The 101,275-nt window shown below is 38.7% G+C and overlaps 1 protein-coding gene and 1 long non-coding RNA gene across 4 annotated transcripts; one reads left to right on the forward strand and one right to left on the reverse strand.

The window, feature by feature from the left end:
* The first annotated feature begins 22,870 nt into the window (after positions 1 to 22,870).
* On the forward strand, positions 22,871 to 90,828 carry SLC7A2 (solute carrier family 7 member 2). 3 transcript variants are annotated; one of them, XR_013168966.1, is made up of 13 exons: positions 22,871 to 22,999; positions 65,262 to 65,652; positions 66,109 to 66,264; positions 69,201 to 69,366; positions 70,489 to 70,622; positions 72,990 to 73,212; positions 75,026 to 75,165; positions 78,135 to 78,237; positions 81,480 to 81,685; positions 82,746 to 82,912; positions 83,648 to 83,756; positions 85,715 to 87,897; positions 90,305 to 90,828. XR_013168966.1 is itself a non-coding variant. In XM_077144243.1 (12 exons), exons 2-12 carry the CDS (start codon positions 65,277 to 65,279, stop codon positions 85,906 to 85,908), a joined length of 1,974 nt encoding a protein of 657 aa, XP_077000358.1. In that variant the 5' UTR covers positions 22,871 to 22,999; positions 65,262 to 65,276; the 3' UTR covers positions 85,909 to 90,828. The 3 variants fall into 3 exon arrangements, 2 of the variants coding, with proteins under 2 accessions (XP_077000358.1, XP_077000359.1); XM_077144243.1 differs by having other exon boundaries at positions 85,715 to 90,828; XM_077144244.1 differs by lacking the exon at positions 75,026 to 75,165 and adding an exon at positions 75,411 to 75,547 and having other exon boundaries at positions 22,872 to 22,999; positions 85,715 to 90,828.
* On the reverse strand, positions 60,975 to 76,258 carry LOC143669672 (uncharacterized). Its single transcript, XR_013168967.1, has 4 exons — positions 76,202 to 76,258; positions 74,106 to 74,243; positions 62,195 to 62,279; positions 60,975 to 61,075 (listed from the first exon to the last, which is right to left on the reverse strand). It is a non-coding gene; the product is annotated as an uncharacterized LOC143669672 (long non-coding RNA).
* Positions 90,829 to 101,275: the final 10,447 nt, after the last annotated feature.

Consider the following 101,275-nt stretch of genomic DNA (forward strand, 5'->3'; position numbering starts at 1 on the left):
TGTTTGCTTTTTGTTTGTTTGTTTTGGGGAAGCGCGTGGGTCGGGAATCAAACCCGAATCTCCCACATGGCAGGCGAGAATTCGACCTCTGAACTACCTTTGCACCTCCTGCTCTAGCTTTTAATGGTTCTATGACAGCAGCAGGGCTTATTGTTGAACAGAAAGTTTAAGAAGCAAGAATTCATAGCCCAGGCTCCCCACTGTCCCGCGGCACCTTAAGTTGCCACTTGCCTTGTTTTTCTGGGGTGGTAATAATAGAACCATAGCATAAAAACAATCCGAAGAAGGTATCTTATCCAAACTTGAATATAGCCACTTACCCACTCACCTAGGCCCATACTTAGAGTGCCAAAAATGTTGCAGAGTTCATTTGTTTCATCCTGAGTGAAGTTCAGTGGGAGGCCATGGGCCAGAGGAAAATGTGTGTCGATTTTCTTCTTTTTTATGATTGTATTACTTTTTATGGTCAAGCAGAAAAATGAATTGACCATTTAAGAATAATTTATTAAAAAATAAAATATTTCAAGCACTCTAATTCATAATAAAGCCGTAAGTGTAAATAGAGGACAAGACACACCAGCATGAATACAGAATCTCAACCAGTATATGTGGAGATAAGTGAATTGGTCAAATGATTTTGCACAAACAGCTAAAGAAGAAAGTAGGTAGGAAGGACATTGAAGAATATCAGAACACGTTTTTATTAGACTAGTGATTCTGTCAACACTAGTCCCCAAGACACTGTTTATTATAAAACTTTGTCCAAGAGTGGTAGGGTGCCATGAAAACTCACACATCGCTGGATGAAAAAGTACAATGACCACTTTGGTGAACCAACTGAGCTTTTCTAGAACAAGACAAAATAGTGGCTTCCAGCAAAAAATTAATTTTGTTGCTAAAGATGGAGAAGAGATAAAAACTACAGAGATATTCAAAATTTCACACTTTGGGGGAAAAAAAGGTAAGCCTCACATATATGTCAATAAGCTTGGCAAACCAGCTATAAAGTTGAAGACAAACATTCTGCACAGAGAGAAAATAGATTAATTCCTCCCCCTTATTAAATGATGCTGGTGAATGGCAAATATTAACAAAGGCATTGTGTCTAATCCAAGGGTCAGACTAAACAGTTTAGCAGGTAAAGCAAAGAAAAAACATCACCCTTGAAAATCTTAGGATGACGATATTGGATTATTGTGTTAGTCAGGATTCTCTAGAGAAACATAACCAACAGGAGAAATCTGTAAATATGAGATTTATAAGGTGTCTCATGCAACCATGGGAAAGGAAGAGTCCAAAATCTGCAGGGCAGGCTGTGAAGATGGCAGCTCCTGTGAAGGGTCTGGACGAACTCCATAGGGAGAGGCTCACTGGCTGAAGAAGCAGGGAAAGAGTCTCTCTTCTTCCTTAAAAGCCTTCAACTGATAGGATCATCTTGTGTGAGGCATGCCTTAGTTGATGGCAAATATAATGAGCCACAGATGCAAACAACTGACTGATGACCAATAAACCAGCCTCCCAGTTTATCAACCAGCCACAGGATATCCTTGCAGCAACCCTCAGGCCAGTGCTTGCCTGACCGAACAACTGGGAATCAACACTTGGCCAAGTTGACACCAGAGCTTAATCACCACAGGGGTCAAACAATCGCCATTTGGAGACCAACTATTTCTAATTACTACAATAAGATGGACTTTTCTTCTCACATTGGAACAGATCACTATTTCTTTGGTTGACCCTGAATATATGTAGTGGATTACATTTAGGGACCATGTTGTACAAAATACATCTCTAAACCATTGATTGATACATTGTGTGGTGGGCTGAGAGACACATGGGATCTGAGGACAGCTCGGGAATAAAGAGAAGGTGCACGTACCCTATTTCAAGCTTGTTTTAGGTTAGAAGCCCACTGAGAAAGATAACGGGTGAGATTGCCCCATTAGAAGTGTTTCTCTTTCTCTTTCTCCCCATACATAGAGTTGAATATAAAGTTCATAATGCAACACTTTTGCATTAGTGGGTTTCAGAATGAAATAGCACTTCTTCGGCATGTCTTCATTCCTACCATACTTCATTTTACAGTGAAACAAAACACTGATGTGGAGGTCTTGATATATGTTAAAAGTCGTCAAGCATTTGAAAAATGCTTGACAACTTTTAACAAGTTTGGCATGTAAAACCCAGCTATAGAATAAAATATATTTCCTTTAATTAAAGACTATTTTGTGGATGAGATATCAATGGAAAAAATGTCCTGAGACCAGTGTTGATACTAGCTGCATATGCGGGGGGAAAAAGAAACACAAAAAGTAATTTTAAACTGTTGTTATATGGAGGGGAGAGAGAGGAATTTGCACGAGGATGCTAATCCACTGATGACATATTTGGTACTTGGATAGACAGACAGAATCTACCACACTCTTTGCTCCTGCTTCCTGTGTGAACACATTAAGGCAGGCCTGGTTAAATTCAAATCTTAAGGGAAAGTGTAGGACCAAAGGTCCAAGCTGTATTCACCAATGCAGTTATAATAAATTAAAACTAATATTTTGACTCAAACTTCTGTGCCCATTTCTCAACTGGCTCCAAACTCAGAGGGAAGAGAAATGAGATTAATTCTCAAGTTCCAACACATGATGCATTGGCCAAACAACCTGGAAAATGGACTAGCAGAACCACTAGTAAGTGATCATGATATCTGTGCTGGTTTGAAGCTATTGAGTACCCCTGAGAAGCCATGTTCTTTTTCCTAGTCCAATCTTGTGGGGGCAGACTTATTGTTTGGGTGAGGTTTTTTTTATCAAGTTGTTTCCATGGAGATGTGACCCACCTAACTGTGGGTGGGAACTTTTGATTAAGTGGTTTCCATGGAGATGTGTTATCATGCATTCAAGGTGGGTTTAATCCACTTACTGGAGTCCTTTAAGAGGAGAGCATTTTGGAAAAAGCTCAGAGCTGACACAGACAGAGACTTTTGGAGATGCAGAAAGAAAACAGCCCTGGGGAAGCTGTTTGAAACCGGAAGCTAAAGAACCAGCAAACACCAGCCACATGCCTTCCCAGCTAACAGAGGTGTTCCAGACACTATCACTTTTCTTGAGTCAAGGAAACTTTCTCTGGCTGCCTTAGTTTGGATATTTTTATGGCCTTAGAGCAGTAAACTTGTAACTTAATAAATCCCCATTATAAAAGTCAAACCACGTCTGGTATATTGCATTCCAGCAGCATTAGCAAATTAAAACAATATCATATAAGGATCAAGAGGCTCTTATGATGGCTGCAGCATTTCGTGTCTGCAAATTTTGTGATTGATTTGTGAAGAATGAACTCACTGGAGTATTAAATAACAATAATCTCCCCAATTGTGTTTAAATTGCACTATTTCTACTTTAATTCTCTCTCGATCCAATAATCTTTCATTTCCATTTTGATAGCCTCAGTCCAGTCCTTTCTTTTGTGTTTTATTGAAGTGTAATTAGCATGGAATGAACTGCACATGTTTAAAGTACATAATTTAATAATTTATACAGTACTGCGCTCTTTTGTTGTCTGGGTTCTTTCACTTATCATGAATATTTTGAGATTCATCCATGTTGCTGTGTGCATCAACAATTCACTTCTTTTTCTGGCTGTGGAGTATTCAATTTATGAATATAGCACAATTTGTATATCCATTCACCTGTTGATGGACATTCAGGTTATTTCCAGTTTTTGGTTATAACAAATAAAGCTGCTATCAACATTTGTGTAAAAATCTTTGTACACACATATTGTTGTGTTTTTCTTAGGTAAATTCTTAGGAGTGGGACACCTGGGTCATATGCTTAATGTTTTTTGAGGAACACTTGGGTCATAAGGTTGGTGTATGCTTAATGTTTTTTGATAATCTTTTCCAAAGTGGTTGTACATTTCCACCAACAGAGGATGAGTTTCACTTCCTCCAAGTCCTTGCCAATGCATGATACAGTTAATTTTAAAAAACAATTTTAGCTATTCTAATAGGAGTGTAGTAGTGACTCACTTTGGTTTTAATTTCCATTTTTCCTAATAACTAAGCATGCTAAGCATCTTTTTGTCCGTTTATTTGCATGTCTTGAAAAACACTGTTTCACATATTTTGTGTGTGTGAGGGGGTGGTGTTTGTAGATTTTGGACAGAGAGTAATCTGATCCCTGTTACCATGCTGGGTGAAGTCCAAGGCCAGCTCATTTTAAACTTTAATCTCACATCTAGCTCAAAACTAGTCATCTCCCTTCACCACAACATAAACTGGAGCAGCCTATGGCACAGAGAGAGGCATGGGATGGGCTTCACACCCTCCGCTTTCCAGTGGAGCAGCAGGACAGACAGATTCCTCATCAATGTATTCTGAAAGGTTATAGTCCTTTCCCCTCTGTGACCTTAACTGCAGTTCTAGAAGAGAGGTCGCTCTGGACCACCTTTCTTGGCACTGACACCCTTGCAAGAACTGGTCATAACTTCCAACCAGCTGTATAATCTCATATCACAATGCTTTCATGGGTCCACCTTTTTACTTCCATCACTGCCGTAGTGTCCCCAAACATTAGGTCAGTTCCCAAATAAGAACACAGTAAGGACTGGAGTGAAATTTGTGGCACCATAGGGCATGTCAGTCCCACACCAGCATCTCTCCTCTATTCTATTATGCCATCAACAGTTGAGATCATCAAATCCAATTTCCCCTATTTCTAAACTTTAGAAGCAATTTTTTGGGTGCCATCCCCATACCTGGCTTTAGAGAAGTAGGGGAATAACCTCTTTCCATGAATACCATGTTCTCCCATATTCTCTCTTCCCCAGATCTACTCTCTGGTGGAGAGGTTCAAGCATAGATTACTGATGGTTCTGAACTTAAAATAAGGGATACTCAGTCCCCTTTGTCTTCAGCTTTAGATAGTAAACTTAATTCTGAAAAATCAGGAAAAATCTCATTTAATATCTGTTCCTCTGGCACAGCTGCAGCACCTGGAAATTCCTAGCACAAGGCCATTTTGCACAGGGATGGGTCTTAGCAAACACTGACATGTGGTCTTCTGCAGTTGGATTTAACCTAGGCAGGCTCAGTTAGGCCAGGGCTGGCATTATACTCATAGCTGAGCAGATGTTAGATTTTTATTTAAAGAGTATTTTACTTGGATGGACTTTTTTGCGTATTGGCTAATTGAAAGATTCTTGCTCCATGTCACTTATTTGTTAGCAAAGAATACAAAACAGGGCATTAAACTTTAAAGGGAGTTATTTGCCCATGGGATAGAAAGCAGTGGTATCTGAGGTTTTAGATCATATTTTCTCTATATGGTCTTGATTCACATCCAGATTTTGTCCAGGAACTATGTGGGCTTCACCTCTCAGTTTTCTGTGGCTTCCAGAGTAATCATTCTGTTACATGGTCTCAAGTTGTCGCCGGTGTGTTAATTCTACAAGCCATAGATTTGGAGGGCCTAAACTTACCAATCTCTATGGTCACATGAGTCAATTCCTGTAATAAATTTCTTAATATATATATTAAATATTACATATTGCAAGTTACATACTGTATATTACAAATATCCTGGCAGTTCAGTTTCTCTGGAGAACCCTAACTAATACCATTTTTGGTTCTATTTCACAAGATGAGATTTCTAAGTCACTTCTTGGATTTTCGGAATTGGTTCTCCAATCAATCCCATCAGTCCCATGAACTGGTAATGAAGACATGAAAATGATCATCATTAGATACCACTACTCCAATGCTTATTAAGAAGCAAGGCTCTGGGTGACAGTGTATTTGATTCCTTAGCAGAGTTTTGTGAAATAAAAAAGTATAATGATGTTGGCCATTTGTTCCTAAATACACTGGTTAAAGTTAAAGAAAAGGATGAACTCAGGGCTTCAAATTCCCAATTCAAGCACTGTTGAATGACACTAAAATTTCTATGTGTGCCCTGAAAGAGACTTTTCTCTTATAGTTGCCAAGTCGAGTTTTCTGAAAACCAAACACGGAGTCTCATGGTACTGAATTACAATGAAAATTGAATTCCCAACTTTGCAGAGTACCTGCTGTTAAAGTAATATCATTGGTTGGGAAGGAATGGGGTCCTGGAAATTGGAATGGGGGCAAATATACTGACAATAGTGGTGGGGACACTGAACCCCTATATTGTGTTGAGTCGTCTTTCCCAGATAAATGTCTTACCATCTGCTTGAGGAATCAGCCATCCCACCTCTATCTGAAGAGATTAACCCTACTTTGCCTGATAAATCTGTAGTTGACTCTCCTGGGGAAATAATCTTCATACCTCTGTCTGAAGAGATTAACTCTGCTTCACCAGATGAAACTGTAATGATATTGCCTAAGGTAATAACTTGCAAGACACTGTCAATTTATCTCATGACCTAACCCCACAGCCCCTTTCCTTCCAGACCTAAAACTAGACTGAAGACCTAATAGGTGCTGAAAGGTGAGGTACAAGGTACACCCCTGAAGAGGTGTATTATCCTCCAAAAGGAACTGCATAATTTTCCCAAATCATACAGACAGAAATCAGGGAATTATGTGTGGATATTGAGGGCGTGGGATAATTGTTTTGGTAACATAAAGTTGAATCAAGCTGAATTTAGTGATTTGGGCCCACCAAGCAGAGAAGCTGGATTCAATGTTGTAATCCAAGGGGTTAGAAAGGGCTCTAATAATTTGTTCAGTTGGTTGGCTGAAATGTGGGCTGAATAAGTTGACATGCCCATAACTGCCCAGGTATAACACAGATGTGGGTAACCAAAGGCTAAGAGGGATAGGAGTTTTAGTGGGGATTTATCACGTAAGAGCCTCTCAGCCACCCTGGGAATGTCCACAGGATACACCTTTCTCCAGGACTATGAGGAAAAATTTATTAGAGTAGTTCCATTCAACCTGAAGAGCTCAGTGATTGCTCCTCTGTAGGTAAGATATTATCGCAGGAACTGATGCCACTGACCTGGATGCTTGAGCACAATGGCAGTGATTGGATCCTGGGATGTCAGGAGCCAAGCAGCCAACACAGTCATCAAACACAAGGTGGCTGTGTCCTTCATAATGGACAGTAGAGCCAAAGCAGTAATTGAGAATAGTCTGATTCACAGAGACCCGTGACACTGGTTAGTTGATCATAGGTTGCCTAGAAGTGAAATAGAAGTCCAGTCAACTAAATTCTTACTTGATCTTTATAAGCAAAAGAATTCTAGCTCAGGGCCACAGTGGCTCAGCAGGCAGAGTTCTCACCTGCCATGCCAGAGACCTGGGTTCGGTTTCCGATGCCTGCCCATGGGAAAAAAAAGAATTCTAGCTCAAGTGAATAGAAAGTCTGACTCGAATCATGAAAACAGAGATGTACAGTTCTCTGTGTATTCCCAGACTTGAGAGAGATTACAGATCCAGAATGCCTTAACTGAAGGGAAGGCCTTGGGGAAAGACCTTGCTACACTGCCAAAAATTTATACGATTAATCTTCCTCCTGGCATTCACCCAAGAGACCTATGGCCTTTTTCCAGAGTGACTGTGCATTAGGGAAAAGGAAATTATGAGACATTTTGGGGATTATGGGACACTGCCTCTGAAGTGACATTATTCCAGGAGAACCAAAATGTCATCGTGGTTTACCAGTCAGAGTAGGGGCTTACAGAGGTCAGGTGATCCATGGAGCTTTAAGTCAGGTCCTTCTCATAGTGGGTCCAGTGTGTCCCTAGCCTCAATCCTGTGGTTATTTCCCCAGTTTCAGAATGCATACTTGGAACAGATGTACTTGGTGACTGGCAGAATCCCCACATTGTGTCCCTGACTTGTAGACTGAGGGCTGTTATGGTAGGAAAAGCCAAGAGGAAACCACTAACAAAGCAGCAAAAAGACAGAAGCAATACTGTAAACCTGGAGGGACTGATGAGACTAGCGCCACCATCAAACACTGGAAGGACGCAGGAGTGGTAACTCCCACCACATCCCCATTCAACTCTCCTGTTTGGCCTGTGAGGAAAACAAATGGAGGATGACAGCGGATTATCATAAATTCAACCAGGTGGTGACTCCAACTGCAGTTGCTGTTCCTGATATGGTATAATTGCTTGAGCAAATGAACACATCCCCTGGTACCTGGTATAACATTATGGATCTGGCAAATCCATTTTTCTTGAGGCCTACTAGTAAATACCACCAGAAACAGTTTGCTTTTGGCTGACAAGGCCAGCAATATACATTCACTGTCCTGCATCAGGGGCTTATCAACTTTCCAGCCCTATGTCACAATCTAGTCCACAGGATCTTGATCACATTTCCCTTCATACTAACTGGACCTAGTGAGCAAGAAGTAGCAAATACTCTAAACTTATTCATGTGGCATTTGCAAGTCAGACGGTGGGAGATAAACCCAATAAAAATTCAGGATCCTTCCACCACAGTGAAATTTCTTAGCATCCAGTTGTGTGGGGCATGCCAAGATAATTCTGATAAGGTTAAAGAATAAGCTGTTGCATCTGGCCCCTCCTACAAGCAAAAAAGAGGTGTGTGGTAGTTGGGTTTAGGTGTCAATTTGGCTGCATGATGGTGCCTAGTTCTATTGCTGTGGGCTAGAACCATTAGCATGTGAAATTCATCTATTACATCCGCAGTCAACTAAGGAAAGCATCTTCCACAATCAGTGACTAATTTAATTAGTTCGAGGCTTAAAAGAGACAAGCTCAATGCAGCCCAATTCAAGCAACTCAGCATACCTTATCTCAGCACTCACAGCTCAGCCCGAATCACCCCAGGGCAAGTTGTTGGAACCTAGAAGCCAGGAGAGGAGGCCAGCAGACATTGCCCTGTGCCTTCCTATGTAAGAAAGAACTTCAGACGAAAGATGTAAGAACCTCAGATGAAACCTCAGAGGAAAAACTATTAAGTTTTTAACTAAATAAATCCCCTTTTATTAAAAGCCAATCCAGCTCTGGTGTGTTGCATTCTGGCAGCTTTGTCAACTAAAACAAAATGCAACATTCAGTTGCCCTCTTTGGATTTTGGAGGCAACATATTCCTCACTTGGGCATCCCAATTTGGCCCACTTACCAAGAGCTCTGAAAATCTGCTAGTTTCAAGTGGGAACAGGAACAAGAGGAGACACTGTAGCAGGTCCAGGCTACCGTGCAAGCTGCTCTGACACTGGGGTCATATGATCTGGCAGATTCAATGGTGCTTGGAGTATCACTGGAAAATAGAAATCCAGTTTGGAGTCTTTGGCAAGTCCCTATAGGAGAATCACAATGCAGACCCATAAGATTTTGGAACAAAGACCTGTCATCCTCCACAGTTAACTACTCCTTTGAGAAAAAGCTTTCAGCCTGCTACTGGGCCTTAGTAGAGATTGGACACTTAACCAAGTGCCACCAAATTGCCATGAGTCCTGGGTTGCCCATCATGAACAAGGTGTTTTCTGACTCACCAAGCCATAAAGTTTAGCGTGCACAGTAGCACTCCACTATCAAATGGAAGTGGGATATATGAGATAGGGCTCAAGCAGGTCCTAGAGGCACAAGTAAGTTACATGAGGACATGGCCCAAATGACCATGGCTCCCACTCCTGCCACATTACCTTTTCTCTCCCAGCCTGAAGTTATACAGCTCCTTGGGGAGTTCCTTATCAACAGTTAACTGAGGAAGAAAACACTCGGGCCTTGTTTATAGATGCTGCTGCATAATATGCAGTTACCACCTGAAAGTGGACAACTGTAGCACTAGTCCCTTTCAAGGACATACCTGAAGGACAGAGGTGAAGAGAAATCCTTCCAGCGGGCAGAACTTCAAGTAGTGCACCTGGTTGTTCCTTTTGCTTGCCAGGAGAAATGCCTGGAAGTGCATTTGTATACCAATTCATGGGCTGTGGCTAATGATTTGGCTGGGTAGTTAGGGATTTGGAAGGTACACGATAGGAAAATTGGTGATGAAGAAGTCTGGGGAAGAGTTATGTTGGTACACCTGTTTTTGTTTGTTTGTTTTTGCATGGGCAAGCCCTGGGAATGAACCTGGGTCTCCAGTATGGCAGGCGAGAACTCTGCCTGCTGAGCCACTGTGGCCCACCCTGGGAAAAATCACGAAGATATTTCTGTCCCACATAAGTGCTCACTGTAGAGTGACCTAAACAGAGGAGGATTTTAATAAAGTGGATAGAATAACCCATTCTGTAGAAGGTCAGTCAGACTATTTCCCCAGCCACTCCTGTCATTACCTAATGGGCTCATGAAGAAAGTGGCCGATAGAGTAGGGATGAAGGATTTGCATGGACTCAGCAAATGGACTTCTACTCACCAAGGCCAACCTGGCTACAGCCGCTACTGAGCACCCAATCTGCTAACAGCAGACACTCAGTCCGCAATATGCCACCATCCCCTGAGGGGATCAACCTGCTGTCTGGTGGCAAACTGAGTACATTGGACCATTCCATCATGAAAGGGACAGCATTCTGTTCTTCCTGAAGTCGACAGTTAATCTAGATACATATTTCCCTTCCCTGCATGCAATGCTTCTGCCAAAACTACCATCCATGGACTTACAGATTGCCTTATCCACCATAATCATATTCTACACAGCATTGCTTCTGGTCAAAGAACTCACTTCGAAGATAGTGAAGTGTGGCAATAGGCCCATGCCAATGGAATTCAATGGTCTATCCATGTTCCCCATCATTGCAATACAGATGGATTTATAGAATAGTGAAATAGTAGTTTGAAGACACAATTATGGCACCAAATGGGTAGCAATAACTTGTAAGGCTGGAGCAGTGTTCTCCAAGAGGCCATCTATGCTGTATATCAGCGTCCAGTCTATGGTGTTATTTCTCTCATAGCCAGGATTCGTGGGTCCAGGAATTCAGAGATGGAAATGGGAGTGGCACCATTCATTATTAACCCTAGTAACCCACTAGAAAATTTTTTTGCTTTTTGTCCCCAAGATCTTATTTTTTGTTTGGTCTTCAGGTCTTAGATCCAAAAGGAATAGTGTTTCCACCAGGAGACACAACAATGATTTCATTGAACTGGAAGTTAAGATTGCCACTTGTTAACTTTGGGCTCCTTATGCATCTAAATCAATAGGCAAAGAAGGGAATTACTACACTGGCTGGGTGATTGATCCTGATTATCAAGGGGAAATAGGACTGCAACTGCACAATGGAGGTAAAGACGAACGTTGTCAGAATACAGAAGATCCTTTAGAGCATCTCTTATTAGTACCATGCCCTATGATTAAAGTCAATGGAAACTGCAACAACCCAAGCCAGGCAGGAATAATGATGACCCAAAACCTTTGGGAATAAAGGTTTGGGCCATTCCACCTTGGAAAGAACCATTATCAACTGAGGTGCTTACTGAGGATGAAAGGAATATGGAATGGATAGTGGAGATAGAGAGTTATAAATATGAACTATGACCACCTGAGCAGTTTTAGAACTGAGGGCTGTAATGGTTATGAGCATTTCTTCCTTATTATGAATATGCTTGCATATATACATAAAGCAAATATCTTTGTTTGCTTCCCTCTCTAATTCCTTTATCATATAAATTGTATTAATTTTATGTCATAATATTTAAATAACATGAAAGAAAAATAAGAGTGACTATCACCCAACAATTTGTGTTCACTTCTGGGGAAAGGGTTAGTGCATTTCTGGTTGTAGGCATGGTATTTGAATTATGTTAGTCAATGTATATATGACTATGTTATTGTGTTTATTTAGAGATTAAGGAGATGTGTATAAGTGCCAAGTTGACAAAGGGTGGCCTGTGATGATTTCATGTGTGAAACATGGCTAAGTTGTGATGTCTAGTTGTTTGGTAAAGCAAACACTGGCCTGATGGTTACTGTGAGGATATTTTATAGATGGATTAGCATCTTTAGTCAGTTTATTGCGTCTAAGGCTGATTGCACTTACAAACAGCAAAGATTGCCTTCAGCAACGACAGGAGTCTTCTCGTCCAATCAGTTTGAGGCCTCAAAGCAGAACTAAAGATTTCAGCAGTCAGAAAGAAAGAATTTCTGCCTCTTTGTCAGCCAGCCATCTTCTCCTAGGGAATACAACTTCACTTTCATCAGAGCTTCTAGCTTGTGTCTAGCCTAACAGAATTTGGACTTTTCCATCCCTACAGTTGCATAAGCCAATTCCTATGATAAGTCACTTTTTAACTCTTATCAGTTCTGTTCTTTGGAGAATGCTGCCTAATATAAGGCTCATAATCATGACCCAAATATATCAAGAAAATTTTGCTCTGTGTGAATCTTTAGGAAATTGTATATTCATTTTTAAAAATTCACTTAAAATATTTTTTTTTTACAAATACATACACAGGTATTTAAATTTGGATACTTAAATGGAAAAATTTCTATCTTTTTTTGAGAATATTGCCTATGCAGAACAGCTTATTTAACCCTCTATCTTTGAATCCCCAATGAAGCTTCTTGTAAGGTTATGCAAGTTATACTCTGCATAACTCCAGGGTTTCCTTTCATATCATCACTCACATGAATGGCATCTCCTGCAGTTAAGTTCTTCACAACCAGCCAGGTCTCATGTTGGAACATTCCCTTCAGTGGCATGTGTGGGTCTACAATATGTGTCTGCAAAACAAATGTCAACCCCCTTAGCTACTTACTTAAATATAAAAAGATACGTAACAGCCTATCAAACTGAACCCCTCACACACACACATAAAAATATTTGACCGTGAATGTTGAAGCTACTTTTATTCAGTGCAGGCTTCATTGTCCTGAGTGCTTTCTCGTTCTAGCCATTTCTAAGGCTAGAATGTACTCACTGAGTCATTTTAAACCACTATTCTTTATGATTTCACATGCACTTCAAAGTCTGTGCTCATTGGAACAAGATAAAGAGGCACTGTCAAGTTCAATTTAGCAAGATTACCTCCTCAGCAGTAGCTCAAAGGTTTTATTCATATAAATCATACCGGAGGATTAGGATATGCGCTTGGCTAAAAAAGATTACTGTGCTCTGATGATCATGAACAATCTTATTGCTACTAAACTCCTTTGTATAGTTTCCCACAAGAACAAGTAAAGTTTCCCATGGGAAATACGTTTATATAACTTTCTGAAAGAAATATATGTTACACTTTCCATTTGTTTAAAAATCAACAAATGAAAGAATACTGTAAGTGGAATAATGATACTAAAATGATACAGAAAATTAAATATCCATATAGCCTATGGGGAACGAATAAGTCACCCTCTAGGCTTTTAAAAATTTTAAAAATAATTTCAATGGACTGCATGACTATATGAGTCAACTCCACAGAAGATGTTGAAAATTTGCAAACCTGGGGCCTAATTCCACCTGCATCTGTATATTGCCTGTCTGGTACAGTGTATTTAAAATTTTATATTTGAATGCTTTCTCAGTTCCATAGCCTCCCTCACTCCCACCCTCCACTTCTCTATTGCCTGAAAGCCAAATAACTGCAAAGTTTGATGTTCCCTTCAGATCTGGTCTGAAATTGTTGTGTACACCAAAAAAGCCATGTTCTTCCAATCCTAATCCAGTCTTGTAGGGACAGCCATGTTCCATAATCCTGATTCAATATTACAGGGTAGAACCTTTTGATTAGGTGGTTTCCATGGAGATGTGTTGCCACCCATTCAAGGTGGATCTTTAAGCCACTTACTGGAGTCCTTTAAGAGGAAACCATTTTGGCAAAAGCTCAGAGCCAACACAGACAGAGACCCTGGAGATGCAGAAAGAAAATACCTCCAGGGAAGTTGTTTGAAACCAGAAGCCAAAGGACCAGCAGCCACCAGCCCCATGTCTTCCTAGCTAACGGTGGTGTTCCAGACACTATCAGCCTTTTTTGAGTCAAGGTGTCTTTCTCTGACTGCTGTAGTTAAGACATTTTTATGGCCTTAGAACTGTAAACTTGTAACTTAATAAAAAAGCCAACCCATTCCTAGTATATTGCATTCCCGCAGCAAAGCAAAGTAAAACACCTTCCTAGCCTTGTTGGGAGGCTGAGATTGCAACCTCTGCATTGGAGCGGTGGCCCTGTAGATTTTCATGAGACCTGTGTTTAGATGCAGATGATAACAAATGTGAACATATTTTCGATGATTATTGCAAAGCTGCATAGACTGAGAAATGATTGTTAATTTCAAGTTAAAATGTTATAAAATCAAGGTCTTTTCTATCTTTCTTCTGTTAGCGATTTCTTGCAATAAATTTTCCTGAATTGCAAGTTTGTGAGAAAGAAGGTCAAACAGCCAATAGAAGGGAAGGCAGCATGACCAACATGCTAAAGTCCTTTTAAATGGGTTAAAGGTCACAGGTCACATGGTGGCAGTCACCACTGTCGACACATGGATGACAGCTCCAAAGATAGAACTATTGTCAGAGTACTGTTTGGACAAGGCAATCTGTTTCAAAAGCAATCTGTTTCTTTAGACCTTAGTTTATTCATTGCATTATAATGTTAACGATAATGCAACATTACATGATTTGCATCTATAACATGAGTATTAAGAGCTAGGTTTTAACTTTAAGTTTTATTTGGAAACCAATTTATAATGATGGATGTGTGAATTAACGTAAGAGTAAAATCTTACTTGGGAATTTAATTTTTTCACGATGTTTTCACTTGTATACTTCCTCGACCTTTTGAAGAAGTTATGATAAGGATTATTATCACTGTTCCATAGGAAAAAAAGAAACTAAAAACAAATGACATTAAGGAACTTTTTGCTCAAAATCATACTTTAAGGTAGCAATCGGTAGGCTCAATTTGCACTTTTTATTGCTCATTTACATGCGATCACATTTTCTTATTTCATTCTTCCCTCCCCTGAATTAAATTTTGGGAAAGATCAAAATGAAAACCTAAGCAGAACAGGAATTTCTTCCAGATTAGACACTGATCCTACTCAGGGTTAGCTGGCTCCATGTGAAAGTACAGAAGAGGCAAATTTCCTTTCTAAAGCTTCTGGAGAAAATGCACAGTTGCTCTGCACAGTGTAAGCTGATTTGATAGGCCAGACTGGCACAGCAACATTGAAGCCAGCAGCTTCAGCTCTTCCATATAACTGAGAAAGAATCCCAGATGCTCTCCTCCTGAGGAGAAAACTAGCACTAGTTACAAAGGAGCCCAGTAGACAAGATTCATTAAAACATACTACCTTTCTGTCTAGGACACAGGAGGACAAAACATACTACTTAATTTGCTGGGAGACATCAATCAGTGTCACTCCAAATATGAAAGTAAAACAAGTGGGAACGGGTGGTACGACAGTGGCTCAGTGGCAGAGTTCTCGCCTGCCATGCTGGAGACCCAGGTTTGGTTCCCAATGCCTGCCCATGTAAAATAAAAATACTAAGTGGGAACTTTTAAAATATACTCTCCGAAGCACTCATCCCCTGTGGTTTTTAGGACACTCTGCCAAGACACTGAAGTCAATGCTGATGGAGGAAACAACAGCCCCTTCCCTTCCTCACCACAGATTAATTTACTTCTTCATTGTCTGAGCTAAAATAAATTAATTGTTAATGAGGCTACAGAGAAGCCCTGGAAGGTGCTAGATATTTCTCACATGAGTACTTGAGAATCAAGTTTTACCACTTGGACTTCACAGCACTATGTAAGAAGTCACTGCTAAAGTGGAAATTGGAATTAAAATATTTTTTCAGATCTGTGCTAGAAGTTTTTGGGTGAGTGATTCTGGTATGGCTAGCTTTACAAATATGTGGAGTAGATGGCATTATCTAAAAGCGTTCCAGTTCAGTATCTTAAAAGTGCAAACCGAATGCCTATCATTTCGCCATCGGTGCTTTATCCTTTGGGACTTTGAGGCTTCGTAATCACATAACCATTTACTGCCAGAACTTAGATTTGAATTTGCTTCTTCGAATTCACCATCCAGAGGTTTTCATTTCATTTTGTTGCCACCCCTTTGCCAACAGTCCAAGAAAAGAAGGAGAGAAGCATGGCTTCAAAGCAGAAGCCTCAGGATGAAGTGACAAGGAGCTGCTGGGGTAGTTGAGTAGATTCCAATGAAAATATAGGTCTAATTCCAAGCAGCACTTCTTCTATCCCCTACTTTTGGAACTAAAATATCCCTCTGTTCGAGTTTGCTAGCTGTCGGAATGCAATACACCAGAAATGGAATGGCTTTTAAAAGGGGGAATTTATTAAGTTGCTGGTTTTCAGTTCTAAGACTGTGAAAATGCCCCAATTAAAGCAAGGCAATAGAAATAACCAAATTAAGGCACCAACAAGTTGTTACAGTCACTCAAGAAAAGCTGATGAGGTTCAGGGTTTCCCTCTCAACTGGGAAGGCAGGTGGCAAACATGGTGACGTTTGCTAGCTTTCTTTCCAGGCTTCTTCTTTCATGAGGCTCCCCCAGGGATGTTTTTCTTCTTCATCTCCAAAGGTCTATGGCTGTCGGCTCTTGTGGTTCTCGTGGCTCTCTCATAGCTCTGTTATGCGCTCTCATGGCTCTAAAAAAAGGGACTCTCTCCAAAACGCTTCCTCTTTTACAGGATTCCAGTAAACTAATCAAGACCCACCAGGAATGGGTGGAGTCACATTTCTCTCTATTCAAAAATTAATACCCACAATTGGGCAAGTCACATCTCCACAGATAATCTAATCATGTTTCCAACATACCATTCTGAATAGGGTTTAAAAGAAACTGCTGCCTTCACAAGATTGGACTAGGAATAAAACATGGTTTTTCTAGGGTACATAAATCCTTTCAAGCCAGCACACCCTCCTTTACTTGATTGCGCATGTCACACCCTTCCTCCCAAAGGCACTCAGTGACATACGTTTGAAATGGAAGAGAAATTAAGTTAATATGTAGATCAGTGACCCCTCTAGGACATCATGAACTAGGACTAAGGAAAAAACATTTTCAAACCAGCACTGTAGTGGCCAGCGAAAGGAACCACATTCCTTTTTAAACATATTTATGCTGCTTCTGTCATTTTATCATAGAAATTAAGTTATCAGGATGCCAGTACCTTAAAATGAAAAAGAACGTCAGAGCCTGAAACATGGCAAAGTATGGAAGGTGGCCTCGTTGACCCAGATCTGAGAGGTTCCTCCACAATACCTGATTCTCAGTAATAAAATCGGACAGGACTAGACAAACCAAGACAGCCGGTCAACCTAAGGAAGTGGCAATTTAAGCAAATGCTGAATCTGTTCCTTACATGGGCCAGTTGTTCCATTCAAAGTTTTACCTGGTTAAGAATGTTTCCACAGTGATGATACCAAGCAGGGCTACTGGCCAGGAGCACAAAATCTGAGCACACTTTGTGGAGGTTTGGTCAGAAGCAGGATAAAGTTCTGGCTGACATCATGTATGCACCTTTATTTTCTCGCTTCAGATCCTGAGAGGGGTTGAGCCTCAGAGAAAACAGGAGGCTGAACAGGAGGTGGGCATCGTGGAGGTGATTGCAGCCATAGAAGGACAGGGGATTGTAGTCCCAAGCCCATATATGGGCACGGCACTCAGTCCAGATCATTTAATCTACCCATTTTTCCTATCGCCTCTGTCCCAAAATGCCTTTCGATTCCTTGCAGATAAGAAATACTATGGATCTGTTGAAAACCACTTCTTCAGAAGAGGCACCCCTGACCTTTCACCCTGGTCTTTCTCTCACTTAAGCTCCCACAAGACTAATTGTCTTCTTCAGTCATTTGGTGTTTGCCCGCTGACTGTATCAAGAGCGGATTTTCAATGTCTTATCTCCCCAGCTGTATTGTGAAAGGTAGGCTGAGGCTGGATGATTCTTTCCTTTTTTATTTCCTTTGATTGGTTGTATAATGTGTAGCCTAGAATAGACTTGTTGGTTGTCTACCTTGTTGCTGTCCAATAGAAAGATAAAGTGAGCCACACTTCTAAGTAAAAATTTTTGATGCAACTACATTTTTCATGTTGGAAGTGGTTGTCGGTAACGTGGGGTAGGGAGATGGAACTAGCTGATGTTCTGGAGAGGCTGAGCCCTCTAGGTTTCACGACTTAAGTGGTCCAGGGACCCAGCTGGAGGTTGTAGGTGTCTGGAAAGTAACTCTCGGGCATGAAACCTTTGTAGAATAGCGTATATTGCCCTAGGTATTCTTTAGGATTGGCTGGAATGGTTTTGGTCGTGATTTGGCAAGTTATGATACGTAGCAATATCTAACTGAAGTTTGCATAAGAGCAACCTCCAGAGTAGCCTCTTGACTCTACCTGAACTCTCTCTGCCACTGACACCTTATCTGTTGCACTTCATTTTGCCCTTTTGGTCAGATACCATGAGGTTTTGAAAAGACTGCAATAACCTGATGTAACATGATGAGGGTAGAGATTATGGAGATGACTTCAAAGAAATCAAGAGAAGGGTTGTTGTTGTTGTTGTTTTCTTTCTTTTTTTGCATGGGCAGGCACCGAGAGAATCGAACCTGGGTCTCCAGCATGGCAGGAGAGAACTCTGCCACTGAGCCACTGTGGTTCGCCCAAGAGAAAGATTGCTTTTGTGATACAGAATAATTGGAGGAATAATAGCAGAAGGTTGTGACTGGTAGAACATCAAAAGCAAAAGAGAGAAAGGACTTAACAAGAACTTTAAGGTTGTACGACTGAAGGTCTAGGGGAATAGTAAAAAGGAAGCAGGAGAGAGTAAGAAAGAGATGAAATTGCTTTCAACCATATAGTTTCAAGTGGTGGCAAGTCCATCTCACCAGAGACACAATTTGAAGCAAGAATGAAATGAGAACTGGCAAAGAAGTTTTTGGAATGGTGCCATCAAATTGGTTTAAACTTAGGAACAGATAACCAAGGTTGTGACGGTGAATGAAAATAAGAATAATTCAAGAATTTTACCTTAAGAGTTACATAGTTGGCAAGCAGGACAAAAAGTTATTGGGATGTTGTGCTGGTTTGAAATTGTTACGTATCCCAGAAAAGCCTTGTTTTCTTAATCTTAATGTTTTCTTAATCTTGACTCAATATTGTAGGATGGGATTTCTGATTGGGCTATTTCCATGGGGGTATGGCACACCCAGTTGTGGCTAGGACCTTTGATTAGACTGTTTCCATGGAGACAGAAATCGCTCAATTGTGGGTATGACCTTGATTAGATGGAGATCTAACTTCGCCCATGCAAGGAGGGCCTTGATTCATTTACTGGAGTCCTTTAAAAGGAGAAACATTTAGAGTTGCTTCAGAGCCAACAGAGACACAGACATTTGGAGATGCTTAGAGTGCTGGTGGAGAGAGCAGATGCCTAGACACAGATGTTTGGGGATGCAGAGCCCAGCAGACGACACCATGAACCTTCCCATGAGATGCTAAACAAGCCAGAAGCCAGAGTTGTGTCCCAGAGGAGCTAAGTGAAGGCCCACAAATGCTTAGGGAGGAAACCACTAGCATCGAGAACTGGAAGCAATGGAACCGGAAACAAGGACCAGTAGATGCCAGTCATGCATCTTCCCATGTGACAGACATGGACCTTTCTTGAGTTAAGGTATCTTTCTCCAGATGCCTAAGTTTGGACATTTTTATGACCTTAGAACTGAAATTTGTAATTCAATAAATTCCCTTTTTAAAAGTGGTTCTGTTTCTGGCATATTGCATTCCAGCAGCATTTAGCAAACTAGTACAGGATGGTAGGAGAAAAGCAAGCAGGTCATGGAAGCCAAGGGAGGAGACAATTTCAAGAAAGATAGGACAGGAAAGCAGGAAAGAATTTGAGGAAGATGGGAACTGAGAGAAGTCTACTGGACACGGTTCAGAAGAGATTTCCAGAACAATGAGGACTTCTGTTAGGGCTGAAGGAAAAACTAGGAGAAGGATTTACATTAACTAAGATAACTTCTAAACCTCCTATCTTCAGTTCTTAGAGCCACAGGCTAAGTGAAGACATTTGGATTGAGCAAGCTGACTTTTTCCAGCCAATGCAGTCCCAGCAGGAATCCTGGCAAAAGGAAGCTGAGACCAGCACAGCATGGGTGGAGCTCTGGGTGATTCTTGATTAATGGCCAATGTAAAGAAAACCCAGAAACAAGCCAAGTGACAGAATGCAGGGAAATTCATAGGGGGACTAGTGGAGGTCGGAAACCATTGCGAAACCATTATTTGGTCTTAGCAGAAAAATACAAATTTAAAAGATAATCCATCATTGTAATGACTTATTGTATTTTTCCAACTGCTTGTTCAATAGTTCATTGCTTAGTTAAAGGGATGGGCAAACATGGAACATATCCAGTGGAAATGGACATTTTTTTTTTACACATTTTTGAAAGGGGAGTGGAGAATAGCAGGGGCCTGAAAGCTCTGAAAACCCTAATGCCCTGAACTCTGGTCCAATCCTGTTTCCTTTCAAGTCAATTCAATTACAGAACAAACATTAGCATCCAGTATCCATGCATTTGAAAAAAAGTGGGTATGTTAGCTTCTCATAACTGAAACAATTTGGGGATAATGGAGTCATAAATTAGAACGAATAAGAGACAACTCACCCAACCTTGATAGTTAAAAGTAATTTCCTTATTCGTGGACTTCAGATTTACTTCGGGTTGTTTTTGGCATGTGTGGGAGTACAGGATGTGTAAATTATTCAGCCTCAAAAGTCCCATGAAATTCCCTGCAATTCATGAAACTTCAGGAGCTCAGACAGGCACAAATGTTTCTGAAATCTGTAGAAGAAAACAACCTAGGTTACTCCCGCTGCAAATGACTAAATTGGATTTTTTGTTTCATCCCTAAGCAGGAAGCTTGACTGACAAAAGAGAAGTGTCTGCAGTACATGGGACAGGATGAGGTATTAGAGGCTGGGTGAAAGCATTACTCAGTTAGGAGGAAGATGCTAATTCCATTCTGGGCTGCACGAATACAGTACTGTAAAAGGAAACGCAATTGAAGATTAAGTCAAATAGCTTAACTTGTTTCAAATGTCATTTCTAAACATATTATTCTAATTTCTTTCATCTTTCATATCCATTTTAGAAATTTAGATCTTTCCACATCTAAATGCATTTTTAAAAATGAGAAATAACCAAATATGTGATAGAGGATCCACGTTTAATCCATAATTTACAATGCGAAAAGGCATATATTAAGTCAAAGACTCTAGTGTGTCAAGATAATAATCAAACATCATGCTTGTTAGAAAGGATTTGCTCGTTTTTGCCTAAAGCTGAAATAGCTTTTATTATTTACTCACGTGGACAAAGTGTGCTCTTGTCTCAGTAAGCACCAAAATCAGATAGACAGATTAGATAAACTCTAAGATCAGTATTCTAATTAAATTGGCAGCTTCTAAATGTCAAACAGATCTGTTTATCTCAAATCTTTGTGCTGCAACCTAATCACAGACTGTCCTTTCAGGACATTGAAATTAAAATTTGTAGGGAAATAGTCTCCTCTCCTTTTTTTTCATTCAGGTGAGCAATTTGAGATCAGATCCCAAGTCCTTAGAAAATAGACATAAAATATCTTGAGTATTAAGTCTTGACTTCCATAGGTAATCCATCCTAGCCCTTATGGGATTGCGTGGGAATCTGGTGTACCATTTCCCTCAATGTCATTAATGATTAGGAGAAGTAATGTGCTTTATACCGTAAAAAACAAGTTTAAGTGGGATAGAATCTATTATCTAGGAAATTTACTCAAAGAGATCTTGTTATTTAGACCCTGGGTTCTTTTAATGTGATTCACGGTAACTCCCTGAGGCATTTATACTCCAAAAAAAAAACACTTGAGATATTCTTCATGCGCCATTTTCTGGAGTGAAGCCCCTCTCTTACTCCACTTTTATCAGATTCTCTTGGGAACAGATGTCTTAAGACTTGCTCAGAGAAGACCTTCTTTAAATAAGTTAAAATGATTAATTCAGAACATCACAGTAGGTATATAATGCAGCAGTATGAATCTGGCACTTTGCCAAAGTTAACATTACTAGTAGATGAATAACAAATGAATACCATGATATTAAGCAAATAAGGTAGCTCTGGCTTTCTGTCAAATAAAAATAACAACATATACTTTTCAGGGCTTCATTTCGGATTCAGATTGTGATTTTAATCCTATGGGAGACTTCAAATGTAAACCAATAGCACAGTATGAGAAACCTCGATTGTTTAACTTCTGCTCTTGCTTCTTGGAAACAGCAAAATGTCATTCTCTTAAAACCCACCCCCAAATAATCATGACACCTATTCACGTGATTGGAGTTTGCAAACTATCACCTGCACGTTGCTTGGAAACTTTCATGGTTTTTATTAATGGAATTAGGACTATTGGACCCTCCGGGTTTCTACTTCTCATGACCGTAACTATTATGATTATATTCTATCATTAGCATTTTCTTATTTCCAAAAATTCTTCGAACGCAAAAGTGAAAAGCGGTACTGTTCCCCCCCCCCCCCCTTCCCCCCAAACGCACACACTTAGCAGAGCTCCGCCGGATTTAAGCTTCGGAAATGCCCCCGAGCTTGGGTCCTCTTCCTCAAAGGAAAGGAAGGAATTCACGGGCTGTTCTGATCTTTCCTCGCACGCGTAGAAAAGACCGTGCCTCCCGGGTCCCTGCAGCCCCGGCGCCACCCGCCCTCCGCGCGCCCACTTGGCCCAGCCCGGGCCATCCGCCCGCCCGCCCGCGCTCCAGGCACTGTACCGCCACCGCCGCGCAGCGGCCGGACACCGCCTACCCTGAGGATTGGCCAGCGCCGCCCCGGCCGACCGCGAGGAAGGCGGGCCCGGGGGAGGGTCGGCGACCGCGGGCGAGGACAGGGGGCGGCGCCGCCCGACCGCGCGCCCCGCCCCCTGCGCGGCTACCCAGCGGCGCGCCCACGTGCCCAGCTCGCTTTCCGCCGCGCTGCAGCCGGCCGCTTCCCTCCACGCCGACCCGGCGACGCGGCGGTCGCTCCTCCAACCTCCGGGAGCCGCGGGCCCGCGAGACCCTCCGACTTGCCCGCGCAACCACCGTCCCCTCGGCGCGGCCCCCGAGCGCTGCTCCAGTGAGTTGCCAAATTCCTCCGGTCGCGTGTGGCGGGGCGGTCGCTCCTCCAAACCTCCCGGGCCGGCGGGGGAAGGGGCGGGATGGGTTTGGGGCGCCTGTGGAGGTCTCGCTCCGGGGCCAGAGGGTCCCGGGACCGTGGGCAGGGGTGGCAGCCGCGGACCGTGGTCCTCCGGGCTGCGTTCCGAGGTGCGCCTCGCGGGCTCCGGGGTCCGCGGCGGTGGCCGCTTGGCACGGCGACGTCTCGGGGACATTTGAACGACCCGAAGTCCGAGGGGCCCAGGGCACCCCTCTGCTGTAGGTTGCAACGGCCCTAGCGCTGCTGCCTGCTTCTCCCCGACCTGCGCGTTGAGCAGTCCCTGAAATCCCTTCTCGTTGCCTTGGGGTTCTTGGTTTAAATATAGAACAGGGTTTATAGCTCTGGAAGCCTTTTCAACAGCCTAGACCTGCCAGGGTCCTGGGAGAACAGGTAAAATGGATGGCCCGTCGTGGTGGGTTTTTGTTGTTTTTTTTTTGTATGGACAGCCACCGGGAATCGAACCCAGGTCTCCGGCACATGGTGTTTTTTAATTGGATATTTAAAAGTAAATGGGCGCCGTTTTAAACCCGTCCGAGACGGGCTGTACCATTTTAAGCCTCTTTTATGCAGGCTTCAGCCTCGAATTTGAAAGCCTGTTCTTGGCGATTAGTCCGTTGCACTTGATCCAACCCTCCCGGAATACCCATTCCTTTGGAGAGTTTTCCAGTTTCTATTTCTCGTGCATCCGATCCATGGAGTGTGGAATTCGGAGAGTAAATAAAGTTATTTCAAAGAAATACAGTGAAGAAAAGCCACAGAGTCATAATTGTCTTTTAGAAGTGGGAGCAGTACCTAGATTTTAGGAGTCAAACTATTTCAGCTATTCCAGCTCTCAAATATTTAAGGCAAAACTGCCTTAAAAAGCCCTCAGGTGGTTCATTTGGGACTGGTAATAAGATTTATCTGGAAGTTGATGCAGAAACACTCATTCTTTTAATGAGGGGAAATCATCAGATCTCGTTCAGATAGAACTGTCTGAATCCTGGCCAAAGGACCCTAGACTAGTAAGTTAGAATGGATGTGGTCTTTAATTTGATAATTTTTCATTCTTGTCTGAGTCAGTCTTTAAAACTTCTGTTGCCTCTTTCCCTGCTCAGCATTAATAATAATTATCTTCTTAGGATATTGCAAACATTTGTGCTTGCAGCCTTTCTCTAGGGAACATACAGGGTAAGAATATTCTAATTAAATGCTTTCTTATGCTTGCTTTTTTACCCCTTGTAATATTAAATCCACCTGCCTCCCTTTCTTTAAATGTATTAAAAGTTAAATAGAGAACTGACCTGTGGATGCAGAAGAACTTATGAATCTTTTTTTCTCCTTTTACTAAAAAATTGCTAGGTGACTATTTGGGATGATCTCTAATGGGCTGCATTATTTATTGTAATTTTTCACATTTCCTCCCTTGCCCTTCCTTCACTTGGTTTTCACACTGTGTCTTGATTCAGGAATATCATTTGATTTAAGGCATTTTAATTTTTAGGATGTACCATGTGTTCGGAGAGCAGCGTAAAATGCTGCTTAGCATTCAGCAAGGATTCACTTGGCACGTTGACATAGCCCTTTGGATTTTTCTATTCATTGTCACTTATTTAGAGTGGGGACAGTAGAGGAGAAGGAAACTAGGAGCAGTAATAGTTTAAAAAAGCTTGAGAATACTTGAGTTTTTCCCCTTGTGTTTCTATATATTTCTGTCTTTTGCACACACGTGGTGGAAGAATTTTAAAGTTCATCTGTCTTGCTTCCCACTTCCAACGTTACACCTTTGCAGAATGGCACTGCCTCGGTTCCTTTTTTAGATTTACCCACCCTTTGTTCTTCCCTCCTACCTCCTTGATTAACTCATCAAGGTTTCTTCTGGCGATTCTGTTCAGACCTGGAGCCCTCGCTTGTGGCCATTTCTTCTTGTTTTGGACCCACTTTTTCCTAGGTTTTCTCCTTCATAGTTTTCCTTTAATGACTTCTCTAGCCTAATTTCTCAGTTCTCTCTTCCCGTCTGCTTTGTTTTATTTGCTTATTGCTCTCACTTTCTTGGCTCCTTCAAAAGAAAAAAAATTTTTTTTAATGCCCAGAGCCGTCTGCCGGCCAAGGACTTTATTTTGGTGCCCTTCAGTAACTTTTAGAACAGAATTTAAAGAAGAAAAATATCTTTACGGTGCTATTGATTTTATTATTTCCCCAACCAGAGATGACCACACTGGTTTTAAAGACTGGTTTCTCACAGACTCCTTACTGGATACCAGACAATTAGAATGAAAGCAAAAATTTCAGTAGACCGTATTTCTAAATATTCAGATTTTTACTGTCGTTTACGTCATTTGCATGCCTTGCCATCCAGCTGAATACTGACAAACTTAGTTAACTGTCAGATTTCACTTGATACTTCTTGTCTAAATGTTTTTTGAAGTTTAATGGTTAATTCATTTCTAAACCTTTAAGGTAGATATTCAGAATCACATAGATAAAGCTCTCCACAGGGAGGGAAACTAATGAAATTATTCTGTTTCGTTCTCTTCTCTTTTGATAACTTTTCATCCTAGTGCCTGGCACATTATCACATGTTCAACATTTCTTTATTGTTGAGTGAATTCCACTGATTTCAACAATTTGAAAAAGAGTATTATGTCCATCTTCAAATGTATTTATTCTTTCATTAGATACTTACTGAGCACCCCCACTCCGTACTAGGCACTGGGAAATAAAAAGTAACGTGTAGCTCCAAGTTTAAAGGAATTCTGTAACTTTTACATTTCAGATACTCCTTTGGTGGATTTTTTTTTTTTTTCCTACATGGGCAGGCACTGGGAATCGAACCCGTGTTCTCTGGCATGGCAGGATGGCAGGCAAGCATTCTTGCCTGCTGAGCCACCGTGGCCTGCCCTCCTTTGGTGGATTTTAGGAGTAGTTTTTTGTTGTAATTTTATTTAAAAAATAACATCACCTATAAACAGATGACTTTAGTGCTGTCTGTACCAGAAAACAAGTAATGAATTCCCTTTCTCTAATACATGAAGATGATGCTACTATTCTGTCATTGAAAGCACGTATACTTGGCGGAGCTTTTTGTTTGTTTAACTGGTAGTAACACATTTTTGCTTTACTTGTCTTTCTGGTTCTTGTTTTAGAAGGGCAGTCTGTTGCTGTGGAAATGTCACAGAATCCACTGAGAAAACCAAAATAACCACTGGGTGTTTGTAGCCACAAGGCTCTAAATAGTTTTAAGAATAAACTGTAAAACTGTATGACTCATTAATTAATTTTTCTTATCCAATTTGGTAAGTGTCACTGCTATATGTTAATCTGTAGAAGCAAGCACACATGTGACATAGTTCTGAGCAGACCCTCCACTGCAGTTCTGTTAACCTTCTCACTGGTAAGTATGATTAGTTTTGACTTCGGAAAAGAGCTGAGTTAATGCAGTTTTCGTTCAAGATGCTGGATTTGACTATATGAATCACATCTCTTCTGTTCTTGTTTAGGTGTTTATTTTGGATCTCTCTTCTCAGAGAGAGAGTTCCATGGTTCCTTATTTTTCCGGGTATACATGACATGAGACATTGTTGAAAATCTTGGGGTTTCTTGACACAGAATTTGAGCCATGCAAGATTGACTCATCAAGCTGGAGTGTCCTATATGATGACTTAGTGCAGCAGATTTCATGTATTTAAAATATGCTTTTGCCCTGTGCCCCTGCAATAAGTAAATAAAAACAAATAATAATGGTAAAATAAAATTTTAAAACCCTGACTATGTTGTATTGATTTTTGGGATATTCCATGAACAATATGCAATGAAGAATCGTATGTCCTTTGTTGAATCTTTCAGGTTTTTTCCAACAGTTGGAGGATGGGAGGATGGGTGGGTGGGTGCGATTTTCTTTCCTTGACCCACTCTGGCTTCAGCAAGGCTCCCTAAGCCTCAATACTTATACCTACCACAATAATGTTTATGCCCGCAAAACTCACTTCCTTCCAGCAGAGGCTTGGCATCAGTGTTTAGAAGGTCATACTGCCAGGGATGTTGAGTGGGTACTGTAATTAAGATGATGTTCTCATTTTATACTTCTACTTTTGCCCATCCTTTTTTTTTTTTTTTTGCATGATCAGGTACCAGGAACAGAATTTGCCCATTCTTTTTTATCTTTGTCCAGTTAAAAACAGATGCTTTTCTTTTCAAATAGTCAAGTAATGAATAAAGCAAATCTTAAAACTTACTTTTCAATCATTTTCCTCTTGTATGGGCTGAGAGAGAGTAGATGCTACTTTGGCTATACCTGGAAATCAAGATTAAGATTGGCTCCTTAGACTTTTTTCTCACCCTGACTCTGGGTAGCTAGCTGTCATCTTGGAAAATAGTGATAATGTGATACTCAGTAGTGGAATTAACAGGTGTTGCATATGTTGAAACACAGTGAAAACAATGGAGTCTCTTTGCAGGCTCAAGTTTGTTTGTTTACTCCCTAATATGAACTCAGGGCAGATTTTCAAAATGCAATCTAACTTCTACTTTTAAAGTCATACTAAAATGTCTAAAGCTTGAAATATAGTTGAGTGGCTGAAGTGGGAAGTCCCTGCATCACAAGCAGTGTCTGTTTTTCCGAAGTCAGGTTTCTAAAAGAAGGTATGCATTTGCCAGTAACACTTGAATTTCATTTTTTGCAAAATGAAATCACTATGCAAAATTTATTATGATTGATATGCAGAATGTATAGTATTTAGCAACTGTATGTGCAACCAAAATGCTGCATACTATTGATATGTTGGGATTCCCTTGGAATAACAATGTCTGACTTGTAGCTTTGATTCTCAGAATGTCCTATGAGATACTCTGTTTGAATTCTTCTGTGATCAGAGATTAGCTAATCCATTTCAGACAAATATGCATGGTATATATTAACAGCAAAGGTCTAGAATCTGTAGAGAAGCAAGGAATAAATATCTTGGTCCCTGACCTCTGGGTGTTGACAAACCAGTAAAGGAGATAACATGCACACGTACAATGAGAGGAGTGGGATAAAGCTGCCATTTGAGTGATCCAAAGACTTGAACATACCATGAGGAGAAATAATAATCTCTTTCAAATTTAAGAAACAAAATTTTCATTTCTGACATAGTCAAAATGCTCAATTTTAGGTGTTGTCATTACTCATTACTATTGCTATTACAACCCCCCCCCCCCACTACCTGCTCGTTCTCCAGTTGTCCTTTAGTAAAACTTAGCCCATCAGGGATGTAGTTTTGGTTGAGCACCTATTCCCCCAAATTTGCTGTTGGTGAGGGATTAATCCTTATTAATTAATTTATTAAATAGCCCATAATTTATTACCCACTCCTCAAGAAAATTACGATGTTTAAACTGAAAATTCAGACTATTCTGATAGAACTTAGAGGAAAGTTAAAACACGTAGGAGAATATATTTAGATAGAAATTTCAGATAGGAAAGAGTCATCCAGATGTACAGTCAAATTAAGAACATGAAATTATCTTAATTTCGCAGTCTGGATGTGTGATTTTTTACAATAGGCAAATTTGGTACATTTGAACAAAGGCCCATGGAAGATCTTCTCCTAGCAGGAGATTCTCTGAAGACCACCAGGGAAGCAGTCAGCGTCTCTATCTTAGTGCTGTTGGGACTGTTCAGCTCATAACGGACAAAGGAGTGATCAAAGGTGCTGATAGGCTGAAGATGCCATGTTGCGAGAAGAATTCTTTGTGGTAAAGAGACATCTCATGTCCTGTCTGTCCTAAGATTGGCCTAGAAGAAGAAAAACTGTCTTAAAAGAAAGGATATAGCCCAAACTATCTTTACTAGAGACTTCAGTTCCTGACAGGCATGCTCTGCTGTTGTGCTGAGAAGGTTTCCATCAAGGCATTGAGCTGGGTACCACTGCCTCACCTTCCAGGATTCAGGTCCATGTGACTCGACCTTGTTGGGTTTTCTTTAACATAATAATTTTTCCTAAGAGTTGTGTGTATAATGGAGGGAGGTGAGAGGGGCAATTGCAGGAAATTCATTGGTATCTTCAGTCTCCTATGCTGGGGTCAGTCTGCTTCTACTAGTTGAAAAATAACACTTCTGCAAGACTTTTGTTTAATGGACCTCAGGAGCTCAGAATTCTATTAATCATAATTCTTTGTTCACAACGCACTTTTGTCATACTCTTATTAGTTTGTGTATGGCCCTTTTAAATATTACTCGTTTTAAGGCCTTGGGTTGTGTGGTGGGTGGATACTCATTGTATTATTTTAAAATAATATGAGTTAGTAAAAATTTAAATAAATATCCTCTAAATAAACTAGTAAATACGTTTTTTTAAAATAAACTTTTCCTTTGTGTTTTTTCTTCCAGTAGAGAATATCTGTAATGAACAATCTTCTTTCTCCTTCAGAAGAATAGCTTTCTATAGTTGGTGATTTTTTTTTCCTCCAGAAATTTACTTCTGTGGTGTTCCTGTTCTCTTCAAGCAAGGGACACTTTTATGTATGGGACTCATAGTCCACGGGACATTTGTAAACTTGATTAGGCATTGGCCTTGATTAAAGTCCAAATGAAAATCCTTCCTGGTAGGTTGTATCAACTTGAATGTGAATTCCTCCAGGAAAAGCCTCTGTCCAAGAATCCAGGCTACTCTGCTTTAATGATCATATTAACCCAATTTTGTGTTGGTGTTCGAATCCATCAGCACGCTTAAAGTGGTTTCATTAATTGTGTTATCTTTCGAGCAAGTGTTTTGAAAACATTCTTGCTTGCAAGATTTGGGGAGGCCTAAAAGAAGCCTGGGTTATGCCTTGACACCCCATCTTGACGGCTCGTCAACACTGTGGTGTGTTTTGGCTGTAAAAAGAATTTACTTTTGTTCCAGGGACCCCAGGCAAGAAAAGGAAGTCAAACTGGCTATGATTCGCCAAGCAGAGTGAGATCACTGTTTCAATCCTTGGGTTTGACATTTTACCCTGGTCTGGGCTTTGATGGTGGAGTTGATAGAATAACAAACTTCATCCTACTCCAAAAGTTTCTCAGTGTTCAACTTATTGATCACCTCCAAACAAAATAGTACCGATGTGTTCTTAAGTGAGAGTTTCCTCCTTCAGCTTGGAGTATATATCGAGCAGCAGCTCTGTGTCCATTGGGGATGAAGTACTGAACGGGGCGGGGTCTCCAGTCTTGGGAATCACAGGTTTGTTTCTATTGGAGCTTTGTTACGTTCAGTGCTACTTGGTTCTTGAGTAAAGGCCACACAAGGGATATAATATTTTATCTTTCAATCAGTTGCTCATTAAATTATTGAACATTTTAAAATCTTGAATTGCAAGGGTATTTTTAAATGTTTATATAATTACACTTGGCAAAGCCTATGGCCCATAGAGTGGTCAGTGATTCCCATTTTGGGATAAAGCCAGGGAAGTTTTAAGTGACCAAAATGAAGCTTATAATTCTGACAAGTGTATCTGTTTTATTTCTTTATTCATCCCTTGGAGAACTCATGTATGTTCAGAGTTATTTTCCAACTAAATCCTTTCTCTTCAGCTTATATCTCTACTATGAACTCATGTTAGCAAACTTGGAGAAGTTAATGGTTGTATTCTTTTTAGTAGAATCCTATTATATTTATGTTTGGATGTCTGTACTGCTTGGGCAGTCTCTGTGCAACTTTTAAAAGATTGAACAACTGAATCAAGTTGGAGAACTAAAGAGATTCAGTTTGAGGGAAAAAAAGAGATGACTGACCTGTATTGTCTTTTTTATTGGAAGGAGTCAAGACAAATTTCATACTATTTTTTTTTTTTTTTTAACACGGGCAGGCACCGGGAATCGAACCCGGGTCCTCTGGTGTTGCAGGCAAGCATTCCTGCCTGCTGAGCCACCGTGGCCTGCCCCAAATTTCATACTATTTTGATCAACTGCATTTGAACGAATGGTATTTATGTTCTTCAGTATACAGAAAAGGAACTCCTCCCTTCCTCTGATATTCTCCCTATTCTGATTATGCTTCAGTAAAAGGCACAAGGAACCTGCCATCACAGCAGCTAATCTATTCAGCAGTGGCTCTTGATGTTTTGGGAAAGTTGTGGGCATTTTGTGATGGAACCATGCACCCTCCCTTCCCATCTAGTCCACTTCTCCATAAAATAAGAAAGCACATAACCATGCAAATCCACCTCCCCAGCAATTTAAATAAGATTTCTGGGCATTCATGTCTCCTTGAATCCCAACCAATTCACCTCTAGGGTTTCAGGAAGCTAGCTTATGAACCTGTAATAAAGGACCCATTTCAAATACTAGGAAAAAATCCTTAGGAGACTTTCCTTTGGAGGTGGATGGAGCCTTCTTGGTCATCCATGCTCGAGTTCAAATGGGGCTGAGGACTGGTTTCCATCTTCACCCTGGCTCAGAGTTAGGTGTGGCAGGGCGGGACTGTGAGATTTGTGCCCATAGCACAGTAGTGGCATTCTCATTTGTGCCATGGTGGAGGCAGCTCCCTGGCTTCAAAGGAACACTTTGGACTTACGTCCTCTCCAGCATTGCCACTTTCTTTCTCCCAAATTCTCAGATTGACAGAGTTCGTTTTATTCTTGCGAGTCAGAAAATAAATTTGTTTCTAAGTTTTAACTGAGATCATTTTATTAGAATATATGTAAATGTTCCTGTAAATAAGAAAAGGGGAAAAAGAGAGAGAATGAATAAGAATAATCAGTGCCCTCTTTTCTTATCTAATATTAAAACTTCCTTAGAGTGATATTTGAAATCAAATCTCACTGGCTCGATGTCAGTCTGATCTGGATGTTTTCGTAGAGTTAGATGGAATTTAATAAACTTATAATTTAATGGAACTAAAGAGATCAAGTGAAAGAGCATAAGCATCACTGCAGAATTATGCCAGTTTTTAAAATATAGCGTATATTTATATATTCCTTTTCTTTGTCATGTTTGGTTAATAATGTATCTAAAGACAGTGAGGCAAAATGAGAAATTTTAAAATTGATGTCTCTACTGAAATTCTTTTGCAAAACCTGCTTGGCGAGTTGGTAGGATTTATAATATTTTGTTGTAAAAAAAACCTCTTTCAAATGCATACCATTTGTGGCAAAGTAGTTGTGTAGGTGGGGTAAGACTTGTGTATGCAGTATTCATCAAGAAGATAGCACAAAGCTTGTTTACATGCTACTGAGAAACGAGAGTGGGTGTTGATAAAATTTGTAGTACTAGAGTTGTGAAAATATCCTGGTTTGTGCCTGTGTTAAGCTCTTCTGAAATTTAGAATTTCAGCTTTTGGACGAAATCACTTTTCCATTAGAATAATAGAAAAATTGGACACGGTATTCTGGAAATTCATTTGGTTAATTCCATGGCTACGAAAGTGGTGAAACGCTTGGGGTGTTTGGTTTTGTATTCAAAATCTAAACTTAACAGTACATTTAAAACTTTGCTGTGGGTAATTTTTGAAGCTTTGGAAGTGTTTCTCTGTAGATCTCTGGCCTTGGACAGTTATCGAATGCCTGGTATCACGTATCCACCAAGCACGGTGTTAGATGGATTCGGAAGGGAAGTCAACTCCTGAGAAGGTGGTTTCAGTTCTTTCTTTATAGATTAAGAAACTGGGCCTGGAGAGCTGTCACTCAGCCTAAGGTCAGAAAGGTAAGAAAGCGTGAAGAGTGGAATCTACCGTTTTTACTTAGATAAAGCACCAATTATATTAGGCCATCCTACTTTTGAGAAAGCAAATCATAATCACTATAATATACTCCTAATCTGAGAAAAATTTTGTAAGTGGGGATCAGAATACAGTTTTAGCTTAAAAGCTTTGATGTTTTAAAATTTCCTTCATGTTAACATGTTTGAATAAGACACTTCAAAATACTGACATTCACATGATGTAGACAGTTTTATTAAAGGTCTTTAGTAAAATACTTTAAACCCCCCCAAATGGAAGAATATAATCTTAACCAAAAACGAAAAGATTGTAAATGTGTTCTAAGCCGTTTGAAGTCATTAGGATTTGAATCTTATAAATGGTACTTTCAAACAAATAAGTTCTGTTTAGAGTGCTATTGTGCTTTTTTTTTTTTAGAAAAAGAGAAAGCTGAATTTTTACTTTTCTGATTATCATAGTAACAGATGGTTTTGCACTTAGTCCAGTGAACCAAACAAAAAAAAAGCAGACTTTGCATAAAATTTCTGTTGATAGTGCATTTTCTCTGCACCGAAATGGATCGTATGAACTTTCTGAATAATGAATAGCATGTTTACATTGTTCTGATCTTTTTTGCCACAGAGGAACACAAGAAATGTGAAGGACAAACACAACCCAACATTGTTCATTTTTAAATTGTACTTGTAAATTATTTTAAATATTTATTTTAAATTTTTACTGCATTGCTAATTGTAGGTATATTGCATGTCCTGACTATTTCTAAAAGTGTTGCATTGTACAGTAACTTTAAAAACTGAAATCACAATTAATCTCTTGATTAATGAATTTTTATAAGAATTTTAAGTCTTAAAGCCTATGTTATTTCTCTAAAGCCCCCCCTTTTTTCTTTTTGGAAATGATAAACATTTTATTTTATTTTATTTTTTAACATGGGCAGGCACCGGGAATCGAACCCGGGTTCTCTGGCATGGCAGGCAAGCATTCTTGCCTGCTGAGCCACCGTGGCCCGCCCCCCTTTTTTTTTTCTAAAGTCCATTTTTGAAAGTACTTAGGACAGTTGCTCTCCAGTAGATGGCTTTCTGTTGGCTAGCCCATCATCAGATGTTTCCTAGTCATTTGTTAACTCTTGTGGTATGTGGTGGTGGTGAATGATGGAGAGGATGTGGTATAAGCAGACACAATGTGACTGCATAAGTTGGAGGTAGCTTCAGAAGTGATGACTGCAGGCACCAGCTTTTGTCATTGATACCAATAGTAATTGGAAGTTCTGGTCTCTTCCGTTTTAAGAATGGAGCTTTACTTCATCTCATGATTTTTTTTTTTTTTTTTTGGCATGGGCAGGCACTGGAAATTGAACCCGGGTCTCCCACATGGCAGGCGAGAATTCTGCCACTAAGCCACCGTTGTCCGCCTCATCTCATATAATTTTAATGCATTACATATTTGGGCCAGGGAAATCAGTCAAGTTGAATTATATATATATAATTTCACTTCCTATTTTGTTGCATGAATCAAAATTCTGGCCGTTTTCAAGAATTGGAAGAAAACTCCATTTTATTGAGCTAGGTATTATTTCCATCAAATAAAATAAAAGGAGAAAAAAATGCAAGTATTGTAAATCTTTTTTTCTTTCTCCACCAAAATGAGGTATGTAGAATGATATTTTAAAATCAGGGGAAGTAATTTTTTCTTGTGCGTATTACTTGAGCTGAATTGCTACTGAAATTATTTTCCAAACTGGATTTTCTTTAAAGGCATCATTTATAGCATTGCCAACTTTTAATAACTCATAACATTCATTTCAAGAAGAATCGTGTCTACCCATTCGTCATAGGTGTAAGGATAAGCTGCAGAGTGTATGTGTGCAGACATATCTGCAGAAAAGCCAAAACGTCCTACCTGCTAGTATGTTTTTCATATATAAAAATAATAAAACATTGAGAATAAACTATAAAAATTCAGCATTTTCTCATTAATTTCTTAATCTCAATATTACAGTGCTGATTTTTTCTAACTCGTTATTCTAGAATGTAAGAAGAGGGGGGTTAGAACATCAGATGATCCTGTTAGTTTCTTTTCTACTCTAAAGCAGAAAAATGGCAAGTAGCCCATCCTTGTTTATTATTCCTAATATTTTCCCATCAAGAGCTTCTTGGTGCTGCTTCTGGCCATGCCAGGTCTGGTGCCATTCACCAGCGCTGGGACCCGGATCTGTGGAGTGGGGGCCGCTGGTGGCCATTGAAGGTATTGCAGCTTGTAGTCTGGGGAGCTTTTACAGCTGTCACCAAGTTTGTGTCTGTCCTTTCTCCCTTTCTTCTTCCTTCCTGCCCTCTTTTTTTTTTTTTTCAATTAAAGGTATAAATGGCCAAACTGTCTAGTTAAATTTGTGTGGTACCTCAAGTGTTTCCTCACCAGAGACCCAGCTGTCAAGGATGAGCTCTTTTGTGGATCCTTCTCCAGTGTTTTCCTGAACTACTTGCTGTACTTACCCTGGAGGGTGTCCATAGTATATGTTTTTCCCACCAGCTGCCTGCTCACAAACTGTGAAATACGGAACCTATAAGTTCACAGTATTGTCTGCCATTCTTTAAGTAAATAATGGTGTTTAGGAATCTTTGGTTCACTGTGCCAAGGATTAGCTTTAAACTTTTATAACTTTCATGTTCTCTCTTTTAAAACATGTGGACATTCAGTATTTAGGGAATGATTTCCAAGTGCAAAACCTTGCTGTATACATAGATATAGACACAAATAAAAAAGAACGTGTGCTTTGAGCTCTTGAGGCTTATATTTCCAAGTCAAACTAGTTGTATCCTGGAGAATAACAAAGATCTGACTTTTCTTCTGAAAATCTTAGAGACATGTAATCTAGTATCCAGCATAAAAGAATAGAACTCCAAGTGGTTCTGGAGTAAAAATATCTAGGCTTTATCAAAAAATACATATATATCTCTAGGCTTTCTCATCCTCTTAAAGAGTTTTTATATTTGTCAAATTGCTCTAAAGTACAAAAATGAAATTTTATAAGAAATAAAAGTTTAATAATATGAAAATTGTTCACACAGAAAGAAGTTTAAAACCTTGCCTGGTTATTTCCCCAAGATTTTAAAAATTTCCATCTATTACCAAGGATAAATTGTCTAATATATACATCTATATAATATCATAAATTCCTGTGCATCTCAGCCTTTAAGTAAGCATGTAAATGTCAAACACATAATCGTTAACAGTCTTTCCCTGTAAGGGAATATGCTCAGCTCTTAATAGGTTTGCACGGGAGCAGAAACATCTGCACTTTTGTGAGACTTCCTTGTCCTCATCGTCTCAGGGATTTGGTCCCAATTCCTGAGTCCAGGCAAGTAACATAAATGAATGGAGCAGGTTGGTGCAAAACAGTAAGGGTGGTGGGGAACCAGAGAGCAGTTTTTAAAAACTGTGTTGCAAGCCATGCATTGAAACTGGGAATAGTAAATGGTGTAGCTTTGATATCTTAATATAAATAAAGATATCTTCTCACAACATAAAGGACCCAGCAGAGTCCTTTACATTGTGAGAAAAGTAGAGTAGAATGAGACTGCAGTTCAGAAACTCATCTTTTTATTCTAGATTTCTTCAAATATGTCAGAATCAACTGATTTATAAAGCATTATCAAATATATTGTCCCTTCTTAAACATACATATATAGAGAAAGAGATTGGGAAATAACAGCAATTATTGATTGGAGTTGGCTCCCTGTAGCTACCTCATTCTAGAAAAACTTAAAATTTTGAGTTTTCCTTTTCTTCTTTGATTCATTTACTATCATTCAGCCAGAAATGTTCAATTAAGCAGATTCTACTTTTTGAAATTCATGACTCACAACTTCCTTAAATTGGAAATATGACATTAATGAGGGGAAAATAAGTGGAGAACTTACGATAAATTTTATGGAAATGAGAAAGTCCCCTGTCACTGTAAGATCCAAATATTCCCAGATTTGATGCTGTAGGAAATTGTTTTATGTATGATGGATAGGTACATGGGTTGAACTGTTATAAAAAGTAGTGATTGCTTGCCGAGTTAAATATTTCATGCAGTGGTACACAGAAAAGGAGAAAGAGGAATTTTAGTTGTAAACATTAAAATAGACTTGTTGCACCAAAGTGAACCTTTAAACTTAAAAAAAGTTTACCAAATATATATTTATTTGATCTGAGTAGAGGGTACCTAATGGTGTAATGCCCCTTGACACTTTTCCAAAGTCATCAATAGTGAGGACATACCTTGTGAGATTTTTATTTTTTCTAGTTGCCAAAAACCTATGTGACTGCCACTGTTTTGGAATATGGGGATGCTGGGGGTAGGAGAGTTTTGGCAAAATAGACTTTGGCATAAACTATCTACTTATGATCTGACCATTGGTTAATATATATGCAGAGAACCATGGGCTAAGACTTCGTTTTTCAGTGATAAAATAGAAATTAGATCATTAAATCACCGAATTTGAATTGGCAGATTTCTTAGCTAATACCCTTCTAACCTTCAGTCCACAAAATTTCACTTTGGTCCACTCCTCTGCTAACACTGATGATAGCTATCTGACACCTGTGTTACTGGGCGGTGTGCTGGTTTGAAACTTGTGTACTCTGGAAAACCCATGTTCTTTAATCTTAATTCGATATTGCTGGGTGGGATCTTTCTTATTGTTTCCATGAAGATGTGACCCACCCATCACATCTGGGTGGGGCTGCTTGCTAGAGTCCTTTAACAGGGAACCATTTTAGAAAAAGCGTAAGAGCCAACAGAGCCCACACAGCCAGAGACCTTTGGAGATGAAGAAGGAAGATGTCCCTGGGAAACCTTATGAAACAACAAGCCAGGAGAGAAAACTAGAAGACGTCACCATGTGCCTTCCCAGCTGAGAAAGGTATCCAGAAGCCAAAGACCCTAGCACATGCCTACCTGGTCCTTTTCCAGCTGACAGAGGTGTTCCGGACAGCATCAGCCTTTCTTGAGTGAAGGTAACCTTTTGTTGGTGCCTTAATTTGGGCATTTTCACAGCTTTGGAACTGTAAACTTGCAACTTAATAATTTCCTGTTTAAAAGATGTTCCATTTCTGGTATAGTGCATTCCAGCAGCTTTCACAAACTTAAACAGGCAGCCTTTTATGGGTAGAACCCACTGAGAAGTCTGCATTATATGGGATCAATATCTTCTTCCTTTTATGCACTTCCTTTATTGCTAGTTTTGTTTTCTAGGGTAACATGGATTGAGTTATTGTCTTACATATTGTCACTCAGATTATTACTCTTCAGATGATGACATGGTTGCCAGATCCCTCACTCCATCTTGATCACTTTTTTAAAAAATTGTGGTAGTATATATACCACAAAATTTGTCATTTTTAAGTGTTCAGTTAGCAGCATTATTTTTACAGTGTTGTACTACTGTCACCAGCTTCCGTTATGAAAACTTTTTCATTACGCAAAACAGAAACTCTTTACCCATTAAGCAATAACTCCATCCCCCCTCCTCCCAGCCCCTGGTAAGCTGGAATTTCTCTGTATTTCTGTGAATTTGCTGTTTCTTTATATTTAATATGAGTGGAATCATATAATATTTATCCTTTTATGTCTGACTTACTTCATCCATTTTGTAGCTTGCTGAATAGTATAAAGAGAACTATCTTTTGTTTCTCTGTTCATCTGTCGACGGGCCCTTGGTTTGTTTCCACATTTTGGTTATCGAGAATAATACTGCTATGAACATTGGTGTTCACATATCTGTTTGGGTCCCTGCTTTCAGATTTTTGGGTTATATACCTAAGAGCAGAATAACCAGATCATACCGTAATTCTATATTTAACTTTTTGAAGAACTGCTGAACAGTTTTCTATAGCAGTTGCACCATTTTACATTCCCACCACCAAAATAAGAGTCCCAGTTTATCCACAACCTTGCCAACACTTGCGATTTTCCATTTTGTTTTCAAATAATAGCTGTCTTAGTGGGTGTAGTATGTTATTGTGGTCCTGATTTGCATTTCCCTAATGGCTAATGATGTTGAGCATCTTTACTTGTGCTCATCAGCCATTTGCATATCTTCTTTGGAGAAATGTCAAGTTCATTGCCCGTTTTTAAAGTAGGTTATTTGTCTTTTTGTTGTTGCATTGTAGAGGTTCTTGTGGTCAGTCTTTATTGGAGATACATGGTCAGCATCTAAGAAAAGACGTGGCTAGAGCCCAGCATCTGTCCATTCAGCAGATGTATACAGGTGGCTGCTCTGTGCTAGGTGCTGTCGAGGTCCTTAGGATGCCTGAGTGAACAAAGCAGTCAAACTAATTCCATGCCCTGGTGATGCTTACGTTCTGAGGGTTTACACAGACCCTGCACTCATAGCCAACATCAAATTAGAGTTTGAAACAAGGGACCATGGAATTAGAGTAGTAGCCTCTGCTCTGTAGACGAATAAAGTAGGGAAATTGTGTATGAAAACTTCCGGTAATGTATCTAATCCTTTTGTTCTCTCTGCCCTTTCATCCCTTTCGATACACATTCCTTCTGTGGATTAAAAAGATAATGTTGTTTTTAAATAAATTATACAGATTTCTTTCCAGACACAAAATGAGACCACAGAAAACCTTTTAATAATAGCAGAGAAAGGTCCCTGATATTATCAAAGGTAATTTGAAATAAAATCTTAGGAGAAATACAAAAGAGGTGATTTGCAAAGCCAGAAGGCTTTATTTGTTCTGAAATATGAGTTTTGAATTCAGAAATATGAAGAGAATTGAAAATATTAGCTATTTGAGAACCCAAGAGATGGACAAGGAATGAACTGGATAAATTGTACAATACACACAGTGTTTTAGAGAAAAGTATGTCCCAGTAAAATCAATAAAAGTCTTCAGCTTTTTATTGTATGAAGGCTTCTTACATTAAATCATTGGAGGTTTTGGTAATCAGAAGACATGAGTTTTAGAATATATTAAACGCTTTTTTTCTAATTAGAGAAGGTGTAGATTTACAGAAAGATCATGCACAAATTTAGAGTTCCCACATACCTGGCCACATTTATAGAATTTTACATTAGTGTAATACCTTTGTTACAATTGATGAAAAATATTATTTAAATGAACTATTAGCTATGTTCCATATTTATGTTGTGGGTCACTGTTTGCATTGTACAGGCCTAGAGTTTTTTAGTTTTGTTTTGTTTTAAAATTTTTTTTCTATCAACATATATACCACCTAAAATTCCCCCTTTTAACCACATTCAGATATATAATTCAGTGGTATTAATTACATCTGCAATGTTATGTCACTATTACTACGATAAATTACCAAACTTTTCCACCACCTCAAATGGAATATGTTAGACTTTTTAATGTAGACCTAGGTCATGTCGTTTACCTAATTATTTTCTGGGTCCTTAAAAATTGATTTTCTTTACAGCTTAAATTCTAATAACGATTGCATTTTCAGTCTTAAGATAGTAGTGGTTCATGAATTGGAGAGGTTAAAAGCTATTGGAAATGAGGTATTAAAAATCCAAAGTGTCCAACTATATTTTTGGTGACATCTTGATGATGACCTTCAAATGATCTTTTACCGGTTGGGTACTAGGTGGGCCTTAGAGAGCCCAGGAACAGCCAGAATTCTGTGTTCCTCATTGCTTCCAGGCTATGTGGCATAGAGGAGAAGGCATGGACTTTGAGCTACTTGAGCCTTACGTTCAAATCCAGCTCTGCGATTTTGAGCAAGCTTTTTAACATGTCTGAGCCTCTGTTTCATCTGAAAATGGGACAGCGTCTCTCTTGAGGTGGTTGCAAGGAATAAATAAAATAATCTCTTTCAATTATCTAGCACATAGTAGGAGAGCAATGATTGGTACCCCCATTCATTTTCATATCCCAGTCACACAGAATGGCTCTGCTTAAAGATGGAATCAATTTGAATTGCTTTTTTTCTTTAGATGACTGTCTTCAATATTTATTATTATTATTATTATTATTATTATTATTGCACAACACTCAAAACTAAAGGAAACAGTATCCTGCAACTCCATCATGCTATATTTAGCTAAATGATACAACCGTTAGCTAACATTGGCTTTTGACCAGGCTGTGGCAACAAGTTTCTTTCCTTTAGGAATGCCAGATACTATTTCATCTCTGTTTAGAATGTGTACCTCATAACTGCACTATTTATTGGCAGAGAACTGTCCGTACTTCACTTGCTGAGATGTGATAGTTAAAGCTTTACTCATGAGAGCACTCTGTTTCCTGTACCCAGACTTCATCATGGGAAACTTTGAGTTCTGAAAGAAATGTAAACTTCATGCTTATCTCTTTAGATGAGGCACAGTAATCAAAACCATCAGTGGCTGCAAAATGGAACCATTAGCAAAGAAAAAGTTTGTTGTGTTTTTAAATGGTGAGACTCCATTACATTGCTTCTAAAAGGTTAATGGCCGTATTATATTCTATTGGGGAGAATGAGACAGATTTTGATTTTGTGTCCTGACTTTGGTAGGTACTAGCTGTTACTTAACCTCTTTAAGTTTTGGTTTTCCCATCTGTAAGATGGAGATGGTAATGGTGCCTACCTCTGAGGTTTTATGGAAATTCAGTTGGGTTAATATATGTAATGTAATTAGCCTAGCTCCTGAAACCTTGAAATGCCCCCATAAATGTTAGCTCTCAGTAGTAGCATCAGAATTAAAAAAAGTCATAATGGTGAGTAGTGTATTTCATGAACATGTCTGATTCTAGGAACATAGCAGAACCTTCTTAAATTTTAAATCAAGGGTAGGATTTCTTAAATAATAGGGGAAACAAAGGTTAAAATAAATGGAGTAAGTTGAAATACTAGTGGTCGATGAGAGGGAGGGGTAGGGGTATGGCATGTATGAGTTTTTTCTTTTTTCTTTCTTTTGCTAAAGAGATGCAAATGTTCAAAAAAATGATCATGGTGATGAATACACAACTATGTGGTGATATTGTGAGCCAATGATTGTAACCATGTCAAGAATCTTCATATGTTTGTTTGTTGTTTACAATACAAATGTTAAAACAAATCAAAAAAAGGATTGGATTTCTTTAAGCGATGTTAGTAGGAATCTCTCTTCCTTGTTCTTAATGCTGTTTACTCTTCTCTGGATAGCTACAAGTTTCAAGTTGCTAATTGTGCCACTTCCAGCTCTGTCCCCACAGCTCAGCTTCCACTGAGACTGTGGAGTTACTGAACTCTCCTTTTGCCTTCCAGGTGGGTGCTTGTTTCCCTTTGCCTTGTGGCCCCTCATCCTTTGCCTCAAACCATTGAGACCATTTCTCTTAGTGTACCCTTGCCGTTCCATCCTGTCCCCATCGATCGCTTCAAGGTCACTTGTATAAAGCAGATGCTAGTGTCTCGGGTCCCCAAACTGCACACCCAACTTAACAAACTGATTCTTTCAAATTGTTTAAAATATTCCCTACCGTTTCTTCTCCATAAAGCCTTCCGGACTGATCCAGGAAAGAAAGCAGAGCGCTCTGGTAATGGGGGATTCAGCATTCATAGTCTACCAATTGAACACTTGCTTGATTGAAAAATTTTATTCTCGAGCAGTGAGTTGGGGGTAAAAAGCAACCTTCTATAGGAAGGAATTCTTAGTGTTTGTCATAGTGAAACATGTATTAAACTCTATTCTACTTTATTCTGACTGCTATTTTGTCCTGATTTTAGAGTTTGGGGGAGATTTTAAGATTCTGACAAATGGCAAATGTGTTTTAAATCTTAAAACATGGCTTATGTATAAAAAATAGCAAATGTGTTTTAGGAATGAGTCATCAAAGGTCGAAATTTTCTTATTGTAGTAAAAATTACATCAAAATGTATTTCAAGGCAAATTCTTTCATCTCAGGCCTAGAGATTCATGAGAATGTACCTTTAGTTGTAATATATATTCTTTTAATTCTTAAATACAAAATTTTAGTGGTTTTTCTTTTTCAACCAAAAGGTTTATTTTCAATTAAAAATATTAAAACTATTTTTGTATATTTTTCAATTCGAGGGGTGGTGGTGTAAGTTTCAGAGGGGCTGTTTGAAGATGTATAGGGCACCGTTTCTTCCCTCTAGGTATTTTATCAAGTGACGTGTGTTGGGGACAGAGATGATAAGCCAGGTACATCCTGTGCTCCAGGCTAGGGTATGGGTGAGGGGTGGCATCCAGATTTGTGCTCACAGGGTCAATCCTTGGAGGGAGGAGAGCTCACTTCCAGTTGAGAGAAGGTGGGGTTGGAGACGGACTTTGACAGAGGGGTAATAGGGTGTCTGTCTACGAGTAGATTTGAGGTTGACTTTTGATGGGGGAACAGCATGAGGAGAGCACCCTGGAAGGTATTGGACCAGCTGTCAAGACAGCACAGAATCCTGTTTGATTGAAGTAAGGCGAGATGTAGGGAAATTGGAGAAAGGAAAGGAGGAAGAGGAGAATGATAATAGCTGTAGCTCACATTTATTGAGTGCCTACTATGTACCAAGCCTTGTTTTCATCACTTGTACTAACTCATTTAATCCTAAGGGAGTCAGAGCTGAAAATACTGGTTGGGGCCATAGTTTGAACCATAAGCATTTAGGTTTTAATTGGTAGTGAGGTGTGTGAATTGCATCAGGGAGTAATGAAGGGCCTGTGAAGTCCATGACTGCTCATGGGAGATGAATGGAGAGCACAGCTATGAGAATGCTGTTCACTGAAATTTTGGTCTGAGGGAATTGGGTATGTTATGAACTCCCTTGAGCAGCAGTGCAAATATTTTCATATATATATACAGATTTCCAGGTCTTCAAGAAAAAAGAAAAAAAAGTTTTTAAATAGAGTAGCACATTTGTTTATTTTATACTCCAGTATTGTGACAGCAGGGTTGAAAAAATTTTTTAAAGTATCTTAAAATTAAATCAATTCTGTAACATGCTTAAACACTCCTTAAATTTTAACTTAGAGCCAAGTTATATGCTACTGAAATGACCTTTTGCAAACCGATTTCAGGCTTAGCATTTTTCAAATGTGATTTGATTTTGAAAGAAATGCACATGGTGCCATAATGCTGTTTTCCACCTCTGATTTGTTGATACCATCCATTATTAGATCGGTATATGAACAGTAACTACGTTTCTTACTGTAGTCCTTGAGCTCTTTTCGGGTGCTTGCCTTCCAGGAAAAATATACTTAAAATATGAAATTGTTTATTTTGATAGAGGGTGAACAAACATATTTGAGAAAAATGGAGGGAAATCCATTTTTTGGTAGATTTTACATTTAAAAATTGTAGAATTTCGACAATGTCTGGAATATTTCTAGCTGTGTTTTTTGCACACACACAAAAGCTTGTAAAGTTTGTCCTTTGTGACTGATGGCAAGAGGACAAAGTAGTGTGGGATTGGAGGAATTTAAATCAGATTCATTTGGCAGGATTCTGATGGTTCCTTGGTTCTGTTTTGCTGGTTTGCATTAACTTCTTGGTTAAGGAATTTCACTGAGGGAGACCTGCTCTTGCACCCACCCTCATCTCCGCCTGCCATCCATTGAGTGCCTCTGGAGTCCCACCCAGGGACGGCTCTGTGAGAACAGCCTTGGCAGGCCAGCCTGACAGTGGAGCCAGTGAAAGGAAGAGGCCACGCTGGGCTGTGTGTGACTTCTTTTTTCAGCTTCCTGGCAGCAAGTATCGTTAGCATGGGGTGCTGGGATATGCTTGGCTAAAGAGGGAAACCCAAGAGGCTGAGCCTTGAAGAAAGCTCAGTTCTTTGCTTGTGTCTGTGCCTAGAATGATGCACTGCTAGCAGACAATCAGTTTGTAAAGAAGAAATCAAACCCCAATGTGAAGGCAAATTCCTTAATGCCTTTGTTTCCCAGTTTAAAAGAAGTTTTCAGTCTGGCAGCTTCCTCAGGGAGATAGGGCCCATTGGCCATGCCTAGGGAAGTTGTATTTGGAAGGTTCTCCTGCTTTTAAATTGAAGTTACAGATTATTACTAGGACTGTGCCCTGATTCCAATACTGGCTGCAGCCACATAACCTCTTAGGCAAGAGGAGGAAAATGATCCAGACTATACCTGGGACCTTAGAAATTAAAGGCCTTTTTGTCCTCAGAAAAACAGGGCTGAGCCTGTGTCCTTGGGACCTGAGAATATCGTGCACTCTTTGACCCACCCCAACGTATGGCTGAGTGCTAAGGCTGGGCAGGATTCTTACTATACGTTATCATGTCTTCTCAGGTGACATGATAGAGAGTCACATGTAGTCTCTGTCTTTTTTCACGATTTTTTGGGAGGCATGTGCATGAGCTCCTGAAATCAGGGCTGTTTATTATGACTATTGGATGAATCTCAAGTGAGGGACAGTATCCTTTGTGACTTCTGAGAAGGAACCTTTGCAAAAGGGGGTCCGTTCTTCACCCTTTCCTACTTCTCTGTGACTTAAATGAAGGTAATGAGGGCTGGAATTAGAAAAGCTGGTGCAGCCGTGAGGTGAGTGCCTTGTGGGGAGCATGGCCGGGAACCCAGCTGCACGGGGCCTGCTGTGTCCTGACTCTGTAGAGCCCAGGCCTCCAGTCTTACGTTACATAACAGGCAGTTCAGCGTCTGACTCAAGAATTTCTCTTTGGAGTTTTCTCTCACTGACAGCTGACATGAATCCTAATCCATTTAGAGCAGTTTGTGAAAATACAGGTAGAAATAAAGATAGGAAATGCAAGTAGAAATAAAGATAGGCAAAAGGAATTTAATTTTCCAATACTGAATAATTTTTTGTAGTGAACAGTGTTAAAAAAAAAAAACAAAAGCTAGAATGAACTGAATGTTCTGGACTGAATGTTTAAAAAAAATTCAGTGCATTTATACTGCAGTAAGTTATATGTTGTTTTTTTGGCATAAGAGTGGGACATTAAAAAACTGGAAAGACCTTTCTAAACCTGTGGTTCTGTGGAAGTTATAAAAGTTCGTCTGCATTTTTTCAGTATGCTCATAAATTTTCACACGTTTGCATTTTAAAAATGGATTTGTGGTCAACCCCAGTCAAGACGGCGGAGTGGGACACTTCAGGGCTCCATCCCCCCGACAGAAGCTTTGAGCAACCAGCAAGAACTGGCAGAAATAGCTTTCTCAAAGTTTTAGAAAACAGTTCAAGGACTGCAGCCATAGAGCAAGCACCAAATCGATAAAAAGGCTACTTAAAAGCAGTAGGACCCCATGATGCCCTAACTGGCCCCTCTCCCACCCCTACCAGCTTATCGTGGAGATGCTCATGCCACCAGGGCAGATCTCTGGTCCTGATTCTGGAGTAACTCTCATGCACTTAACTGGGAGCTTGGATGTCTGGCCCACTCTCTCTGGTGGTGACCTGAGGTAACTACCATCCTGGAATTTGCCCTGTAGGTAGAGAGCAGCTCACAGAGCACCCTACAGATTGCTGTGGAGCTGCCTGGGGCAAGGGATTTCTGGCTGTAGGAAATACAGTGCAATGCTCAGAACCATGAAGAAACTGTTTCCTAGGAAAGGGGGACATTCATATCTGTGTAAACAGAAGGATTCCCAGAGCCACACATGCATACCTAAGGCAAGATATATATGCAGTAAGAATCAGGACGGCGCTAAATGTTTTGTGTGGCTATGCTTTGAAGGAGAGTATTGGTGTAGGTCAATCTTCAAGGACAGGGAAAGGTGTTTTCTCTTATTCTTTTGGTTTTTGGTTAGGTCCTGGAATGCAAAACCACTCTCATAACACTAGGTGGATACAGCTTAAGTGATAGACAAAGCCAGTAACAACACTTTACAATATCAAAATGCCAAGGTTTAAACAAAAGATTCCGAAACATACGAAGAAACAAGAAGTAATGGCCCAGGCAAGGGAGTACATTAAAGCATTAGAAACCATCAAAGAGGAGGATAAACTTGGGATATTCCAGACAAAGACTTTTTTGTAAAAAAAAAAAAAAAAAAAAAGGTCCTAAATATGCCCAAAGAGCTAAAGGAAATAACGAACAAAGAACTAAAGGAAATCAGGAGAGCAATAGATGAATACAAAGAGAATGTTGATAGAGAAATGGAAATTATGAAAAGGAACCAAACTAATATGAAAAATTCCCTAGACAGATTCACCAGCATATTGGAGCTGGCTCAAGAAAGAATCAGTGAACTTGAAGATAAGACCATTGAAATCATCCGGTCTGAGGTGCAGAAGGAAGAAAGAATAGAGAAAAGTGAACCAGAGTATGAGGAATCTGTGGGATGCCATCAAGCTCACTGATATATACATGATAGAAGTCCCAGAGAAAGAAAGAAAGGGGCAGAGAGAGTTCAAAGAAATAATGGCTAAAAACTTCCCAAATATAATGAGAGACATGAATATACACGTGCAAAGTACTCAGTGATCTCCAAACAGTATCAATCCAAACAGATCTACACTGTCATATGTCAAAGATAAAGATTTAATTCTGAAAGCCTCGAGAGACAAACCATGTGCCATGTACGCTTGAGTCTCAAAAAGATTTAAGTGCTGATTCCTCATTAGAAACCATGGAGGCAAGAAGGCACTGGGAAGACATATTTAAAGTGTTAAAAGCAAAAAAAACTGCCAGGCAAGAATTCTATATCTGACAACACCGTCTCTCAAAAATGAAGGAGAGATTAAAACATTCCCAGATAAGTAAAAGCTGAGGCACTTTTTCAAAGCTAGATCAGCCCTCGAGAAATGCTAAAGGGAGATCTGCAAGTTGAAAGGAAAAGATACCAAACAATTGACTGAAGGCAACATGAAGAAATAAAGACCTCTGGTAAGGGTGATGATGGGTAAATACAAATGCCAGTGCTTTTGTATTTTGGGATTGTAATTCCATTCTTTTCTTCCTACAGGATCTCAAAAGCAAGTGTATAAGTTTTAATGGTAAATCAGTGGTTTTGGACTCATAATGTATAGACCTGTGATTTGTGACAAGAACTGTATGAAGGTGGGGAGATGAAGGAGTAGAGGAACATAGTTTGTGTATATTATTGAAGTGAAGTTAGTATCAAAGCAAATGAGATTGTTAGAGACTTAGGATGTTACATTTAAGCCCTGTGGTAGCTACAGTGAAAATATTGGAGAAAATGTAAGCTCATAGAGGCAGAAATTAGAGTGCAGATTGCCAGGGGCAGGGGACAGGAAGAATGGGGAGTTAATGCAAAATAGGTCTAAGGTTTCTGTTTGGAGAGATGGGAAGTTTTTAATAATGGAAGGTGGTAATACTATTGCAACAGAGTGAATGTGATTAATCCCACTGAATTTTATGCTTGGGAGGGGCTGAGATGGAAAGTTTGTGTTGTACGCATGTTTCCACAGTAAAAAAAAAGGAGCAGCTAAAGAGACGATGACAATTAAAACATTACATGATTGTGGTAGCTTGAAGCTGAATGTACTCCAGAAAAAAACATGTTCTTAAAATTAATTCATTCCAGTGGGTGTGAACCCATTGTAAGTAGGATCTTTTCATGAGACTATTCATTTAAGGTATGTCCCACCTCAACCGTGTTACTGAAGTCCTTTATAAGAGAATGAAATTCAGAGAGCCCCAGGAAGCCGTGAGCTGAAACAGAAGCCACAAGGGAAGGAAGAGACCAGGAGACACCCCATGTGCCTTGACAGTTGACGAAGGAACCAAGGATTGCCAACAGTCAGCCCCAGAATGCCACAGTCTTCAAGGGAAAGCATCGTCTTGATGATACCTTGATTTGGACATTTTCCCAGCCTCAAAACTGAGCAAATAAATTCCCATTGTTTAGCCAAACCATTTTGTGATATTTACTTAAGCAGCCTAGGACACTAAAACAATGATCCTGGATGGAATCTAACAATGGAGGAAAGAAGGCTCAAAAGGCCGTTATTGAGACTTATAAAGAAATTGGAATATGGACATGAGTTTTTATATGAATGTTAATTCTTGAACTTGATAACTGCACTTAAGGTAGTTATGTAAGTGATGAATAGCTTTGTCTTAGGAAATGTACATGGCAGTATTAAGTATTTAAGAAGCATGATGTATTCAGCCTAAGCTTAAGTGTTTAGAAAATGAACTGAGAGAAAGACAGAGGGATTGATAGATTGGTTAGATAGAATGATATGCAAATGTGGCAAAACTTTAAAATTGATGGATCTGGATATCTGGGGGAGTATAGATATGCTGGAATTCCCTTTGTGGGATCTGTATGGTTTTTATAAAGTGCCATGCAAGTTTGAAAATATTTCAAAATAAAAAAGTTTAAAATTAAAAAGAAAATAAAGGATTTGTGGTTGATCTAATTAACTAGTATGTATTGTGTCAGATTTGTGTGGTACAATTTCCTTTGAAATTTCTTGAGATTTTCTTTATGGACTAAAATTCTATCCGTTTTTATATGTTTCTCATAGACTTAAAAATTGCATATGGATTTTCTTATTGTTAGATGAAGAGTTTTATATATGTTAGCACTATATATTTATATATATATCTGTTGATTGCTTATGTACCCGCCTAGGATGGTGAAGGCATTTTCTCCAACAGAAGACTTGCATTTGCTTATCGTGGAAAGCTATTTTACTGGGTGAACAAAAATGCTGTTGACCTGGGTCACTAAAGCCCCCTTTGTTAGCACAGCAGTCTTGGTTTCAACTCTCCCATCTTGAAGAGGTCCTGAGTCTTTGTACTTAACATAGGCATTTATTCTCAGGACACTTGTGCTTGCAAGTTAGTTTACCTTTCGCTGTTTTGCTTGCAGCTCAGTCTTTCATACTCGTACTCTCTCTCTCTCTCTCCACCCCACCACCTTCTGCCATATTTCCATTGCTGAGCCTCACTGTATTATGTGGTCATTTATCCAGGATTTAGTTAGTTGTGTTTTTTTTAGGAAAGCTCCTAATTTTGAATATTTTCCTGGGCTCAAGACTGTGAGCGAATACATTTCCACCCCATGCTTCCAGAAGCAGACATCTCCATGTACTTGCTAAGAATAATAGTGTTCTATAGTTCATAGTTTCCAGTGTTTCAGTAAGCCATTGAGAGATATATGTACAAGATTTAATAGTTACACACACACGAGTCAGCCACTGATCTCCCAATTTTCCTGATATTAAAAATACTGCATTTTGTACCTGCCTTCAAGAAACTCTGCAGTATGCTAATGTTTGAGCATAAAGGAATTTTACATAAAGAAGGAGAACTTCAAAATCAAGGATCCCCCTCCCCCTTGAATGCCTCTACTTCTAAAATTCAGATAAGAGGGGGAAAGCTGGTTTATATAAAATCTCTTAGAGGAGAGAGGTGTGGTGAGCGCAAGGAGGGAAGGGAACTTGCTTTTTTTTGGTTTCATTGGGCTTCTTCCGAAATCTCTTCAGGGAAAACCACTGAGCTGTCGGTGCAGCTTTATCACCTAATCAGTAAGTTGGTTTTTCCTCTCAGGGCATTGCAAGGCACCGAGTGTAGTTATGAGTCATTGAGGGCGGAATTTCTGTGTGCCAAGTTGCATTGGCATCATCCAGAGAGAGTCCCAGTTAGAACAGGGAAAACTGTGTCCCATGCCAGTCTTATCTGCTGTCTGCGTGCCTGAGAAAAAATCTTTTCTCTGGGCCTCAGTTTTTTTCCATTAAAAATTAGAGCCCTCTCCACTGGCAATCAGTTTCACTCTAAATCTTAATTGTTGTGTATCTAAAAGTAAATGGCTTTTATAAATAAGTTTTTCAGGTGTTCCAAGATATGAATTTCAAACACATCTTTTGTTTTTTCTTAAAATAATCAATTGATAACCATCACTGCCACCCACTGAGAACCTACTCTGTGCTGGGCATTGCACGTGTATTATCAGATGTGACCCTCACAACAACCTTATGAGCAAAATACTTTTAATTTCACTTTACCTATTAGAAAATGAAGGGTCCAAGAGGTTAAAAACCCTTGGCCTCCCTCTAAAACTCCAAGCTCTTCCCCTAACTGGGCTGTTTATCTATAGAATTAAACGAGTGTGCATGGTAATATAATTACACCTGGTTATCAATAGAATTTTTAGATGTTTAGTTTTGCATGAGGGCCATCTCAAAGGTCCTTTTTTTTAATTGATTTTAAATTTCTTTAAAAAATATAACAAATGCAAACATTCTTTACTTTTGATCATTCTGTTCTACATATATAATCAGTAATTCACAATATCATCACATAGTTGCATATTCATCGTCATGATCCTTTCTTACAACATTTGCGTCAATTCAGAAAAAGAAATAAAAAGACAACATAAAAGAATTCATACATACCATACCCCTTACCCCTTTCTTTCATTGATCACTAGCATTTCAATCTAAATTTATTTTAACATTTGTTCCCCGTATTATTTATTTTTATTTCATATATTCTACTCGTCTGTTGATAAGGTAGATAAAAGGAGCATCAGACACAAGGTTTTCACAATCACACAGTCACATTGTGAAAGCTATATCATTATATAGTCATCTTCAAGAAACATGGCTACTGGAACACAGCTCTACATTTTCAGGCAGTTCCCTCCAGCCTCTCCATTACATCTTGACTAACAAGGTGATATCTATTTAATGCGTAAGAGTAACCTCCAGGATAACCTCTTGACTCTGTTTGGAATCTCTCAACCATTGACACTTTATTTTTGTCTCATTTCACTCTTCCCCCTTTTAGTCGAGAAGGTTTTCTTAATCCTTTGATGCTGAGTCTCAGCTCATTCTAGGATTTCTGTCCCACGTTGCCAGAAAGGTCCATACCCCTGGGATTCATGTCCCACGTAAATAGGGGGAGGGCGATGAGATTGCTTGTTGTGTTGGCTGGAGAGAGAGGCCACATCTGAGCAACAAAAGAGGTTCTCTTGGGGGTGACTCTTAGGCCTAATTTTAAGTAGTTTAGCCTATCCTTTGTGGGCTTAAGTTTCATATGACAAACCCCAAGATTGGGGACTCAGCCTATAGCTTTGGTTGTCCTCAGTGCTTGTGAGAATATCAAGAATTCAACTTGGGCAAGTTGAATTTTCCCCCTCAAGGGTCCTTTTGATGCCTAGAAGAAAGGGAATAATTGTTTTCTTGTTGCTGTTGGTAGAAAGGCATTCCTCCCTCACAAACACACCGTCGGGAATCTATTAAATAATTGGACGTAATGTTTTTGCATTTATGGCCACAGTTTGTAACTCTCACACCTGCACGTCATTTTTTTTTCTAGCAGGGGATAAAAAAAATATGGAAACACATGGTTTGCCATCAGAAGCAAGTTCTTAAGCGCATGTGATTAGTTTCCCCCGTGTTCCCTCACAGTTTGTAGAAATAGCGCTTTTGGAAATGGAAATTTTACAAAAATTATTGATTGGAGCAAAAGTCAAGGGTAACTCAGAGCTCGACTTTGTCCCTGCATCTAGATAATGTTATAATCTAAAATGGAACCCTTTTTTCACAGTAATTCCCGTATTTCCTCTACATTAATGCTATTAAAGTTATCCTTTCAGTCCATAAGCAAAGTTCACTTTGATTTTTTAAGTTGAATAATGTCCTTCATCACATGTCTTAGATGTACTAGGTTGTTTTTCTGCTTCATTAGGGATGTTTTGGTTATGAGTAATTCTCTAATTGAAAAGAAAAAGGAAGCATTTAAAACTTGTTAAAAATCAAGTAAACAAACAAACTCTTGAATATGAAACAAAGAAATGGCCAAAAATCATAGTTGTGTTTATTAGTATTCGTTGCACTTGTTCCTTTTTTCTCAACACATTATCTTTACACCCACAGAAGGATGTCCCAGAAAAAAGGATGCTACCCTGATAAAGATTTATTTAGAAGTGTGAATTCTAGGAGTGGCAAATCATGAGGGAGGCTCAGATAGTTATCCAAAAGGCTATGTTTGTCAGTGTTTTAATTTGACGATGAGCTGTTTCCCTTTAAATGATCATGGTAAAATTCTGCTTGTTTGTTTAGCAACTGGGTACGTGTGAGCTCTGGCTCAAGGTACATTAAACAACTTGATTGTGCCAGAACCGTAGATGATGAAACTTTGTTTTACTGCTTGCAAACGAGGACATTCCCGCAAGCAGGATTTGTAGCAACCTTCCTATGAAATAGTCTTAAACAAGCTTTGTCTTTGTTGATATAAGATAAATGGAATAGGCTGGGTCGTGAGAATTTAGGAAGTTTAAAGAATTTGTACAAGTTATTGTTCATAGAATGTTTGTCTCTTGGCGACAAGGAGATAATTTGTTTATACCTTAGAACGTTCTCTGTTGGCTAGTTAGTGGACTTGATCTTTGTACCCTAGGTGTTGAAATGGCAGGTTTCTAAATTCTCAGAGAAAACATAGCTGTAACCCCATAAAAAAGTAATGCTGCTTGGAAAGAAGAAAAGACAAATGCAATCGAAATCCGTGTCAGATTACAGAATGATGAATAAGAAGGGAAGGTAGCAGAAGGATTCATTTGTGGCTGCCAGGGGAATTCATTTGAGGGGTTCAGATTTAAAAGATGGCAGAATAAAGTGAATGCTATGAATTAGTGGAAAATAGCAAAGCAGTGCTTGAGTTGTCTCTTTAATGAAATATTAGTCAGTATTGCTAAATATTTATTGAATCCCTATTTTGTTTTTATCTTCACAAGAAGAGTGATCATCAACCAGAAGTCAACATATAACCCAAAAGGAACCTGAAGCCCGAGTTGATGATGGGGAAAGAGCTCAGCTGCCTTAAAGGAGTTCACAATTCTAGGCCTGGAGAAATTGCATCTCAGGACATTGAAAGGGTTTGCACAAGAGTGTGGAGAATGACCTTCTGTAATCCTGGAGGCACTCTGGAGTGTGAGAAACATGGCAGAATAAAAGGAAAGAGACAGTTGCCCTTATTTTTAAAATAAAGGTCAGCATAGATTCTGGAAACCACAGATCAGGAAAGCTGGATGTTGTTCACTGGCAAAATTCCAGCAGTTTGTGTGTATACAAATGATTGAAAAGGAATGGTTGCTCCCCAAAAGATACCATGAGTTTACCAAGAACTAGTTATGCCTAACTAACGGCACACTTTTTTTTTTTTTTTTTTACGTGGTTATCAGACTGGTGAATTTGGAAAGTTGTAAACATAATGTACTAAGACTTCAGCAAAGCCTTTAACACCGTATTTTGTGATAACCTTGGAATGAGCTGAAGTGAAAAGTGGGTTGTAGTTGGTTGCATATATACCCAGAGTGTTGATTTAATGGATCAGTATCATTCTTGGTAGCATGCCATGATTCTCTGTTCTTAGCTCTTGTCAGGTTATCTTTTTTTTTTTCCATTGATTTGCATTAATGCAGAAGACATGCTTATATCATCAGATGAAAATATAAGATAGGATATTCACTGCATTGATTAATGGACTTATATTATAAACTGACCCCAAATATTATGAAACATAAAATACTAGATTTAGGTTTTAAAATAGTCAGGAAGACAAATGGAACCAAAGTAACCAATCTGTAGTAGATTTCTTTGAGAATAAATTTCTTAGGACTTTGACAAGTATGAATCATTTATTCACACATTCATTAAACAAATGTTTACTGCACTACTATTTTTATTTCAGTCACTTTGTTTGGCACTTGAGATGTAACAAATGAATAAACATAGATCTGTTTTCAAGAAACTTGCGGCCTACAAGTGTAAAACAGATAACTCACTCAAGTAGTTGACTATAATTATGGTAAAGAAAAAGCATCATAAAAGTACAAAGCGCTGTGAGAACAAATGATGGGATGAACTAATTTACTTGGTGGATGTTGGGAGCTAGCGAGTCAAGGGGACAAAGAGTAACTGTCCAGGAAGAATAAACAAATTGCGCGGAAAGACTTCAAGCAGTAAGAGGCTTGGAGTTCTGAGGAAACTAAAAGGAAACCAGTATAGTTTGAAGATAGAAGAAGGAGGCAGAGGATGGTCTAAGGAAATAGGGAGAAGCCATCCAGCAGAGCCTTTGTATACTGTGTTGAGACTATTTGAGGCGGCTATTAATAAAGAATACAAACAAACAAACAAAAAGCCTCAAATGTAGCCCTAGACAGAATTAGTAGAAGTATATGGAAGGGATGGAGATTATAAGCAAATTAGACTATGTCTTTGACCACATCCCGAATGTTTTGTCATTTTGCGAGTGTCATTTTAAGTTAGAGCTTTTCAAAGTGTTGTGATTGTACTTTGTATTAATGTTATTAACCTGAGGAGAGAAGTCTTTGGAATTAGATGAATGAGAAGACTGGTCAATGTTTTTCCTAGGACAGTTAGATCAATGCGTAGGACTTAGAGAAGGGCTTCATGAAAGAAAAGTTCTTCTAGCAAAGTGAGCTGCACGAGGAGAGAGCAGGATACCCTGAAAGTTAGAATTCTCTTTGCCTTTGAAAAACAGTCACTGTGAGGGAAGAAAGGGATTCTGCAGTGAAGGTGAGGTAGGGAATGAATTCCTCTAGGTCCTCTGTGAGAAATATCCATTAGGGTTTCAAATGGGATGTTAAGAGTTCTAAACTAGTTATTTATAAGAACTTTATAATTAAAAGCTAAGAGCATTAAAGGACTTTAAATTAAATGTCATGGGGGGGTTGTTAACTGAATTCACTTAAAAATCTTTGCAGAGTTATTTAGACAATTCTGCTGAGTTCTGCTAATGCCTTGGTACAATGATCTCTTCCATTTTCCTGATGTTTAGCTGTCCTTGCTTGACTTCTTCTGGGGATTGATTGTGGGTTATTTATGTTAAGTCGAATAAATCTTGTTTAGAAGTGATGGTATGTAGAACTGTACTTTTCCGTTTACATCAAACAAGCAATTTCACCTTCATTGGGGGAAGAAAGAGCTAGAGGGCACATGGTATCAGCAAAAATATTAATCCAACCCAAGCGCCCGATGACTCAGTCTCTTCAGAGTGTCATATTCAAAGTATATTTAAGAAGGGTTTTGAACTTCACTTGTATCTCTCATAGGAGATCTGATGATTCATATTTCATACCAGCATACCAGTACCTTTCAAAAATCCCTTTTCCTCTCCTTCCCCCTTCTCTCTTACCAGGTAGATATTGTGAGGTTCTCACTCTCTGGACCCCACCATCCCTCTCCCCCACCTAGAAGGTGCATGATCTAGGAATTTCATGTGGGAAATGGCGAGATACAAAGCTAGAAAGGTAGACTGAGGCCAGATCACAGAGGAGTGGTTTTGGAACCCAGGCTCAAGGCTTAGAGTTGTTGGGAGAAGTTGGCAGAAGATAGAGTAGATTCAAGTTTAAGTAAATAGAGTATTAAAGTTAAACTCATTTTTTCTGTTTCATAATTCTCTGTTATTTTTCAGTGGACTGAGATATATAAATATTTCTAAACACGTTTTTAAATTATGGAAACGGAACTCTGTCTGGCCAAAATAATTCATGTACAAATCTCTCCAAAACATGGGTTTCAAATCCCTCTTCTTTCAGGCATCGTTTCAAGTCAGAACTGGGGAATGTGAGCTGGTTTCCTGAATTTAGCTGCAATTCTGAGCCTCAGATATTCTGAGCACCAAACTGGTGCTGCATCCCCTGAAAATCAGATTAAATAATTATTTTCAAGGAATCAACAGGAGTGTGACAATGGGGATTAGAAGGGCTGGAAACAGGCATGGAGCCCAGTGGAGCAGATGCCCCCTTAACCTTTATCAGGAAGCCTTGGGTTTTAAGGAGCAGAGACCACTCAAAAGGGCCTAGTAGGAGGTCTTTTGAAAGGGTCCAGGGGAATCTTTGAGATGCATGCTGGAGTCCAGCAGGGCCCAGGGACCAGAAAGTTGAACTGTGGCTCCTCCCTCTGTTCTCCTCCCCTTGCTGGGGGTTTCGCCTGCCTTGTCTATGGCAGCAGCCTCTTGGTTTGGGCATGGTGTCATGTCTTCCCCCGATTGTGTGACTTCAGTGGGATCATCCAACCCAGTTAATATATGCCAAATATATATATATATATATTGAGTGTGTGTTTCTTGAGTATACCCAACCCTGTGAATATTTCACCCTGGTCAGGTGTCTCTCTCTGCTCCAGCCTCCCCCTGTGGCTTGGGGGTGGAAGGACAGTGCTGTGAGGGAAGCAAGAATCTCTTTAAAGGAGGTGTGACAACATGGCGATGGTACTGTGACCCAGTGTGCTGGTCTGAATCTTTGGTGGACCCCAGAAAAGCCATGCCCTTTAATCCTCATTCAGTATTGCTGGGTGGGAGCATTCTGTTTGTTCCCATGGAGATGTGACCCACCTGATTGTGGGTGGTAAACTTTTGATTAGATGATTCCCATGGAGGTGTGTCTCCTCCCATGGAAGGTGGAATTGCTTACCGGAATCCTTTAAAAGAGGAAACATTTTGGAGAGAGTTCCTTTTTGGTAGAGCCACGTGAAAGCCAGCAGATGCCGCCATGTTCGCCACGTGCCCTTCCAGCTGAGAGAGAAATGTTGAACGTCGCTGGCCTTCTTGAACCAAGATATCTTTCCCCAGATGCCTTAGATCGGACATTTCTATACACTTCACTGGGACATTTTCTCGGCCTTAGAACTGTAAACTAGCAACTCATTAAATTCCCCTTCTTAAAAGCCATTCCATTTCTGGTGTCTTGCATTCTGGCAGCTAGCAAACTAGAACAGCCAGCGTACTACTCTTTGGAGGGTTTGTATGGTGCTTGAATATATCTCAATAAAACAGCATTAAAAGAAAAAAAAAAAAAAAGAGAGATGTGAGCAGGTGGGCAGAGCCTGGGGCTGTGTACCATATTGGTAGTGGAGTGGATAAGGGCTCCATATCCAGGACTCCTGAGTTTCATCCTTGATCCTACCACATGCTCACTTTGTAATGTTGACCAAGCATTCCATGCCTCAGTTTCCTCATCCATAAGCTCAATAATAGTCTTGATCTTACAGCAATAATGTGAAGACTCATGAAAGAATAAACAAAAGGGCTTAGAATAGTATCTGGCACTCGGTAAGCAAGTACCTCACAAGCATTCGTGCTTTTTATTAGCATAGCACTTGCAATGAAGTGCTGGGTATTAAATAACTTGGAAAAGAGTCTCTCCTGATGCTTGCAGCAACCCAGTGCAATGTATGGGTGACTTGTGCTAGCTTAGTATACTTTCTTTGGTAGCTGCTTAGGGAGAGGGAACAGGTGGTACCATCTGGCCTTCGGAATGATTTATTAGCCAAAGATTGCTAAAGACCTCATGGAAAAGGGGGCCTGCCCAGTGCCACAGTGTGCCACCAAGTTCTTTGGCCACAGAAGTGACTGATAATGGTGGAGATACTCGACTACAGAGGGGCTGGGGGCTTTGCTTTTTTCCCCCTCACATTTTTTTAATGCAAATTTATTGAAACGTATTCACATACCATGTAATCATTCAAAGTGTACAATCAGTGATTCGCGGTGTCATCATATAGTTGTGCATTCATCATTGCAATACATTTTTGAACATTTGCATTAATCCCAAAAAATACACATAAGAATAAAAATAAAAATGAAAAAGAAGAACCAAATCATCCCATACCATTATTTATTTTATTTATTTATTTTTGTCCTTGTTTCTTTACTCATCTGTCCATACACTGGATAAAGGGAGTGTCAGCCATGAGGTTTTTTTTAACAGTCACACTGTAAAAGCTGTATAATTACACAGTCGTCTTTAAGAATCAAGCCTACGTCTTGGGACTGAGAAAGCCTTCTTGACCAAGGGAGAAGAGAGAAATGAGACAAAAGAAAGTATCCATGGCTAAGAGATTTCAAATGGAGGTTAATCTTATGCATTATATAGATATCTCTTTTTAGTTGTATTGGAGTGGCTGGAGGGAAGTACCTGAAACTGTTGAGCTGAGTTCTAGTAGCCTTGATTCTTGAAGAAGACTGTATAACTATACAGCTTTTACAGTGTGACTTGTGATTGTGAAAACCTTGTAGCCCATACTCCTTTTATCCAGGGTGTGGGCAGATGAGTTAAAAATGGATACAAAATAAATATTAGGGAGAGATAAAGGGTAAAAATTGGGTAGATTGAAATACTGTGGGTCAGTGAGAGGGACGGGTAAGGGATATGGGATGTGGGATGTATGAGCTCTTTTTTTTTTTTTCCTTCCTTTTTATTTCTTTTTCTGGAGTGATACAAATGTTCTGAAAATGATTATGGTGAAGAATACACAACTATGTGATGATATTGTAAGCCACTGATTTTATAATATAGTTGGATGGTATGTGTATGGATATTTCTCAATAAAAGTATTTTTTTAAAAAAAGAAGCCTACTGGATTATGGTTTAACAGTTTCAGGTATTTCCTTCTAACTGTTTAATACACTAAAAACTTAAAAGGAATATCTGTATAATACACAGGAATAACCTCCAGGCTAACCTCCCAGCTCTGTTTGAAATCTTTCAGCCACTGAAACCCTATTTTGTCTCATTTCTCTCTTCCCCATTTTTGGCCAAGAAGGCTTTCTCCATCCCATGATGCTGGGTCTCAGCTCATGCTGGGTGCCCGTCCCAAGTTGCCAGGGAGGTTTATACCCCTGGGAGTCATGTCCCATGCAGGGAGGAAGGCAGTAAGTTCACCTTCCCGAGTTGTCTTAGAGAAAGGTTGCATCTGAGCAACAAAGAGGCTCTCACTTTTTTTTACTCTCCTTTCCCAACCCTAAAAATAAAAGTTGGACTCAAAATTTTTTTCCCTGTTCTGCCTCTGTTTGAATGAGATGATTAAGCATGGCCTTTCCCTGCTGTATTGTTGTAATTACTAAAGTTAAATGGATTAGCATGTTTTGAGGCACCAGAAACTTTTTACAGAATTCTGTGCTAGTTTGTTGAATGACTTTAGGAAAGTTACATGCCTATGTCTGGTTTCTCTATCAGAAAATTTGAAATACTGTATTTTTAATCTAATTTCCTGCAGGACTGACTTGACATATAAAGGGAAGAAAATATAAAATGATATTATATCTGTCATGGTTGTGCCTTTGCAGAGGCTTTCCGTTGTGTCCTTCGTTTTTACGTATTTCTACATTAGCATTCAACTATTCAGGCAAAACTTTGGAGGAAGAAATTGTTCAGAAAGTTTGGGGAAAAGTGTTTTGAACCAAATATAAGTGAAAGGTATATGAAAGTATATTTGGGGGGGTTAAGTTAATTTGTCAAAACTAAATAACAAGAATGAGAGAAAAGTCAGTAATTCCTTAGTATTATGCTTATATCTTTTTTTCCTTTAACCAAATAATTTGGTGTGGAATATGATTTGAAAATCTATTTTGGAACTTTAAAGTTGTAGAAATGTAATTGATGTCGGTTTGGGAGAGTACAAAATCAAAAGGTCTAGTTTGGAGAAAAGAAAAAGAAAGGGGCAAAGATCCCAGTTCTAGATGGCATAATTACTTTTTCCCCAATCTTTCCAAAAGCAGAAGGTGCAGTTGTCTTACCGGAAAACTAGCAACTCAAGTGAGGACAGAAAAGTTGGTTATAATTCAGACAGGCGAATTTGTTGAGGTTTTGTTGGAATATCTGCCCCACTGTTTGTCATAGTTACTTCTAACTGCCTTTCTCCTGTAAGATTTATTTGTCAGTGTCTGGGATACCGATATCGAGGATTAAGTTTGAAATTTCACCCTTTGCTCAGGGAAGGCGGGGCAGGATTCATTTCTATCTGCGTAAATGCTACCTTAACCTTTTGAGCCAAAGTGAAAATCTAGGATCGACTTTTGACCTTAAGTAGATTTGGAAAGATTTCTGTGGGAAGCTGGGAAGAAGTCTGCTCTGCGGTGGGGTCAGTCATTAGGGCTAGGGAATTACTAGACCTAAAATTCTGCCATGTCAGTTTTCAGAAGAGGTAGTTCCAAGTTGCTAAAGAAGAATTTAGCTTGTTGGGAAGAATTCTTAGGGGACCCATCAAGTTACCTGTCTTAAAAGTGTTGAATTCAATGTTGGCAGGAAGTGAAGGGAGATGCAACTGTATCATCGGGCTTATTTAAAATTGGTGAAGACTGCTGCTGCAGAGCATATTGTCAACCTCTCGTGGCCCTCGCATAGCTAAATTACATGTTCAAATGTAAAGTAAAGGAGCATATTTTCCTCTCCATTAGAGAGCCCTAGTAATATAATTGTCTGTTGAGGAAAGACCCATATCTATTACTGATGTCATGAGATACATTTGTGACATGGTAAGAGTTTATTTTTTACTTTAAAAATTTTTTTTATTGTGTAATATAACATATACAAAACAAAGAAAGAAAAAAGCAGTAGTTTTCAAACCACTTTTCAATAAGTAGAAGACACAACCCAGAGTTTATCATGGGCTACCATACAGTCCTCTCAGATTTTTCCTTCTAAATACTCCAGGACATAGGAGTCTAGAAGGAATAAATATTTTTTTATCATCACAATCAACTTTTTTTTTCTTTTTTTGTGAAAAATAACATATATACAAAAAAGCAATAAATTTCCAAGCACAGCACCACAATTAATTATAGATCGTATTTCAGAGTTTGACATGGGTTACAATTCCACAATTTCAGGTTTTTTCTTCTAGATGCTCTAAGATGCTGGAGACTAAAAGAAATATCAATATAATGATTCAGTAGTCATACTCATGTGTTAAACCCTACCTTCTCTGTATAACTCCACCATCCCCTTTGATCATTCTATTCCACTCTTTAGGGGTGTTTGGGCTATGGCCATTCTAACTTTTTCATGCTGAAAGGGGCTGTCACTAATATGGAATAGGAAGATGGAACTATCTGATGTTCTAGAGAGGCTGGCCCCTCTAGTTTTCAGGACTTATCTGGTCCAGGGACCCATCTGGAGGTTGTAGGTTTCTGGAAAGTTACTCTAGTGCATGGAACCTTTGTAGAATCTTCTGTATCACTCTAGGAGTTCTTTAGGGTTGGGTGGAATGGTGCTGGTTGGGGTCTGGCAAGTTATGACAGGTAGCAAGGTCTAAGAGAAGCTTGCATAAGAGCATCCTCCAGAGTAGCCTCTCAACTCTTTGAACTCTCTCTGCCACTGATACTTTATTAGTTATACTTCTTTTCTCCCGACATGATAGGGGTTTAAATTGAAGCTTTTATATCGTGAGGCCCAGGTCATTTTATTTCTTGATTGTCCCTACTCTCCCTTCTAGATGTGTGATAGTAGAAATAAGGCTGGTTGGGGATATGCATTGATATGTATTTGGTTTATAGAAGTTTTGATAGGTTTTGAATTTGGAAGTCTGACTATTGGAGAATCAGAAATGTCATCTCAATGAGTTACTCCATCTCCTGGATTTAATGTGAAACCTAGATCACTCGTGTTCCAGGGCCTCTTCCCTGCCTGACTCTGATACTCCGTTATCACATGCATGTGGGTTCATGTTAAATATGAAGCCTGGGCCACAGGGCAGCAGCTGACAGTGGGAGCAATAGTGCAGATCTTGGTCTGCTCCTGGGGAAGCAACTTAAAGCCTGTGCCCTCCGGACCGATAGACTCACCTTCAGAATACCTGCCTGTTATCAGGATGTATTTATTGTTGAATCCCTGGGCCAGAGCCCCTTGCAGACACGTGTGGGCACAGACCTGAATAAAAGGGATAGGTGTGTGTGTATTTTTTTTCATCAGTGAAAATTCTTTTTAGAAACGAGACTAAGGTTGTCATACCGTTTCACATAAGAAGCTTATCCATTTTAATTTTTTAAAAATGAAAAGTTAATAAAACTTTAAAATGTATAAATATCAAATCACATTCTTTTTTTTTTCTCATTCCCCTGTTGCTGTTCAATTTTCATACATCAATGTGTCACTGCAAAAGCATAATTTACGAAAGCACAGGGTTGTCATTTTTTTTTTTTTAATCTCTTAAACTCTATGCTACACCTGCTGGGACTCAATAAATGTTTGTTTAATAATGATTCAGTAAATTGACCCAATATATTTTTGAGTTCCTTTTCTCCTGTCGGTATTTTATCAGGTTGTGCGTAGTTGAGATTGTTTGCAAAGGATGTTGAGTAACCTTTCAGTTCTGAGAAGAGTTTCTGACGTGTGCTTTTCTGTTAAAAGTAAATGAATATCTGACAAATGGCATTTTTGTTGTATTTCCTCAGAGCAGCATAGAAAATGCACATAAAATGGGCAAATAGTTTCAGATCTTATCTGCCTTCAGAATTAAATCTTGTCTGATTAAAGCGACAGATTTCTGTGAACAGTTCTGCTCCTTGTGATGCTATGGAGTGCATTAAATTCAATTTTATAATGAAGAGATGTGGGTCACTTTATTTAGTTTTGGTCATCATTAATAACGAAAGTGTTTATTTTCAAAAAAAGTTTTGTTTGTTGGTTGGCTTGCTCATCTCTTTATTTGCATAGAAACATTTTAGAAATATTACCAATAACATTGTGACAATGCTAGGGAAAAAAATAAATAAATAAAAGCTCACCCACACCCTTATCAACTTCCCCCTAAATCAAATGCTTTTTAGTATTCCTTGCGTCCTTTCAGATTCTTTCTCTTTAAATCTGCAGTAGTTGTGGAATTTATATATTTTATTCATGGAAGTTGAGGTTAGTCAAGTACTTTATCAAGAGAGGGTTTTTAGTTAAATGGCAAACAGGTATACTTCATTTTGTATATCAGTGTATTTCTTAAGTCATGTGATTTTCACGTAATCTTCAATCATTGCATAAATTCAAAGGGTCTTCTCTTTTGGTCCGTTTTCACTTGGCAGTGATCCTTAATTCTTGTTCTTTGTGCAGCTCTGTATAAACACTCTTAAAATATTAGCAAAGCTCATCATTTCGTAAGTACCCCCCTCCACCCCAAATTGGTCTTATATAACTTCCAACATTTTATTTCTTGATTGTCCCTACCCTCCCTTCTAGATGTGTGATAGGAGAAGTAAGGTTAGCTGGGGATACACATTGATATGTATTTGGTTTATAGAAGTATTGATAGGTTTTGAATTTGGAAGTCTGAATATTGGAGAATCAGAAATGTCATCTCAATGAATTACTCCATCTCCTGGATTTAATGTGAAACCCAGATCACTCATGTTCCAGAAATATCTCTTTCTGTAGTAGCAACAGCTCATTTCGATTTGGTATAGAAAATGTATTCTATTTAATATTTTTGTTTTTAAATAAAACTATTTCTATAAACGGTTTTGTTTTCCAGAGGTCAAGGTTGAACCCTCTTCAGAGTTTTATTTTATTGAATGGAACGCTCTGAACTTCTCAGAGAAGATGCTCTGATCTCATGCGTTTAGATTATTGATGATGAATACAATGAAGTTGAAGGAAATAGCTTTCAGGGTCTGTAGATAAATGTTAAGGACAGGTGGCAAACGTGGTATTGCCATGTTTATGCTTAAGTACATTTTAATTTGTTGACTAAAAAAGCTGTAAATAATATTATATTCCTTATTCTTCAGTTATTTCCTAGTCTAGTGAGTTATATGTCTCTGTAGTCATATAAAGGGCTTTTCATTTTTTATATTTTTGTACATATTATACATATTCATTGCAGATAATTTAGAAAAACTTAGCAGTGCAATAGCCATTATGTGAAATACATATTAGCGTATAAAGAACTAAAAAACGACTACTTCAAGATAATTACTGTTAAATTTTTGGTAAATCTGTTTTAGACTTTTTCATTGTCATTTGTGTGTTTTTTTCTCGCTAAAATAAAATTAAAATCTAAACTTTTAGAACCTGATGTTTTTTTCCCACTGTTAGGTTGTTTGGGCTGAGAGGGAAGAGGCTTTCTACCTACTTCATTCCTTCCATTTAAAAAAAACATATACTAATACTCAGTGTGGAATTTAAATTTACTTATTTATTTAGAAATCTCAAGTAATATCGTGTGTATTTTAGTACCAACTCCTCATTAAAAGAATAGTTTAACAGCAGTTCTAGCTAGGAAAATCCAAGCATGTTTTTTGGAGAATGATTCATTCTGAAAGGTTCAGTTGGGTTTGCATTAAATATTTAAAATGAAAACAGAGAAGCTCACATGTATTTGATGAAGTTATAGAATATATAGTGATAGCATTTTTACCTCCAGTTAGACAATGGCTAGACTGTAAGAGCTGTAAAGCCAGAGATCATATCTATGAAACAGACCCTTTTCCACCCAACCCCTGGCATGTAGGGAAAGCCATGAAATCCATGAGTTGAATGTATAATTGGAAAACAGAGAGAGAGAGAGAGAGAGAGGAAAACCTAAAAGAGGAGGTAATTCACCCTCTTTCTTATTTGTAGCAAGGACACCAGCAGCCATTTCTTTAGCGTATGTTCCTACTGACATATCTTACAGAATTGTCGTAAATGAACAAATGTGGCAAATCTTTGTAATTACCCATGGCTCCTAGTGCTCTGCTCCCCAAGAAAGCCATTTGTGGCAGTTGCTTATAAAGAGACATGTTTGAATGAACTGCAGGGAATTCACAGCCTCGGTTTCTCAAACCCTCCCCCTGATGCCCCTTGGGCCAACCAGTAAAGAAAATAGAGCTGCCCTAACTGTGCCGGCCAGGTGTAGCTTCTGACCTTTTCCCTTCTCCTCAGGTTGCCTTCTTCAGGATGATTCCCTGCAGAGCAGCCCTGTCTTTTGCCCGGTGTCTGATCCGGAGAAAAGTCGTCCCCCTGGACAGTCTAGAAGACTCCAAATTATGCCGCTGCTTATCCACGATGGACCTCATCGCCCTGGGGGTTGGCAGCACCCTTGGCGCCGGGGTTTACGTTCTGGCCGGGGAAGTTGCCAAAGCAGATTCTGGCCCCAGTATTGTCGTTTCCTTCCTCATTGCTGCCCTCGCTTCGGTGATGGCAGGCCTATGCTATGCCGAATTTGGGGCCCGAGTTCCCAAGACCGGGTCTGCGTACTTATACACTTACGTCACTGTTGGAGAGCTGTGGGCCTTTATCACAGGCTGGAATCTCATTTTATCTTATGTGATAGGTATGTTTCGAAAATGAGTCTAAATCGTGTGAGTGCAGAAGGGGCATTCCTGGGTCAGCCCGCTGGGGGCCAGACCAGGTCTGCACTGCTTAGCTGCTTTTATGTGAGTCAACGCATCCCTGCCTCCTTTTTCTCATCTCTCAAATGCCTCCTTGTAATCGTAAAATGGCATGATTCAATTTCGTCTCTCAATATACCTTTTAGTGAGTTTGAACCCTCTTGGAAAATATTATAGTTCTTTAATGCATACAAAGCTGTCTGCTTCCCCAGCTAAGGACGTTTAATTACTGTTATATGATTATAAAATTAAGATCACATGATTATAAAATTAAGATCGATTTATATGTGTTTAAAATTTTCAATTTTGTGTGTATCCAAGAATGGAGCTGCAAGTGATGTTATATTCATTTGTCGCGACTAAACGTGTGTCTTCTAAATATGTTGTGTTTTGGAAAGGTACGTCAAGCGTTGCAAGAGCATGGAGTGGCACCTTTGATGAACTTCTTAGCAAACAGATTGGTCAGTTTTTCAAGGCATACTTCAAAATGAATTATACCGGCCTTGCCGAGTATCCAGATTTCTTTGCTGTGTGTCTGATATTACTTCTGGCAGGTAAGAAAACCAATTATGCTTTTTGCCAGACTGAGCCAGAGTAATTGTCCAGGGAAAATAGGTAGCTACAGATTTTGGAGCCAGAGTTACCAAGACTAGATCCTCTGATGTTACTGTTGGGGAGCTGTAGACTTCATCACTGGCTGGAATCTCATTTTTCTTGTGTAATAGGGTGTTTCAAAAAAAATCCAAATTGTGTGGGGTGGTAGAAATAGCACTTCGGAGTAAATGGCATCTGGAATGCACTAACTAATTGGATGAATCGCATCAGTTGTATGATACTAATTGGAGGTTTGTAGGAGTTTGTCTTGAAGTTTAAATAAGAAAGAATGTCTGCTGTCTTGGCATTAGTTCATCTTATTAGATACAGCTAAGGATTTTTGAAAGCATACCATTTCTGGAAGGAAGCCTGTTTTTCTATTCATGCTTTCATGGCGGCATGGATGTCACTGTTGGCATCTGGTTGAAAAGGAAACATATTCAAACCACCTGTAATTTTTAATGTAGACAAAACATTCTTGATACTGGAATTTTTTGGTTTTCCATCAGTATTGTAGCAGAGTGGTTTAGAGAGGGAACAGGAATTAGAGTCAGAGAAATCAGTTTTCAATCCCACTAAGCCACTTACTAGCCTTGTGACATTGAACGGTTTCCTGAATCTTTCCATGACTTAGTTTGCTCCTCCATAAATTGAGGATAGAAGTGTTGACTACATAGTTTCACAGGCTTCGTGCTTGGTACATACCATGCACTCAGATGGGAGCAAACATTCTTCTGTAGGCATAACTGATCCCTGTTGTCACTTTATATTTATTGTTTTTATGTGAACACTTTCTATTTTGATTGGCAACCCTACGTGCACTCCTGCTTCAGCCCATCAGTGGCTTTTCTCATTGTACTTAGAATAAATCCATGTTTGTTCCCAGTTCCTACTTGACTTATCCTGGGTAATCTACCCTTTCGTTCTATTCTTAAATATTTATTTGCAAAATTATATAATTAAAAAAATAGCTTTACCTGTGTAAAAGCCAGTAGTTAATTAAATATTTTATATTGTGATGGAGATAGGGACATGAACAAAATTTATAGGTCAAATATTTTGCATTTTGCTTCAATATTGAGAAAAAAGTTGAATCTGTTTTTAAAAGGTGATAGATAATTTTTTTCTTTTTATTTCTTAACTGCCTTGCTAATATTAAATTTTTACATTGTATTGTTTTGGTGGACGATTTCAGTGAAATTAAAATATTCAGTTTTAATCTCTAAATGATGAGAGGCATGAAGCTGTGACACAGTCAAAGACATTAAATTTCATGGCAGGACTCATTTTTGGCCTGCATCATCTATTCTGCATACTTTTCATTGTCAGGTGTCCTTTAAATATAGACTAAGCTTACATGGTAACTCTGGTTTTGGACTCTGAAGTTCAAACCCTCCTATTATAAATCTTTATTCATACTATAACACCAAATGTCTTGCCAACTGAAGCTCTGTTGTTTTATTAAAGGTGTAAGGGAAGCATGTGGAGAATTTAGGTGACAGTTTCATTGGCTAAGCTCCTGGTGGGCGGTGAGGATCTCAGAGTAGCAGGTGTTTGCAGGGTGTTGGGAAACTTACTCAAAACATAAAGGTGGCTGTGTTTTTCTCCAAGGTTTATAGCAGTAGTCCTAACCCAAGAGACAATTAGACAATGTATAAATACATCGATAATTTTGCAGACCATATGGTTTTCCTTATAACTTTACTATAGTCATAGTAAATGATTCTGGGAATTATTCTGGCAGAAGAATGAAATTCACCTTCTCTCATCTTTCTGCTTGGAAAACTTTGCTTATTTGACGATGGGTAGTGTAGATAAGGGGACAAAGCAACTAAATACATGGCATAATAGTTTCGTAGCCATCATTTCCCCAGTTGTAAAAAAAGAAAACTTTAAGTCTGTAATTCATATCTTATGCAAGATGGATTAAAGATATAAATATTATAAATATAATCATAATACCACTGGAAAGAAACAAAAGGGAATATTTTTAGGTTAATGGTAAGGAAGATCTTCTCTAAAGGTAGACATTGAAAAGGAAAAATACATAGATCAGATTAATACAGTTTTAAAATCTTCCCAATAGATAGATAAAATCAACAACAAAGCAAATGATAAACTGGGGAAAAAATACCTATTATATCAATAGACAAAGATCTTATAACATTAGTATGTAAAAAAATCTTATAAATCAATATGAACAAGAATACACTAATAGAAAAAAAAACAGGCAGTTTAAATTTGGAATTATAAACCAAAAGCTTTTTATAAACATGCATACAGTTTGCTACTGTATTACCTTATAGAAAATAATTGTAAAGTGATAATTAGAAAGTATACAAAGATATGTACAAAAGGATGGTTATGCTTTATTTATAATCGATACTATGTTATAATATATAAAAGAGTGATTTACAGTTGTAAAAAATTAAGTGTGACATGATCATGTACAAATAAGTGATTGAAGTATAGTTAGTAACTCCTATAGTGGAAGATTAAGTGGGTGTTAAAAGTAAGGTTATGTATTTGTTGATATGGAAATGTATGTGTGTGTGAATTTACACATGCAAAATTCTGGAGAGGAGATCACGATTTATTTTATTCATACCTCATGCATTTCATTAAAACTAGGTGTTACTTTATCTCTACATACCCTTTGATAATAGCCCAAAGTATTAGATTCACAGACTTTTTTAGAGAATGTGGTAACTTCTGACTGTGAGCATGATTTGTCTTCTGTATTTAGAAGTCACTGTCACAATTAAGTAGCTAAGTAAGACCTTGCCACATTATATTATATGAATAAAATATATGTATAAAGCATATAATAGGCTCAAAAGGCCATTGCCTTTCCTAAGCATAGGTAAAAATTAAAATGCTCTTTATTTTTCTATAGGTCTTTTATCTTTTGGAGTGAAAGAGTCTGCTTGGGTGAATAAAATCTTCACGGCTATAAATATCCTGGTCCTTCTTTTTGTTATGGTTGCTGGGTTCGTGAAAGGCAATGTGGCTAACTGGAAAATCAGTGAAGAATTTCTCAAAAACATATCAGCGTGTGCCAGGTAAAATACTTGCTTTGTCACTTCCTGCTTTGAGGGTTTTTTTTTTTTCTTTCTTATTTTCTATCTGCCGACTTTTGTTTTATGTTACGTTTTAAAGGAGCGCATGTGCAAGTTTCCTTCTAGAATAGAGGTTCTCAAACCTTCTGCTTCTGTGAGCTCTCTGAGGGACTGTTCGGTTATGCCACGTTTTTATCCAGCTCCTGCCCAAATTCAAGCCTATGGGTGATGCTTGTTAGTGAGCAGCTATTTGAAGCCATGTGGCTTCAGGTTCCCCAACCTCACACTCTGTTCTAGGTTTAGAGGAAGAGCCAGCGGAGATGCTAACCATTGGAAGGACTTTATTTCTTTTGCCCAGCAGTTTGCCACGTCTAAATAACCCTCAGTATTTTTGAGTTCGTGCATGCTTTCTTTTTAGTAATGTCGAGGCCTTGTTTTTTGGAGAACATTCTTGGCTCCATACGCAGAATTGTTTGTGCCTATCCCATTAAACCTGAGATCCTCAAAAGCTAAATTAATAATTATTGTATACTTTATAAAGAATTCATCCTTAGATTTGTTTGATTGTCATACCCCTATGTGTATGTGAAATAAGGGTAGAGATATATCTCGTGCATGAAGTGGTACACACTTACAGTTTTCCTGACAGATGTTTGTTATTATTCAGCTGAGGCAGAAAACTATTAACCTCTGATTTTATGCAACTTTTTAACAAAATAAAATATTCATATCCAATGTCAGTACAGGGAATTTACTTGCTCCTTTTCAGATGTCTTCTTAGTGAATTTAAAGGTGTGCAGTCCACCCAACTTTTCGATTTATAAGTCAAAGAATGGATTCTCAGGAAAAGGCATTCACAGGATTCTCCTGTCTTTATCCCCCTGCACTGGTCTTTATGGGGGTCTGCTCTCATCTCCTGCCTGGGTTTGGGTTCCAAAGGATGCCATCTTTAAGGACACCAGCACCACTCTAGGTTAGGGTGAGAGAGTCAGGGTTAAATTTTATATACATCAGCTTAAAAACGATGACGAACACAGCCTCCCAAGAATGCAGTTTGAAACAAGTTACTAGGAGAAGCAGTTTTCTATGAAAATCACTTTGGAATGCATTTGTTCTCTTCCTTAGAGACCCGCCTTCTGAGAATGGAACAAGTCTCTATGGAGCCGGTGGCTTTATGCCTTACGGCTTTGCAGGAACCTTGGCTGGTGCTGCAACCTGCTTTTATGCCTTTGTGGGATTTGACTGTATTGCAACGACTGGTAAGAGCAGAGTCTTGGCTCTAGGTAGAAGGAAAAGGTTTTCCTTCTACAATATGAGTTTGCACAAGTGGAAACAGAGCTGAGGAAAGAGAGTGGGATTTGGGGTCAGAGGGTTGGTTCTAGACCTAGCTGTGATGCTTGCTGAATATGATAAAAATAAACTTAGTAAAACTCTCTGGACCTTGGTTTCCTTATTGGCAAAATTGAAATAGCAGCACTACCTCTCAGATATTCTACAGATTGCCTAAGATAACATATGAAAAATATTTTGCAAGTGTCAAATATTTTACAAATATTATTGTTAATTACTGTTCTTAGCCTTCTTTCTGCAAGTGCTGTCACAATGAGTAACAGATGATGATCAGACTCTTAAATGTTCTCCTTAATTAGACAAAACTTATCTTGGTAATTCTTCTTTATCCTACACAAGAAAGTATTTATGTCAGATTTGCTCTGTAAGTGCTTCCTTGGGTTTATGTCATTGCATCCGTGTCTTCTTCCTAATCTTAGAGGGAAAACTTTCAGTCTTTGAATACTACTAAGTATGATGTTAGCTTTGGGTTTTTCATAGGTTCCCCTTATGTTGAGGATCTTTCCTTCTATTTCTAGTGTTCTAAGTGTTTTCACAAAGAAACAGTGCTGGATTTTGTCAAATGCCTTTTCTGCATCAGTTGAGATGATCGTGTTGGGATTTTTTTTTCCCGCTTTACTCTGTTAATGTGATGTATTACATTAATTGATTTTCTTATGTTGAATCACCCTTGCATACCTGAGATAAAACCCACTAGATTATGGTGTATAATTCTTTTAATGTGCTGTTGGATTCAATTCACAAGTATTTTATTGATATTTGCATGTATAGTCAAAAGAGATACTGCTCTGTAATTTTCTTTTCTTGCAATATCTTTATCTGGCTTTGGTATTATGGTGGTTTGGCCTCATACAATGTACTAGGGAATGTTTCCTACTCCTCAAATTTTCGGAAGAGTTTGAGCAAAATTGGAGTTGTCTACTTGAAAGGTTGGTAGAATTCCCCTGGTCCTGAGCTTTTTTTTCTTGGGAGGTGTTTGATGACTGTTTCAATCTCTTTACTAATAATTGATTTGTTGAAATCTTCTATTTCTTCTTGAGTCAGTGTAGGTAGTTGTGTGTTTCTAAGGATTTGTCTATTTCATCTGGATTGTCTAATTTATTGGTGTACAGTTGTGATGGACTCCTCTTAAAGTCCTTTTTATTTCAGCAGGGTTGGTAGTAAAGTAATGTCCCTCTTTTCATATTTGATTTTCCTAATTTGTATCCTCTGGTTTTTTTCTTTCTTTTTTGTAAGTCCAGCTAAAGATTTGTCACTTCTATTGATCTTTTCCAAGAACCAACTTTTGGTTATATTGATTCTCTCGTTGTTTTATTGTTATTTTGTTTATCACTGTTATAATCTTTTTAATTTCCTTTCTTCTGTTTGCTTTTGGTTAGTTTCTTCTTTTTTTTCTAGTTCTTCCAGTCTTGAGGTTAAGCATCTCATTTGAAGTCTTTCTTCTAATTTAATTTAAGCATTTAGAGCTTAAATTTCCCGCTCAGCACTGCCTTTGCTGCATCCCATAAGTTTTGGTATGTTGTGTGAAAAATTTCATTTTTATTTGTCTCAAGATGTTTCTATTTTCCCTTGTGATTTCCTCTTTAACATGTTGGTTGTTTAAGAATATATTATTTAATTCCTACATATTTGTGAATTTTCCATTTCCTCTTCTGGTGTTCATTTCTAGCTTCATTATTACATTGTGGTCAGAGAACATACTATGCATAATTTCAGTATTTTTGAATTTATTGAGACTTGTTTTGTGACCTAACATATTGTCTGTCCTGGGGAATGGCTGCATGTGTACTTGAGAAGAATGTGTATTCTGTTTTTCTTGGGTGCGGTGTTCTACATATGTCAGTTAGGTCTAGTTGGTTGCACGTATTATTCAAATCTCATATTTCCTTATTGATCTTCTGACCAGATGTTCTATCCATTATCGAGAGTGGTGTATTAAAGTCTCCTACTGTTAATGTAGAACCATCAATTTATCCCTTCAAATCTTTCAGTATTTGCTTCATATATGTTGGGGCTTTGCTGTTAGGTGCTTATGTTTATAATCATTATATCTTCTCCTTGAACTGAACCCTTTATCAGTATATAATGACTGTCTTTGTCCCTCATAATTGTTTTTGACTTAAATTCGATTGTATTTGATATTAATATAGCTACCCCAGCTCTTTTTTGGTTCCTACTTGCATGGTATATATTTTTTCCATCCGTTCACTTTCAGTCTACTAGTGACCCTTTAATGTTTTATTAAACATACAAATCCTTCGCTTTTATTTCCTTAGGTGAAGAAGTCCGAAATCCCCAGAAAGCCATACCTATTGGAATTGTGACTTCTTTGCTCGTTTGCTTTATGGCCTATTTTGGGGTCTCTGCAGCTTTGACACTTATGATGCCGTACTACCTCCTGGATGAAAAGAGCCCCCTTCCTGTAGCATTTGAATATGTTGGATGGGGTCCTGCCAAATATGTTGTAGCAGCAGGCTCTCTCTGTGCTTTGTCAACAAGGTACATGGCATTCCTTTTGGGATGGGGCAGTTTGGGTTCCTGCAAAGCGTTGTCAGTGCCTAAAGAGTTGCTTTTGTATGTTTTTCAAATATCCTAGTCCTTGGAACTAACACAGAAAACTAGGCATTCTCTGAATGTTATGCTTAGAAATGCCAGATCAAAATCTAAAGTGATAAAAACGTTTTTCCTTATTAGTTATGAGTCAGGTTTTCAAAAAGATAATGAATGGTACAAGCCTCAGTAGAAGTATATACAGCATTTGTACACCTACATAAACATAGGACCCACACATTTGATTTTATATGTATTATAAAATTTTAAGATGAGGTCATTTGAATAATTTTAAATGATTTAAATATAAGATAGCATATTTCTTTGCTAGCTTTGGTGTTATTTGCAGTATTACACAGTGTCTGAAATTTATGGGCAGACTTGATGTGTTCTGCTATCTTTCAAAGTAATATTGAGTCTGAATGGAAGCTACATCCTATGGTATTGTTCAGTATAGTTTCCTTTTTGTTGTGAAATTCAGACTTTTCCTCTTAACACTGGTCCACATGAACTTGCTCTAGAAATAGAAATTATCCTTCTTAAAGTAATGGTGGGAATTTATGTCACATTTTTGTGAAAAGGAAAGGAAAGTTGAATCTCAAGTGTTCAGATGGTCACTTGTTTTAACATTTTAAAACTCATTTCCCGACCTACTCATGTTTCAAATGAATATATGATCATAAGTAAGATATTTCATTCTAGTTAAAGTGAAAAATAATTTTTTCAAGTCTGAAATTGGAAAAAGAAATTATATAGTTCATCAACTTCTCTTTTTTTCCCTCTCAAAATCCCTTTTATTTTCTATTCAAGATAATATTAAGTAATAATTAGAAATTACCCACCTTGGTGTCTCAGCTATTTGCTGGTGTGAGGTTTATTTTTAATAATTTCAAATAGTTTCAGAAATCTGTGAAGATGACATTCTATCTTGATCTTAGAAAGGATGGACAAAGAATCATCCGTGGCCACCCTCAACCTAGCTTAAAAACAGATCGATTTTTTAAATACAATTTTATACACACACCAGAAGATAGATTTTTTAAAATAAAATATTTTACTTATCTCTTAACTGCTTAGTTTTAACAACTAAGTTGTATATGGTATGGTGCAACCACTAAACACATAAATAATTCAAAACATTTTATCCAAAAATTTTTTTCTTGAACTTCACTGTTATTAACTTTTATTCGTGGCTACTTACATGAGCTTTGTTTACATTAAATTGATCTTTTTTTTTTTTGCTTTTGCCTACTTTGCTTATGTTATGAGACTGGGAGTTATTAATAATTTGATCAAAGAGCAGTTTATGAGAAAAAAGTAATGGTAAAATAAATACACAAAATAAATAATAATTGAATTAATGAGGAGGTGTATTTTAAAATAAAATTGCCTAATCTCTTCTTTAATTAAAGAGTTTAGGAATTAAGTTTTCTGAGTGATTTCCACTAAAAATTCTTAATGATATGCTTGGTTTTGGTGTTTTTAAAAATCTTAATTGCTTAGTTTTAATTCACTAATAATTGTGGGCAAACACAAATTACTTTCAATATTGTTTTTAGTCTGATAATTTTGTTCGACAGATATCTGCAAAAGACCAATAAGTAGCACAACAGTAAATGTTGTCAAATATTTTTAAATGCCCAACATGACTGCATAATCACAGCTATCATGCTGAGTTTTACATAATTGTTTTATTTCAGTTCTGGGATGTAATCTTGCATGAATGTATTTGCCATACTGCATGTGTTTGCTTTTTATTCAGTCTTCTTGGATCCATTTTCCCTATGCCTCGTGTAATCTATGCTATGGCGGAGGATGGGTTACTTTTCAAATGTCTAGCTCAAATCAGTTCCAAAACGAAGACACCATTAATTGCTACTTTATCATCGGGTGCAGTGGCAGGTGAGAGAGGGTTGACTTTTATAAGGAAAAGGGGGATCTTTTCCATCGAGGACTGTGCCAATAGGAAGTTCGGTCGTTTTTCTATTTTGATTTATATAAATGTCAGTAACTTTTTGTGAATGTTTTCTGTTTTGAGTTTTGGGGGGCATAAGTTCTGCACATTAGTGTGCCCAGTCTTTTCTTGTGTATACCTTTCTAGAATAAAACAACAGCTCACATGTGGATTATGAATTTTTCTGTTCCAGTCTTCTGGGCTCTATGTTCCCTTTACCCCGAATTCTGTTTGCCATGGCACGGGATGGTTTACTGTTTAGATTTCTTGCCAGAGTGAGTAAGAGGCAGTCTCCAGTTGCTGCCACCTTGACAGCAGGGGTCATTTCTGGTAAGCTTTACAAACATGGGCTCCTTCAGCATTGGACTGGAGCGTTTTATGCTCGTGCATGAACTTATAACCAGAGGGTCTGCTTGCTGTGCATGTAAGTTAAGAACAAAATCACTGGTAAATTAGGGTTTCACCACTGAGATTACAACTGAAAATTCTGGTGGTGGTGGTATATTGAAATTCCTTCTCAACTGACCCTCTGGGGTTTTTATGTTCATCAGTTTTTAACCCTTCAGGCTTCTAACCAATGTTCAGAGGGTTGAAATTGTTCTCCATTGTGTATCAGGAATTAAGTACTCCTTTCTGATTAATGAGCTAGCACATCAAATTATATTCTTAGACCTGAAATCTTAATTGAAGAATAATTACTTAATTTTTGGCATGTTAATTAAAAATGAGCCGGTATTTTCTTTTTGTCTAGCATATAAGTAAGTATTGCAAAGGGGCATAGGATGTTTCTGAAAGCTAAATTTTACCTGTACTTAATTAAGTATGAGAAAAGTCCAAGTCTGACCCTGGTCATTATAACCCTGCCCTCGATATAGCAGACAGGCACACTTCCTGGCAATCACAGTTCTCTGAGTTATTAATTCCCGTTTCCTCTTAGACCCCCATTAGGAATCTGTTTTTCCTTTCATCTGTTTTGGTACTTACATAACTCTCAGAAAATCCAGATGCCTACTTTTGGGTATGTCATAATAGCTACGTAAGTAACCTTTGACCAGATTCTGATTCTATGCAGGAATTTTAAAAGAGATTCTGTAGATCAAAAAAAAAAAAGGCCTTAGAGATATTGTAATAAGAAGCCAGAGAAAGACTTGAGCAAGCTTTAGAGATGAAATGATAGATGATCTTGATAGTAAAAATCCAAACCCACCTGATAATTTTGTTGTGGCTCTGAATAGTGGAGAAAACTGGTTAGAGAGTACAAATGCTTAATTACATATGAAGCTGAACTTTTTCATAGTCAGAAAGTATTTGCTTAAATAGCTCAACTTTGTCAAAGTTTTCTAATAATTTGTCATTTTATTAGACATACATTGGAGGGGCTAAAGTCACTTCTTTTCTCAGAGTTGAGATTTCTACCCCCATAAAATTTTAGATCTAGGTGATTAAAAACCCATTTCTTTATTAAATAGTGCTTTATGATATTAAAGTTAGTGTATATAAATATCTCTTGATGAAAGATCACACATTTTATTTACTTTATAAGATTTTTTTATCATTTCAGTTGTCTAGTAATAGCCTGTTTTGTTTTCATAAATTTTTAAAAATCTGTTTCTACTTCATTCAGTAAGAATTTAATTTGAAAGCATAATCAGTAAGATCTTGAAAGTAATAATTAAAAGAAGATAGTTGTAATAGAAGGCTTTTTTAAAAATGCTCTAAAAATTGTATTTCTGTTATGTTGTACCTCCCCACACATTCGCTTTGCTTGTTTTTTTAGCTTAGATCAGAGAGCTCATGTAAATAACTTTTGCTTCTGTTTTAGCTACCATATGTTTGTGTATGTTTGTGATTCTCACAAAACATACTGAAATTTTAGTAATCTAATATACAACTATAGTAGTAATGAAGAGTTTTCAAAGTAAGGCGTGTGCTGTATTTAAAGAAACAATATCATATTGTAGAAAGAGCGTGGTACTGTAGGCTTAGGTGGAACTCTGCCTCAGCTAGTAGCTGTAAGGGATGATAATTCTATTAGGTCAAGCTGTATGAAATTGCTGGGGTTTTCTGGTCAAAAAAATTTGAATTCTGGCCATGTCATGTGGCTGTACCTAAATAATTTCCTGTCTCAGAGAAGTATTGAACTGAGCATAAAATGAGATCATAGACACATAAAACTTGGTGGACAGTATGGAACACCAAATGAATATAATGTGATGTGTTCTATCATGGTGTCTGCTGTTGTAGACAGGCACATACAGTAAATTCAAATTAATATTATCACTATTTTTGATGTTTCAGTGGAGAAAAAATTTGCTAAGTATGAGTTAACGATTCAGCTATGTGAAGTAGATTTTATGTCTTAACATTGGCATTTGATGCAAAAGGAGCAAGTAATTTGGCGCCTTTCTCAAATCTAGGCATTCTGCTGGAATGCATGGTTTCAATCAGAATTCAAGCTGTATCAGAAATATACTGTAAATTGGAAATTTTATTATTCTGGGTATGATATAACTCAGAATGTAGATGAAATTAAAATGATGTAAATCTATAATGAAAGCTTTTCTGTTTGAATTTTTAATAGTTTTTTAAAAGAAGCTATCCAATATTTCTTAGCATTTTTTTTCTGAAGTGTCAAAGGACAGTAAGCTGATATATATGTTCATTCTTTGTCAGGCCATCTAATTTTTGAGTAATTAAAATAAATGTATTTTGTACTTGATAGATAGTTGAAGGTTTTTGAAATTTTATTAGCGGTTTGTATGACCTAAATATCATCTTATTAGCTGTGAGAAACACATTTTCTGTACTTTGACTTATTCTTGGTACTAAAAAAAAAAAGTATCAGTCAGTAGCCCCTGACATTAAAGGTATTTACTGTATGGCTGTTTTCTTCACCTTCCTTTTCTTTTCCCAATAGCTGTGATGGCATTTCTGTTTGACCTGAAGGCGCTTGTGGACATGATGTCCATTGGCACTCTGCTGGCCTACTCTCTGGTTGCAGCCTGTGTTCTCATCCTCAGGTGAGTTGTTTTCCTTGCCAGGTAGTTCTGAGCTTGAGTATCTTGTGGGATGCAGGGAGAACAGAAAATTAGAGCTCACTGTCTGAAAAAAAAAAAAAATAGGGTTTGACTTTCACAGAAAAGCAGAAACCGAGAGAGGTCATCAACAAAGACCTGCCCTACAAGAGACCTTCATATTAAAAAGAATTCTGTAACCTAAAAGGATAAGAAAGAAAAGAGAGAATTAGAGGAGAAAATAGAAGAGTATCAGTAAGGATAACTAAAAGGTAAAAAGAGGGCGGGCCACGGTGGCTCAGCAGGCAAGAACACTTGCCTTCCATGCCAGAGGACCCAGGTTCGATTCCCGGTGCCTGCCCATGTAAAAAAAATATATATATAAAAGGTAAAAAGAGAGGCAAAAATAAGATATGACATATAAAACCAAAGGATAAAATGGTTGAAATAAGTGCTGCCTATATAGTAATATCATTAAATGTTAATGGGTTAAACTCCCGAATCAAAAGACACAGATTGACAGAATGGATAAAGAAAGTATAATCCATCTAATTGCTGTCTATAAGAGACTTACCTTAAACCCAACAAATAGGTTGAAAGTGAAGGCCTGGAGAAAAGATACTCCATACAAACAGTAACCAGAAAAAAAGCTGAGGTAGCTATGCTGATATTGGACAAAATAGACTTTAAATGAAAAGCTGTTACAAGACATGCAGAAGGACAATCTGTATTAATAAGGGGCCAATCCACGAAGAAGAGATAAAAACATAAATATTTATGCATCTAACCATGATGCACCAAAATATATGAGACAAACACTGGCAAAACTGAAGGAAAATATAGACATTTCTACAATAATAGTTGGAGACTTCAATACCCCACTCTTATCAAAAGATAGAACATCTAGGCAGGATAAATAAGGAAACCAAGAACTTTAATACTATGATAAATGAACTATAAGAGACTATATACAGAACACTGCACCCCCAAACTGCAGGATATTTCTTTTTCTCAAGTGCACATAGATCATTCTCCAGAATAGACCACAATGTTGGGTCACAAAACAACTCTATATAGATTTTTAAAGGTTAGAAGTATAAAGAGACCATGATGGAATGATGCTGGAAATTAATAACAAGTGGAGAACTGGAAAACTCACAAAATATATGTAGACTAAAGAACATACTCTTAAACAACCAGTGGGTCAGAGAAGATATTGCAAGAGAAATCAGTAAATATCTGGAGACGATGAAAACGAGAACCCAGTATAGCAAAATTATGGGATGCACTGAGGGCAGTGCTGAGAGGGAAATTTATAATTCTGAACATCTACATTAAAAAAGAAGAAAACACAAAAATCAAAGACCTAGCAACACCTGAAGGAACTAGAAAAAGAACAGCAGGCTAACCCTAAAGCAAGCAGAAGGAATGAAATGATAAAGATCAGAGCAGAAATAAATGAAATTGAGAACAACAACAACAAAAACAGTAGAGAAAATCAACAAAACCAACATTTGGTTCTTTGAGAAGCTCAATAAAATTGACAAACCCTTAGACTGACAGAAACAAGAAGAGAACATGCAAAGAAATAAAATCAGAAATGAGAGGAGGCCATTACTACTGACCCCACAGAAATAAAAAGGATCACTACTATGAGTAACTGCATGACAACAAATTAGACAATTTAGATGAAATGGATTAATTCCTAGAAATACACGAATGTCCTACACTGACTCTGGAAGACAAAAGAAGCCCTCAACAGACCAATTACACATAAAGATATTGAATCATCGAAACCTCCTAACAAAGAAAAATCCAGAACCAGATGGCTTCACAGGGGAATTCTACCAATCATTCCAAGAAGAATTAATATCAGTCCTGCTGAACCTCTTCCAGAAATTTGAAAAGAAGGGAACACTGCCTAACTAATTCTATGAAACTAACATCACCCTAATACCAAAGTTAGATAAGATACTACATGAAAAGAAAATTAGAGACTCATTTAAATGCAGAAATCCTCAACCACATACTTGCAAACTGAATCCGATAGCACATTAAAAGAATTATGCACCATGATCAAGTGGGTATTATCCCAGGTATGCAAGGATGGTTCAATACAAGAAAATTAACATACCACATTAACAAATCAAAAGAGAAAAACCACATGGTCATCTCAATTGATGTGGAAAAGACATTTGAGAAAATCAAGCATCTGCCTTGATAAAAAGACTTTGAAAGATAGGAATAGAAGGAAACTTGATAAAGTGCATGTATGAAAAACCCACAGTTAACATTATACTCAATGGTGAAGGACTGAAAGCTTTCCAACTCTAAAATCTGAAACAAGTCAAGGATGCCACCTGTCACCACTGTTATTCAACATTGTGCTAGAAATTCTAGCTAGAGCAGTTAGGCAAGAAAATGAAATAAAGGTATGCAAATTGGAAAGAAAGAAATAAAACTTTCACTATTGGTAGATGACATGATCTTACATTTAGAAAGTTCAAAAAAACTGGTGACAAAACTTGTAGAGCTAATAAACAAGTGCAGCAAAGTGGCAGGATATAAGATTAACGTGCAAAAATCAGTAGCGTTTCTATATACTAGTAGTGAGCAATCTCAGGAGGAAGTCAAGAAAAAAATTCCATTTATGAAGCAACCAAAAGAATGAAATATCTAGAAATAAATTTAACCAAGTAAGTAAGGGACCTGTACATGGAAACCTCTAAAGTATTGCTAAAAGATATCAAAGAAGATCTAAATAAATGAAAGACATTTTGTGTTCATGGATTGGAAGACTAAATATTATTAAGATGACAGTTCTACCCAAAAATTAATTTTCAGTGTCAATGCAATCCCAATGAGAATTCCAACACCCGATTTGGAGAAATGAAACAGCCAATCATCAAATGTATTTGGAAGGATAAAAGGGGCCCCAAATAGCCAAAAACATCTTGAAAAAGAACGAAGTTGTAGGGCTTACGTGTTGTAACAATTATCTAACTTTAAAATTTAACTCTCTTCCGCCTCCAAATATAACTTTCTAAGTAAGTGGTTATCCAAGAAAATTCAGATTTGCTGCAGATATTTTATTGAGAGGGTTTGGGGCCTGCCTCAGCATACTCTGGGCTGGATTTGGATGTGTCAATCTACTGTACATGATGTCTGGCTTAGAATTTGGGGTACTCATTTTATTTTAGCCAAGATTGTATTTGAGAATAAAAACATATGCATTTATTTGGGGATAGGTACCAGCCTGGCTTATCTTACAAGCAACCCAAATATTCTCCTGAGAAAGAAGCTCTGAGACCCTGTGCCACTGCCACCTCCAAAAGCGAGTCCCAGGTCACCATGCTGGAAGGACAGGGCTTCGGCCTACAGACCCTATTCAGCCCCTCGGCTCTGCCTACTCAACACTCAGCTTCTCTTGTGAGCTTCCTGGTAGGACTTCTTGGTAAGTCCCCTGCCCTGCATACCTTATTAAGACCCAGGAGAGATATGTAGGAGCAGCAGGTAGGGAGGATGTGAAAGAGGACAAAAGACTTCACATTGCCTTAGAATATGTTAGCAGTTTTTACATCAGCAGGGTAAATTTGTTGTCTCGATAATTGAAGGAAAGTGGAAGAAAATTATCTTGGAGGAGAATGGCAGAAATACAAAACTGGTAAATTTCTTTAGCTGTTAGGTGCTGCTGGTCTAAAAGCATCAGGGCAAGGATACATACCAATCACGGGATTGAGAAACCAATAAAATTGGATGCAACCTAGAAAATTCTTATTTACCAGCCTATGCTTATGTCCTCATTCATATTTTCTGCAGCGTTTATTGAGCATCATCTGTGTGCCAGGCACTCTGCTGGGCACTTGGGACCTCAAGAAAGAGATGGTCCTTGCCCTCACCAAGCTTTACAGTATAATGTAATAGGTGGCAAGCTAAGGGAAGGGCAGGTTTCTGTGAGCGCTCAGAGGAAAGTCCCCTAATGCAGACTTGATATCAGAGATGAGGTAGTAGGTGGTGATGTCATTCTCTGAAATAGGGAGAAAAGAAGCAGATAACAAAATATTACTGATTTACATTAGCAATCAGTGTTTACAATGGCATACAGTAGACTTGCCATTTGCCTTAAATTCCTACTTCTGACAACATCCCATGAGTCTCTGGGATACAGTCTCAGACAGTAGCAGATTAGAACCCAGATCACATCTGGGCACGTAAAGCAAGATGTTAGTGCCAGGAGGTGAGACTGACTTTTGTGGAAGAGCCTGCAGCGAGTAAGCAAGCAGTGTCTCTAAAATAGTGAGATCAGCCATGTCTTTCCATAACAAAGAACAGCGAATTAAGTGAAAAACCTTTGCATTTGGCAAGATAGATGTCTTGAGAACTTAACATCTTATCAAATTAGATGATGGGAACTGAGGATTCTGAGTTAAGTGTGTGCTGATTTTGGCTTCATATATATATATATGTATGTACACACACACACACACACACACATCTGTCTGTCATCTTTGCAGCCTTTCTCATTTTGGGACTGAGTATTTTGACCACCTATGGAGTCCGTGCTCTTGCCAGGCTGGAGGCCTGGCTCCTGGCTCTCCTCGTTCTCCTCGTTCTCCTCTGTGTCACCATCGTTCTCACCATCTGGAGGCAGCCCCAGAATCAGCAAAGAGTAGCCTTTATGGTACGTGTAATGAGGGTTCACCATCGTAAAACATACTGCATGCTCTCGCTCGTACATTTGTTTTGGTGAATTGTTAAAAAAATTAAAAAAAAAAAAAAAAAACTTTGAAAGAAGTTAACCAGTTAGCAAAAGCATTAGAATTCCTTGAGATATGTTCCTCTTTGTCAGGTATTCTTTCGACTTTGGCCATCTCCCCACCTTCTCACAAACTTGAGTCTGCTCCTATCACACTATTATGATACCATATTATGAACAAATGTTTTGTTAAAGAAGCTGTGGTATCAGAGGAATGGTTAAAGAAATTCAGTACCTTCTCAGCAGGAGGCTCATTCCCACCCAAACCTCTGCGAATAAAATTACCCTCTCCCGTTTGAGCTAAGAGCAGAGTTTGGCTTGGAGAGGACTCCCTGGAAGTCTTCTCCTGGGATTCCCATGTGTATCCAGAGTCCCAGAGACGTGGCAATGCCGATGTCTGGACTTGGGCCTGAAATTGGATCGCCTTGGTGTTAGCAGGCTTGATAAAATCCCTGCTGCTTTGGACTGCAGTCAAGAGGGTACAATTTGACGCTTCTCTAGAAGAATGTTTTCATTCCGGCTTTCCTTTTGATGACAGTATAAGCTTACATAGTGTTATTAGTATATATGTTAAATTAGTTGCCATCTTGTTAAAATTATTGGGGGGGGGAATATGCTTATAAGATATAAATATATTTAAGAAGATGTCTTCCTCCTTAGGTTCCATTCTTGCCATTTTTGCCTGCCTTCAGCATCCTGGTGAATATTTACTTGATGGTCCAGTTGAGTGCAGACACCTGGATCAGGTTTAGCATTTGGATGGCACTTGGTAGGTCTTTTCATTGTCAGCATTTTGAATTTGGGCTCTCTCCTTCCTGTTTCATGCACCTGTGCTTGTAGACGTGCTCTCCCCCCACCACCCCTTCATGGAAATGAGCCCTTTTTAAAAGCTTCTTCCTTTCCCAATTCTTAGATATGAAGGGCTTCTACAGTCAGAAAGCCTACTTTTCCAGAGGCTGTCGCATGCATTTTCTTATCCAGTCCTTCAGTGGCCTTGTGTGATTACTCCATTCTCCATTTTCTACAATTTCTGGAAAAGAACAAAAGGAGGCCCCCAAAAGTCAAACTGATTTAGTTTGTACACCATGCCCCCCCCCCCCCGTTGCCATTGTACCAGCGGCTTTCTGGAGGCGTGCTGAGCGAATTAATCGCCAGTAATTTCTTTTCTGATGTCTGAATTTCTTATTATTGGAAACGTGGGGTGGAATTTAAAGCATTAAGTAACTTGAGTAAGCTTATTTATATCTATAAGACGTTCTGTTTCTCATTGTGACTTCTTCATACTGAGTTGGAAATTGAGTATAAAGTTTGTTGTAACTCGAGCACCAACTGGCTTCTTAAAAACATGAGGTAAGGGCTGCCAGGCGAATCCGTGGGAAAGAAGAGCTTAATATTTATTGGCTTTGGTGTCCTGAGGAGTTCAAGAGGTCCTGCCTTGTGGCAGTCTCCTCCTTGACTTAATAAGAATGAACCTTAGTCTTCCAGTTCAGTTTTGCATACATATGTAGGTGTTTGTTTTGGAGCTATAAATGAACTGAATTTCAGTTCCAAACCACCAGCCCATGTGGCTTGATGGATGATTTAACCTCAGTTATTTTGCCCCTCCCTCCATGTCTCCACTGGAGTTTTGCCCAATTTGGGAAATCTTACATTGTGCCATGGAATTGGGGGATGGTGCCTTGGGTCCGCATAGGTTACACTTTAGATCTGTCCCATATTTCTGTCACCATAGCAGGTTGTTCCCTGTTTCTGTGGCTACTTCAGGTCAGGCGGCTCTGCTGCTTCAAAGCCAGGAACCTGCCAGAAATTGCCTGCCAGTTGGCTGTGCCCGCAGGGTGAGCCACGAGGCCATTCCTTTTGGCTGCTACGAGGGTGCTGAGCTCACGTCTCCAGGGCATGGGGAGCTCACACCCCTACTCCGAGCCCAGAAGAGAGTATCTTTGTAATTAGGAAGGGGACTTCTTCATACTTCCTTCCTTTTTTGTAGGTTCCTCTCTGCTGCTTTTTTTTCAAATCACAGTTCACTCTGGTTTAATATATTTGATCTTGGCTAAGAGAATGAACCACAGAGCCAGACTGTCTGTGTTTGGAGCCTCCCATCATATTAGTTGTGTGACCTAGCCAACTTACTTAACCACTTTTGTGCCTCAGTTTCTTTGTAAAATAGGCCAATAATAATACCTTTATTTGAGGGCAGAGGGCTGGATCTTCGAACCTTCCCTGCAAATAGAAAAAACAGAATCATTTCTATTAGAAATTATTATTGGGTATCCCCTATTTCCCATTATTTTTAATGCATTTTACATCAACCCCAAGTTCTTCACCAATTTCCTAAAATACAACTAAAACAAAGGAAGAGTGGCTATGTATGGGTAATAAACTATTTCATGAGGATACATAAGGCATTAACTCTTAATCCCCAGACAATCAGCTGTTTGAAATGTGTTCACAGCTGTTCAGTCTACATAAAGTAATTTTTCTGCACATAGATGTCTGGAATGCATTTGTTGAGAGAAACATACATCCAAGACTCATTCTATTAGGAAGATATTTCTGAAGGAGGTCTTCTATGGGGTATCCTGTGTTTGCACTTGAATTCCATCCTTCTAAACTCGCCCAGAAAGGGAAAGGAGGAAAACAACTCCATTAAGTTCTTTGTTAAATTTTCCATATTAAAACAGCCATATCCTGACGCACCTAAAACATTATTTTCTTTTCCCCAAAAAGGTTTCCTGATTTACTTTGCTTATGGCATTCGACACAGCCTGGAGGGCAATTCACAGGATGAAGACGATGATGATACTTATTCAGATGACGTTGATGCATCAACAGAGGAAAAATACGCCATTCAAACCAACGACCATCATCAAGGGAACCTCAGTTTGCCTTTCTTATTCCATGAAAAGACAAGTGAATGCTGAAGCCTGCAGGGGCAAAGCTGGTCCACAGTTCTCATGGACTACACAGAGTAAACCATGACAGCATGTCATCATGCGAGCTCCTCATGCGTTTGCTGCAGAGATAGTTCACCCTAATTTATACTTACCCATCCAGACAGCACCTCCTCAGATGGTGCAATATGTGCCCGGGAAAACCTTCTCCTGAGCTCTCTCTTTAGTAATGAATGGATGTGAGTGTGTGTGTGTGTGTGTGTGTGTATTTCCATGTAGATGTTGGGAAATATGAATGTTCAAAGTTGTTGGTGTTTCACTATTACCCTGTTACATTTTCCATTGTTGTCAGTAATTGGTGGCAGATACTGCACATACTGAAGTGGAGGTGTATTTCTGAACAGAAAAGTGTTTTTGTGTATGTCCGGCGTGGGTGGGGAAATAACTTTTTCCTTTTGGGGGTTCATTTGTGTCAATTTAGAGTGTGCCAAAAAATGAAATAACCCTTCATGGTATCTATGACTGGTGGGAGGTGGGCATCAGGGAAGAAGCTTTTCTGTGAGTTGTCAACACTGACAGTGGGGGTAGTGCAGATAGCTTTTCTACAAGGGAGTACGGTTTGCTAAAACTTTAGCCAATTGGAGTGCGTGCTTCGACCACTCTGCACAGGACAGGAGTGGCGTTCCACATCACCAGTGACACCCCTCTGAACCCCCATTGTTGAGAACAATGGCCTGGAATATGGGGCTCTCACCTGTTGTGAATGCTCTTCCCCCTTAACCCAATTGGAGAACTGAGGAAGGCATCCCAGCCTACTTGGACCCCTTCCTGCTGGGAATTGAGGTGGTCCCCCAAACTAGGAAGCTCATGTAAAAGGGCAGTGTTGAAGATGTTTGAAGATCAAAAAATTAGACACACGCTCAGTTAAGTAGACCCCAAAACTCACTTAAAATAATCCATTAGAGTCTCCCAGATCACGCAGTTGGTGAAAAGACTCATACTTCTTTCCATTACTTAATAACTAATCACAGCTTAGTTAAAACCTCTTTAGGCACAGAATTCACTCCTGGGTTTCTGTTATTGTTTTATCTTGTCCTAGATGTAAGAGGCATAGCGAATTTTATTTTTTTACTGCTTGCAAAACAGAGGAAAATGAATGGATATGAGAAAATTCCCCTATACTGATATTAAAGTCTGGTCAGATATTAAAGGGCATTTGGCTGAATTTGAGGGGCTTGTGTGTAATTTGCCTCTAATGTTTCTTTTGGAACATTTAGTGATATTTTTCTCTCCCTACCCCAGTAAATTCTCTCTTACTTCATTTGTTTTTAAATGACCGCATTAAAGCCATTAATTCGATCTCCATTATTCTACAATAACCTGTCAGTGGTTGGGAAAAACTATTTTGATTGAATACATGATTATTTTAAATTTCAAGCTAAAAAGTTAATCAAATTTAATTAAAGCTGTATAACTACAGAAACCGTTGTATACAAGTAAAGAACATGTTTTTTATATGTAAGATTATCTAATTGGTATATTTTACATTATAGAGTTCTCTGACAGTGAATGATCTGCCTGCAATGTGTTTTGCTTTTCAGGCAACACTTTTCTTACAAATTAGATGATTCACTAGATGAGGCTAGAAGCTTGAGACTTACGTGTGGGTTACATTCCCAGGATCCACATTTTACTAAGTGTGCCCACTGACCAGAGCTATCCAGAGGCGAGGACAACATTTGTTTTTCTGACAGCTCTTCCAAGAGTTCAGTTCTTTTATTGAGGCCCCGAAAAACAAGTTGCGATTGCTTCTTGTAACCGAGAGTTTATTGTGATTAAATATCAAATAAACAAGTAGAAAACCCGGGCTTCCGGCTGCTACTGTCGAAAGCAACCCTGACACAGGACTCAATACTAACATTCCACAGTTGCCAGGGTGCATATGGCAAAACCTGCAAGTCCAAAATTCTCCTTCAAGCTGCATGGTTTACTGGAGGGGAAGATATGGACAGGCAAGGGGTAAAATATTTTTGTAAGGACAGTAGACATAATCATAAAGCCTCGCTGTTATAGCAGTACACGGAGAATCCCTTTTATTCTATAATCAGTCTAGGAAAGACCTCACGCAGGCAACATGGGGAATCTCACGTATGAAAATTTCAATCTGTTACTGTAACAAAATCAAGACGTTTCTTTAGAAAGTCATAGGCAGCTAAAGCTATTATGCCCACTGTGTTCAATTAGGATCAGAATTTAGTTAAAGTTTTTCCCACACTGAAACACTTTGCAAACACAGATATCTATGAAAAGATGCTCTGTCCGTGACTGCTTTTTCTGTGAAGACTCAGATGAGTGTGTGTGTTTGTATATGTGTGCAAACACATTTACAAGTGGGGGCATATGTATATATATGTATTTCAAATGTCACTGTATAAGTAAGTTGGGTTTATAGTGGGCTTTGGAAATTATATTTTTATGTGGATCAAAAATGCAATGGATGTGGAGAAGAAAATGTTTTATATTGGTAGGAATGCTTATACAAAATTTTAGGTTTTAAACTATTTTGAAATATATAACGATTTTATATGTATAATATTTTCTATAGATAGATTCAAGAAAGATATTTATAATGTTTCTAATATGAAATCACTAAACTCTAGTTCACTGTAACAGGGTGCTTTATAATCTGAAATGGAGGGGTAGGGGATCTTAGGGTATTTTGTTTACTTGTTCCTTTTGTACTTTTTCTGACATATCTGTCTTGGCACATGTTTATTAGTAAAAGCTGGTACTGCCAGCTCTTTTAAAACCTTTCTATAGTGACATTTGAATTCAGAACTTTTGAAAACTCATATGAAGTCCTTTCCAGAAATTAGAGAGTACATGTGCATATTCTCTTAATTGTGTAAAAACAGCTTAAATTCCTTTTAATGCTGAGAAATACACTCTCAACATTTTCAGCGAGAAACTTCTGATAATCACACCTTTATTTTAGACTCTTAAGAAAAAGGGAGAATGATTTTTGAATTACCATATAAAGTCAATGTCAATCCTACATTTAAGAAGGTAGCTATGCGAACTCAAATCAAACTATTTATGATGAAAACTTTAGAATATTTTATATATACTGAAATAAAAGTTGTTGCTTAATCACATTTTTCCCAGAGCTGGATCAAGGAAACTAAGACCTAATATCATCTGAGATAGATATGTTAAAGAAAAACTAATTTTATATATAAAACTTTGCTATCACCGAGCATAGTTAATAGAAAATAATTTTAGAATTAACTTCCTTTAAAAGAGGAACACCTCTCTTCTTTTCAATTATTTTGAATTAAGGAGTTTTAAAGAACTTTAAACTTATAAGTATTAGCCAAAATATTGTCTAAGACTTGGGGGGTTTGGCGCAGTTGTTAATACATTTTTTATTAACACATTTTGAATTAGAGTCACTTTTTATCAAGTTACTATTTTTTAATGTATGTGGATGGTTGGCAGGGAGAATAAGGAAAAGTAGTCCCCTTCCAAGACTGTTGATTCAAGAAGGAACAGATTGCCTTTATCTTCTTTCCTCTTAACCAGGGCAACACCATTTCTGTAGAACTCAGAGATTACAAACTATATGATTAAGTTGTGCCAAAATTCCATCTCTCCCTTTCCTGCAATGTTGCATGATCTCTTCTGAGAATGCCTCAAGCAACTTTTAGTGAACCTTCCCTAATGCAATTTCTACAGGACTACAAAGGAATGCACCACAGATTATGGGCATTCACATGATTAATGTGATACTTTGTGTGAAATAACTGCTCTTTTTTGCTAGTGCCAAAAGCATCTGTTTCATACGTTTTCTCCTTTATGAAGTTCTTTAACATGCCCTAAAACACAAAGAGAGAAAGTACCGAAGTTCATGTAGTGAGTACAGGTCATTTTTCAGTCATGTAGATGTGAAGATAAGATAGCTTGAGTTTGTTGTTTTGCTGAGATTTTCTTTTTCATTGTATAAACTGTATTTAAACATTTTAAATGGCTTTTTGGTTTTTAACCTCCTTTAGATGCCTGATTTCTTGTTGCGGTTATTGGTTTGGCCATTGGTTTTTGTAGCATTCATTATTGTTTATATGTACACAGTTTAGCTTATTGATATCAAATGCATTTTATTATGGCTCAATCCAATTGGCAACCCAGTTTGCCAGGAGCATTATACTTAGCTTTTATATACCAAGGCTGAAGCTACTGCTGTAATCCATTTGGAGTCTCCCCTGACAACTCGCAGCCCCTGAGGGGTCATAACCAGGACCCCAGGCTGGTTCCAGGGCCAGACTGAGCCTGCGAAGTGTGAGCTTCTGTAGCTATTCCTGTTGGGTGGTGTCTTGGGATATAAGTGAAATGATGACAGTTAAGATATTTTGGAATCCTTAATTTTCAGTTCTCAGTATCTCGGGAGAACATCAACGTGAATGAGAAGGACCGAGGAACCTCTGCCTTGTGGAAAGGTTGGCTGCTTCCTGGAGCTGGTACTGTCGGGCCTGGGGCTCTGCCATCCTTGCCTGCACAGACAGCCCTTTGTGCAGAGTGTACAAGCTGAAGCCCAGTTGGTAAAGAGTGCCAGTGAGGAGGGTTTCTCTGGCCAGGGGTTTTCTGATGGGCTCTTCATTTTCTGTCGTCCACTAGGGGTGCCCAGTTGTTTATTGCATCATTTTGTCATCATTTTACTTAATAAAAATTGTCAGTAGGGCCCAGAACCCTACAGAAATACCATTTCTGTAAAAACTGACAAGTGCATTGAACTCGTGCAAGTGTAAAGATTTTTTTGTTTAGATAATTTTCAATTTAAATGTTTTTAATGCTAATCAGCGTTCCTTTTTACTTATAAAGTTGGATTATTTTTTAGAATTTGTAATAAATAAAAACTATGGCTGCTTTACCACTGTAAAATATGCTTTCTAATGTGACCCTGTTTTTTGTTGTTTTTTTGCATGGGCAGGCACCGGGAATGGCAGGTAAGAACTCTGCCTGCTGAGCCACCGTGGCCCGCACATGACCATGTGTTTTTAAAATCACTTTCATTGTGCCTTGTAATAGTGCACATGTAGCACACATACCAAAAGCCTGCATTTCACACGTAACTAATTTAAATTCCTTTTTTATTGGGGGACCTCTAAATCTCAGAAATTGGATACAATCTAAGTGGAAACACTTGTATTTGTTAAGAATGCTCACTTGGCAGTTTGTGGTCTGCCATAAAGCAACCAAATCCAGTGAGATAAGGATGTCTTCACATGCCCTTCATCTTCAGGACACGTTCCAAAAAATATCAGTTGCACCGCAGGACCACTCAAGTGAAATCCTACCACATTGTTCTAGTTTGCTAGCTGCCAGAATGCAATATACCAGAAACGGAATGGCTTTTAAAAGGCGAATTTAATAAATTGCTAGTTTACAGTTCTAAGGCTGAGAAAATGTCCCAATTAAAACAAGTCTATAGAAATGTCCAATCAAAGGCATCCAGGAACGCTTTCATCTGGAAGGGTACATGGCAAACATGGCATCATCTGCTAGCCTCTTCTCCTGGCTTCCTGTTTCATGAAGCTCCCCGAGAGACATTTTCCTTCTTCATCTCCAAAGGTCACTGACTGGTGGATTCTGCTTCTCATGGTTATGTCATTCTGCTCTGCTCTCTCTGAATCTCTTTCTCCAAAATGTTTCCTCTTTTATAGGACTCCAGTAAACCAGTCAAGACCCACCCAGATGGGTGGAGACCTATTGCCACCTAATCCAGTTTAACAACCACTCTTGTTAACCACATAGTTAATTAACCATAACTAATAAGATATATAATAATAGATAATAATTATATAATTAATGATAATATAATTCTATCATATAATGATTATGATATAATTATTAATTAATAATTAACATAGTTAATTCTCATTGATTCTAATAAATTGGCAAGAGCATCACATTGAATTAAAAAACTTTAATTATTAATTTAGTCATTGAAAACCAAGCTAAAACTAATAAATATTTGCCAAGTAAAATCCTAAAACCTAATTTACCTAGTTCTCTCAATGTGGATTGCTAAGAGATTTTGGTGCCCCACCTCTGCTCCAGCACCATGGGATTGCATGGAAGGAATTAATTGACTAGTAGCTGTGTCTGGCACTTGGGGGCCAGCCAGGAACCTCTGGAGGTAAGAATACTATCTCCTTAGTGTTATTTAAAGGAGGCCACAGACAGGCTTCCTTTTCAGGCTTGGGGTTCGAAGCCCATGGATTGCTGAGAGGAATTGTTCTGAGAAGTCTCCATCTGATGTGGAAAGAGTGATTCACTTCATCCCATAACATTTTTCAAAATATACTCAAAGATGTAACAAAGATAATGTCACATGATCACATTTTCTTAACTAAGTATTCTAAGGTAGGCGTGGGTGGTAGAAAGGAACTCTGCTCAATACCTGATTTACTTACTTGAGCTTTTCTAGTTACAGGCTTTCAGCTTTTAGGTGAAGTTTCTAGGTTCCAGAGATTTCTGGTGTCGTAAACCCTGGGTGATGAATCCTTGTTACTCGACGAGTACTTACTCCTCCTTATGTGCTTAAGTACTTGCAAGTACTTACTTCTATGAAGAAGAAATCACAGAGCCTGCATTGCCTTGTCTTACTGCATTTCACTTTATTGTTCTCTGCAGATACTGTGGTTTTTACAAAGGGAAGGTTTGTGGCAACCCAACATTGAGCCAAGTCTATTAGCAACATTTTTCCAATAGCATGTGCAAACTTCGTGTCTCTGTATCACGTTTTGGTAATTCTTGGAATATTTCAAACTCTGTCACTATTATACCTGTTAGGGTGATCTGTGATCAGTGATCTCTGATATTACTATCACTTGTTTTGGGCCCCTCGGACCACACCAATATACAATAGTGAACTTAACAAATGTGTGTGTGTTGACTGCTCCACCGACTGGCCGTTCCCCCATCTCTCTCCCTGTCCTTGGGCCTCCCTGAGACACAGTAATATTGAAATTTGGCCAATTCATGACCCTACAATGACCTCTAAATGTTAGAGTGAAAGGTTGAGTCTCATGTCTCTCATGTTAAAAGCTAGAAATGATTAAGCCTAGTAAGGAAAGTGTGTTGAAAGACAAGATAGGTCAAAAGTTAGACATCTTGTGCTAAATAGCCAAGTTGAGCTGGCTGTTAGATTCAAAAAAGGTTCAGAGGCAAGCTGACCACAGGCAAAGGAATTTATTCAGGCACAAGCATGGTAGGGGTCTGATGTCAGACTTCAGCCCACTAGGGAGACCAAGTAGGGGATGTTAAAAGCAGAAGGTCTGGGCGGGGTGGAAAGTTAAATACTGCTGCAGTCATGCAGGGCTGTGACTGCTGGAGGGCAGATGCCACCGCCAGAGGGTGGATGTAGGATCAATTATGGAACTGCTGTGTAGGAATATCCGTTGAGGGCTAGCCATTATGGAACTGCTGTATTGGGAATATCCGTTAAAGGCTAGCCACATCATGGGGGAACGGGTCTTGTCTAACATTCCAGCTTTTGGTTATATGCATAAAAAAGAAAAAAAATGGGTAGGGAGGGACTATTGGGTCAGGCCAGGGAGGGAGAGCATGGAAATGGGGTGAAGTTGTTCATTCTGGCTGCTCCCTGCTGTTAGAGGTCAACATGGAGGTTTTGTTTTCTTCTTCCCTGTTGCTGAAGTAAAAGGGGAGGGTGGATTTCTTGGGTGACAAGCTGCTATTGAGGCTCTTACAACAGAAAAATGACTTCCCACAGCTGTGAGTAATACTGTGGCCTCTATACCAAATAAGATGCGCCAGAGCTCATATGATACGGGGTCCTGTGGATATTAAGAGAAGAAGAGTTATTAGTAGGATGAAGATCAGGATAAGCTAGGAGAACCATGAGGTTTTCCTCCTTCTAATTTTTGGGATGCTGGAGGGTGAATGTTCATTTTCTGTATCTGCTTCCAGCCGGTGTGGGGTGGGCATAGAGCTGTCCCTACATTTCATTACAGGGCAGTGACTGGTACTGATGTGCCTGCTGGAGGAATAACCTGTCACTGATTGCCTGGTTTGTTCTTGTTTGGACGATTCTGCAAATAAAGCCGATTAAGAGTTTTTCGAGACAGGGCCTAAAAATGAAGAGGGATATTTGGACGATGGCTCTTTAACTGCCTCAAAACTGTGAAGGGGTGTTTTTATAAAGGGACAAAGGGATGATATGATGAAACTGTTTGTTTTTCTTGGATAGTCTGGCATCTCTGGGTTTCAGAGCTTTTCTAGCATTGGAACAATCTGGAGGTTTTAAGTCTCTGAAAAACAAAATAAGTAAAATTTCATAGAGCACGGGATATTTTTCAGGTATTCCAGGAACACTGTTGGTTGGAGTTTGCTATATGTGGCAGTTTGCAATATCTGGCTGAAGCTTGCATAGGGTAACTTCCAGAATGACCTCTCAATTCAATTTGAAATTTCTTAGCCATTGAAACTCTATTTCTTTTCCCACTTTTGGCCAGTTAATCTACGATGCTAGGGTCCAGGCTCATCCTTGAAGTTTATATCTCAGGAAGGCAGGGCCAGTTATGTCCCACGCTGCCAAGGCCAGGCTTGTGCCCCTGGAGATCATGTCCCAGGCTGGGGGAAGTTCAGAATTTGGCTTAGAGAGAGGCCACATTTGTGCAACAGCAGAGATTTTCTGGAGATGGCTCTTAGACACTAAGAAAAAGTAGGTTCAGTTTGCTATTATAGAAATAAGTTGTATGAGGGCAAGCCTCAAAATTGAGGTGTTAGCTTTTTAAATTGGGAGCCCCTCTTGCTTAAGAAAATGTCAGGAATCCCCCAGGTGGAGAACTGTAATAGTTCTATTTTTCCAGTCCCTCAAGGGACTTTGCAAACATTTTTTCCTTTTCTGTCCAAAATACTCTGAAATGCATCATTGCATAACATTTGTACAGAATATTAAGATTTTATTCCATATTTCAGGTTCTGTATCAAATAATGCAGAATTAGGTTGTTTAACTGATTAGACAGATTAGTGTGCTATAGGAAACTTAAATTTTGGGCCAAATAAATATTTTTTTCATCTCACACAAAAGTTAAAGCTTTAAAGCACAGACATTATTATTGTTTACCATATATATTGATTTACTTTAGTTTTAACCAGGTCAGTTTCATTATATCTTTAATCAGAGTTTGATCTTTTTCAGTTGCAAGGTTTAACAGTTACTGTATGGTCCCATACTAAAGTTTAGAGATAGAGAACTAAATCTGAGTTTCAGGTATCACATAGACACTTAAAGTTCTAGGGAACTACTAGGTTATACAGGGAGTAAAGCATTTTAGAATTTAAAGGTAACAGTTAAGGGACTTCCGGGAAGATGGCTGACTGAGAGTAGCTCAAGATTAGTCCTGTTCCATGGAAAAGTTAGAGAAAGGACAAGAGGGCAACTGAGGCTGCAATTTGGGAGTGCAGCTGACCTGGGAGAGCTTTCTGCACCTCATGTAGCAGCCCCGGTTGCAGAGGCTGAGGAACTGAGAGGCAGAAAGCTGGAGCCTGATCTGGAGGGGCGGACCCCACGGGAGTGCTCGGGTGGGAACACGGAGCTGGGAAGTAAGCCAGGCCATGTTCCTTGAGCGTGCTACCCTCACCAGCGCAGCCCCGTGACCGGTGACTCACCCCACACTCCACTTTCCTATTACCCACTTCCATTCCCTGCACTCCAGGTGCCCCACCCCACCAGCTCCCAGTGTACATAACTGCCCCCAACCCCCACCCCAAGTGCAGCCCAGCCCACCTGTCCTGCACCCCTCCTGAGCACTACCTCCTCCTCACTATGCCCTGCAGGCTGTTGTCAGCACATAAAGGTTGCAGGCACTAACCTCTTTACCCAAGCTACACCTACCCCACCTCCACCCCCCACCCCCCACCTATAGTGTCCCAAGCCTTACCCCGCCCTCCCTGAGCTCAACACATACGGCACTTCCAGGCCCAGGCATGCACACGGGCTCCCAATCACGACATTCAGCTCTGGGAACCACACTTTACAGCAATCCTAGCTGCTCATGCGCACAGCCCTCAGCCTTGCTTCCCAGCTCTCAGAAACTGCTGACCTGCCAGGTAACATCTGCCCCCAATCCAGAAAGGCATAAAGTCAACCTGCTGCTATAGCTCTACACATGTGCACAAAGGGCCCCGTGCCTTATACCCACGCACACCAGGGTTACACCCTGCAAACGGGTGCACTTGCACAGCTACATCCTCCCTGGTCACTGGGGCCCACATTCACAAGCATCAATGTAACATCCCCAACCTGCCCCCATACTTGCCCTGAAACAAATCACTGTACAGAGTGCTCCACCCCGTGCCCTGCTCCCTGCTGTACAACCATCCTGCAAACACAAGGTCTTAGACAACTGAAAGAAATCAACTCCCAAAGTAAATCAATCAAGATGACTACATGCGACAAAGACAGCAGAATGTCACTAAGCATATCACAATGCAGACAGATAGAGCCCTGCCTAATGACCAAATTAAAACACCTGGAGACACAGACATTGGAACAACTAATCAAAAATGTTCATACAACTCCACTTAATAAAATAAATGGGGCAGCGAATGACATAAAGGAAATCAAGAAGACAGGAGAAGAGCACAAAGAGGAATTTGTAAAAATAAATAGAAAAATAGTGAAATCACAGAGATCAAAGATTCTGTTGACCAAATAACAAACATACTAGAGGCACATAACACCAGATTTGAAGAGACAGAAGAAGGAATAAGTGATATAGAGGATAGGATAATTGACTTCGAAGACTCAAAACAGCAAATGGCAAAAAAGATGGAAAAAATTGAATGGGAACTCAGGGGAATGATAGACAAAACAAAGCTCATAAATATAAGAATCATTGGGGTCCCAGAAGGAGAAGAGAGGAGTAAAGGGCTAGGAAGAGTAGTTCAGCATATAATGGGAGAAAACTTCCCAACCCTCATAAAGAACACAAATATACAAGTTACAGAAGCCCAAAGAACTCCAAACAGAATAAATCCAAATAGGCCTTCCCCAAGGCACATACTAATCGTCTGTCAAATGTCAAAGAAGCAGAAAATCCTGAAAGCAGCAAGAGAAAATCTACTACATCCAAGGGAAATCAAATAAGACTGAGTTCAGACTACTCAACTAGCACCCTGGAGGCGAAAAGACAGTGATGTGATATATTCAAGATCCTGAAAGAGAAAGACTTCCAGCCAAGAATTCTGTACCCAGCCAAATTGTCTTTCACAACTGAGGGAGAGATTAAAGTTTTCACAGACAAAGAAGTCCTGAAAGAATCTGTCAACAAGAGACTGGCCCTACAAGAAATACTAAAAGGAGTTTTGCCAGCTGAAAAAAGAGACAGGAGAGGGAGGTCTGAAGGAGGGCACAGAATTGAAGAGTACCATTAAGGGTAATTTAAATAACACAAAGAGAAAGAGAAAAGAATATATAGATGGTGGAATCAAGAAATGCCTTTTCAGTTATAACTTTGAATGTTAATGGACTAAATTTACCAGTTAAAAGATACAGATTGAAAGAATGGATTAAGAAACATAATCCAGCTATATGCTGCTTATAAGAGACTCATCTTAGACTCAAGTATACAAATAGATTGAAAGTGAAGTTGGAAAAAGATTTTCCACACAAGTTGTAACCAATAGAAAGATGGAGTAGCTATATTAATATCTGACAAAATAGACTTCGAATGTAAGGACATCATAAGAGACAAGGCTGCTACAAAAAGAAACAATGTTTTGAGGCATGCAACAATGTAAATGAACATGTGGGACATTTGGTGAGACAAAATAAGCCAGAAACAAAAAAACAACAATGGTATGGTCACCTTTAGAAAATGCTTGTAAGAAAACCGGGGCCTTGATTGTAAGCTTTTACGACAGACACATTAAGAGTGCTGATTATTTCTGGAGAGGCTGTTATATATATATACATATATATATATATAACCTGATATTTAGAGATAAGAATGAAGCCAGACAGGTTGGGGTTAAAGTAATTCAGAACAAGGGGTAAGGAAGACAGTGTCTTTATTTTAGAATCGCACATATTCTTTGAGACCAATGGAAGAAAGATTTATTTGATCTTGAACTGAAATTTTCTGTGGTGTATAATCTAATTCAACCTATCAGTATAGCTCATTTGAACAACTGAAACACAGGAAGCACAGAATAAGAAAAAAGTCCTTTAATCCTATACAGATTATTGTAATACCTGGAAACGTCCTAGAGTACATCAAGCAGATAATCAAAAAGTATCAGCAAGGTCCCTTGAGGAAGGGGAGAAAGACAATGAAACTATTAAACCTCACCATCAGGAAATTCCCTGATACCGTGTCAAACTTTAGAGATACCCAAATCAATAGGCCACGCTCTCCACCATGAGGCTTTGTAAAGCTTATGAAGGTAGCAGAGAAGCTTAGACTACCAATAGGCATGCCTAAGAGTTACTTCTGGAGGACCTCTTTTGTTACTTAGATGTGGCCTCAGTCTCTCTTAGCCCAACTCTGCAAGTGAAATCATTGCCCTCCCCCCTACATGGGACATGACATTCAGGGGTGAAAGTCTCCCTGGTGATGTGGGAGAAGATTCCCAGGGATGAATCCAGACCTGACACTGTGGGATCAACAATTCCATCCTGACCAAAGGAGGAAAAGAAATGTAATTAATAAAGTATCAGTGGCAGAGAGAGTTCAAATAGAGTTTAGAGGCTACTCTGGAGGTTGTTCTTACACAAGCTTCAGGTAGACCTTGCTACTTATCTTAACTTGCCAACCCCCAACCAGGACCATTCCAGGCAATCCTAAAAAACACTTAGGATAATCTGTAAGATTCCATGCACTAGTGTAACTTTCCAGAAGCCTACAACCTACAGATGGGTCCCTGGTCCAGATAAATCCTGAAACCTAGCCCAGCCTCTCCAGAACATCAGATAGTTCCATCTTCCTACCCCATGTTAGTGACAGACCCTTCCAATATCAAAAATTTAGAATTGCCATAGCCCAAACAACCCCAAAGTGAGGTATGGAAAGATCAAAGGTGATGGTGGAATTATACATAGAAGATAGGACTTAAATGAATATGAGTGCTGAATCATTAAATTGATATCTCTTTTAGTCTCTGGTATTTTAGAACAGCTAGAAGTAAAAACCTAAAATTGTGAAACTGTAACCCATACCAAAGTCTGAAATATATTCTACAACTAATTGAGGTACTGTGCTTTGAAATTTATAGCTTTTTTGTATATATGTTATTGTTCACAAAAAAGAAGGGGAAAAAAAGTCGATTGTGATGATAAAAAAGTATTTGGAGCGGGACACAGTGGCTTAGCAGGCAGAGTTCTCACCTGCCATGCCGGAGACCCGGGTTCACTTCCCAGTGCCTGCCCGTGAGAAAAAAAAAAGGTATTTAAGTCCTCTAGACTCCCAAATTCTGGAGCAGCTAGAAGGAAAGATATTAACGTATCATATGGTAGCCCATGACAAACTCTGGGATCTATCCTGTAACCACTTTTTGAAGAGTGCTTTGAAAACTATTGCATTTTTATTTCTTTGCTTTGTATATATATTATATTATACAATAAAAAAAGTTAAAAAAAAAAAAGTTAGAATGGGCATAGCCCAAATACCCCTACAGAGTGTGAGAAAGATCGGAGGTGATCGTGGAGTTATACAGAGAAAGTTGGGTTTTACAAATGAGAGCTGAATCATTTTACTGATATTTCTTTTAGCCCCCAGTACCTTTGAGCAGCTAGAAATGAAACCTAATATTGTGGAATTTTAGCTCATATCAAACTGTGAAATCTGTTCTATAACTATTCGTTGCGATGTACTTTGAAATGTATGGCTTTTAGGTATATATGTTATTTAAAGAGAAGGAGAATAACAAAGATAGGATTTAACAATGGAACTGTAACCCATACCAAACTGTGAAATCTGTTCCATAACTACTTGTTAAAATATATGTTGAAATTTATTGCTTTTTTGTATATATTTCACAATAAAAAAACATTAAAAATTTAAAAAAATGAATGACGAATCCTGACCAAAAGGGGGAAAAGGAGTGTAGCAAATAAGGTATAAATGGCTGAGAGAGTTCAAATAGACTCACCACTATTATTCAACATCGTGTTGGAGGTTCTAGCCAGAGCAATTAAACAAGAAAAAGAAATACAAGGCATCAAAATTGGAAAGGAAGAAGTAAAACTATCACTGTTTGCAGACGATATGATACTATACGTCGAAAACCCGGAAAAATCCACAACAAAACTACTACAGCTAATAAATGAGTACAGCTAAGTAGCAGGTTACAAGATCAACATTCAAAAATCTGTAATGTTTCTATACACTAGCAATGAACAAGCTGAGGGGGAAATCAAGAAACGAATTCCATTTACAATTGCAACTAAAAGAATAAAATACTTAGGAATAAATTTAACTAAAGAGACAAAAGACCTATACAAAGAAAACTACAAAAAACTGTTAAAAGAAATCACAGAAGACCTAAATAGATGGAAGTGCATACCGTGTTCATGGATTGGAAGACTAAATATAGTTAAGATGTCAATCCTACCTAAATTGATTTACAGATTCAATGCAATGCCAATCAAAATCCCAACAACTTATTTTTCAGAAATAGAAAAACCAATAAGCAAATTTATCTGGAAGGGCAGGGTGCCCCAAATTTGCTAAAAGTATCTTTAGAAAAAAAACGAAGCTGGAGTTCTCACGCTGCCAGACTTTAAGGCATATTATGAAGCCACAGTGGTCCAAACAGCATGGTACTGGCATAAAGATAGATATATCGACTAATGGAATCGAATAGGGTGCTCAGATATAGACCCTCTCATCAATGGACATTTGATCTTTGATAAGGCAGTCAAGCCAACTCACCTGGGACAGAACAGTCTCTTCAATAAATGGTGCCTAGAGAACGGGATATCCATATGCAAAAGAATGAAAGAGGACCCGTATCTCACACCGTATACAAAAGTTAACTCAAAATGGATCAAAGATCTAAACATTAGGTCTAAGACCATAAAACAGTTAGAGGAAAATATAGGGAGATATCTTATGAATCTTACAATTGGAAGCGGTTTTATGGACCTTAAACCTAAAGCAAGAGCACTGAAGAAAGAAAGAAAGAAATGGGAGCTCCTCAAAATTAAACACTTTTGTGCATCAAAGAACTTCATCAAGAAAGTAGAAAGACAGCCTACACAATGGGAGACAATATTTGGAAACGACATATCAGATAAAGGTCTAGTATCCAGAATCTATAAAGAGATCGTTCATCTCAACAACAAAAAGACAGCCAACCCAATTACAAAATGGG

This window comes from Tamandua tetradactyla, chromosome 26 (genome assembly GCF_023851605.1).
Source record: "Tamandua tetradactyla isolate mTamTet1 chromosome 26, mTamTet1.pri, whole genome shotgun sequence".
NCBI classification, from domain to species: Eukaryota; Metazoa; Chordata; class Mammalia; order Pilosa; family Myrmecophagidae; genus Tamandua; species Tamandua tetradactyla.

What these genes read in the sequence shown, in the direction of transcription:
- SLC7A2 (XM_077144243.1), top strand. Translation starts at nt 65,277, where the DNA reads ATGATTCCCTGCAGAGCAGCCCTGTCTTTTGCCCGGTGTCTGATCCGG. An exon ending in ATCATCGGGTGCAGTGGCAG is followed by an intron (nt 75,166 to 78,134) that starts GTGAGAGAGGGT and finishes TTTTCCCAATAG; the next exon opens with CTGTGATGGCATTTCTGTTT. An exon ending in TAGCATTTGGATGGCACTTG is followed by an intron (nt 83,757 to 85,714) that starts GTAGGTCTTTTC and finishes TTCCCCAAAAAG; the next exon opens with GTTTCCTGATTTACTTTGCT.